General features: G+C 38.8%; 3 protein-coding genes across 5 annotated transcripts in view; 2 read left to right on the forward strand and 1 right to left on the reverse strand.

Annotated features, from left to right (window-relative positions):
- Positions 1–2,047: 2,047 nt before the first annotated feature.
- On the forward strand, positions 2,048–37,949 carry SAMD3 (sterile alpha motif domain containing 3; the record flags this gene model as incomplete). The annotated part of the gene is given in 11 exon segments (XM_082302781.1): positions 2,048–2,126; positions 2,858–3,047; positions 6,901–7,011; positions 15,036–15,221; positions 15,525–15,609; positions 22,605–22,772; positions 34,931–35,131; positions 35,516–35,687; positions 37,339–37,421; positions 37,666–37,918; positions 37,921–37,949. Coding segments are annotated over 11 exon segments (1,557 nt in total).
- A 963-nt stretch (positions 37,950–38,912) lies between these two features.
- On the reverse strand, positions 38,913–114,413 carry L3MBTL3 (L3MBTL histone methyl-lysine binding protein 3). 3 transcript variants are annotated; one of them, XM_082300102.1, is made up of 22 exons: positions 114,323–114,413; positions 105,775–105,886; positions 93,887–93,998; positions 91,555–91,714; positions 90,423–90,561; positions 89,018–89,102; positions 86,767–86,858; positions 84,146–84,250; positions 82,642–82,777; positions 80,338–80,429; positions 79,632–79,783; positions 70,733–70,809; positions 69,275–69,360; positions 66,999–67,109; positions 65,274–65,388; positions 61,997–62,099; positions 54,207–54,353; positions 52,661–52,825; positions 48,635–48,726; positions 44,589–44,752; positions 43,710–43,772; positions 38,913–41,797 (listed from the first exon to the last, which is right to left on the reverse strand). In XM_082300102.1, the coding sequence occupies exons 2-22, from the start codon at positions 105,874–105,876 to the stop codon at positions 41,654–41,656; spliced, it is 2,442 nt and encodes an 813-aa protein (XP_082156228.1). In that variant the 5' UTR covers positions 105,877–105,886; positions 114,323–114,413; the 3' UTR covers positions 38,913–41,653. The 3 variants fall into 3 exon arrangements, with proteins under 3 accessions (XP_082156228.1, XP_082156230.1, XP_082156229.1); XM_082300104.1 differs by lacking the exon at positions 114,323–114,413 and adding an exon at positions 113,609–113,774; XM_082300103.1 differs by lacking the exon at positions 114,323–114,413 and adding an exon at positions 113,104–113,182.
- Positions 114,414–140,801: 26,388 nt separating this feature from the next.
- Positions 140,802–144,179, forward strand: part of TMEM244 (transmembrane protein 244) — a gene marked incomplete at both ends in the record, with an annotated part of 8,431 nt that continues 5,053 nt past the window's right edge. Inside the window, 3 exons of the mRNA XM_082299681.1 lie at positions 140,802–140,834; positions 142,977–143,062; positions 143,608–143,681. Of these exons, the coding sequence (XP_082155807.1) occupies positions 140,802–140,834; positions 142,977–143,062; positions 143,608–143,681 (193 nt within the window). The remainder of the gene's footprint in view (positions 140,835–142,976; positions 143,063–143,607; positions 143,682–144,179) is intronic.

Raw genomic sequence — 144,179 nt, forward strand, 5'->3', positions numbered from 1 at the left:
GTCACTGTTACTGGGTTTTTGTTGTTCTGACTTACAAGACTTGACTGAAGAATATAAATATTCACGGATTTCACCACACTAAACACAGGCAACCCTTTGCTGGATAGTCTTTTGATGCTACTGTAATAAATAGAATCATTAATGAAGACAAATATCAGCATCTGTGCTCAGTTCCTGTTGTCTCCATAATGCTGCTAGAAGACCGGTGTGCTCTTTTTCTGGTTGCTGTATCTATAGCATATGCAAGTAACTGAAATCACTTTTGAGAAGCATTGCAAAGTATTTCTGTTTCATGACCCTTAATGCATATAATCTGATTTTATTAAAAAAGCAGCCTCTCAGTTATCATCACTTCCCTCTATAAAGTGTGCAGCCTGCACTTCCGTGTGCAAGTGGCCATTTTGCTGCAGAATCAGCCACCCAGGGCTAAATGTGCATATTGTTATGCATGGCTAGAGTTTGCTCGACACTTTCTGAAGTGTTGGTATCTGCCTGTCTGCTTTAGAAGAATTGTTTGAGGGTGTTAGTCTTCTTATAGGATGAAGAAGTGACCTTTCCAACATTTTAATGTATCTCTCTCCTTTTACACTACTTGGTTGATAAGGGAAGTATCTTTCTGCTTTGCATCCGGTTTTATCTTTCAAGTTTTTGGGGACTTTTTTCTGCCCTACTCTTTGCAAGGAAGTAAGAAGTGTGACAGAAAGGTGTGATTTTTAATTTACACCAGAGTTCTCAACAAATAATGACTTTTCACACCCTGTTCTTGTTGCTCAGCCTGGGGGAGGAGTTGTATGGCTACTGTTGTCATATCAAATTAAATCCACTCACGTAATTCAGAAAGGCATTCCTCTTAAACTTAACCCTTCTAAGTTGCTGAAGTCGACAGGCATAAGAGTGTAAGCTGAAGTGTGTGTCTTTTGGAGGGTCTCTGCTGTTGAAGGATGAAAATGGAAATGCTTTTATTCAGGGAGTTTTTTTCTTTTTTTTTTTTCCTTTACTTTTGAGCACAGATGCTGATGAGGTTTGTGAGGGTGAATCCTTGTGTTAGCCTGGAGTTTGCTGCAGGCTCAGGGTATGGAAGGAAATGTTCGGCAAATGATGCCAGACACTTGTATACTTCTCTGAAAAACTGACTCAAGTAATGTCATTTTGCTATGGATTGCAAGCATGGTCAAGAAGCTTTTAGGCAGTAGAGCTAAAACACATTAATAAGAATTTCCCCTCAGAGAGAGATTTCCGCTGCTGAGAAGTTTGCAGTGTGGAACAAGCTGTGTCTTTATAAGTAATCTTCCTCTGGGGAGGTCACTGTTGGTTTTGGGATGTCTTGCACCCCTTTGTCATCCAAGTGAGTCCTTCAGGCAGGAGGCACAGGATATGTGCAGGATTCATCCAGACGCAAACATCCCGGCTGCCCCAGGGACTCTGCCTTCCCAGGGTGCCCACTACATCCTCCCAGGTACCACTGGAGCCTGGAGAAAGGAACCAGCAAACAACAGGAGGAGCAGTCTCCTCCCTTTCACCTTTATTGTCCCTAGCTGTTGGTAATTCAGGGTTAAGTATTTGCTGGGTACCTGCCCTTTGAGATGGTGTAGAGAGGGTTAAGGTGCTTGATTGACTATAAGCATGTATGTGACAGACTCTTATCTGATGGCGGGGTGGTTTGTTTTTTTTTTCCTTCTGTAAAATGTCAGCCATTTCCTGATGAGCCTGGTGGTGGTGGTGAATTTCACACCTTTTTTCTTCTCTGTGTGGAAACCTGGGTGTTAATGGTACTGGAGCAGGTCGTGTTTTATAAGGAACGAGGCTGCTTCAGATCAGAGGGAAACCAGGGACGGGAGAGGAGGTGAGGAAAAGGCTCCAAGGAAACTGCCAGTTACAACAGCATTAACTGGATTATTTTGTGCCATTTTTATTCAGAGCATGTAGATATATTATTTGCTAAGTGAATTTTTTTGCTATGAAATGTTGGAGTCCGGCTTAGAGTTCAGCATAAAAATAATACTCTCTTTTCATTTCACAAGGAAATTTAGCATTGCAACAACTGAAGATGGAAAATTGGTCGGTTGAGCAAGTCTGCAACTGGTTGAAACAGAGAAATTTAGGAGAACTAGTTCCTAAGTTCCGTGGTAAGCATTTTTCTTGTTTGGGGGGTGGGGGTGGTGTTTGTTTAGTATTTCTTGCTATGCATTTAATTGGCACTGCCTACCTTGTTTTGGTTTGAGGCATGTGTGTATATGCTAACTTCAGACTTTTATAGAAATTTATTAGGGTGAGAACTGACATAGATCTGACAAATCAACATAAGCGTACAGATTTATTACAAAGTCTCTGAGAAATCCTGGGGGATGAGATTCAGCCTGTGTATAAATAGAGTCACCTCAAATCAGAGCTGGCAGTTTAAAAGTCTTGACAGGGCCTATTTTATGTTGTATAAATCTTTTGAAATAATGCAAATGTAGTGTGTAAATGTTTTATGTGTGAGTATATAAACAGTCTACAGAGGAGTGCACAAGAAACTGTTATGTGAAGAGCCTATTTCTTGTGTACTCTGTTAAAAAGCCTTCATCAGCAAGTAACAGTTTCCCGTGGTTCAAGCAAGGCCTGATTTAAAGCATTAAAATAGTCACCAGCTTGCTTCTGTATGTTTTGGACTTGGCTTTTTGTCAGGGGCAGGTATCTGGCCAGTGATTAGGACTCCTGGCAGTGCTTGGGAAAGGATGGCGACAGCTGATGATGACTGTTAGCAGTAAAAAGCGTCCTTACCTTTGACCTGTCTTCCATCGTCATGTTTTTAGGTGTATAGAATGTAACTATGAAGATATTATACAGTAATTTTTTTACCCCCTTCAATCTGCAGAAGAAGAAGTAAGTGGAGCAGCTCTTCTGGCTCTTAATGATCGTATGGTGCAGCAGCTGGTGAAGAAGATTGGTCACCAGGCAGTGCTGATGGACCTGATTAAAAAATACCAGCAGCAGAAGAGTGGGCTGGAATCCCTTACATACTGTTGTGAAACAGCTTCTCAAAAATTTCCAGAAGTAATCAGTGGGTGAGTTTGTTCATGGCACAGCAAATACCAATCTGGGTATAGTTGTGTTCTTTTCATGGCATTTTTAAAATGGCATTTACTAGCTCCTCAGCTTTTATGAGTATCTGTAACAAATGTGAAATGTAAAATTAGATTATTACCTTGTGGTTTTAAGCAGGGCATCAACATTCCTGAACTACACCATTAATTAATTTAAACCTTTCTTCATATCCAGATCTAGGACGTAGTTTTCATTTGGATGGAGCACTGTCAAACTTTTATTATGGCTAAAAGATTCTCTGGTTACAATATTAAGCTTTTGAAGAACTTGCTTTTAAATTCTTGCAAGTCTTGGGGTAAAATAATGGTTTAGCCACAGATAATACTTATGTCACAGGTGTATTGAAAGTCAGTTTATCAAAGGAAACTCTGGATTTGGTCCAGATGTAAGCATTTAATAATCCCACAGTGGGATTATTGAAATTTATTGTGAAACTAGGTAGATTTTTAGAAAACAGATTCCAGGGAGATTGTCCTAAGTGACTGTGTCCCAGGTCTTGGTTGAGCAGGTTTTTTTTTGTTTTTTTGGGGTTTCTTATAGGTGGGAGAAGGGGGCAGAATTTGTGGGTTTGTGTTTTCGTTGGGGGTATTTGGGTGAGAGGTTTATTGATTCACCCGTCCTTTCCCTCCATTCTGACCTACTTTAAGTCTCGCAGGGTTATTGTTTTCTGAGTGTCTTGGCTGAGGAGAGAAATCCTGACCTCTGAGTGGTCCCTTTTAAACCCAAGAGTCCAGGCCGCAGAGAATGACTTGCCAAGGATGCAAAATACGTTTTTTCAGAGGAAAGGACTCTAGCACTAAGGCTGCATTAGTCACAGTAGGATTAATCCCAGAGGATTAGAACTGCAGAGAATTTGCCTTCATCCAAATGGAGTCCGGGTTGTGCAGTCTTGAGGTGGTCAATAGTGAAAACAAAACCATGATGAACAGTGGTGACTGAGTTATTTCCAAACAACTTACGCTCATGAGCAGAACTAAACTGCTCATGTAGATACATCCTCCTGTCCTTGTGGACGTATGTGCGAAACTCCTTAGGTAAATGCTCCTGCACCTTTGGAGGAAAGGGATTGCAGGAAGAAGACCATGTCACTGCACGTATGATTTATCACAGGCCTGAATTATGCAATCACACAAAGGGCCTGCCTCTTTCATTTATAGGAAACCCCTTCTTTAGGGGTAGAGTAGGTGTCTGCTGTGAGGAAGAATGCTGTGTATAGGTCCTGCACTTCATCCAAAGTGTGGCGGATACACCATAATTTCAGCAGGGTGGTTCAGAAGAAGTTATGTCTTTTTTTTTTAGGGCAGATAGAACGTTGCTTTGGATATTTAGCTTTCACCCTTGGCTTTGTCAGGACTGTTTGGATAGACTCTCAGATGTGATTGTTTCCCATGTGCTTCTCAGCTCTTGCAGGGCAAGCCATGCTCTCCCACAGAGATGCAGTTCCAGTAGCATGAGTGCAACAGCTTTGTTGTGAAGGTTCTGCAGACTCCAAAAAAATTAAATGCTTAAAATATCAAATGTCAGTGAATATAATTTACAATAAAATCTTTCCCTACCTAGTCTCCTTCCTGGAAAATAAGATGCTGGTATCCTTTTATTTACAGGAAAGTTGTGTAAATAAGGTGCTGTTCCTGAAATATTTTATGTGTCATCAAGAATGACAGAATAAAATCCAAGCACGTTTAAGATGCATTCAGACATGTATTTTAGGAGGAGTAAAAAGTCAATATATTCTGTGCAGTTTGGGATATAAAATTATGGAAAAGCACTTATAGTGAAAAGAGTATTTTGTTGCAAAACTAGAAGTTGTATCTTCATATGCAGACAGCTGTGACTCTCTTTTCTTAACACTGCAGTGCTTGTCTAAGTGATGTAGTTCAAAATTATTTTTCTGTTCAGTACATCTTGAACAAAATCCTGTAAGAATAATTTCTTTTGATCTAGTTCATGACTAAAGTATACAAACAAAAGTAAAATTAATCGTTCTGATAGTTTACAATGTATGTGAACTCACATTTCCTCCATTGCTCAGTGATGTTAGGCTGAATTGCAGTGAATAGACTAACCATGCTAAGGTTTGCAGTTAATAGCATCCATATCTGGATGTGTGGTCCCCCTGTAGTGCCAGGAAACAATGGTGAAAACTGAGTTTGCGTGTTCCTAGCCCCTATCATGCAGTGCTTGAGCCCAGGCGAAAACTAACCATCTTTTCTGTTTTGCAGAATTATTTCTCGGTCAGAAAAATAGCTGACCAAGAGCTAGCTCACCCTGCCAGGACCAGTGACAGGGTGGAGAGGGCATTGCTCAGGGCAGGGAAGTAAGCATCATCATCACGGTCTCTTTCTGGGTCAGCTGAAGTCAGTGTGGAGCTTCCAAGACCTCTCAGCAGTATTTCCCTATTGTGTTTCTGACATAAATGATATCCCCAGTGCTTTTTGGTGCGCTCCTGGCTGCCACCTTTTTATCCTGGTGTCCTTAGATTATCCTCTCACTTGTGTGTGAATTGTGCAGAGCTCTGCTTCCCACTAGAAACAGAAACAAAGTCCTTGGTTGGACATAGAATTTAGAGTGTGATAGGTGAATATTTTCTGTGTGGAAGTAATAGATTTGTGAAAGGATGCCAGATGGGGCTTACATCTCCAGCAGTTTGGATTAGGACACAGAAATAGCATCTTTTGTCTGTCCCTGGTTCGGTGGAAGTGTTCTCAGTCGCGCAGTAGAAACTGTGCTTATGTGTGTATGAGGAGCTCACTCAGAGACATTACCAGGTAAATATTAAGATACCTTCCACTTTCATGACCAATTGTTTCTAAGAGTCACACAGAGAACATACTAGGGTTTTTTTTTGTTTTGTTCTTTAACTGCATAGCTGCAAAATAATGATTCATGGGAAGGGAAAACTCTGCCTATAAATTTGGCAAAGTTTAGTGTCACTTCCAAAAGCAACCTTTTGTGTGCTGAGTGAAGCTGAGGGTGGAACAGTTTCTAGAGCATCTTAAGAGTTCAGATGTTCTGAAGAGATGAGGTTTAGGGAGAAAAAAGTGGTTTATGATTGCCACGAATTCTTGGCAGCATAACAGTATCCCCTATCTTAGCTCTGCCTTTCCCCCAGTATGGGGTAATACTGCTGATGTTGGCTTCTACCAACACATCTACCAAAAGAAGTAGTAACAGGAATATGAGGAGGGAGAGAAGTGGACAAAAAGGTTAAGCGGAAAGCAGTGATTTGGACTGGCTCATAGCAAAGTGGCTACCTGGAGTTTTTGTTGCTACTGATGAGCTAGAGTTGGAGCAAATAACCAGGAACAGTGGACTGTATTACCACATGGCATTCAGAGATCTTCTAGAGTGGCTGGAGTAATGCAAAGCTGACTTGAACCTTTTGACTTGACCTTCAGGAAAAAACAACTTTTCAAGGTTCTGTTTATATAGAAACTGTCTTGAAATGCTGTGTAATTAGTTCTTTCAGCCCACCCCTTGCATGTTGTAATGGTTAGTTTTTTCCCAGGGATTTGGAGATACCAGGTTATGAAGGTGGAAGTTACCCTGCAACTCAGAGAAGGCTGATATTCTTGGGGTTTGAAACTGTGTAGTAATTAGAATATCAGCAGGCAATATTATTTACATTTGTCCTTTCACTATGTCAGTTTGGTAATTGAACTGATTGATTAAGAGACATCAGCATCATGTAAAATCATGACTCTTCAATATGTTAGTTTTTCTCCTTTTCTATTTCTGCCACTTGTATTTTAGAACTCTTTTCTATGAGCTGCATGAGACCTGACAGTGAATTTTTTTTCTTTCTTCTTTCAGGGCTACTGACAGACAGATGCTAAATTCTTCTGATCCTGTGGAGCAGAAGAAATATCTGTGTTCAGCTGAAAATGAAAAAGGACTAATTGATCATAGAGTGCTAAAGCAAAAGTGAGTTTATAATATATTCATTAAATATTCCTTACCTTTTGAAAATAACATAAACACTTCTTCTTGCTTCATTTATACTTAACAAAAAGTGATCTTAATTACCAGAGGTCAGGTTCAGGTATATCCAGGTGTATATAGAAAACAACAAGAACAGAAATTTATTAGGATTTGACTGAATGGAATAGCCTGATGATGTTTTTCCGTCCTCAGTCCTTGCTCACTGTTTCATGTTACCTCATGCAGAGGGCAAGATATAGGTTTGTCTTTATTATCTGATTTTTAAAAATCATCTTTTACAGATGTGTTTTCAGCAGGAATCTGGCAAATTAGTCAGTATAGAGTGGAATATGGCTATTCAAAAAATTGTGTGCCTGAGGCATCTTAAATATAGCACTTGGGAGGGTAGGCATGCTGATTCCATTTGCACACTCATTTTCCTTGGTTATCAAAATAAGCCTCCCTAGAGGCAAGACAAAGTGATAGGTTTTTTCTTTTTTTTTTTTTTTTTTTTCTCCTACCCATGATTTTCTTCTTTGAGATGGGCAGTCACTGCTGAAAGAGAGTTCTGTTCCTCTTTCAAAGCAATTATTTTCTTGTTTGCAAAGCTTTGTCTCCTTATCTTTATCCCCCTTTATTTCCACCTGCTACAACTTCTCCTCCTGCCATTCTCCTCTGCAGATATGATTTAATGCTTTTAAAAGTCCTGGTACTTCTATTTCTAAAAGAACAGCCCAAAAAATCCAAAGATCCTGTCAGCAGTTATCAAAGAAACAAATCATGTGAACCCTTGGAATAAACCACTAATATGATCCTGCAAAGTTTAGCCTGTGCTTCTAAAGGATGTTTATTTTTAATTAATGATGACTAATTTGCCTTGTGATGTATAAAAAGTTTTAAATGGGTTGTGTGAATCAGAGTAACCATTACACAATGTACAGTTTAAATTATTGATATTTGGCCAGGATTACACTTATAGCCTCTGTCTCCTCATTCATTTAACCCAAGCTGAAAAAGAAAAAACTTAACATTTGTGGCTTTACTTTTTGGTTTGGTTTTGGTTTTTTCTGTTTGTTTTTGTGCGTGTTTGTTTGTTTTAATTTGTGTGTGCTGTTGGGTTTTTGTGGTTTGTTTTTGGCTTTGGTTTTGTTTTTCCAGAAGATCCATGGAGCTGCAGCTTCAGTAACTGTGTGATTTTGCTGAAGTGAATTAATGGGTGAATTTATGGATTATTAATGCTGGTGAATTGGCTCCAAGTTTCTCTGGGTTTCCTGGGTAGGTAGTCCTAAGAACTGTGTTAAACACACTCTTCTATATTACTAAATAATACCAAAATATCAAAGAAGATTGTTTAAACACAAAAATAAAGAGTAAGTGGATGAAGCAATTGTAGAATTTTTTTTTTCTTGTATTCAAATTGGGCATACATAAAACCAGATGAGGTTTACAGGCTACTCCAATGGAATAATGCTTTGGTAGCAATGGCAGAAGTAAACACAGCCAATCTTTTTGTTAAACTCCCAAGAAGATTAATCTTAAAGCAGTGCCTGTCCGTGAAGACAATAAGATAGCCACAGAGGACAATTCAATAAATACATTTCCCATATTCCTGCTTTTCTGTATTTGAGTACTAGCAGTTTTATGGCTCCTGACAGCCCGGGGTTTATCTTGTTGCTAAGACAGAGGCTTTTATTATTTGTAAATACCTGATACTGCTGTGGAAAACCAACCTTTTATTGGTTGGTTCATATGTTCTGTCTGCCTTTCCTCAACATATTTGCTTAGCAAAATGACGTCCCTAATGTATCCCTTTTCTACTGTTTCCACTATGATGGTCCAGCTGTTTTCCCTCAAGAGTGATGTCCTGGTACATGTTTATTTGTACCTTTTTTTTCTATAAAAACATGTTCTGTAACTCTTGAGGGCTGTGTAACAGATTTACTGTCTGAATGCCTTGGAGTAATTTACTCAGGAGAAAAAATCCTCCAGCCAGCCTCAACAGGTTTGAACTTCCCTATTTGCAATGAGTATGGAAGATGTGGTCAGTGCTCCACTAAACCTGGGCCTCCTGTGTGTTCATATACCAATAAAGCTATTGCCAACATTGACAGAATATTGGCGCTGGTGCCTGCATAAATTTGAGCTGATAGCAAGGACAATGAATTGGGAGATAAACTTTACATGTACAAATATGGCATCTGTCTTCAAGATGCCCATGACAGCCTGCATGGGTCATTCATTTCCTCAGCAGAGGAAATGTCTTTAACTAGGGCAGTCCCACATCTATTTTGGTCAGGGTACAGCAACTGCCCTGACTGCTGGGTAGCTGCATCTGAAGTGTCTTTTAGTTATGATATGTGATTCTGCTAATGATCTTTAGAGAGCTCCTTCCTTTGCTTCCCCTAGTACCTATACATCAGTATTGTTGGTCTGTTTGATGTGTTTTATCAGAAACACACTTATGCTTGTACTTTTAAAAAAAAAAGAAAAAAATTTTAAAGGGAAAAGAGAAGCTAGCCTGAAAAATTGTCACCTAATCAATTACTTCAAATTATTTTGCTCCATTTACACAAGAGAGCAAATATTACTTTTATATACATACATATACACCCAAATGTATCTATAACCCTACAGTGAAAACTCAGCAGGACCGTGCTTTTTAATGTATAGCTTAAGAGTTTCTTTGTTTCTGAGCAAAGACCTTATTCTTGATATCATCAGAATTATTTCTGGTATATGTGATGATTTTCTTTCAGTTAGCTCATAAGGACATGAAAAGCAAACTTAACAAAACCATGTTAAGCCTTTGACAGTGGTCAATAGTAGGAGAGAAGTACTGTCTGTCTATTTTGTTCAGAAGTACAGATGTCAGATGCTTCATTTGATTATACCTTTGGTATAATGTAACAGAAAAATAATTTCATTTTTATGATTTCTGATAATTTCACTTCAGTCGTTATTCCATCTTCAGAAAACCTGTCTTATCTGTGAATTTTGGTTTGGTTTGTTTGGGGCTTTGGGGAGATGCTTTAAATTTAGGTTTTTAATTTATGTGGATGTGAGAATTTCTGCCATTCTTTTGTGTTTTAAGTCAGAATTTCACATCTCTGTCATTGCAACGGGATACTCAAGAATACTAACTTGAAAGTTAAAAGACCTTGAAGACTCATAATAATAGATACTGTCTGTGCTTGTTGCCTCAATGTTTTGGAAGTCAAGACAACTGAACTCATGGGTTTGGAGCACTTCGGGTCACTGGAGCCAAATTTATTGACATGGTGCTGTGAGTCTTCCACAGAAGTTTGCAGGAAAAAATAAATAAATTGCTAGATCTTCTTCCTTCCACACCAGGAATGAGCCAAGTCTTACAAATGACTTGGAGAAGACACTAACTGCATTGCCTTATTAAGGTGTAGCAAAGTCATAACAGAAACACAACAAAAAAATTAAAAAATGCATAAAATTCTTTGGATACAGTGTAACATATCATAGGGATGATATTTGTTTCTTTTAAATGGCCTGATTTACCTGGAAATTTTGTCCCTAAGGAGCATTTTTTCTTCCCCGCTTTGTAACCCACTGCTGCTGGCCTCACATGAGGTGAAAGGGCAAAGCCTTCCCTTATGTGATGCAGCTCCCCAGACTTAAAAAATCTGGACTCCTTCTAGAAGAAGGTTGTGTCTGCATCTCGCAAAATTGTTTGGAAGCAGATTAATTTTGTCTGTAACTTCATGCTCATACTGAATGTGATGTCTTCTACAGAAAGAGTACTACAGGGGAAGCTGAAGTGGGAGCTGCTCTGGGAAATGGGCAGTTTTGGCTCATCTGACACCTCCCACATCCCAGCCTTGCTGAAGTTAACGCTGCTGTGGGTGACTTATTTTTCAGTCTAAAGGATACCTGCCCTTGTGTTTAGTCTTATAAAAAATATAAGACATCATCAAGCATGAGGCAGACTGCAAATCCCAGGCTTTAGTGAATGACTGGGAAACCTTGCATTTGTGCTCAAAAGTTGGAAATGACAATGAAGCACTTAAAGAGAATGGCATGAGGATATTTTAGGCACAGATCTCAGAACTGTGAATAGAAAAATAGAGCCCTGTTATATCTGACAATTGAGAGGGAGAAAAGTTTCATTTGATATTTCATCTTCTGTCATAATTTCTTCCTTTTGATGGAAATAGCCTGTCAGGGTCCCTTCCCCCCTGCCATGTGGTCCTGGGAGAGGGGCGCTGGGGGGGAGGCACAGGGTTTCCCTGCCCCTGGTCAGCCTCATTCCCCATTGGTTGGTTTGTGTTTCCCTGCACGGGCAGAAGGACCCTCAGGTCCGTGATTGAGCAGTTCCTCGGCAGAGCCCCGGCCATGCGGCTGGAGAAATAAACATCTCTCTGAAATATCTGTCAAGAATCGGTCCATATATATATTCTTTCCATGGGCCTCATTGTCTGATACATGTGTTGCAGTATCCCCACCTTAACAACAGCCTTTGCAACCTTAAGTGTTGTCATAAAGTTGAAAGCATATTATACATGTGTTAGGGAAATGGAACATTTTTTTACAGCTGAAGACTTTTCCTTTCTTTCACATCTGCAAGTTCCTTGTTCTCTCCACTGTTTCTTCCTTGGTTTTGTTGACATGGACTTTCTTCCAGACTACAAACCTTCAGACCTGAGTCTCTTGCTGATGTATGATGTAGACATGTGAAAGGTTAGACCTTCATTTGTGAATAATGGGAAACTATTGAGACTTCACCCATGTGCTGAGTTTTATGTGGATATACCAAAAATGGGAACAACCCATTGATGTCAGCAAATTTCCTCTTGACTGCCATGTCCTCTAACTAAATGGGATCTGAGCTGAGAAAAGATATAGCAATGGGTGCCTGACTCATGGACTTCAGCAGACAATAGGGAAAGCTTGTGGCACACAGCCCGTTTATACATGTGCTCAGTTGGCCTTTAAATCACATTTTTCCCTAAACGAACTTAATACATGCAGGCAACAGATCCTTCTTACTAGTATGCTCAAGAAGCTTAAAAATAACAAAGTCTTGTTATGATCTAGTATTTTATCTTGTTTCTAGCTCTCTATGGCACTTTACACAGCTATCTTGATTGAGTTGTCTGTATTGATGCCAAGATTATTTTTATTGACTTTTTACAGCTAATTCAGGTAGCTCTGTGTGTCTGTGTGATGTTGCACAGGACACTGAACTTGGAGAGATGATGCTGTGTTTACTCCCCGCTGTTCTCTCAAGTGTAATCTAAAACTGTCACTGGATGGTCTGGGTGACACTGCGAGTGTGTAACTCTTTGTCTTCTTGACAGTAAAACACAGTATTCTCTGGGATTAGGGATGCCAGGGGTATATGATTCAAGTAGGTGGGTCTTTGGGGGTTCTTTGTGCGGTTTTTTGGTGTTTGGTTTTGTTGGTTGGTTGGTTTGTTGTGGGGTATTTTTCCATCTGAAGGAGACAAATGTCTCCTCCCAAAATGACGCTATTTTATAGCTTCATGTCTCAATAAACATGCTGTGCACAAGACATATATGATTACAACGGAGACAAAGAAGGAAAGGGCTGTGTGAGACCGGACTGTGACTGAGCACATTAAAGTGGCAATCTACAAAAGATGAGTGGTAAAAGCTGTGTGAATAACTGTCTCCTTGCTGAGGAGATGCTTCTTAGGATGCACTTCCGTACTGCAGCTAAGCGTAGAGAGACCAGCTTGCTTCATCTGAATTGGTGCTTGTTTCACCTCATGAGATGCTATTTTGGGGACTTAAACTGTGAGAAAATTAAATGAAAAGAATAATTAAGAATTTTTGTCACTGTAGCTCCTTGTAACTTGCTGCAGAATTAGAGGCTCCCTAGTACTAGTAAGGAAGGGGTGCAAGTAAGTCAGACGTGACAGCAGAGAAAGGAGACTAAAATTTTGCCAGAGCTAGCCATTGGATTAATTTTGCTGTAGAATCAGAAGTCTCAAGAACTGAGAGACAAGAAAAAAAATGTAACTTTGAGACTTTGAGATTTTTTAAAGATTTTTTTTTTTTTTCAGTTTTAAGATTTTGATCTTATTTCTGCCTCAGGTTAGCTGGCAGAGGTATGGCTAGAAACAGGCTACATATGTTTGTACCCGAATCTCAAAACTGTATGTGCACTGGGATTTATGTATAGAGCCAAGACCTCCCTTGATTTTGGAGAACAGCATTACAGCTGAACTGAACTGTTCTTTTAGTTAAACAGGTTTGCATGTGAGCATTTCTGAGGATAAAGTTTATGTGGAGTTGTGTCTCTTTTCAAACAAGCTTGTATTTCATTGTGAAATATGACAGCACATGTTTAACATGACTTCCCAAAAGTGATGAGTCCAGCTAAAGCTAGTAAAATATGTAATCTCATGCACTGTGGAGACCAGAGGAATTTTTGGATCTCATTTGGAGAGCAAGGAATTTTTTTGTGTTACGTAAGGCTGAAGATAAATGAAATTTGGAGTATTTTTGTTGCAGTGGCAGATGTGAAGGGACTGGTGAATGGGAGAGTTGCCACAGTTCCCTGGTTATTAGCCATTCCAACTGCAAGAAATTTTATTTTCTCAGGTGACTGAGTGTAGTCCAGTGTGCCCAATTGGAACCTGCTAAACCTTGCTGCTTTTTGAAACGGCTTTTCAGCTTCACTTGTATTACCAACAAAAGGAATTTCAGTGCTGCTCAGATACAAAGTACTGTGAATTTTAAACTTAAGTCCACTTTTGAGCTAGTTTAAGTGGTAGCTTGTTGAAAACAGTATGCAGTAACTTGCAGCCTGTGTGTTACGTTATTTCCATCGGTAAAGCTGGTGAAAGTACAGGATGCAAACTTAAAGGCTGGGGAGCTGCTCACTGATGCCACATTGAACATCTGCACTTTGTTTGCATAGGAGGGATTTCCAAGTGATTTCAGAATTTAAGATTGGTTTTATTTTCCTATTTGTGTATTAATTTATCACCAAAAATGACATGAATGTGTCTATGTGGATATGTTGCCTTTTCTTGCACAACTTTTCCTTCTTTTGGGGCTGCAGGTACTAAGAAAAGTTCACTGCACTTTGCATCTACTGTTAACTGTCTGTGTCCCATGAAATCTGGTGAGCTTGGAAAGACAGTAGCCCTGACCATTTTGTGCCTGTTTTGCATGGGGAAATGTTAGTGCTGTGAGTACTTCTACTACTGTTAGGAGCAGATGACAGTACCCCAATATTTTTTGCTCAGCACTGCATCGCAATTTGTGGTAGGGCTGGGGTTGGTGCAGTTATATGATGGATGTAGAGGGATTGATAGCCTGCAATCTACATTAAAAGGTGCCAAGGTGGTGTGGCAGCATAACCAGGTCAGAAAGGTTGAGAGTTATAGGCCTACCTACTCAAGAAGATATTGAGACTGTAACTGGCTATTGGGACCTACTTTTCCCTGTGTTCTTTCAGAATTAGGGTTGGGGCAGCCAGCAGTGATAACCTGCCTCAGGCTCACCCCAGCTGGGGTGTGACATCTGTAAACAGTGGTCATGGTGTTCTTGTGAAGAGCTGCTGGGCTGTGTCTGTTTTGTTTCGAGACGTGTGCTGATGATAATTGCCTTCATCCCTTTCTTGCCTTCCCCTGTGGAAGGACAGCCTTAACTAATGTCATGTATAATATTTTATTCAATTAAGCTGTTTTACTGGAGTAGGAAACATATTATAAATGAAGACAGAAAAAGATATTTTGCAACAGTAGCAAGCCCCCAGTGAGTTCTGCTCTGCTTTCTGTCAGAAACCACCTCCTACTGTCTGCTGGTTAAAACATTTCACTTTTGACATCTAGTTTTTAACTATATGTATTGATTGCTGCTTTTGTATGTATTCTTTGTATGCCGAAACAAAGACAGCAGGTCTTGAATTTCTATAGCAATAACTTTCCCTTGTGTTGAGTTTTTCCATGTATTTCTCTTTCCCTCCTGCCTGCATTTCCATAGAAGAAAGATGTGATTGTGACAATATAATCTTCTCTTTTACAGAAAAAATCTGAAATTATTTTTTGCAAGATACAAGACATTGCAGTGGACAAGTTCGTATGCTTTGCCAGACTTCCCTTATGATGTCAAGTGCATATTAGCAGAAAAAAAATGCCCTGATCACAGTATGAGAATAAGGATTATTGAATTTTTACAAGCAGACATGACCAAATACCTAGAAGGATCGTTGTAAGTAAACACCATTAAATTTATTTGGGGGGGTTACCTGTTGTCTGCAGACATAAATTTTCAAATGGATGTAAAGCCATTCTCTTTGATATATTTGCTTAAATAAAAGAGGCTAAGGGACTGAAACCGACTGAAACCAATAGAAAGATTTCATGCAAGCCTTTAAGCTGTGCCCTCTGTTATTTGGAAGGCAATTGATTGCCTGAGAAATAGTCAGTTTAATGTAGATCAGAACAGACTCCAGTGTTTAATACTGTCTAGAAAACCAAATATTTCTTTTACATCTCCATCTTGTTTGCACAGGTATCCGAACAGTCAGCAATATAACATTGTTGTCAATGCTCTGCTCCAGGCATACCCATTCCTTGATGAAGATGGGAATGGCTTTGTAAGTATTGTGGTCTTTTTCCACACAATCAATCACAAGAAAATAATCTTGTTCAGAGGAAATCAATATCAATTTCTTATATGCTGCCTCTATTTGGAGCACACACACGTGGCTGTGTTTGGCAAATCACATTCTTATTTCATTATGTCAATTAAAGATTAACCCAGGTATAGCCATACCTCAAAACTACCATGAGATCATGCAGGCCTGTACATGAAGTCCCTGGCTGCTTGTCAGCTACATTTTCTTTCTGGACTGATTTCTGCCCAGGGATAAAGTTAAATCTGATTTATTTCTGTTTTTAAAAACAAAGAAGCCAGCTCTTTAGAAAATTATATGAGGACTAACATGACTGATGCTCTTGCAATGTATTATGAACATTGGTGTGTTAGATATGAAACTGCAACATGCAATAATAGTAGTGGTTTAAGGAATCTAGGTCTAATTAAAAAAAAAAAAATTTAAAAGAATTTTTTGAGTATCAGTGGGGAGGATAACAGAAGGCAGTGGAAGGAGATGATTTAAATTTGAACCACATTTTTTTCGCTTGTGACCCAGAATATCTGTCTGTGGTCTCAGAGGACAGTGGTCACCTTTTCACTTCACATCATTGCTTTATCACGTGATACTTTTATAGCATCTTGTAAAAGCTTGTGAGCCTCAGTGGGGACTGTTAGCTTTGAACATAAATATATATCTCACATGCCATTACTCTAGAAAGCAAAATAATTTTGGGAATAAAAAAAAAATTGAGTCTTAAGGGCTAACTATTCTAGTTCTCCCCTGAGCCCAGGCATTGTTGAAGGGAAGGGACTACGGAAAACAAACACATCTCAAAGAGAAGAGAGAGAGCAAAAGGACCAGAGAGAAACAGTCTATCCTCATTTTAATCAGGATACCTCTCTGAATACCCCAGTTGTGGTCCTTGGGCATGATCCTGAGTAATGCTATGGCTTCACCTAGCTTCCTTTAGGAGGAGGAGCTGGAATGATATTCAGCTTGGTCCGAAGACAATTTTAAAACCTTTAATTTTTTAAAACTGATTTTAAACAGGGGTTCTTATGGTAGGTTTTCAAAGGGCTTTAGTTGCAGTAGGACCATAGACTGGGTGAAACTATTATAACTCTGTTCTTTGGGAAATGGTCATTATTAGCCAGATGGATGCAGAATTGGTGCTGGCAGAAGTTATGTGATGGGGCAGAGGTTTCAGATTGGTTGTTCGTTATCTTTTGATCTTTCCCTCAGGCGTACTAGAAAGCACATCTGGCAATAACCGCAATAAGTAAGAAAGAAAGCTGGAATTAGCAGTTCCCAGTATTGCTAGTCTAACACTTTCTGAGCCAGCCCCTCTCCATTGCCTGGGTTGAGACAGGAAAAATGGCACTAAAGGTGTATGCCTGCATACTTAAGTTTAGAGGAGGGCATGAGAATGAATTACTATTTTTATTTGCCCTACTGTTAGACATTCTGTTCTTCCTTCATGATCAGAAATGCTATAAATACTTTTTTTTTCTTGATCTGAGACAGTTGTGTGTTACAACAGCTGTAGCTTAAAACAAACCCTACAACATATGCATAGCTACTTATCACAAGACTTGCAGTAAAATTGAATTCATATACAATTAAGAAGCAAACTAACAGCAAAAAAAAAATTGACAACAAGCATTCTTTCTTTTTTTTTCTCAGAAAGGATCTTCAGCAGGTCAAAAAAGCAAAATTTTTGTAGGCTTTCCTTTTTAAACTCTCTTTGACTATCAAGGGACTATAATTTCTGCTTGCTGTTCCTGATAATATTATTAAATGTAAGATGTAAAATATTGATTACTGAGATATTTTGAATACCTTAAAGTTGTTTATCTATAGTAATTAAATAATTGTTGTTATTATTACAGTTTTTTAAATAGTACATTGAAAGTATTCAAGAAATCTACTGTCAGTAAAGTTCAGAGGTAAGCGGGAATGATAGGTAAATGTAGAAAAGGAAAACTAACATGAGAGTAGTATTTTAATCAAAAATGCTAGTTACATTCCTTGTTAAATGGCATTTGTATATAAACTTCTGGGGAGGCAGTTCATATAATGTGGTTTTGGTGTGTACATTGGGAAGAGAGGAATAGCACACTGTAAGTTCTTGTATCTCTGTGGACTCCAGAGAGAGCCTCAGGTGGCCAGCTGTGCACAGATGTCAGTGTCTGATAGAAAGCCACCTCCTTTTCATGTCTTGTAAGGCTGAAGGATGGGACACTCCAAACATGGCAATTCAACTGGGCTGGCCTCTGACAATAATGGTTTCCTCTAGTGGTAGTGTAATAAAGTTATTGGGGTCTTTTTAGAATAACAACAAGCCTGTTTCCAATTTTTGAACTTTTAATTTCTTGTCAAAGTTGCAGGAAAAATAAATTATTGCATGCATTTTATAAACCAAAAGGGCTGAGAAGAGTTTGGAGTACCAAGTTTTGCGTTCCCTCTGGTGCGCTGGAGCTCACTTCTGCCATTGAGTACTTTTCTTTCTGCCATGTAAAATGCTCTATACCACAGTATTGTAAATGACATTCATTTACTGCTCATTATTTATTGCTGTGCTATGTCTCAGTTCCTAGATTCATTTTAACTCTAAAGTTATTCTTAAAAGGAAAGCAGTTTCTTACCCTTTGGGGTGGAAGAGCAGCCACAGCATCTGCTGGGCTCTGCAGAAGGCTGCAGTAGTTCTTAGAGAGATGTCCTGAGAAGGTCTGTTGGTGGTGTGATTTTAACTCACAAGCCTTGCAGTTTAGAGCCCTTCACCAGAAATGGATGTGTGTTGGCTGCTGGAAGGGTGCAGCAGAAACTGTTCTGGGTTCTTCCCTGGCCAGTGCACATGTCTGTGTGGTGTGGCTGGGAAGGGGCAGGCAGCTGGGCTTCCTGGATGAGAAAAGGAAAAACTCCTCCCATGAGAGATTCTGGAATTCCAGAATTAACAGAATTTTCTTCTGGCCAAGCACAGAAAACAAGAATGTAAAGAACCTGATGTTCTTCATCATGGATGGAGAAACTTTGAACTGTAAATGTCAGCACTTCTGTTGCAACATTTTTGCAGAAATGAAATGAACAACTGGAAAAGGGAAAGATCTTCTGGCAAACATAGAGGAACAACAACAAAAACCAAACATAAGAGCACCTAAATTAACACCAGTATTTTCATGACAGGAAAAAAATTACTAGCAAAACTTTCAAATTTTTTGGTTTATTTGTGGGGTTTGTTTCCAAAATACTGGACATTTATTTACTTCTCCAAATTATTTCAAACAAATAATTTAGACAATGTGTGTGTTATGTAGAAAGATAGTCTAGTATTTTCAATCTCATACTCTTGCAATGAGAGGTCATTAAAAGTTTGTGGTTTCAAACAAAATTTGATTTTTGGTAGATTATTCACAATTCTGTTTTGTCGGTTAAAAATTTTCCCATTTAATTTTGCGGTATTGAAAAAAATATGCTTCTGTTCCATCAGCCCTTTTTCAAAGGTTAGCCAATACAACATACTCAGGACAATTATTATGATCCTAAATAAATTCATTTACAATAAAGTCATGAATAAGCCCCTTCATAAATAAGCCACTTATGTACTACAAATTTTAAAAGAATGTTATTTATGAGGTCAGTCTAGAAGCAGGGATTAAGAATTATCTGGAATTACAAATAATAATTTAAAAAATAATTTTCTACAAATAGTAAAACTAATTTAAAAGTCTGTGGAGTACCTGGAATTAAATTAATTCCAAGATTAACTTTTGGTAAGAGTGCTTTAAAGTGACTACCTAAGTAAATTTTCCCCTGGTATTTCCTTCTACTTACAAAACAATGCTATCCTAAACTAACATATGATGTTTAAAAAAATAAAAATATTGATTTAAACATGAAATAGCTTATTAGATTTGTGATGTATATTGTAACCAATACAACATTTTTAAGTTATGGATAAACAGTTTATATAGAAAAAGCCAAGGTCATAGACACAGCAGTCAAAAGCAAATTGGCATGATACTGTTTCTTGACGACTTGCAAGGTATTCTATCTCATTTTACAAGGCTTAAACCCAACAATTTGGAAAGAATCATTTCTCTTATTCCATTTCATTTCACCCAACCTTTTGAAAATCATATGATTTCAAGAAAACATGACATGAGGAAGGAAGAGAGAGGGGTCTCTCATCCATGCCACTTGCCAGTGGGCTTTGCATAAGCAGCTGCCTTGAGCTGGTGGCTGCCAAGCGGTGCTGTGGTGCCTGTGAAACCCAGCATGCCAGTGCTGACATGCTCGATTCATGTAACTGCTGCACACAAGATGATTATTTGCTAGTAAATTACTGCTTTTAATCTGCATGTAATCCTTTCCCTCCTATGTCAGATAGACACAGGCTAATCCTTCTACTCCTTTACCAGGAAGGTAAACCTTCCTGGGATGGTGTTCAGGGGAAGCGGGGAAGGGCAGGGAAATTCACAGAAAATAAAGTTGTTGGTTCAAAAATGGTAACAAAAGCATTCTTTTTAGAGGATGCATTACTCACTAGGGAAACCACATGTGCTTGCAGTCTCATTCTGGAAATAGGTATGTGAGAAGGGACTTGGCTAATTTTATGCCAATCCTATTACAGAAATAGGTTTAGTTAAAATTCTTAATTTATTGGGGGACTGGAAGATGAAACAGCTGATAGTTAGGAACTTTGAGGGATATTTAAAGCCTTGTATAGGTGTCAGCATATTCTTTCATGTGAAAGAATAAGCAAAAATATCTTCTAGCTAAATAAAGATTTTCAAAAGAAGGAAACTGTGTGCAGCTCAACTACAGGGATGCTTAAATTGTCATCTGCTAATATATTCCGGGATGATCATGTTTCAAAATATTATAACATCTGTTAAACACTTCAGAGAAGCATTAAACTAAGGTTTTTGTTTGCTTCTTTCTTAGCAGCCTTAAAATAGCAAGTTAGGCATAAATTTTGCTAGGCATATGAAGATGGGGTATTTGCATCAAAATGTGTAAGGCCAGAACTGTAAATGTACTTTGGGACCTTAATGGTTCAGGTGAACAAGTGGGATTTTCAAGGCATGTAGTCTCTACTTCTGAAAATGGTGCTGAGGTGTAATACTCACATTGAGGCTGTGACTATGTGTTGTGAGAAGACTGGTTGTACTCTATTTTTGTCATTATCTTTAGGTTGGTGATGTGACTTCTGTTCTGGCAGAACCCTAAGCCTGAAGTTTGCATTTTAGAAATGCAGATGGGCTTGTTTTCTTTCCAGTTCTTGGATGTTCAACTGTGACTGGCAGTGAGAGGATGCTTCAGTAAGGGCACAGAGGTGGGTGGCAGGGAGTGTCCCCCTGGGAAGGGCACTCCTGCCCTGGTGGGCCCCAGGGTGCTCAAGAAGAGCTGAAATAGACACCACAGGGATTGTGTTCTCATAGCTCTTCCACTGTAATTTTTTGCCATTAGTAGAGGTCTTGCTTTTAGGATTGAGGGCCTGTAGGTCAGCTAGAACCTGGGGAGGTGGGAACAATAAGCTCAGCAGGAGAAATGCGAGGTCACACTGACTTCACCACCATCTCTTAAGAGATCGCCTCATCTGTATCCTGTGGGTGAGAAAGGTAGGAATGTCAGACTCACTGCAAAGAGAGATACTGTACTACTTAATCTACTTCTACTGAATTCTGGTTTACACCAAAATTAGCCTTTCAAATAATTTGATCTTGACTAAGAAATGACACCATTTTGGTAAGAAATTTAGGGCAATCATTCTGTTTATTTTGTGCTTTAGCATGTCAGTGGGTACAGGCTTGAGTATAGTATTGGCTTCAATTTTGAAAATTAAGTAACAGATATTTGAATCTCTCTTTTCATGTCCTGTCATTTACAGTCACTTTTCTGTTTAATTTTTGTTCCCTCTGACTGTTGAATACCCCTCAATAACTGGAATAAGCAAATGATTTTGAGGAATGACAAAACTACTCAAAACTGTAGGTTGTGCCTCCAGATGTGTTTAACAGCCTTTGCTTAGAAATTGCTTCCCAGGGTGTCAATGGCAAGGCAAGGCTAGCTCCTGCCATGGGACATCCAGCTTTGGGCCACACGTAAATGGCCACTGGTCCTTAAGGATGCATGAGGAAGTTGCTGTCCATACAATTTTCAGAAGTGACTTTTCAATAACTGAATAAAGAAATACACAAGGGTGACAAAAGCAGTGGGACCACGTAAGCTCTGTCTTTGACTGCCAAGGAGTGATGAATGGCTGCATTAAATAGGAACTGCGCAGAAATGCTTTTAAGTTCCACTTTACATACCTTGGGGTGTCTTACAAACGCTAGGACCTATTTAAATGATCCTCTTAGTTCAGCAGTTTTGAGTTCAGTTTAAAAATATACTTGATCCCAGTATAACTGTAGGCTCCCAGCAAAAGGTAGTACCAGGCTGTGTCTTTCCCACTCCTTTCTGTTAAATACAATAATCATACAGCTGTGCAACCAGTCAGATACTGCCAGAGGCAAAGGAAAAATAAGACACTAAACTAAAAAAAACCCAAAAACAAACCACCAAAAAAAATCCCCCAAAACCCCACAGCACAGTTTCTCTGGCATCTGTGAGCTGATCTGCTTCACTATGTAGTTTCACAACTCGATGTCATGAATGGAGCATAAAGCAAGAGCTGAGAAAGGGAAAACACTACAGTTTCTCTGGCAGCCTTGTATAGATCTAACCCTTAGATTCAATTCCTGCTATCCTCATCAAGCCACAGCAGTGCCATTAGCCCAGCCGTTGGTTGCCATAGAGCCATTTACCACAGGTGCTTTTGTTTCCTTCCATCCTGAAGCCACCGGTGGTGCCGCCCTATGAGTCTTTTTCTGCTTAATGGCAAACACTTTTGTAGAGTTAGATAAAACAAAGTGACCTGCTTTAGGATGGGGCAAATTCTTGAAAGATACTTGTAATGACAGCTATTTCCGCCCCCTCCCCCCATGTAGCTGCTGTGGAAACGGGCCCTTAAAGATCGTTTCAAATACGTGCGGAGACCCATTGAAGATGATGAGCAAGTCCTGAGGAACAAATACAAGTTTGGCCACAGGAGAGGACAGACCAGAAAATCTTCGTTTGCTGAAAATAAACTCGATGATGTCCAGGGGCAGGTAGAGGTAAGATTTTTGGTGCTTGACTGAGTTCAGTCTTTCAGCTTCTCTCTTGATTGTAAGGCCATCAGGCAGTAAAGGGGACAACTGATCTCATCCTATTCAAACTCATTTTGTATAGAGCTTGTCATATGGCCAGACCCTTGACTTTTTTTCATTTCTGGAAAACTAGGTATCAACAATAGAGCTAAGCCTGATACTGGATGCCTTGCACGTTTGTTGTCATTTAGAATTTTTGTAAATTGGACAGAAAATACGGTCTGTTTTTTTAAATGCAGTATTTCTATTCTGCTCTTAGTTATATGCCTCCAATTAGAGTGAAAAACAACAGAGGCTTATGTCTACTAGCTGAAGTCTCTGTATAAATAAGAATGCAAAGAGGTATTTGAGCTGGCAACAAATGTCCGTATCCTCCTCTCACCTTGCACTTTGTTATGTAAAATCTGTTTGTGTTGATGTGTGATATACACTGGAATGCTTACAAATCTATGCATACAGTTGCTATGTATTGCTTTAATTGGAGAATTCAGAGAGTTATCACTGTCTAGTAAGTGTCTGAAGCACACTAATTAATTTAGACACTTTCATAAATACACTAAGGTTCCAGCTATGCTCTGCCAGTGGTCCACTGCACTTCGTGCTGCAATTAAAACACGGTAAAATTTAAACAATTGTAAGAATGTGATAAAGAAGATATGGAAGTAGATATTTATCTTTTGTTCGTCCATGTCCATCCTGCTGTTTACCAGGCCCTGTATTTAGGGAAGCAAGAGTGGTTTATTGGATGCATTTCTGCATATATTGCCCTTGTGTTTGAAGGTAGCTGTAGTCTCCTGTACAAAATGCAAATACATGTTTGGTCTGGTTTTTAGAAATTTCAGTAATTTCTGTTTGTTTCCTTTGGGTTAATGTGTTCAGGAATAAACACTTCCCTTCTTTCCTGCTTTAGTTGAAGGGTTTGCAGGATGTGTGAAGTAAGAAACCTGTAGCTTGGGTGCAAAACAATAAACAGTCTTGCACCCAGTAAAGATGGAATTATAGGCTCCTGGTTTTGTGTTCATGTTAAGAGTTAGCCATCCTTTATCTGCTAAAGCTTGGAAAGGACACACGTGGATCTTTTCTGTCTTACGGGCTCGCTGAGAAGGGCTTTGGAGTGATCCTGTAGGAACTGCATGGTAAACTTAATTTATCTGTAGAGAGGGTGTAACCAAACTGTGCTGTGCAGACCAGGAATCACCACTCTCTTTAACTGCTTTGCCCGAGGCTATCACTGGTCACCCTTGTTTGCTTTAGAAATTGAGGAAGAGTGTTACATCTCTTCTGAAGGCCTAGACCTTTTTAGGTCATAAGCAAATTAAGGGTTAAACTTAAAGGAGGTGAGAGGATGCTGAGTATCCCTAAAGAGCTTTTCCTTTCCTTCTCTCATTTTCCCTGTATCCTGAACATATATATATAAAATACAAATATAAATGCAAGAATCAACACTTGTGTGCCCTATTAAGGCTTAAGAATGAGTTCCATAAAACTGAGGGAATCATAACTTCCTTAGTTTTAAATGTGTTTCTACATTGAAAGCAGTGATGTCTGACTCTGAGATCCTAAATTATGTCACTACATATGTGCAAAACTGAGCAAAATGTTTAATATTATTTTTAACAAAAGCAGTGTGGGTTTTTTCATTCTTTTTATTTAGAAACACACATAATGGCACTTTCCTGCCAATCCTTGGCACTAATTGCTCTATGAAAATACAAACTGTTAAACAAAGTGTTTTAGTCTCAAAAAATAAATATTTGATCTAGAAGCCAATACCACAGGGAAACCCAAATGATATTCAAATTACCATTAGCCAGATCCCCTTGTCTTCATCCCTTTTCTAAGACTGGAAGAATGAATCAGCCTTGGGTGAACTAGAAGCCAACACATCAGAATTAATTAAGGTAAAATGGGGGGAAATGAATTCCAGGTTAAGGACACCTTTGGAGAATAGTTAATGAAGGATTCCTAGCCCCTTTGGGCCACCACACTCTGCTTTAGATAGGCAGAGTAGGACATTTAGGGCATTACAGGTCAAAGCTGACTGGCAGAGCTATGCAGATGAGAGAGCACATCTGTTCCCAGCAGATGACCTACTTAGCAGTCACACAGCTGACTTCTATATCGAGCTTTAGTTTCTGAGCAGTCATAAGCTGTAACTCTGTCATGTGTGCTTTATGTCAGTATAGTCTTGAATTGTCAATTGTATGAAACTGATAATAAGATTATTCACTGATAGGAAGTGTCTCACTGTTATACCTGGCATTTATTTTCATACGAAAAGAATAATAAAGTTATTACTACTAATAAAACCCTTAACCAATCTTTTTACTTCTTCATGTGAAAATCCAGCTGCTTAGCAGGACAAGCTTCCTGTGATGTTTTGAGCCAGATGATGTCTGCCCCTTGGTCTGCACAGGACCCATTATCTTCCAAGCAGGCATTCCTCCTTCAAAAGCAGCTCGAGCATACTTGGCCTCCCATGCAGGGCATTGCTTCTAGGTGTAACATCTGTCTTTCTCCTCCAGTTTCTTTAAAACATCTGCTGATGTGTTCCTCTTTGCAGAGCATTATATTCAAACAAGATTGAAGAGTAGCTACTCTTTTTCTAGTGACTAGCATTACGTGAAAGGTCTTGAGCAAGTGAAGGGCAGTAGGATGATGGTAAGTAAGTACATAAACCCATGCTGGAGGTATTTGTCACTAAAGGAGATTTTTATTTAAATGATGCTCCCTACAAATATCCATCAGGTTGCACCACCAGGGAAAGAAGCTTGGACTGTGCCTGACAGACATAAATTTGAGCCTCTGTGTCTGAGGGATATTCAGAATTTTATCAGGAAAGCCTCCATAAACAACAAATTTTATGGCTATGATGTGAGAATCCTCCTCAGTCATTTTCCACAGTCAGGCAAATATGCCAGAGATGCAGTAATCCAGAGGAGAGTGCTTTGTAATGATAACGACCTTCATCTGCTGCAAATGGAAGGTACTTTGTAAGAAAAGCAAGCCAGTTTCCCCTCTGTAGCCAGGATGGGATTACTGCTAAACCAGCCATCCAATGGCTTATTCTGACCAATCTCTTTATTATTTTTTTAGCATCAAAATCCCCTTTCTCTGCCCTAAGGACATGTTTGGTTTATGGTCCTTCAGGCTATGAGAGAAACCACCTCCTACCAGTTGTAATAGGAAGGGCCCTAGACTTGGGGGAGCCAGAAGGAAAAGAAAGAAAGGACCTTCCTGGTCCTTGGCCAAAGGATTGTCAGAAGGCAAAAGGTGATGGAGAGCGAAATAGGGTTAGAGCTGACGACTGGCTTGCATACCTTGAGAGCTTGTGGCTCAAACACTGTCTTAGTCTTCCCAGGGGTAGTGACCGAAGAGCAAATTGTCCCTTTCAGAACTTTAAGCTTGGAAAGCTTGTCAGTCTTGAGCAGTGCTGTTCATAGAATGTGTGACTTCACAATCATTTCAGTTAGCTGAATACAGAAATGAAAAAACCCACAGATATCCTGCATGGCTCCACCTGCCAATTCAGGCATGTGTTTCCCATAGGTCCTGTATCATATTCTGCTACTTCCAGAGGCTTCTGAGATACCCTTATAGCCACTAAATAGCTATATCTATGCAGCTGGATTAAGCTCCTTCCATCCATCCCAGACATTAAGTAAGAAAATATCTCCGCAAAGGGACTACCTAAGGGTATCTTAAGCTACCTGAACTGTAAGGGAATATAATCGGCTAGAAGACTGCTAGTAGTTCTTGATCTTAAATAAAAATGGAAAGAGAGTACAGTCCCTCTCTTAGAGCCTCTTATTTCTTACATCCTGTGACAGCTTGTTTGTGAGGTCATCAGGGTTTCTCTGAAGCTGTCACATAAATAAATTTGGAGTTAGGTGTGAAAATGAAGGATAGGCTCTGACAAGATGTCAACTAAGATAGTGGTAGATGTCTGCAGATAAATGGGAGTATTTGCCACACCCAGCAGAGCTGGGAATAACATAATGAAAACTATTTATAAAGGGGGCACCAGCAGGCCATCTTCTTTCTGTGTCAAGGGGATAGACACAAGAAATGTTTTGATTAGTACTTAGGCTGGGAGAAGAGAAAGAATTCTGCAGAAATTTTAACTCACTAAGTTGGACATCTATTGATATTATTCCTGTATAGGGTAGATAAGCAGGACACTTGAAATTGGTGAATGTGCAAATCCTGTGCCAAGAGGATGAAAAAGCAGAGAAGACCCCTGGCCCAGGAGGAACACCATATATTCTTGCTTCAGTGGTATCATGCAGTACAAGAATGGTGAAATTTACCCTGTTGATTGTATCTGGAAATTGTCTTTCCTGATGAAAGGAGGAATCAGGATTGAGTGAGGTCTACCCCATGAGACAGTCTCTTTTACCTCAGATTAGGTAAATTTGGCAAGTTAGACATACCCTAGGGATATGCCTTTCTTCGAGGTGATAACTAACATCGTGTTTGTCAATGACCTTATGCCACTGCAAGAGTCAGAAACTTGAAACAAGATTTCCAGGAGTCTGGAAAGAATAGGATTTGGAAAGTGATGGCTGGAGAAAAAGGGAGCAATGAGAAAAATAAAGCAACAGTAAGGGAAAAAGAGAACTAAATGTCTGTAAAATTCTCAGAGGACGAACAGCTTGTGCATGAGACGCAGAAATTCTCTTGGCTCAATCTCATGGCACTATTGGCAGGTACAGCGTTAGGTGCGATCTATACTGAGAATGCCATACACAGATGAAACAGGGGTGATAGCACCTTTCCCTCTAAGATTAATGGTCTCCAAATCAAGCGTTGGAATATTTGCACAGCCAGAATGTGAGCATGCATATATAAACGACCATTCAATGGCTGTACTGAGCTGTTGTAATGTGATTTTTCCACTAAAACTTTGATGTGCATGCATCAAACTTTGAGTGTGTAGTGTTGCTTAGTTAATATTTTAAAATGCTTTTAAGTCAAAGCAAAAGCTTTAAACACAGATCTGTGACATACATCTTGCACTTCACCTTCTTATTTATGTCAGCCAGTGTCTTCATTGTTCTGTGAGTGAAATTGTCAAGTACAGGTTGTCCCTTGATAGAGAAAAACAGATTTCTCTCATTTTGCTTATGCAGTTTATGAAATCAGAAAGCAGTTTCTGTGATCAGAAATAGACTGACTTATGTGGCTTTGAAAGTTTTTGGTTACCACTGACATGTAAATCTAGCTCTGAAGTTGCCTGCCTGGTTCAAAAGGGTAATTATGTGTAATTAAAGCAAAGCCTGCTTTAATTAAACATCTCATTGGAGTACAAGTCAGTGTGGATCCTGCTGATAGTTACATGCTCATTTTGCTCGAAAGCAGCCTGTCCATACTGTTTCATCTGTCTGTGTTCAGTATTTGGACTCAAGAGGTGGGGCATGGTTGTGATGCCTTCTCAATCCTCTCCCACCATCCAGGATGAGAAGATGGGCTATGACCAGTGTAAAGGCAGTTTATAGCCTGCCTTTCAGATTCATACTTGTTTCAAATCCAGTGTTTTGGGGGCTTTTTTGAGCAGATCTTCACTTTCTAATTGTCATAGCCTGTTTTGATTACTCCTCCTGATATAAAACGCCCCCATGCTCATTACAGTAAATGTCATTCCAATGAGCCTGATTGTCACCACAGAAAAAAGGGCTGTCCCTTACAATAGTGGTGGTAAAAAGAGTTCTATACACTGTGCCTTTATGATGCTTTGTGTCTGTAGGTGTTCAAAATAGCAAGACCCACTTTTCAGCATTCAAAAATCAAGACAGAAGATTCAGATTATTCTCGCTTAAGTAACTGAAAGCTGTTTCTCACTCTGAAGAAGTTATAAAAGCCAATTAATGGAAAAGATTATTCCAAACATGGGTCCTAACTACTGTCAGGCTTTCTTGTGCAAGTACCTTGAGCACTGATGCTAACTGATGCAGGTAGACTCAACAATCAAGAAGTCTTAGCAGCATCAATGCTCTCAGCAATAACATGACTTGGAATGTGCACTGGCATCTGGCAAGGAAAATTTGAAGTGTGTTTTTTAAAGGAAATATTATTAGCAGCTGCTGGGAGCTGACAAGAGCAATAATAACAAAAGAAAATGGCTGTACCAACACTACTACCCCTCAGCATCCTGGTCCCAATGTATGGTGTAAAAGGAGCTCCCATTCAGTGCTGATGCCACTGAACCTGTCTGCACAGCACTGCTGTTCCAGGAGATGATCCTCCTTACCATCACGTTTTTTACATTGCTTTCCAGCAAGCAGATTAGTCTGCATCCAAAGGAATTGCCTCAAAGAAATATTCCCAGAGCATCCCAGGTGAGGAACCTGGATCACTGGTTGGCAGTGAGCAGACTGACAGCATGCGGTAGTGTCCTCATATCCATCTCTTTAACTCCACTGCTCCTATTCGAATTCCCTCTCTCAGACTGAGGGGCCAGTAGGTCCTATTGGCATTCTTCAAAAAAGAGATCTTGATATTTGTCCTCAGCAACCATTAGGCTGCATTTGCCATTCAGGCATTGGTGCAAACCCATGTAAAGAACAAGAGGTGTCTGTTGTCCACATCAGAGGCGCCTTCATCACCCTGTGATTAGGCAGTCATGTTACGTTGGTGTTGACAATTATGTCCTTTACGATTTATGATGCTGGCTTTCAACCATATAACTGAAATCTTAGACCTTGGAGATCACATCATGCATAAGAGTTGCTCCCTTCCACATGCAAACTGATGTAGCAGTTTCACTGCCTTGGCTGTGGCACCGTTTCATAAAAGTGCCTTGCTAACTGGAGCTTTTTTACAAGAATGTGCTAATACAATCTCGTATCTTGGGAAGAATCAAGATCCATCAAAAGGACATTTAAGAATTGGGCCTTTATTTAGAAATCCATTTCCAATCAAATGACTATCCTCTTGCTTCATGAGGTGGGATGAATTAGGGATTTGGAGTCTAGTAGTTTTATGTTTGCATGTTTTCTTGCTTTAATGCAAGCATCTTAACACAATCTACTTGTATATGGTTCCAAATAGAACCATGAATGTCAGGTGGGGGGTCACAGTCAAAAGGCATCTGGAGCATAGGCAAGGAGCCTCACAACCTGTGTGGCTCCCAGACTTGGTGTCTTCAGTCACAGATACCTGAGATGCCAAGAAGTCAAGAGAGTTTGTAGGCATGGGCACTAAGGGATGGGCTCCCTACTGCTGTCACCCTTTGAGTGTGAATCCAACAGAATGAGCAGGATCCTTGGCAGGACCATCCTTGAGGCTAGGGCTAGGTTACTCTGACAGACAAGTACTGGGAATCTTCTGCTTACCATATTAACTTCCTTTCTGCATCCTTTTGCCTTTTTCTCTGTTCCGCTGCTCTTCTCATGAGTTTGTGACAAAAAGGCAGCTTCTTATCTAAAGACATTGAGATAAATTCTCATTTTTTCCAGAAGGAATTTTTTTTTTAAATTCAAGTTTTTATTGTTTAAAAAGAAAGGAAATCCTTTATGTTATAAACTAAGTCTGTAGGCTGCTAAATAAGAAAAAATTCTGTATACAAAAATAATTAAATATCACCAATTAACATTCTTATTGCTGCAACTGAAATGGATTTTACCGGTGACACATTTGAAAATGTGGCCAGAGGAGTTGGGTGACCTCGAGAAGTAAGGATTCTTCATTTAATGAGGCTATTTTTTTTAGTTCTGTCTGGCATATATACTGCACAGTTAGCTGTGGCTTCTTCAGACATTGAGACAAGAGATCCTGGCTTTGGCCTAGGTAGGATTGCTTTTGAATGGTATTGAAATAACTGAGCTTTAACCTTAAAGTCAAATTTTACTGGAATATTGCCATGCTGTAACTAGCTTTCTTGCTTTGACGGTTGAAGTAGAGAGGATGTAGAGTCCTCCCTAAATAAACATGTGGTAGGCTGATAAACCAGTTCACTAACAGCTTCCAAACTCAAGATTCTTCCTGCAATGTTAAAGTTAACTATAAAATATTTTAAACCACACTTGGAATCATTCTCCCATCAACTGGGTGTCCCACTGAGATAACTTATTTCCCCCTAAAGAAAGCCACCTCTCACCTTTCCCCTTACCTTCAAAACCAACTTGTTCACAAACTAAGAATTTGGAAAGACTATAGATAGTGATTGCTCTAAGCAGGATGAACACCGCAAGAAAACAAATTCTAACACTGACTTCTGCTTGTGTTACTCCCAGGTAACAGATGATTTACACTACAAAGTTTGGCCTTCCATTGCTAATTTTCACCCCTAATAGATAGGTATGACAGCAATTCTTCCTTATACTACTGCTGTACTTCTATTGGTAGCATGCCATTGCCACTGATGAAAATGTCAAATGGTCTCCTTTAGCTAATTAATAATGTCATTAGCTAAAATAGCTCTGAAGGACAGATAGAAAGTCCATCAAATTAAGCAGAGTTTGCTTTGACAAGTGGGATGGAGAGAAGCTGGTGCAAAGGTCACAATTTTTCTGTGGTTACAGCACACTGGGTCAAGTTGTTTTGCTTTCTTGTCTCTGCAAGTAAGACACTGAAGGTTAGAGGCCCTCAGGTAATGAGCCACCATGCTCAGCTGGCTGAAGAAATTCCTGCTTTATGGTCAGGAGGCATGAAAGCAGACCCACAGGAAAAACCAGTGGTGAAAGAGCTGTTTGGAGTCAGAGACTTCAAGCTAGCTCTTGCACAGCATAAAAAACATAGTGTAACTTAAAAAGCCCCAAAAACTGCCCAAGTCTGTGCGTGTGAGAAAGCATGGGCATCTTGAGATTGACAAGTATGGGCCAACCCTTGGTTCTGTGCAGTGGTCACCATGAAGCAAGAGACAGTCTGTCCAATTTACGGCAAGTTAGCAGGTTAAGGAATAGCTGAATACCCAATTGGGAATGTGTGAATAATAAGATGGTATTCACAGTAGTAACCAATATAAATTACATACCAGAAACCATCAAAGGCTGATGCAGGAAGCTTGCAGAGATGACACACCAGTAGCAAAACAAAACTGATACTGTGAGTGATCTGATAGAGACTTACAGAGAATTCTTTTTGTGGTTTCCTGCCTTTTCTGCACTGGTTATAAAGGCTTTCTCACCCAGGTGAGAAGCAAGAAGCCTGATACTGCTAAGGGAGAGGAGTGCTCAAGGTGCACTCCCTAGGTACAGGAGAGCTGGCAGAATATAAAGCCATACCAGAAAAATTAGACAGATTTTGCAAGGATTCTCAGTAGATGAGTTCAGATGATCACATTACTGGGGCCATTCTTCATGGACAGCATCAGGGCATCTGTCTCAGACTGGCATGTCAGTGAAGGGGTTACAGAATAATTCACTAAAATGACCAGTAACACATTTCCAAGATCAAGTATTTGAGCAAAATTTTTGGTCCTGTCCAAGGATAAAGCATGTAATTTTCTAATTGTGATGCACAATTTGTCTCCTGAAACATGATACTGGATATTTGGAGGTAGCTAATTTGACGCCAGTTTCTAGAGTTTCAGGAGAGAGCTAGAGAACATATGGACGAAGAAAGCTTCTGTCTTCACCGGCCCAGTTGGCAATAACTATAATGCAAACCCAAGAGGTTAACACATTAGGAAGGAATCAACAAAGTTCCAGTAAACAGACATAATTCTTCACAAATTCATTAGTTCTTTGAAGTATTTGACAACCCTGAGAACACAGGCAATCCAGCTGATATAGTTTACTTTAAATTCAGAAGAGATTTTAGCACATGCCTTACAAAAGCTCTTAGAGGATGTAATCTGAGGGGATAAACAGGAAGGTCCTTGAATGGATAAGCAGTTAAAAGATAGAACAAACAAGGCTAGGCAGAAATAGTTGGGGTTTACAGTGGAAAAGACTATGAATGCTTAGTTTAAGTAGTTCAGTGTATTTCTAAATGATGTGGGAATAATAGAATAGTTGGCGGATTACATTTTGTGATGCTACCAAGGATACTAAAGACAAAGACTGAGGAATCGGAGAGGGACCCCATGCTAGTGAGCTCCAGGGAAAAAAAACCCAGCAGATAAAGTTCAGTTCTGATAGATGGAAAAAAAGGCACAAGGAGAAAACCCAGTCCTAACATTTACAGTGATGGGCTCTGAGCTTATTAGTACCACTCACAAATGCTATTTTTATACTAGGCCAAAGGATATTTGGCACAATGCTAAGCAGCACTCAAAAAGAAATGTTGATTACACAGAATTATTTAAGAAAGAAACAAAAGGCAATGCATTATTCCACTCTATGCCCATGTGGTGTCCCAATATCTCAACGAGTACTTTAAGTTATACTGCACCTATTTCATAAAGCTACAGTGAAATTAGAAAACATGCAAAGACAGTAACAAGGATAACTGAAAGCATGGACCAGCTTTCATATGTGAAATGATTAAACAGCTTGGGATGGTCTCGGCTGGAAAACAGATGGCTGAGGACAGAATATGACATATCTATAAAACTACAGTGGCAAGGAGATGGTGAAGAGGTTTTGAATCCAGTATGATAATTAGAAGGCAGAGGTAGCAGGAGAAAAATAAATGCATTTCCTCTGACAGCATATAGTTAAACTGCCAAATTTACAGCAGGATTTTGTGGAAGGTATGATTTTATGAGAGTTGGAAAAGTGACTGGGAGAAGTAATTGAAGGAGAAAAAAAATCTACTAAGGGCTATATAAATATAAATACTGAAGGCTATTAAATATAAAGTTTGGGAGTCCACAAACCCCAGTGTAGTGAAGTCTTGACAGAACCCACAGGAAGTAGCACCATCCACTCATCATTTATACTTTTTCCCAGCACCCTTCCCAGGCAGGTAGGGAGGGTATGGCACTGAGTTGTCTGATCCCCCACCTCTGCTCCTGTGCACTGAGGAAGAGGCCAGGAATGCCTACACAAGCTGGTCAGAAACAAACATTATTGTTGTAACACAATGAAGACTAAAATTCTCTCTTAGAGTGCCGACTGTGCTAATACAGAACCCTAGCAAGGGCCAGAGAGTACCTGCAGGGGTCACATTGGGTATCTGTCCTGCATGCAGAGGGATGGAGACAGTTTTTTTTCACTGCGTACCTTGTGCAACCATTCTTGGGATATCACATGCATGGTTTTAAAGAAGGATGTTAATTAAACTGGAAAGTTTAATTGCACATGCAGAGCACCGCAAAGTGGTTTGGGATGTTGTGTGTTTCACAGCTCTGTGTCGGAAATGTTCTGGGGAACATTTTGAAGTGTCTCAATTCCCTCTTGCATTGACCCACAGGTCACCCCTGTGTGTAGCCACAGCTGCATCAGTGACAATACTGACAGGGAAAGCCAGCGGCAACGCAGCCTGAGGATGGTAACTGTACTACCTGTTCATCTCTATGTCCCCTCAGCTTCTTTCAGTGAGCAAATTCACTGCATGCACTGATGGATAAGCTACACAAACTCAGGCTACTCCTATTGGTGTACTGCTTTGGATAGCCATTCCTCCTCTTGGTAATTACTGGCTTTGGAATTACCTCAGGGACAATAATGATAGTTTTGAGGAAGGTTGTTAACTATCCTCAAGTACAAAAATACTTTTTGAAAACTCTAACAGTCAAAATGCTCAAATAATGGTTTTCAGTAAGAGTTTTCTTAGGTCAGCTGGTCTCCTTGGGAGTACAAACTCCAGTAGCATAAATGTGAAAGTTAGTTGTCCTGCTTTTAGGACCTGTATGAGTAAGCGGAAGATACAATTTCTCTTGGTAACACAGAGTTAATACTGCTGAACACTGAGTTTTCTTTAAAACTGACAACTCAGTTCCAATAAACCGCAATGAGACAAACCAGACACAGGAACAGGAATTTCATGAATAGCCTCAAATATGCAATTTGAGCTTGGGGGACTTGGCTTACAGGTATAGTTTTATGTGAAAACAGACCTTAATCTATTAGAATACGAGGGTGAGTTCACAGTGCTGGAATTGAAACCACACTACACTTTCTGCTGAGCTTGACTACACTCAAACCACAGAGGTCACATCAAATGACCCGAGTGAAGAAAGCTAAATAATCAGATAAAAAGGCTGATTTGTTACAATTCTGTCCTTCATTTCTTGATAGAAATCTGCTCATCTTAAAGGCAGTACAATGGATTTACATATTAAGTGGCTTAATCAAGAATATATGAAAACTCAGAGGAACTGGGAAGAAGTGGATAACAGAATGAATGTGACAATAGAAATACGGAGAAAGATGATCAGCGATAAGGCACCTCTAAAAGATATTCTTAGACTATTTCCTTTCTTAAGATGCCCTTATCAGGTAACAGAGCTATTTTTAATAATGACATAGAATTCTGTGTTACAGATGTGATACATCTGTAGGAATGTATTTTAGGGGATATTTCTACTGAAGTATCCATCAGCAATGTTCTCTTTAATCAAACTCATATTTTTGCAGCTAATCCCATTTTGAAAGGTTCACCAGTTCTGTCTTAAAGGTGCCACCCACACCACCAGTGGACTATTTCAAGTATTTTGGTGTTACTTGATGTATTTTTTCCCTGCTTTGAAAAGAAATTAAATCAGCCTCTTGAGTTTATAATCTTATTTAACTGAGCTAGTTTTATCCTGTCTTCAAAGTGCATGCATTGTTTACAGTTTTGGTGTTGAGGTTTGCAATATCAAATATTTGTTTTTCTTTCAGCTTTTTAGGGAGTTCCAGCTTCTCACACACATGGACATTTATAAGAAAACAGTCGAGATTTTGGAGATTTATTCAGAAAACATATTGTCCTTGTATGTGGTGAGGAATAATCCAATTAACATTATGCTGCAAGAAAATCTGAAGCAGCACACAGAGGAAGACGTTCTGAAATGTCAGTACAAATCTCCTATGCTCTGAATATCAGAGTTTTGTTGTAGCTAATTATTCTTACTTATGTAACTAGTTTCAATTGTACTGCAAAAATATTTCAAAAATGTTATAGTTTCTTTGAAAATATATAATGATTGTGAAGCATTGAGAATAAAAGCTACTAAATTAGTGGGAAAATTAAGTCAGTCAAGTATTGAAAGTTCTTTTTTCCACTGAATAAAAGACTGCAGGTTTGATAAAGTAAGTAATTACCTTAAAATAAGTATTGCTAGATGAGCAGAAGTACATATTTCCAGATATATGAGTGCTTCTAAAAATACCCATGTAAAACTAATTTTCTGCTTTAGAAATAGCCCCATTAAAAAAAGACACGATTTCCTTTAGGAAGCAAGCTTCTATGGTTAAAATCTTTATCCCAGTAAAATTAAAGCTGTAGTTCCCACTACCTATTTCAGCCACCTCATCTCTGCAGAGACACACTGCAGGAAAAAGGGCACAAACTGGTACCTCTGGTGAGGTCCATGTACCTCGACGTGTTTGGCTCCCTGGCTGTGGGGGAGCAAACACCTGCTGACACTCAGCTTCTTCCAGTCTGAGAAGTCTGGGGAATGTGGTGCTGCAGGGACAAAACCTACCAACCAAGCAGTCACTCAGAATTGCTGTTCTTCCCCAGCCGACGCTGCCTATGCCCAAGCTTAGCTCTCTGAGAAGTGCTCCTGAGACTCACTCTCTATCAAACAGGCATAATGCCAGGATGTGAGTCCAAGGTCACATGATATGAACACATTTGTGTCCTACAGCAGTTTCACTCCATTTATTGCCAGGTCATCTTTGACAGAAGAAAGCAGTGTAAGTTAAAATACTGGGGGTTTCCTTCACTTAGATTAAAAACACAAGTACTCGTGATAGATTAAAATGCTAAAGGAATAGTCTAATACAGAAAGCCTTTATGGACTTTTATTCATAGCTTTGGCCAAGGAAAACTATGGATATAGTAAGTACCCTTTTCTTATGCAGTGTGTCCACAGAGATTTTCACCTATACCTTAGTAAAGTCCCAAGGCATTTACTTTTCTGTTTTTCTCTCACAAACAACTTGACCTGGCACCTAGATAATAAAAGCATGGCAAGTTAAGTTCAGTGAAGTACGTGACACTAGAAGCCTGACCTGCAAAATAGTTATTATAGTCAGTAACAGCTGAACCAGAGGGATAGCAGGTACAGGTGCCAGGAGGTTCTGCGGCACCAGCTTGTACTGCAGCCTTCAAAGCAGAGTCCTGTGGCAGCACGACTCCCCAGACATCCAGTTTACTGGGGACAGAGGAGTTTGGGGAAGGCCAGTGGGGGCAGGAAGACTACTCAGCTCACAAACTCAAAGCAACCCAAAGGCCAACTTAACCTATTGTGAGGGAAATTGAATCATAATATTGAGTAGCAGAGTTCCATGAATGATTTGGACACTAATGTCCGTTAACAGCCGATGTGCCTAAATATTGACTGTGGTACAAATTACCCTTCAAAGTGGACTGAACAACAGCTCCACTACTGAGCTGTTAAAACTATTACATAGACAGCAATCTGTTTTTCCAGGAGGATACTGCAGTGCCAGAAAGTTTTCATTTGTAATTTAGTAGAAATCCTTGCCTTTGACAGATATGAAAATGACTGCTGCATGTTTACTCCTGCCAGAGGTCTTTGGAGATGATTCCAGTCTGTTTGCTGCAGTGAACGAGGAGGTAGGAGACAGAGCACCAGCAGCCTTGCTCTCTCTTCCTTTTATCACCTGCATAGGCACATCAGCTGGCCTTTTGGTGGCTCAGCTTAGTTCCTGGTAAGAGATGACATATGTCTTTTGAGTAGAAGTACTCACGGAAATACTGCCTAATTTCAAAGCAGTGTTATCAGGCTTACTTAATTCTCTGAGCTGTTCATTGAAGCAATGCTGTGGCATCATTTGAAATACCCTTTTTTGAAATTTAGGTAAAGGCAGTGACACCAGTGTTGGAAGTGAAAAATCCCTTCAACATGAATTCATGCGCGTTTGCCCTGTACGTAGAAAGGGAAGAGTTAGCCCAGCTCGATGACTGCACCATGGCTCTGGCAGCGCTGGTGGCCGCATTTCATGTGTTCAATATCCCATGCCCAAAGAGAATCCACAGGACACTGAACTTCCTGGAGTCCCTGGTCTTTGAGGTGAGGAACCCAGCATCCCTGCCCATCCCAGTAAAGACAGGGCTGGAGGCACCCAAGCATCCAGTATCTGATGGTGCACCCAGCACTCCACTCAGGAGCATTTGATATTTTGTTAAAATAAATCCCTTTGTGCCATTCTTTCTAGTGAAATTGTATGTATATTTAAAAGTTATGTTTAGTAATATCCTTTTTTTTTATTGTACTGGCTACTTAAAAAAAAAATTAAAACTCAAATAGTTTCATTATTTTAAATGTAGATTTTAGAGCAGTCTAGACATAATAAAATTTTCTAGGTTACTTCATGTGCTATGCATTATTTTTCTATATGGAGCATTTGACAAATTCAGATATTTTGACTGAGAATTAAAAAAAAATGTGAATCAATATGAACACTTAGCTTCTTTAGATGGTAATACAGTTAATGTTTTGAAATAGCACAAATTAAACATGTACTTGTTACCATTGCTTCATAATATTAGGATTGCTGAGAGCCTAATATAATAATTTTTGTGGTTTAAAATGGTGGGCCTGTTTTTTAATTTGCAGGATGATGACTTTACATTGTTTTCTTCTTGCATGAAACATTTTGTTTTGTTTGAACATTAATCCTGAATTTAAAAAATAGGGATTCTAAGATGAGCTCTCAAAGTAGCAAGAATGACTTATCTGGGGTGCTGCCATGTGCAGTGGTAACCACAGCTTTGGTGCTGCAGAGAGAACACCTAATTTTCTTTCCAAAATTGGTCCCTGGAACAAATCAGCTTTCTCCATGTGGTGACTCTGTCTGCCCACACAGAGTGGAGGCCCTCTCCTCTCTTCTTCCACAGCCTTCTCTTTACCCGACACTCTCCTCTTAGTTCTTGCATGTCTGAAAATCCCAGGGGACACTGCCTGGCAGTGCACAGCTTTGGACAAGTGCCTGGTGATAGACAGGAACAGCAGCCAGCAGACAAGACCCATTGCATTAATTAGAAATAAAAAATGGCTTTTTATTAAAACACTGCATTCTATTACAGACCAATCTCCCACCAGCTCAAAAAATGTCAGTGTAGGCAAAGCAGCACTTGTGGTCACAATGATTCTTTAAACACTCAAAACACAGTCTGGAAGATCACAGAAACTTTGGTAAAACATGGCTGTGCAAGGGGTGACTCCAAGGCAGTGATTACAGTGGGAGATCCTTCAGGATGAGAGGAGATGGCTGCATTTAATGGCCAAACTCTCTTGCTGTAGGCTTAGGATTTTTCACATAGCTCCCATGGAATGCAGAGTACAACCTTTATCAGTGCAAGGGCTGGGCTACCACCTATACAACACAAAAACCAATGCCAACTGCCATTTCAAAGATTCAGTAGGTCTGATGCATGGTTTTCGTTTCCAAGTGAATTTGTTGGGTAGTTTTGTCTGTAGTTTTTGTAACAGAGCAACACTTAGCTACTTCATCACATGGAATACAAAAGTAAGGATTATGTATGTCCTCCTTATTGTATGTGATAGCTGCATGAATAAAAAATTGGGCTCAAGTGAGGTTTATTCTACATCTTGTAAACAGTATTAATTCAAATCCATTTCTTAAAACACAGTACTTTGTAAGTAGTTGTATATAAAAATTCAGGGAGATGCTAACATCCCCAAGTAATCTCTGTTGAGCTGCAAATCTCTTCGTTGGTTATCACTGCAGGCTACAGACGTGGCACACAGGACAGACACAGAGGGTAAAGGAAAATAAACTGCATGGAAGGAGTGAATGAAAGAAAACAGAAGAATTTGGCATTTTACTGATCTGCATGTGCAACTTCAGCTGCTGCCAGTGACAAAGTCCAGAGCTATAAATGGGATTCTGACTAATGGCAAGGGGAGCCTTGGGAGAAAGTGTTCAGGGAGAGGGCACGCAGCAGTAGCCAAGTTGCTCTTTTGAAACTCCTGGCCCCACTGAGCTACAGTGAGGAATTACTCCACACCACACCCATCAGGAGCAGCTGGGTTCATCTGAGAATCCTGGGCACACAAAAAGGTAACAGAGGCTCCAGTTAAGGTTTTATTTGTATTGTAGTACAATAAGAGTGCAATTTGAATGTACAAATATTGAACAAAATGTAAAAATATTATTTATGCAATGCTATGGAAGGAAATTAACAGAGCAATGCAACTTACTTCATACTGACCCTGTTTCACTTCATATTATGGCAGGCACCAGTCACCTACACGATCTGGAAGGGACACACAGAGTGAAAACTTAAGAACTCCAGCCAAAGAAAAGCCTAGCAAAATCTGTGGGAAGATGTAAAATTCTCCCAGATCTGTGCAACGGAAATGCTCTGTTTGTTCTCAGCTCTACAGCTGAGCAACTGCCCACTGCAGCACTAAACACAGGGCTGCCAAAAAACCTGATCCAGCTCTTCTCTCTCTTGTTGCACAAGTAGCATTCTGGAGCAGTCCTCAGTATACAGGTAGCTAGGCTTTCTTCCATATAAAGTGCATCTGGTTTACATCTTACGTACATATACCAAGTGCAACGACTTTCACTGACAAATCATTACAATAATCCTCCAAGAAGGGAGGTTGCCTCACCTCAGTAACTGCTGGTGATGTCTGCAGCCTGCTAATGACCTAGTGAATTGCATGTATTTTACACGTAGGATGTGCTGGTGCACCACAAGCATTTAAGTATCCTTCTCCTCGTGCTTTGCCTTTCCCCCTATGCCTTATTCATTTACAAATCAGAGTTTTCAGCTAGAAAGTGGTGGGTGAAATAATTCTTCCACCACTGTGAAAGCAAACCTCTGTGGAATATGAAACCAGGGTAGCAGTCCTAGCTTGAGCACAGTTTTTCTCCATTGTTGTGGTAACTAGCCTGAAGACAGGGAAGTGCAGACACGATTGAATGTAGTTTCTTTTCTGCTAATCTCCTTGCCTCAAAATACTCCTATTTTCCTCCATGTTCTGCAGGACTGTAGCAGGCTCCCATGTAAATGGCTGGGACTCTATTGTGCAGCATAAACAAAAAGTCTTCTATGAAGTCAAACTTTATTTTTCAGTTGCAGCCTTCTCTATACTGGTATTTTGATAAAATACATTAAAGATGCTGGTGGCAAAACTCACGTAACATTTCTGTAATCGTGCAAAAGTAAAAACATTCAGTTATCAAGAAAGCATTATTTTCAACCCCAACAAGGTTTGTTTTGTTACAAGCAAACAGACAGTTTTATTATCTGTAAAGTCATATGCTGTAGCATAATGTGTCACATATGTAACATTAAGTGTTTCATTTTTAAACTATGGCACAAATACACATTAGCCATAACAGTCTCATCTGGCTACCTGTAGCCTAATTTTTGGCTGATCAGTTTTTATTTTGATAAAATGAAGTAAAAGCTTCTGAAAAGTAAAATGGGTACATGAAGTACAATTCAAGAATCCTTAGAAAATATTAACGTTCCCTTATATAATACAGCATAAATAATCAATGAAGGTTTTCTTGATGTCCAGAGAGAGTTAGGGATCCTAACCATCCATGGAGAATTAGCGCCATTAGTTTGGTAAATAAGACCAGCTGACTCGGTTGTTCCACAGTACCTTCTCAAAAGCTTGAACACTTCCCAGAAGGATTCAGATGTGTACTGGCTCTAGGAGAATATAAATAGTCCACCAGTGCTGAACTTACATTTCTTCCTTTCTGAGAGTCCTTACTCAATACTTCTAGTGAGTCTTTGTGCTTTGAATAATACATGAGCTCCAGTGGAGAAAGCTGGTTCGTGCACATTTTCCATTATCTTCAAAGTTCATTGTGTGAGTTTTTCTCTGCAGCTTTGAACATCAGAATGGAATTAAAGATTTTTAGGGCTGGTCCCAGCTTAATGCTCATTATTTTGACTATGTCTGATTGGGTCATTAGCAGAAATGCTTCTCCATCAATTTGCTTTAAAAGAAAAACACAAAAAGCTATTAATAGGTCTGACAGTGCAGCAGTATAAACGTTTCAGAAAACATGAAAAGAAAAGTCCCAGCAATTTCAGACAAAGTTAAGGGCTGGCTGAATACAAGCACTTTCAAATGCTTTCAGGAGAGCTTTGATTTCAACCTTTAGACAGATCAGCTAGTCCAAGAGAACAGGACGATCTGCTTGAAAACAAGCTTCTGGCCAATTTTTAGCTAAACAGTTTTTATTTTCATACTGACAATATAAAACCTATTGAAAAGTAAAGTGGGTAAATTAAGTGTAATTCAACTATACTGAAGCACAGCAATGCTGTTAAACATCTTAGCTATTCCTTTTATGCAAGCATCCATAAGGAAAACTTCTGGATTTCACTCCCAGCTACAGAACTGGAATCCCCTTCAGGCCACCACTTTCTACTCACTAAACAGCAAATTGGAATTATTTTGATCCCAGATGAAAACAGGGGCCAGGCTAATAAAACTGCCTTTTTAACACAAACACAACAGAATTTTTCAAAACCTGGAATTTTTTTCTGCCAGCTTTGTAGTGTTGCTATATTACAAAACATTACAAATGAACATTCTCCTGTAAGCAAATCCTTCTCTCAGCAGGAGTGCTAAATCCCAACTCGAAGAGCCCCAGGGTCCTTACTTCCAGGAGCTTCAACGGGGCCAACATTTTCCTGACTTGATCAGCAATATGCTAACTTTTATTTCTAAATTCATTGATGAGACACCCCAAGTGACATAGGGGGCGATCTAGGTTTGAATAGTTAAATGTCCAACATCTGAGCAAGTGCAAAATGCCCAGAGATGCAGCCTTCCAGTCCTTTGATATGCAGCTGTAATAGTCATTACAATCTATAGCACAGCCTGAAAGCTTCTGTTGCAGGAGATTAGCAGGGCCATCTGTATGCATTTTCCCTCAGGAGGTGCCTTCTCAGGTCTAAGTACCACAATTATTCTTCACTTGAAAGGCTGGCTGACTCTGCCCATTCAGGTCGACTGACTGGGATAAGCACCGGAACTATTCACTCTGGCATCTGTGATCAAACTGCCTTCTTGAAACTAAGCATTAACAGGAATAACAAACCGCTGAGCAGAAAAAAAACCAACCTAGTTTATAAAGGCCTAATGTACCTAAAAGCCCTATCCATTCTTAATGACAACTTTGGAACAACAATCTTCTCAGATGACAAATGCATGCCTGGCATGCTCACAAAGTGAGCACATACTCCTTTGAACCTCATCAGAACCTTCAGATCTTCTCACTTCCTGCTCACTCAAATCACCTTCATAAACTGGTTATATGAGGAGGAAGAGCATCAATAGCCAAGTGTGATCAGACAAGACGCAGAGTTTTAAGAGGTGGTTATCTTGAACCACTGTTCTGCTTTATTTTACTTACTAACATCCTACAGAACTAAAATAACATACTTGTTTATAAATTTCATCCAACCAGATCAAGAAAGAACAGTAGTAAATAACGAAGTTGGTAAGTAATTTCAATTGGCAGGAACAAAGTTGTAAAAGCAGCTGGTTGACACTGACTAGTTTTCTCTTTGATTTCTTCCTACTTCATGGCCTGAAAACCAACCTAATCTTCCATACATTTGCAACTGACTTTAAACAATGTGGCATTGAAATAGGTTGCCCAGGAAGGTGGTAGAGTCACCTTTCCTGGAAGTGTTTAAGAGGCATGTGGATCTGGTGCTGGTTGATAAGGTTTTGGGGCTACGGGGATAGTGCTGGTTTGGAGGGTTAGACCTAATATCTTAAAGATCTCTTCCAACTCTGACGATTCTATGATTCCATACACTTCATCCTACTAATTTATATGTATTTCTACCAAGCTGTTTTGTCTCTGTCTTTTTGAAGTAAAATTCACCCACCTCATCTTTAAACACCTTGCCATGTTCTTCACATCCTGGTAAACTTCGTATAAATTCAGAGACCTGCCACCAAAGTATACAACAAAAGATTTAGTAAGACTTAGGTTTTCTCAAAATAGTCTTTAAGGTTGACATTCATTAAAGTCTTTTAGCTATTGCTTTTACAGTCTCGTATTAGGTGTTCTACCTTCTTCTCTAAGTGTATGGAGTCATGCTTCTTTTTTTCTCTGATTAAATGAGATCTCAGTGCCTCAGGTGCAGAGAATAGTCACAGGTACTTGTGAAAGTAAAGCAATGACAAGACTTTGTCAGTCCAAGCATTGTCACATACCTGAATGGAGACAGGGCTCTAATCTTAAAATCAGGTGTTATGGCCTGACCATATCCACAGCGTTCCTCTCTGCACTCTCCAAAGCAGTGTGCCACATCCGAACTATGCACCAGGAAGAGCTTCTTGGTTCATGCAGACCCCTACACCATTCCTCCAGAACGTTTGTGTGAGGATTAGATGTTGGGAGTGGAGACCATGGGCGCCTGATATGCTGGGCTGTACATTAAACACTACTCTTACACTTAGCATACCCTTACACCAGTGAGTATGTTTTTATATATATATATATATATATATACATATGTGTATGTATATATATATATATATACATATATATGCATATTTATCTCTATCAATACATGTATGCGTTAATATTTCTGCTTCTGGGGCTGCATGGCAGCAGAATGGGCATTTTGGGGATCAGTTACATTAGGTCTGGCTGAGTCTAATCCTCTGAGTACTCATGTATTAATCAATGGGGATAGTCTAAAGCTCTGAATCAACTTTCAAGGAGTGGTAGTAAGACAGAAGATAAAGAGGGAACCTACCTCATCTGTACTCCACTTAGAAACTTTACTGGCTGGGATCCCAGCTACACTTGGAAGGAGCTTGCTCTGCTGTTCCCAGCGCAAGGGTAGGCCAGGGATTTGCAGCTTGGAAGACACGATAACTGGTTGAGAGAGAAGTCTCTGCGTGTTGGGTTCTTCAACATCTTCAGCAACAGGAAGCAAGAAACAAGAATTAAATCCCTCTGTCAGTGATGAGATCAGTCACAATAAAAGCACATTCATTTCTATTCCTACATATGGACCTCCCTACACAAGCTGTACAGTTTTGCTTACACCAGAATTAGAGTGCCATGAGTGTTCTTCCACTGGTATGACTATCATTATATTGGCTCTCTATAAATACAACTGCTCTTACATGGAAGAAGTCTCTTCCAACACAACACAATTCGATGCCATCGGAGCTGTTAGCATAACACACTATAGGTCAAACAATTTTAAATATTTTGGTACAATAAATCACACACACGTTTAATAGTTGTACAGCAACACCAGAATTAACTTAATTTTGGAGTCGAGCTGTTAGAAAATCGAAAGCAGCACTGCACTGCTACAAAATTCCAAGTGAATCAGTTATACAGTTCCAGCCCACACAACATTTATGGCTCATCCACAACAAAGTGTTTTTCAGTTCTTCTGAGGAAAAAACGCCAATGTCTGCAAATTCTCTGCTTCCACTTTAACTGAATGTTTTGTTTGGAAAATAACACTAAACTCCTCCGTGCTGCTTTTTATCACACTCATCCATAACAGAAGGAATGATCTCCCATCGCACTGCCCCCAAAGGTAATGTACTGGTGGGAGGGTGTCTTCAGCCACATGCTGCCGTTTTCTGGAGAAAAGCAGCAGTTGCAGACACATGCAGCAGGAAAGAGTGAAGAGTTGCGCCTTGAATGATGTTGAACTGCATATGACATCCCTGTTCATTTACATCCATTAGAAGTGCAAAAGCACATGCCTGCTATATGAACTCAGGCCAGAGTGCTTCCCAGTTGCCAACTAAAATTGTGGAAAACCTCTGAAATTCACTTCTGAAGGACCTGCCAACAAAGCATGCTCTTAATGCCTAATATTCCTTAATAACATGGTTCCTGCAGTTACAAATCCATATGCTGTTTTTGTTTGGACTGCTCATTTCTGTTGCAGTTCCATTCTACTTCCATTTTTGAGAAGCTGCTACTAACCACAAGTTCTCCCAATCCTTACTGTTATAGTTTTCACATATTTATGCCCAACAACTAGAGCACAAATTCCCATTATAGATTTTTGCCAGCACAGTGGGGCTGGTCTATAATATGCCTATCGTAGGATGTTATTACATTTGCTTGTGTTGTTCTGCTCCTCTAGCCTAATTTTTTGTTACTTTCAAGATTTATCCTCATTTCATATTAATGCCTATTATTCAGAAGTTGACTCTTAAGCCATTTAGTCAGCACTGTCAGCCCACTCATTATTTTTTTTAAAATAGACTCGTTAATGTTTTACTACCATTATACTCTCAGTCTTCGAAGAGAGTTCCCTAAATATTTGTTTACACTTCAGTGTTGTTTTACAAATGCTCCTTAGAGCCTCTAATACTAATAAAAATCTCAGTGAGAAAGGAATGTGTCTTGTCAGGCAGCAACTGTGCTGAATGTAAAGCATATTTTACTGAACAGTATCTTTCTAATTGTTCCCTTGAATCCCCTCCCCATTCTCATCCTCTGATCTTTTCCTCCTAGAAAAGGTCTCTCAAGAGTTGAAAATATAAGTATTCAGCTATTTTTTTCCTTTCATCCACAAAACATGCAATATAGTAACACTGCCACATAAATAGCTGACTATAATACTGTGTGAAGAAAATACTGCACAAATCACACTCTGTATTTGCATGTTTAAACATATGTACACACAACAGCACATAGGTACAGGCATAGTGAGCAGCATTCTCAGTCTATATAGTATCTGCCTCACAGGTAAGACAAAGAGCACACAAATGGAGCATGGAAAGCGCCAATTTACCCAACTAGATGGAGAAAATTAAAAACAAAAGTCCCTAGCCCTGTGGCAGACATAATTAGAACATCATCAAAAGGAAACTTAGGTTTAGTGTGGGTAACCTTGTACCAGAAAGTCCAGAACACACCAGTTTGGCTACAATCTATGTCTCTAATACCAGACAGTTAAAAGTTTTCCCTACCCTCATTCTCTGGGATATTTCTCACTCTGCAAGCCCTGCTTCCCATAGAGGGGGAATCTGTCTTTCTGGGCCAGACAAAATATGAGATATATTCCAATTTTGCCAGCTCCACAAGACAGCAGTCAGATGCACAAAGTTCACACTTCTAAAACTAACCCGTGTTCTCTGCTGACATTTTGCTTCAGCATCAGCCCACCTGCCTTTACATTCTTCTTCATACTTTATGCTACTTTGTTATCCTTCTCTATGATAGTTCATTTCTATCTTCTTAGCAAGTTACCACAGAACAAAATATAAACTTACTCTTCAAAGAAGCCAAATGGCAAATACTTTCCAGTATTAATGAGAGACCATTAACACTGCTCACTCCCTCCTGCATGGTTCTAGCTCTTAGCATGTTAAAAACCATTTTTAAGCACAAGATTTATGTCCACAAGAAAGTTCATATGAAGGGGCTGTGATTTCAGCGGAGCTCTTTAGCTCCAAATAATCTTTCTCCAAAGAGAGAGAAGATAGCAGTACACATTTTATAAAGTTATCAGTAGAGAACTGCCCAAGTGAGTATTGCAAGAGCAGGCTGAAGAACAACAAGGTAAGTGACATGCCAAAAAAACAGGGCAACAAGCACAGTTACCAACAGACACAATTCACAAATTTGCAATTATTTTATCTTGAGATTTCCATGACTCTGATAGCAAGAACTTAATGATCCATTTTTGTCTTACAGCCTAAATGTGCCATCCTACTCAAACACATAATAACGCAACATTACGTGTATAACAAGGACAACTTTTCTAGATGATAATGTAAGAAAATGTTCTGTTTTCCTAAATCTGGCTATGCAAGAACCTCGTAAGCAGAGCTTGTTGGTGAAACTTTATCCAAACAGTCAATTCCGTCAAACTCAAAATGCTTCACAAAATCAGGCCAGTTTTCTTAGAATTAAAAAGTAAGACATGTAGATCTTAAAGAAACATAGTTACTCAAGTCCTACGAAGTTTGATTAAAGCCTTAAAAACTGCTGATGCACAAAAAATTGCCAAAGAAAATAATCAAAAAATACAAAGAACTAAGATTAGGAAATTAAGACACTTAACTTGCATTGACCTTCGTGTCAGCTGCACTGAAACAATGCACTGAGTCAGAGTCATAACAATCCTGACATACTAAGTTTCACACATGTAAAATAATTATCAAATATAAGACTGCTTTGTTCTGGATTTGTGCTGTATTCTTTCTAAACAATGAGGATAAAAATTAATAATGAACAGTTGCTTGAATCTGTCCAACTGGATCTGTGACAGCCAAGAGTTTTGATACAGCAGTACATACACAGAATCACTGAACAGAAGAAAACTCCATGCTGGAAGAAACCTCTGGAGACCATATAAGAACTTCCCAGTCTCGCCAATGAAGAGCCACAGTCTGGCCATCACCCTCAACAAGACTGAGGCTGGGTTAAGTAAGTCACCTTAATTTTGCATCATGTCTATAATGTGTAAATGCTTTAACTTTCAAAACACTTTCGAGGCAATAAGCAAATGTTATACCTTTACCACTTGGATTGGTTTAATGACCTATTTTTAAAAGTCAGTGGAAAAACATCATTAAAATGAGATTTTTTATATCACTATTCATTTTGCACTCATGTTTACAACTGTGATAAAGTTCTTGGCAAAGCCTCTGATCATTACAAGATAAAGAAACAGTGCTGTCAAGAAATTTTTGGACACAAACAGTGAATGTGGAAAACAAGTTGTAATTCAGTTTAATGAGAAATTCAAGGGACATCACATTTCTTCACCTCTGCAGATTTCAATTTGAAACAAATGAAGTACTGCCAATTTACCTTTAATTTCATTTGAAATGAGCGGTTTATTTTCTGTCTCCTCATCTTCACACTCTTTGTTCTTTATGGTGTCCTTTGTTTGTAGTACTCCACTGAGGAAAATAAGATGTTCAATTTTTATTAATACATCATAAAAATCACTATGCATGATGACATCTCTTGCTAGCAATGCTATTAATACACCAGGATTCCCACACAAAGGATGTCGTATCATTATAAAATAAAGAAACAAAGAGGATCACTTTTCTGACTTACAGAATGGCATGATTACTGACATGAATTTTGCAAAGAAGGCTCAGGAACAGTGTAAACCAAGATTATGTAAACCATACCAGCACACTTGACTTCATAACTGAAACTGAAAACTATGCAAATGAAGGCAGTGGATGTGTCCACAGCAGAAGATGAGAAGAGTGAAACCCACATCTATAGCTGCCTGTCCTACAAAGCCTTACTGGTTATGCATGCCATTTTCAGGAACTGTCTGAAATAACACCTACTCCTTTTTCTCTGCCCAACATTCATCTCTACCTGACATCAATTCATTGTCAGTACAGTTCCTGACACCCAGCTGTTAATGCAGCTGTTAATGATCCCATCGAAAATATCTGTATTCTTTTGTATCTGCTTTTGCATTACTTCTGATCCAGCTGCTCCCTTAGCTTTGCTGGCCCAAACATTTGCAAAGAGGGAATGTCTTCCCCCTATTGAGAAAAACTGGGCAAGAGATGTGGAAATAAGAGAATTTCTTATTCTCATATTAAGAGAATTTCTTAATAAGTGAATTTCTTATTATCTTATAAAGGTGGGGGTAAGTGGGGGTGTGCACATTTCCATCTTAAAGTGAGCCCCTGGGAAGTTCCTTTTCAAACTCTGCCTTCAGAAGGAATTTCCAGCCTGGTTTCTTACAGGTGTGAAGTGATATGAATTTGCTGACATTATGTGTCTACTTACTCCTGCTTTTAAGAATTTCAGAACACTTTGGCCAATTCTTACTAAACCATCACAGATACAGAGCACTCAGAGATGCCAAGTATATAATGAGCATATTCCAAAAATATGCAGCAGACAGAATGATTCTTAGAGTCAAGACTACAAGAAATCCCCAGGAGAGTCAACAAGAACCCCTTAACAAATGTCACAATCACAGATAAAAAGCCAATCTACACCTAACACCTTGTTACACACCAAGATTAGCTAACCCTCAGAAGACAAATCCGCAGAAGAAACAGGTCTGTTTAATTCCACTGCTTACATTTATACTAACAAATAACGTTTATATATTATATACAAGAAAACATCCGTGACTATATCAAGTAGGAGCTTGATTTAAGATTCAAGTTCACTGACTTCAACAGAAATATAATTATCACACTACTAATGGTGCAAAATGAACAAAGCAGATCAGAAAATCCAGCCTTTTTAGTATGACAGGACACAAATAATAATGGTATGACAAGCAATACCAGTGGAATGTGTACAGCAGGCACTTCATGTGCCACAAAGGACTTTCTTCCTTAGAAAGATTTATTTACTTAAAACTTATTTTCCCAACTCCACAAACACAGAAAATTTCTAAAGTAACATGCTACAAACTAGTGCAATTAATTCCAAAGGCAAAGGGAATGACAGCTGTAATTCAACATAAGGGGGAGAGATCACCAAAACCTGTGAGGAAACAAGTACCTCCCTATTTTCTTGACGGCAATTTTCATAGAAATATACCTCCAGAAATTTTACCTCATTAGTTAAATATGACAGTATCACAAATTGAAGGTTTTGGGGAAGATGCTGGAAGACAAACTGAATTTTCTTTTAAGAGCTAGTATCATTTGATTCCCAAGCCTGAGTGTTCACCTTCCTTCACTGTAGAGATTTCCAGAGTGGAATCCTTATTACAGTGAAGTTCTTCTGCTATTCTGAAGATACTTTCAAATTAAAATTGAATATGCTATAGGCATGTAATTTTTATCACGACTTTTAATTTCAGGAACATTCCAGAGGGACACACTGCACTATTTATGTACATAATTATATTTTTGCAAACCAAAATTTTCTAGTATAATTGTTTGATGCATAAAGAGCCTAAAAAAAAAAAGGAGTAAGTGGAACTAGAGATTAGCTGAGTACCACTTAGATTTAACACAACAAAGTAAAACTCATGTTTGGGTTCATTTGTGGATGGTTCCTCAATGAAGGACTTCTGTGAAACAAAAGATTACCTTTGAATATGAAGGTATACACAATTGAACTGAAGTCAAACATAATTAAATCCATGCTGTGAGCTCAGCAACTAAAGAGCACACAAGTGTGTGTATCTATGTCTTCAATTATGCATGTGTACTTTGAATACACATCTAAAAAGATCCACTGAGTATTGCAATAACTAGATGCTCAATATTTTATAACCACAGCAGTTCATATATACCGAATGTTATTTTTCATGCCTTTTTCAAAGGAAGATTATTCAACTGAAAGTCCTCTATGACTTTGCTGGATACATAACAAATGAGGAAAGCTAGACAATAAAATGCAGACAGTCATCAGTGGATTCAAATAGTTGAAACACAAACTGCAGAGTCTCTGGGTTGTTCAAAATTGGAACAAGACTTATTCTCTTAATGAAAATGACTCAACACAGGGAACAGATAGCACATGTATTGGTTAGCTTAAGTCTTCTAAAGGTAAGATCCTCTAAAAAAGATAAAAGACAAAAAATTTTTTCTTCAATTAATCTTAACAGGTAGTCTGTAAAGCCAAAGTATATTTCTAAAAAAAATGTGAATTTACTGTAAGTATGGTTAAAATGATGAATTACAACTATTTTTTAACACAGGTTATTTCAAAATTACACTTGAAGCCATCTTTTTTTATTTGCTGTTTAAATTCACTAGAGTATGACTAGTGAATGCTGTTTATTATTAGTAGGGAAATTATATCAACACTGCTTGATGCTCTTACCAAATCTTTTCCAAAATAACTTGAACAATATAACCTGATTGAAATAACATGAAAGAATAATTTAAAAAAAAAACCCTAAAAAATGCAAAAAGTTACAAACGAAGTTTTATTTTTTATTTAATGTAGGTTTTTGCAATAAAGGAAATAACTAATAATAGTTAAACAGCCTAGTGGAAAAAGGAAGAAAACTAATAAAACACTGCCACATCTAGTTAACCCAATTTGAAAGAAAGTTTAAAAAAAAAAACAAACTTGCAGCATTTTCAGAGGATTTGATTCACAGAATATCCTAAGTTGGAAGGGACCCACAAGTATTATCCAAGTCCAATTCTTAACAAAAACAGTTGCATTTCAATCATCAGCTTTACTGTGGGATATTTATCATGTAGTACCAACTCTCCAGTCTCTGTCTCTCAAGCCACTATTATTGCTAACACAGTTCATGTATTATGAACACAAAACAACATAGCTCATGTAAATATGTAACAAACACTTCTTAGTCCAGGGTGTCATCTATTTCTGTTTGAAAATAGTCAATAAAATAATGTAGCAATACTGTAATTAATTAAAAATTTAGGGAATCCTATTGCCTCACATATCCCCATGAAAACACTGAATTGTGTACTTTAGCTCCAAAGATAGTTTCCAGACTTGCACTGGAGAATAATATTTATGGTATAAAAAGCTATCTCATGTCATTTTCTGTCAAAAATGCATGCCAGATGCTGAAAGTTATGGAATTACTTTCAATTTTTCCACATCTATACATATTTGTATATATACAATAACATATTTGTACACAAACCCAGGAAGAAGTATCTCAGTTTCCAGTAATTGATCTGTATTGTATTTTTCCTCTACTCTGACATGTGTTTCTTATTCCTCATATACCTTGTGATACTCCCTTCCCCTCTATTTCTAAGATAAAGAGATCTGAAGAGCTTCCATCTCTTTCCCCACTGCTTCTAATAACTCCACAGACAAACCACTGGGCTGCATTGCCTGGTAAGTTGCATTTTAAACTGACTCCAACCAACCAGTACTTTGAAAGGAACTGAGAGTTACCCAAGTGCCTTCTTTTCTTTCACATTGCATAACAGGGGCTTCTTGCAAGGAGATTTACTTTCTGCATCTTCCAGCCTGGTGGTTTCTGGTACAGTTTTCCCAGATGGTCGATTGTGAGGTGAAGATTTCATACCTACGTGACCAGGGCTGGGGCATTTTCTGTCACTGTTTAAAACAAATTAACAAAATGTTTAAAAGTGGAAGCTAAGCCGTTGTTTAATTTATCTTCTCTATGCACAAAAAGTCAACTGAAGACATCCAAGGTGGTTTTTTTTGCTTAAGAAATACAGAGAAGTTTTTTGCTTGGCACTAACAAGATTGTACACCTGGGATTTTCAGAAATCAAAATAAAGAACTCTTTCTCCATTCAATCAATGGTAAAATGATTAGGCAATTCAACAGGAAGACAATTTGTCTAACAATATTTTTGATAATAAGCTATCCACTTCAAATATTTGTGACATAAGAACACTTTGAGGTATTATTTTCCTCATATCCTTTCTATCCCATGATATGTCACTGTGCAGCCTTTAAAATGTTGTATGCAGCCTCTTAATTGGGACAATGTAAAAAGTAGCACTTGACACAGTCCCTGCAACTGAGGACATTGCTCAAAATGTTACTGGATTCACTGTAACGGTACGCGGGCTACCTGCCAGCGAGCAATTAAGTCACTTCAGATTTCTAAAACCTTAAATTTATAAGAACAATCAAATCAGGCAGAACTCTTTGACAGCAGAATACCTGGGGTTTTAAAGCATGAAGCTGAAACTGTCTCTGAGAAGGCAATTTAAAATACCATCTATTGAAAATATGTGGTCATTACAGCAAGAACTGGAAATCTTCACTACAAACATTCACATTTCACATTTACATTAATGTAGCCTTGAAAAGAATGGAAAGCCTCTCTTCTTTTCCTGTCCTTCTTAAATTCTCTATTTTTCCCTATAGCCCAAAATAAACACAGGAATCAGTATCCACAATTTCTGAGATAAAACAATAATCTGCAATAATCATCTTGGTATTGCACTCCTTTGTTTTTTCCCAGTGCTCCTGCTTAAAAGCTTCAGCTACAGACTTCAGCATTATTCTTGCAAAACTCAGTCCCAGTAACTTGATTCCCCACTCCCACTGTAATGACAGAATAGTGGCTGTTCTTCAAAGAGCAACATTAATTTACAGTCACATCGAGAAGGCTACTACAGCAAACAAAAGAAACACAGAGACATAATTTTCTAAAGTGAAACCAACTGGTCAACATTCAATTTTAAATTCCAATTAACCACTTAGTCGTCTAGATAGTTACACTGAAGATGAAACTGAACTCTTGTTAAACCACAGACAGTCTCAGTATCAGTCTTTGACAGCTCTGTGACCTTTTAGATAAGCACTGAAAAAACCATTTTTCTTCCCTGTAAATGAAAATGTAGATAACTAGGCAGGCCTTTCTGAAACCATTCAGTCATTGCACAATTATAAATTGCATTGCAGAACACAGAAATCAAGTACTGCTGTTAGTCACAGACATCGCTTCAATAATAATTACTTGATTACAGGAGAGGTGGATCTTTCACTTGTTTCCACTTTTCTGTTTCTGGAGATAGGACTGGCTGCAGGCATCTCCCCACTCAACCGGTCAGGTAAGAGGCTTTCTTTGTTCAAGTTCATCTCTGAATATGGGCAGCTGAGTGCACTAGAAGTTAAAGAAGAAAAATGACTCCTTATTCTCAGGCACTTTAATGATTTAACTTTTTTCAAACAAAATGACATTGGAGTTTCCTAGAAGTAGATGACATAACTTAATATAAAGAAGATAAAAAAAAAATGCAGTAAGTAGTCATACTTTAAAATGTTAATAAATCCATCGATTAAAAAATTCAACTTCACATTTCCTTTTGACAACAACTTGTGTAACACAAATTTTATTAATTTGTACTACAACATTCATTGAGGAAAATTGCTTGATGAATGCTTAGCCTGCTCTCTCATAATTTTAATGGTACTTATACAACACAGGATGCCTTTGACTATATCCACATCTCTCCAAATAAATTCATATTACAATGGCTATTTATTTATGAGAAGGAGGATGTTTCTATTACAAAATGTCTACACAGAAGCTGCATTTCAAGGGTACAACATGAGGAATGGTGCACATCCCCTTACTGCAGTGAGTGCCCCATCTTTGCAAATGCTATTTTGTGATATTCCATTAAGAGACTGTGATATTTTGACAGTCTTTCTTAACATTCAATACTCTCTGTTTCCATGTGCTCCTGGCTAGGGAAAGAATTTGACACTGAGCATTGATACAACTTGTAACTATTACTCTAACAAACCTGAAAGTTGCACCACTCAAAGTCAAAAAACCTGTGTTTGCACAAGAAGAGGGAAACACAGCAATACAAACCAAAACACATGGGGCCAAACTAGGATATTTTCTTCAGAAGATTGCTCTGCAGTGTGCAACTGATTAGTCAGCCAGACTGCATACTCAACACATCAATGATAATATCCTAAACTCTGAATTGTGTGTATATATGTCACAACATATATGAATAGCATCACACTCAAGTTTTCAAAACTCTGTGTAAGATACAGGAGAGACTGTACTAAATATGATGCTCTATTTGTGGCTCATGAGCTATGACACTAACTATATTCTGAAATTATGCTTTCCAATTCACTTGTATTTTTACAAGGACTTCTATAATGTTAAAAGGTAAAAAACCCATATTCTGCAATTTTGCTCATTTTCTTTTCAATAATACAACTACCTATCTTGCCATAAATCAGTGCAATGTTTTATTTGTTTCACTGATCGTTACATGCATGATTTCCAAAGAGAACTGTCTAATATAAACAAGTCTACCTTGACAGCCATACACCCTGCCACTTCCAAATTACAAAAATAAATAGAAAAACAACAGCTTTCACTATCATTTTCTTTCTACAAAGCACAGCACTAAAAAAGAAAAAAGGCCTTTTATTCAAAATATGCTGTACACTCTCCTTTTCCTTTACTATGGAAAAGGTAAAGCTCTGGGTTCAGAATGAGTATGTAACAGCTCCTATAATGGGGCTGGACAAATATTGGTAATCCAATTTTGATGTCGCCAATATAAACAAAAAGTTAGTGGAAATTTACATTTCTCTCAGCACTTGCATACAGGAGAAAATTCCTTAAGGCCAAGTCAGTCAGCCCTTGCTGGGGTTATCAAGACAGATCAACAGCATGTCTGATTTCTGCAGTTGGCTCATTTGAAAACAAGACAGTATCGACTTTTTTTTTAAATTATTACTCTTGTTATTTTTAAATCCTTGAGTAGCTATGCTGAACTTGAATTATGGAGGGAAAAAAATATAATAGTTTCTGCTTTTCTAAGCAAGATGAGATCCCTGTTTAAGGCTACTCCAAGCAGATGTTGCTCCATAACAGTCTCTACAGGGCTTTAAAGGGACATGTAGCCCTATCCCCAGGTGATCCAATGAAGCACAGAACAATCATCTTTGCCTTCTTCTGGGGAACTTTTTGTTTACACATCCAAATGAGATAGAGTCCAGCCACCCATTTGGCTATAAAACACTACACTTGAAGTATGGTATGCTTTTGTTAATGAAATTTTTTAGAGACATGGAACAAAATATACAAATAAAAATTAACTTGGAGTATTCACCTTTTATTTCTACTTTCTCTTAAGCAAAATAGGGCATTTTGGTTTAAACCTATTTGTATATGTCTACTTATATTTATTGTCAAGCTAGTGGGTTTTTGTATCTTAGGACTAGCCCCTGCAAGATGTCTTCTGCTGCTGCATCTACCACAGTGATGTATTTTTTCTCTTTCAAACAAAATACACGATCAAAGATACAGGCTCCTGTTCAGAAAAAGGTTTTAAGGCACCAATGCTAGTGTGATTTAAGTTCTTGCTGTGACAAACACATACCATTATGATGAAATACAGTTATCAGAAATTCATGAATATATTGATTAATCTCAGTTCTGCCATTGCTACAGGGCAAAGCATGCAATTTTCTTTTGGCTTCCTAGGCTCACAGGAGTGTTTTGAGCAATGTTTCTGAGCAGTTAAAGGGCTGTCACAAGGAAACACCGAACACTGCCACTGTGATATTTAACTTCAGTTGTGTATTATTAAGCAAGACTTGCATCACAATGAAATCTGACAATATGATTGTCAGACTCCAGCAGGCTTTCCACTTACACACATCACTAATAGGTTTTAAATTTAAAAAAAAAACCCAAACCAAAACAAAAAACCCCAAGAAAAAGCCTCAAAATTCAGTCTTTTATTATAACTTGCCTGCTCATACAGCACCTTTTAGTATCTTCTGGAAAAACTGAAGCTGAATGACTCTTTCAGTCAACAATAGTTATAATATTAATGATGCTTTGTAACACTAGATTCAGATGACTTTTTGTCTGTAATTAATAACTCAAGTTGCTGGATCATTTTTTAAAAACTCCTTGATAGCCCTTTGATGTTACTGTTACTTGAGGCAACAAAAAAGAACCCTCGTGGTTTCCACTGTTAGCTTTGTTACAACAAAACACAGCATGAACGAACATGTGTATGGCTTTAGATCAATCAGTAAACCCTCCTGAAACTCAATGCCTCCAGCCTTCAGTTCAGTTTAACTTGTCTACTATAAAGAATGAACAAAATTAATCTTGTTATTCCTACATAATAGAAGTATTTGATTTATATAGGACTGTAAGTTTTTAACACAACTCATCTCAAGGACTCAGAAGTCTTGGTGCTTAGGTTATTTAATATTAAATAAGGATTTTTAACTCTTCTGTCACCTTAAACCTGGATTTCTGCTCCAGCTTACAGTTTGCTTTAGCACATCGTTTTGAAAACAGCAGAAGAAGCTAGTTTCCAAAATGATCAGATGTCCTTGGCGGGGGCAGGGGGGTACCAAGGTCTGCCAGAGGCTCAGGAAGAATGGCAGGAGGCAAACGCAGCAGCAGGTACTCAATGCAAAACCTCTGCTATTCATGTGACAGGGCTTTACACCCCCCAGCACTGCTCCACAGCTTTGAAACCAGTCCAACATGAAGATCTCAATTATCATCAGAGCTGCCTCAGTAAACAAACATTCACATTAATAGCACCTGACACACACACATCCCCACACAGGAGAGTAATCAGCTATCTCTAAATGTTGAAGGATCAGCACAGCACAACAATTAGCTGTCTGCAGGGCACTACTGAAATGGCAGCAGACTGGCTGGCAATAAGTGTGTGCATAACACAGTTTTCTGAGGAAAGGAAGCCACTGTTTCCAGAGTCCTGCATATGCTGAGTAAAAACTGGGCATTAAAATAAGTTTCTGTTTTTATTGAATCATGAAAGATGAATACAGAAAAAGGCAATGCACCATTCTGATCACAGGCCTGTAATTTTCAAGTCAACAGGGGTTTTACATAACCAGCCCTTTCCAGAACAGTCTGACGGAACAGAAGTGTTGAGTAGCATATCACACCTGTGTTTATTTGCAATTGCTCTTCTATCACACTCAAGATCTGTCTCTAGATGCAGTAACATACATATCTCTTTTCTATAAAGTTCAAGGGTAGGAAGATAAAACTGGGTTGCTGATAGTTTGGCATGGACCTTAGTCTTCTCCACACATTTGAAGATGCTCCTATCTTGTAGCAGTATGGAAATTTTCTGAAGCACAGAGTCCAGATGGAATACTCTCAGCTACACCTAGTATCAGAAGGGAACATAGGCCAGAATTCTCTCTTAAACTGAAGAAGGTTAAGGCAGCACTCTGTTCGGTCTAAGAACCTGCATATGAAGTACTTTTAAATATAGATTATTAGTCTTTATGACCACTTGGAATATTTTGCAAACCTGTATCAAGCCACAGACAGGTCTCCTGGTTTAGCTATACTGCTTGGAAATGTTACCAACCCCAGCTCCTCAGTGCCTTTCAGGTGCAAGTTATTGCCAAGCACCGTCAAGGGATGAGGTTATATGAGAGCTCCAGAAAAATTCACCTGGACTAATGAGTGGATTAGACTATCTAGAGTAGCCTATGTCCAGATGACCACATCAGCTGGTGATATATGATTAGCAAGAAACCTTTAGACAGCATCTGAGGGATGTGTTCTTTTTTTCTGATGGATTTTGTTAAGTGATCTCTTTACTTCAGACTTTATGAAACCATTTTTAACTAGTCTCAAAACAAACAGTACAGCTGTACTCTTTCACAATTACACATGTTTATCATCAAAGCATTCGTTTTTTAGGGGAAAGCTGCTTCAGGAGTCTAAACCTGAATCAAGAGTACTTTAGAATGGATTTGACCAGTGCCAATGACTTTACATAAAAGATAAATAAAACTTGAGACTGGCATCAAACCAGCTGACAGTTACTTCAGCAGACACTGAACAAACAGATGTGACCTCCTGCTGAGTTGAGGTTTCCATGTTTATACAACATGTCCTGTCTTACAACACAGCCTCTACCACAGTACTTCAGTTCACTTCAACTTACACATAACACACGTGGAGTTTGAAGTTTCTGGCAAAAATCTTTACTCATGAAGAGTTGACTCAAAACTCTAATGAACTACTTACAACTGACCTCTTCGGGTTCCTGCTTGAACCTGAGAGTTATGGCATGCATTAAACATCAGGGTATACAATTCACAATCATAAATATGCAGGTGATCTGCATAATGCTAACAATCTGTACATCAGGCTGTTTCAACTGTGCAGCACATAACCCTGGATCAGCTGTTGATAGATACCAAGTCCTTATTAACATGAGCTTCTCCAAAAAGTAAATGCTTTAGCCCTCCTATATAATTAATCACCGAGGCTTTCATCTGATTCCTAAGGAACAAGCTCTCAAAATTACTTCAGAACTACTTAGCATTTTAAATTATCATCCTTTCTGCACACAGGCATTTATGCTTTGCACCTCATCACAAAAGAAAAGATAAGCATGGTTAAATACATTTCAAGGTTGCCAAGATAAAAGAGCCATGGGAATGCTACCTGATTTGAAAATGATACAAATTTCAAAATCTCTTCATAAATTCAGGAAAAAAGTGGTGGTATGACATTAGAATTTTTGTGGTGACCTGGACCCTCAAATTTGTAGGCTCCAGATGAGTAACAAATCTCATTATTTGCCTCAGAAATTCTGAAGAACAAAACTAGAATATCAGCAAAGAGGGCAAACCAATAGCTAGTGAATAAGATACTTACTGGTAAAATAAATTTTCTATGAAACGGCAAATATCTGTCTTATGATCAACGAAATTTCTTTGCTTATATTTTTATACCCTAGAACTATCAGTTAATGTGCAAATAATAGGATTGCCAAGACTACAGTAAAAATAAAGCACAATGAAATGCCGTGAGTTTGTTTCTTTTCTTAATATTCAGGATGAGTAAGTATAGCAACCTTTAAATAGCACGGCAAATGTAGCTATAAAAGCAAAGGCTACACAAAGTAAATAGACATATAGCTCTTACTCATCCTTTCCATCTAAAACATTAGAACTTTTATTGCCAATGTTTATTTAGAGAGATCATAAACAAAAAGCTTTTCAGACAAATTTACTTTCTTTTTTTTTCTTATTTTAAGTTTCAACTTTGGGCAGAAACCCATGGTATGTTCACCTGATTCTAAGTAATTGAGATAGCACTTGGTAAGGAATTGGAATTTACTGCCTTCCAGATTAGATGCAATAATAAATTATTCAAGACTCAAATCTACTAGAATAAGAAATAAAATGGGTTTCAGATAAGCAGTCAGGAAGCTTTTTAGGCAAATCCGGTTTAGTTCACATTTGCAGTGGATTAAGACCATGAATGCAGAAGGTTACGATACGGTAATAGATGGTAACCTCTTAAGGACTGACTTGACTGTTTAAGGAGTTATCCTGCTTGTTGAGTGCAATAAAGGGAAAGTAGAAAAAGGAAGAGAAAAAAACTGGGAGAAAAAAACCCAAAGAAAAATAACACAGACAGAAAAAGACAACAGGAATAGGGTGAGAATAATCTGAAAGACAGTGGTGTGGCATACTGTGTCATGACAACTCCACCACAATTCTTACTGCAACAAGTTGTGTCACTGGAGCCAGACTAGTTACATCCCTTCCTGGGGACAAAGCCTGTCCTACCATGAGCTCCTTCTGCTCCTAACAGTACAAACACAATGCTTCTGCTGCAGATAGGGAAGAATTTGCAGCAGAAGATGCCTTTTGCACATCAAAATGTAGCAATACAGTGAGTATTGCTAGCCAGGTATCTTTGTTAGGGACTAGCCAGGACCTCAACACATGGTGATACATCATCAAAACCTTGTAGCATAATTTGAGTCAACAGGACACAATTCTCTCATCAAAAACATGAAAAGATTGCAGAGCTCACTCTTGGATCAAGGCAGTTTAAAAAGGTAATTTAAAAAATGTATAGGTAAATAACCAAAGAGCCATCCTCTAACCATATGAGAGAGCAGGAAGAACAAAGTGACATGACATTTGACAATTTTATCACTTCATAATGGAAAAATGGCAACTTCTGGAAGCTCCAATTTGCAAAAAGGTAACAGGATGCTATTCATGATGCTTAGTTCTCAGCTTAGCATACTATATTACTTGTATATCCCTTACTGAAACAGTCTGGATTCACCTCACACTCTAAATACTTTTAAAATAATAAGATTTCAACTTGGGAAATGTTTTCCATGTCCCCTCCATTCCAATCTACCATGCTAATATCAACTACTGTCTAGGATGAGATGTACATATTTCTGAATTATACCTCAGAAGGTGTTCAACAAAGCACCTTTAGAAACACTAAATAGAAGCAGCAAGCTGTCATTCGAGAATACGTCAATCGGAATTTCCTTTCTAGTATTGTTCCAAACCAACAAGCAAGTCCTTACCCCTACCAGCCAAGCAGAAAAAAAAAATCCAAGGCATAATAAAATCATATTTCAAAAGGTTCAAAAGTTATTACTTTACACATATCTGTCTGTAATATTTTGCAGTCTGGACAGCCGAGGAATCCTCATAGGAACAAAATAGAGAGTAACTGAATCTACCAATTGTGACAAAAAGTAATGCACGACAAATCTTATCTCAGTACACCCTGGTGAAATGAAGTTACAGATTGCTAATGTTTATTTCAGCATGCTCACCATGGCAACTGAAATAATTGCATATTTAGGTTTACAGGATTTCCTATTTTTTTCCAGCTTGATCTGTTTTCTTATGAACAACAATTTAAAAAAACCATCTGCACTCATCCCTCAATTGAAAGAAAAAAATCAGTTTCACAGAACATACCTGTGATGGCCAATATGTCTTGCCCTTTTGATGTGTCCAACTCCCTTACATCCTGCTGTGGGACACCCTCCATGCTCTAAAGCTTCCACCAATTCCAAGGGACCTGCATGCCAGGTGAAATTACAAATGAGATTTTAAAAAATGATCTAATATTTAAAAGCTGTATAAATATGCACAAATACCTGTGCATTGTAGCAAGCATGAAGAAATAAGTAAACAGAAGTACTTTAATCATGCATTCTGCAAAAGCATAATGGAGATTTAAACAACCTAATCCACTGGAGAAATAATTTTATTCCGTGTGAGTAAATCTCTACAACAGAACTACATCTATATAAAGAACACAAATCTTGGAGCAGCTGCATGACACCAAATTTCTCTTCTACTATCTACATTTAGCTGGAACCTGGTTGTTTTGCAAGAGCACAGAAAAAGCAAGTTACCCTATCCCTGTTCCTGAAGACAGGGATGTGTTTGTAATGCATACTGTCCTTACACATTTTTTAGCTGAAGTTTTCCAGTAAACAAGATGTGAAAAGGAAGACTGAAAATACTACTAAAAAACACAAGCCATCAGGAGATTTTTGACATTTTCACTTCACTGAATTTATGTGTCTATCTGATTTTCATCAACCTGTAACAATGATGCCTGCAGGATTGAAGGATGTATGCCAAAAGGCGCTTTGAGGCCCAAGCAAACAATGCACAGCTTCATAGGAAGTGAGACACAGCTGTGCTCCAGTACATGACACTGGGAACGCCTGCTGCACCTCTGCAGGCGTGCACTGTCCCCCTCTAGTTCTTCTTGAAAAGTACATGAACTTGCACCTCCTCCTACAGATAACAATACAGATATTAAAAGGCCTATTTAAATAGATTTTTCTAGATGAAAGACAGATTCTTGCTCGCAGATGGATAATGGAAGACAGAGAATTATTATGTATAATTAAAGCAGTCCAAAAGCTTTTCTTACCAAATATTCCAGCTATGAAAATGTTACAACACTATGACTACACCGAAGTCCAAAGACTTCTATAGCCTTTAAAGACTGTAACTGGTGAGAGAACAGGGAATTTCACCTTTTCTACCTTTATGCAGAATTCATACTTAAAATGTAGCAAGTAAGTGGACTCAGAGGAAGAGTGACGTGAATAGGGATGTTTCTGTAAAAGGAAGTCCTGCTTCACTGATGTTCTGATATTGAAAAAAAACCTCCCTATAAATGTTCTCTCCTCACTTAAAAAATTCAAACTCTTTAAAAATGTAATTTAAAAGAGCTACAACTGGTTGTCCATGTTTAAGTGAGAAGCTGCTGTTTGCATCACTGTGAAACAATATAAAAATCAACACCAATACTTGGCTCTCAATTCCCTAACTGCTATCATAAAGGTCATAATTCATCATGATGAATTCACTACATCTGAAAAGACTATGAATACATGAATACTAGACTATAGACTAATATTACTAACATTGCACAGCATTCACACAAACTTTCCTAATGTGAAAGGCAGAGATCTGGACCTCATCATTGAAAATCCTATTATATTGACTGAAGCAGAAACTGTCTTGCAAAATATTTTCTTCCCTCCTCATGAAACCCTTTCAGAAGTCTGGCAATGCTTTTTAACTTACTTGGAAACAATATTAACATTTTTATAATATTCCATATGGTAATAAAAGTTATATTGTCGGAATAATCTTTTTACTCAGCAATCATTCTATTTTATAAGCATTTGTGTAGGTTATTGCCTTTTCCTGCTTAATGAATGGTCAACTTCCTCTCCTGTCATATTGTCCGTCTTAATTTTCATAGCTTAACAGAAAGTTACTTCTAAGAGTCACATCCTAAAAGGGATGAACAGTGCCTCCTAAGCCACCATCTAGAGCAGATGATATGTTATACATGATGGGCATCTGTACCTTGTTTCTTTTAATGTCTCCAAAACACGAATTTACCTATTAATACTCACACCTAGGCTAAGATTTTTTTATTTTTATATCAATCTTAACATAATAAAAATGTTGCAACCTTATTCAGCTCTTTTGCCATATGATACAATTTTTATTTATGTGGCCACAGACTACTTTTCCCCCTGGGCTGCTCATTCAGCACACAGGACGGCACATCTCAGATTAAGAAGCAGATATGCAGCATCCTGTCTTCTCCTTGTTATTCACTTTGTGCTTTGGCACTTATGGCACTCTATTCAGACTCTGAAGGCAGAATGATTAACTTCCTAACAGGCAGTCATCACTGTACTGCTGGAGTGCTCAGAAAACTAATGAATATACTCTGATCACAGCCTGGATAGGAATCATTTCTTCTTGTCATTTAGAGACATTGAATTGAGGCACCATGATTTTCAGGTAACATATTCACACTGTGTGTGATTTATCCCAGTTATTGTACACTTAATTTTTTTCTGAGTACTTGGCATTGCTCAGCATTTCTTATTTTCCAAGCACAGTTCTTTCTGACCTTATTACAGCTGTGAATACTCAGCACTTGAGCAAACCATACCTCAGAGTCACTATATAAACCAATCTCAGAGAAGAGCACTCACTTAAAAACTCATCTCTTCAGAGTTTGGCTGAAGTGATTCCACTGTCATTATCTAGAAACACGGTGGCCTAGGCAGGGATATATTTACCAAAAAGTCTCTTCTCCCTGCAATCTTCAGTCTCATTTGTCATATACCTCCCACTTCAATAAGTACAACAAAATCCCCGGACAGGGCAAGCTGGTAAATCCAGTGTTATTATTGGTACCATGCTTCTGTTAGATTTATTTTCAAAGTGGGCACCATTAATCCCTCTTTGCTCAGCTGAAGAAAAAAAGAAAGTTAGTTGTTTTTGAGGATTTGCCACAGCAATTGAAAGCAGCATCTTCTCAGTACACTCTGGACTCCTTTAAGCCAAAAAGCATAGTAACCATCAAGAGAGATGTGAACAAAGGATCTTAAGAACGATACCCTACCCCTTCTGAGTGCCACAGCAGTTTCAGCACTGGCTTTGAGAAGACCAGGATTTTACACAACAGGTCTTTAACATTACAACTGGTTTTGGCTGTGTTTCTTGTATTTCCATTGCAGTAAGGGTAAATAGAGCTATCTACTAAAAAGTGATTAATTACTGACTATTGATTTTGCACTAAATGTCACATTTGCAATTATACCCTAGTGGCTTCTCTTCTTCGAATGGCACTGGCAGGGAAAAAGATAGCACAGCACACACGCCTTTTATCGTCATTACATTACAATGTGGTTTCTCTTACTAAGTGGGGGCTGAAGAGGGTGTCCAGTTTTTGTACACCAGCCTGCAGGATGGATATCAGGGCTGTCTACATCAGTCCAATAATCATAAATACTATCCCAGCCATCAAAATGAACCTAAAATACAAAAGGGAGAATAGTACATTTTAGATCAGGAAAATTCTCCATAGAATCAATTTACCTGAGTAATCTCTAGAAATGACATGTCCATTAGAGAAGTCACCTTCAGAGAACTACTTAAGTTACATGGAAAATACATGTATATTACATTCTGGACCCAGGCATACTCTCACTAAAGTAAACAACCATATGTCACATAGTTGTTTACTGTGTTATCAGGGTCAAATCCCAGGAATAACGCAGTTCTCACATTAGTTCTCACACTAATACTTAAGTACGAATTTCTGCTTTTTCATCTCTCAAAAAACCACACAAAAATCCAAATGTTTTTTAATCTCCTGTTTGAACTGGATTTAAGAACAGCAGAGCAGTAAGCAAGGACTAAAAGAATGTAATTTATCGGTAAAAAACAAACAACCCCTCCATCATACAAGCAACAATTTTACTAAAATCAGACTATACAGGATAAAGAGTAAATGAAGCATGTGACTTCCCAGGAAAGCACCAGTATGGGTTATGCACATGGTTTTTTTCCACACAAAAGCTAAATATCTTCAAATCTTGCATGACCTCTGTAGCAGTAAATTCCTCAGATCTCTCACGCGCACGTGTGTGGATGCACGTACACACAGAGACACAAACAGAGCTCTTTCAACATATGCTACAGGGTCAAATTACTGCCCTAGAAGTTACAAATCTTGTCATTTAATAAATTAGACTGGAGAGTGAGTATTTTCTTGATTTTGGGATGGGGTTTTTTTGTTTCCTTTTTTTTTTTTTTTATTTTGCATGTCCAACTTAAGGTAGAAAATACGTAGGTGTGAAGATATTAGTTCTGATGACTCTCTACCAGCAGTTAATTCAGATGATTCAAAATGAAATGTCAACTGCATCTCCTACCTGAAATAACAAGTATGCCTGGTAAAAAATCTCTACAAACTGCAAACACATACATCCTTTGTTTCTAACTGGATATCTAGTATATGTTAGTCCTTCCAACAGTTAAGGGCTCCAGAGTGGAAAACTGGCTTTGTACAATAAAAGAAAATTAATTCAAATACACAACTTCTGCAAAATACATAAAAAATACATTAACTTAGCTTAATCCAATCTAAAGCCCAACAGAAACTTCAGAATTGCAGAAATCACTGACAAAGGACAAGAGATCAGGGCTATTTCTTTGATATCTCACATATATCTGTCTCTTCCCTTGGAAACTTCTAGAGACAGATTCAATTAACCTAGACCAAATATTTCATGGTCCCTAATACAAATATCAAAGCAGCCCTTTGATACTTGACATTAAATAATCACATTTCTTGATAGAATAGACAATTGTCTCCTATCAGCTATTCCCAAAGCAATTTTCCAATATATTCATCTCTGCTCTCCAACTACTCACCTCAGCACAAGTAACTGGGAGGAAAATAATACAACCCATTCTGAAGGAATTATGCATATATCAATTAGTGAACAGCAAGAGCAAAATCTTAGCAGGACAGAGCAATGCCACTCATTTCTTCCCATGGTTAATTTTACAACTACAGGATTTCAGCTTTACAAAGTCCTCATCATTTACTTAAGCATGATAATATAGAGAAACTTACTTTTATTCTATAGTCATCAGTATCTACAATGGTTGCTACTCTGATAAACACTGGATTTCTCTTGTCAACCACTTCAAGTTTCATGTTTTTCTGAAAGCCATGAGAAGGTTTCTAGAAAAGAAGAATACTGTGTGAAACAGAAGAAAACCTTGAAATCTCATGCAGTTGTAAAATATATATAATCCATCAAAAATTTTCTGCCTTTATTTTTTCAAATCTGCCCTCCCTCTACTAGAAATTCAAGTATAAAGATGTAATGCAAACCAGTCTTATCAATCTAGCGAAACAAAGTAACTACTTTGAGAGTCCAGGTTCTCCTGGAGTGGACTGGATTCAAGCCATGCAAGGATGTAAATGGGTATCTTTGTTTGAATCAGTTTTTTTCCTAAATTCTCTAGAAAAGTTTTCCTAGAGATTTTGGCCAACAGTTTCAACTCAGTATTTAATAGAGCATTACATACCAGTTCCCTGAAATGTCCATGAAATTGTCTACAGGAAACATATTTGTGCTTTCTGGTATGTATTTTTGTTTCATAAATCAAACTCTTTTTCAGTCTCCTACTGAAAACATAACTAATCCACAGCAGAACAGTAACAAACAGGACCAAATGCCTGGGTTTTTAATACTATTTTTACAAAAATGGTGTCTTTGGTAGGAGTATTGGATTTTGTGTTTTGTCATCTGCAGTTATGAAAACTAAAGCAAAATTATTTCCATTTTAAAGGAACATATTCACAAGACAAATTATGGGTTTTATTCTAATTTTTTAGGAAAATAATGTATCAGTCCCTCTAGGACTTCCCAGAGTATTGGTGTTTTTTCTTCAGCTGCAGCTTAAGAACTCGGTTTTCTCCCATAATACAACATCAAACACTGTTACTGTCTCAGATATAACCAAATACCTTCCTAATCCTTGCTCAGGGTATTCATGCTGAGAATGTAAGATTGAGAAACATTATTAAACTAGACACACCTTGGGGTGATAGACTGCAGGTCATTAATAAACTCCGGTAATCTACTGACCTCAGGAACTGCTATAAACACCACATTTTGGCTTTTGTTAATCCAGCTCTTAGCAAAGTGTTATTGAGAATTAGTGTCCCTAATATGAAAAGCTGAGGCAAACATGCTTCAGTGTGCTGTGAGACAAAGGCTGGGAGCTATGATGCTGGCTCCCAACAGCAATACAAGATGATTAGAGGGGATGGAACACCTCTCCTAGGTTAAAGGGATGGAACACCTCTCCTATGAGGAAAGCCTGAGGCAACTGGGCTTTTTCAGTCTGAAAAAGAGATGCCTTAGGAGTGACCTAATTGCAGCCTACCAGTACCTGAAGGGAGACTAAAAGAAAGATGGAGAGGGGCCTTTTTACAAGGGCATGTAGTGACAGGATAAGGGGAAATTGTTTCAAACTAAAAGAGAGTAGGTTTAGATTAGATATCAGAAAATAGTATTTTACTGTGAAGATGATGGGACACTTGAACAGGTTGCCTGGAACTGTGGATGTCCAATCCCTTGAAGTGCTCAAGGCCAGGCTGGATGGAGCTCTGAGCAACCTGGTCTAGTGAAAGGTGTCCCTGCCCATGGCAGGGGGATTGGAACTAGATGGTCTTTAAGTTCCCTTCCAGCTCAAGCCATTGTGTAATTCCTTTCTGCATTAGTGACCATCACTGAAATCTTAAGAGCTCAAAAAGATGGATCACTGAAAGAAACTAGCAAGTACAAAGATAAAAGACACAGACACCCACAGACACCATAGTTAAGCTGGGGAGATGCTTGTGGATGCTGCCCACATGCCCTAGTTGCAAGCTTGCAGAAAAAAAGTCTGCTGAAGGGTGTTGAAAAAAAGCTCTTGCCCGAGGCAATGGACTAGATGGACAAGCAGACTAACCTCTTACAAACATTTTTACACTGTATCTATTGCACGATATAAAATGTACAGAAATACAAATCTTCAAAATATGTTATCATTACTCAGTAGCTATCTCATTATTTGTAATAAGTAGGCAGTAATTTTCCATAGCAAATTACACTCATTAGTAATATATTTGTAGCATTTAATCCCATTTATAATAATTAAAATAATACATTAATTGTTATTTATAATAATCTGATTTCTAACAGTGAACTGCAACTTACATAAAAATAAACCACCTATTATGCAACTAATTAACTGGATACTTGGAAACATAGGAACACCATATATGTATTCTCTTCTTAAACTAATTAATCACATGAATTTAAAAGCGTGAAAAACATTTAAGCATTTTCTCACCACTTTAAAAGCCCTTGCAGGTGCAGGTAATGAACTGGTTTCTTCCAAATACTTATCCCAAGAAAAATGCTTAGCGTGTGGATAATCTGACACAGAAGAAATACGAGCAAAATGAAACACAACAATGCAAAAAAATTAGGTTAACATTTAATTTACATAGTGCCTAGCACTTTTATAATACTGTTTTGATTTACTCTTTGGCCTTACAAAATAATTACAAGAAAGGCTCTTCTAAATTGTCTCTGATAAATTCACCATACAGGTTAAAAGAGCCAACAATCCTCTCATACACTCTACTGAGTAGCTATTGTACACAATTGCTTTGGGTATGAGAATATTCTGTGATTCCCTCTGCAATAATGTAGACTGGAAGAATCTGTCCACTTAACTGAGGAAATTAAATCAAGTAACCAACAGTCATTCACTGGTAAACAATCTGATCAGTGATAGCTTTGTACCACAGTGAGCACACCTGACTACTTGTTACTCTTTTAGTGAGCAATTTTTAACTAAATTTCTAGCAAAATACCCTGGACATTTATGAATAATCTACAGACATCATCAAAGAAGATGCTGCCTTTCTCAGAAAATGTCATGTTTATAAACACTCTAGGGAAGAAACACAAAGACAGCTTGGCTCTTAAAGAAAAGGCAGCGCCGGTCCTTCATCTTTACTCTGCACCAGAAGTCTAACTTGAACTTTAAACATTATTATTCATGAGCTAGAACAGAATTTGTTTTACAAGGGATTCACTGAATAACAGGCTGCAATTAACCTCCTGACAGACAGACTGCTTATGACTTTTCAAGATTTCTGGCTATTAGAATTGCTGTTGAAGTTGGTTTTAACCAATTAAAACTTTCCATGTTCTCAGACCACAGATGTCAGTTTCTGCAACAGGGCATTTAGGTCATCCAGCCATACACAACAGTCCTGAAAAACACTAATGAATATGCTTCCTTTCTCCTGTATCATCTTCCTCACAGTGTTTTCCTTCATTTCAAAGACCCCTTGCAAGTTTGATTCCTTGATCAATAAGGCAATTTTCTCATGAATCCATTACCTGGCACACTCAGTTCACATGAAGATGTTTTTCTAATGCAATGATCTCATGCACCTGTAATTTGCTTTATCAGCATTTTCAGAATGTGACTCTTACAGGACTTGTCAGCCATTCAGACAAAAATACAAACTTGTTCAGATTTCAAGGGATATTTTTTGTGAGTAAATGTCTCTTTACTAAACCAGTATATATTTGCATACTTAACACCTAACACCTATTATACTTCTATTTTTAATACAGTAAGTCCTGCAAAAAAAAATTACAACTCTGCAAATATTAATTCCTAATTACAGAAAAAATTCAGGAGAGGTAACAGAAAGATTATTGTAAATTCTAATGATGCTAGCTGACTGTAGTCACCTTAAATCTTTCAGACATGTAACAAGATACAAACCTGGTGGAGTGATGAGAGTTCTTTTATGTTCTTTACACCATCCAACAGGATGAATATGTGGGCTAGCTGCCTCACACCTGGAGGAAGGGGAGGAAAAAAAGGGCCTGAAAATGCAGTTCTTCAGACATCCTACTATGCTTACAAACCAAGACCTACAAGAAAGACTTAAATTCCAAACAACCCACAACACCTTCAACTTACACTTACACTGCAAACATAACCTGAAGATATGAACACATCTAACACAGACTTGTCACCACCTATACAAGCATAAGGCTTTATTTACAATTTTGCTGGAAGATCAAAAAAATCAAGTCCTTTAAATTAGTGGTAGATCTCCTTTGAGAAGCTATAATGCTGGATCTGAAAAATTCACAAGCAGAGACTCTTGGTAGAATCATGTTGGCTAGTTGCAAGAACACCAAAATCCCATCAAAGACAGATGGAGTCTTACAATGCCAAGACCAAAATTTGAAACCAAAAGCTTAAAGATCTTGATTAATGATCCAGGTTGCACCTGGAGGCAGGGGAGAAAATCATGTATAACTACAATGCACTGCCAATAGCAAGCAAAAACTCAAAACTGGATTCTGAGTGGCTTAAATGGTGCTATAAACATGTTAGTGTAGCCCAGAAGCATATAAGCAAAGTAAATCTGAGAAAAATTCTAAAAAAAAAAAAAAACCCAAACCAAAAACCAAAAACCCGAAACAAAACAAAAAATACCCGAAAACCAACAAAACATGCATTTTAGGCCCAAAACTACATTAAAGAATTAGTGATCCAAGACTGCAAACTGCCCTAAAAAAAACTGATCAAACTCTCTTACTCAAAGGGTTAACAACTTCCCATATTTTCTGCCAAGTGCATCCTAGTTTGCACTACTGCTGTTGCCTGTGGCATGCCACAAGAGCTGCAGAAGATGAACAGAGGCAGGGTGAGCTACACTTGACACGTGCTGGCATCTGTCTGAAGCAGTGAGATCACTCTCACTGTGCTCACTGGGTCAGTTACATTGTGCACAGAATAAAGCAGCAGTGGGTGCTGGCTTTCAAGTCCTCTTAAAAAACAAACAAAAGAGACACACACTGCAAAGAAAACTGATGTAAAAGCAGACAAGAGAAAACCTGTTTAAGCCTCCTGTAATATTAAATTACTATATATAGAACTATATATATCCTTACTACATATTATGATATTATTTCATAATGTAACACATTTTGCACAATAAAACACACAGGGTATATAATATATAATGTATATACCATAATTACTGAATTGTATTAATACACAATATTATTAATAAAGGCAAAAAGTAAGAATGATCTACAGGAAAAGTAAAATGCTATCAGGCTCTGCTGTGAAACGTGCACCATCCCTACGTCTGTGTCGATATTTACTGATGGTTTTTCAGCTGGCCAAACAATTGACAGTGCTTTTTTAATGAAGTAAAATACACTGTATTTATGTAGCCAGGATGACTAAGAAACATGCTGCTGACACAAAAGGCCAGCATCACTCTGCATGGCCCTGCACTACACTGTGCAAACACACTGTTTGCCTCTATTTAGCTGAAAACTCATATATTATAACCATGTAATAACCATGTAATACAGTAAGGGCCTCGCTTCTCTTAGTACCCTGCCGCACCTAATTTCTTCTTTAGTTAGATAAACTCAGTATTACAGTGCACTACCTCCCTCCTCCACTATTTCCTATCCCTAAATGTTTCAGTAGCTGACATTAAGTATTTCCAGCTATTGTGTGTGTCCACCCCCCCCCCCCCCCCGCCTTCTGAAGAATCCCGCCAGCATTTCCATCTCTCCAGCGGCCATGAGCTCAGCGTCCCACTCACTCCAAGGACCCAGTGAGGCCAACAAAATGAAGCCTGAGTAAATTGAAGTAGCTAAGGCCTTCATTCCCAGTTCCCCAGGGAGAGATAAAGAAACCTTAAGCAGCCAAGCAGTCATCTAGATTGAAACCCCATGTCTCCCTCCTGTGTTTTCCAAACACCTCTCAAATACTTAATGAGAAAAGAAGACAAGCAGAGAGTAACCATGCATGAAGGCACACACTTCATACAATAATCACTGAGCAACATGCCACTCGTGATTCCGTTTGTATCTAATCTCTCTCTGAAGTCAATGTCTCCATCATTAGGCTGGAGAATAACATTCTCTCCACTTTCCCTCAACCCAAGCTACTAATGCAAATTACCCGAACAGTGTCGAGCTGCTCTCTCTGAGTGCCATAATATGATCATTATCAGTATCTACCCAGAAAGTATTACCATGCTGGAACTTCAAATTAATTAAGTTGCCTTAATTAGCAATACTAATTTATATACTTCTAAAAGATCACATGCTGATAATGTGCAATATCTAATTGGGTGCAATGAACCGTGCATGACAGAAGAAGAAACTAAAGGTAAATTATGCAGGCACTCTATAGTCTTAAGATTCAAAGGTCTGCAGATGTGGAACACAAACATACTTTAAGGATTGCAAAAGGAAACACAGCACAGAAAAGATTGTAGACTGGACACTGGGCTACACCACATTGCAGTTTTGAACCTCCACTGCATAAAAGAAAAATGAAGGAGCACAGCATATTTGAAATACATGGAATAACATTATCTCAATTTTTTTTTTTTTTTAAATCTGGAAAGTATTTTACATGATGTCTAAAACTCAGTAGGGATATACTCCAACAACAGAAATGCAGGCTGGGTGTCTCATAACATCATTTCACAACAACCACTGCTCTAGCCTTCTACATAAACAGAGTGAAGCACTAGTGATGAAAAATACTGGCCAACATAATACAATTATCTTGTGGCTATATATATGAAACAGTTTTGCTAGTATTTCTTTGTAATGATGCCAATCAGGTAATTCCCAGCAGATAAAACCTACCTTAGATAGACTCTGTAGTGGCTCTGACAATAGCCAAGGATTTAACTCAGCCCAAGAATGCCAGCCTTTTGTTCTTCTACAATATATAAAGCTATACTGTATGTATTTAGTATGTATAGTATCGCACCAGGTACTCTCTAAATTGTTGAAGTTGCCATTAATAAAAGGAAGCAAAGGAAGAGAAAGACCTTTTGTGATAATTTAGCACTGTTAAAACTCAGCACCTGACTCCTAGAAATGTTTTGCCCCAAAAAAAAAAGAAAAAAAAGGTGAGTCCTTCATGCTTCCTCTGGCCTCTTTTTTTCTCTTTACAGTAACTGTGAAGAGAAGCTAACAAGTAACAAGCACGTGGGGCAGCACGCCTCTCTTCAATCCCTCTCATGCTGGGAGTTTTATATGGATAAGGTTCTTTTCTGCACCGAAAAGAAATATCCTCTTACTTCCTAAAATGTTTTGAAGTAAAGTCCACAAATTATTTTCAAAAGTCTCCTGAGTTAATTTGGGAACAAGACCCATGCTCAAGTCACTGTGGTATTATCAGTATTATAATTAAGATAATCACGAGGACAAACCTTCTAAATGCATTTGGTTTGGTTTGCTTTTTCAAGCATAGTCTGAACACAATTTTAATAAAATTCTGAAAAGTGAATGCCACTGCACACACTTCCTGCCTTGAAGATTCAAGAAGAAGCAAATGACCAAGGAATGTCAGAATGAAAGATGCATTCCTGGAAGATGCTCTGACATTTCAGTGAGCATGGAACACAAAGCAACATGTGATTCAACAGCATTGCAAAATAGCACCATGAAATATCTACAAACTTTGATTTGCTTTAAAATAAAAACCCATTCATTACAGATAAGCCTGTAAGAAGACTCTGCAACCACAGTGGACTCAGGAAAAAGAAAGATCCCTGTTACAGCAAAACCAGATCATACAGTTCATCTTCACCTACTGATTTTACACAGCCTTTTAGCTTCTAATGGTTCATTTAACAACAGAAATTAGAGATCAGTAAAAGTCACACACAATTTAAAGTAAAACTATTATGCTTTAATGTGTGTTATTTAATGGACATTCATCTAGTTTGGAAGAACAACAATAGTCTATCAGACTAAGCCCAAGAGTTGTCAGCTGCAATGCTAAAGCCTAGCTGACCTTTCACAATCAATTTGCCACATCCCACAGCTTTTTATCTCCTTTGTTCCAAACCAGAAGGCAGATCACCCAGCTCACATGCTTCATAAAACACAATGCTCCATGAATTGTGAGGATGCTTGCTAGGCCAAAAAAGGTTACCAACACTAGCAGGAGCTGGAAGATTTTGCACCTCCAAACCTACCTACCCCTAGACCAAAGCAGAGCACCACCACCACCTTCTGCCAGGCAGTAGAGAAGTGACAAATGCACGCTCAAGTAATAAAACAAGATTACAATGTCCACACAATTCATGTCACTTGTGAACCATTCTTTCTGTTGTGTGAGAACATGCAGACAGAAAAAGAAATCTAATATCCATACTGGAAACTGAAGCTAATCCAGGAAGCTGAAGTGGAGCCAAAAGCAGCAGAGTGCACCAGCTGAACCTATAAGAGAGCCATGCAGTGGGACAGAACAAGTGACAGCTTGCTGAGTTATGGACATCTTAACTACAGAAAAAACATCAAAGCAGGGAAGAGCTACATGATGTAAATGGCCAGGAAATAGTTCTGCAATAAGGAAAACCGAGGGCAGCTGACAACACGATCCCCTGGTGCTTGCACCACTTTGCATGAAAGGAACACATGTAAAGTTCAACAGTCCTTAACTCACGGCAGGAGAGCACATCCCAATGGGAGATGCACACGTGGAAGAAGACTTAATATTCTTCTATTGATCACTTTCACCTGTCCTGTTAATTTTTCCCAAAAATCTGTTTCACATATACAGCTCATCATAACTAGATCAAGAGAGATGGATGATAATAAATGATGAAAAAAATGCTTGCTGTTGAAAAAGTTAATACTCAATTATTTCCAAAAAATATTTTTCAAAATAGGTCTCCACATGAAGCTCTGGACAGATTTTTTTATTAAATAGTCAGCATTGTCTTTACAGTAAGTTGCATGTGTTATAATCATTTTCTGTTTTGAACTGGTTTCTGATTTTCCCTTTTGGGAAACAAATCTTTTGATAGTTTGATTTTCACTTTAATAAGTATAGATACAGTCTATAATGAAAATGTTATCTATCAAAAACCACTCATACACACATGCCCAATACACACAAATAATAATATGTCCTCAAAAATGCTACTTATACAAGTTCTTGATTTTGACATGTCAGTCATCCAACAGTGCATAAAAAAAGAAAGAAAAACATAAAAACCATCCTGCAGCCCCATCTAGTGCGTAATTGAGAATACTTCATCACTGACAAGTATAAAGCTGGTATAATTTTAGGTCAGGACTTCTCAAAATGTAATCCAGGAGACATGCAGGAGGTTATGGCATGCATCCAGAGGTGGTACAGCAACATCATCTATTTTCTATTTAAAGTCTGATAAGAAAGCAGCATGGTGATTCACATGAAATTTTAGAGCTTTAGGGTCAGATAATGGTTCATTATCAATTTAAACACTTAAAAGCATGCACTGTGACTCATGGTTCTTCAAGATTGTTTTATCTTCTTTTTGACATAATATAACCCCTTCTAAAAGACTGTTCCTTTCAAAAAGAAAGTGGAGCAAAGTTAATTATCTCAAAAATGAAACAAGCAGAGTGCAACTTTTAAGGACTTGGCTGCTAAGAAAGTAGTAAATACTGATGGAGAACAAGGCTGGCCTCTTACTTAGTCTCACACCAAAATCCAGTCTGTTCCAAAAGTCATACAGATCAGAAAATGATTCCAAAAACCAAAAGCTATTTTATTTTCACAGAAGGATTCAGAAATTATTTTTCTATGCAAGACAGACAGGAACAGAGCAGTGAGCGATGCACGGGCCATTGTATTTTAACACACTCCTGGTAAGCTGATCCCAAAAGCTGCTTGTACAACCTTCTTGGCAGGGGAAGTTCAGACCCAGCCGAGGATGAGTGAAGGCACCCAGAGCCCTCTGACAGAGCAAGTCTGGGATGCAGTACGTCCAGCACAGCCATTGCTCCACTTCTCCTGTGCGTAAACAGCAACAAGCTGGCACAGCTTCACCTCTTTCATGAACTCTGGCTGTGTTTCCATTTGGTCACAAAAAAATTAGGGAGCTAAGGTGACATCGATCTGTGTGCAAGCAAAACTGATGTAAGAGAATGGAGGAATGTAAGACGGATCTGTAGTTAACTCACAGTTCTGACATACCCAAAGATTCCCAATGCTATTTCCAGGTTCAGACAACGGTAAGAAAATTCAGGAGTTCCACTGAACCAGAATGCCTTCGGCTTTCAAAGTATTATGTTTCATCAAAAGAGATGGAACAGATGGAAAGGGCCTGAAGGCTTATGTTGTATAGGACAAAATTCTCCTTCATTAAGTAAAGTCTTGAATTTGACAATTTTGTTCACTTTTCTTCCATCTAAAAGCCAGTATCAAAGGAAAATTTAATAGGATTTATAATACACTGAAAGTATCATGACCATGCATTAAAGAGCTGCTGTAATGACTAATTCTAGCCAGGGTACTTACTCTCAACCAAAAACATATTTCCTAATACTCAGAAAGGAAGGAAGGAAGAGTATCTTCAGGCTGAAAGCCTGAAGCCTAAAAAACCTTAGGTGATGGTAACGGATTTCTGTTGCCTGAAGTCAGTAAAATCAGTCAACTCTCTTTTAGGTATCCAAAAATAGGAAAGGTTTTTTAACCTCAGTGAGAAAGTTCAGTCTACTCCAAATAAAACACAAAAGGTATACAGAGGTATAAGGTAAAAAGAGGTACTTGTTTGAAAATAACCAACATACACAAAGTAAGTAATTTCACCTTCATTATAATTCTGACATTGAAGCCTACATGCAGGCACAGGGTAACTGTGAGGCTCGGTTCTGGGTAATCTCAAAAAACCTTTTTGTTTTTAGTCACAGACAGCAGTTGGTAGACATGAAATTTATGCACCTAAGATATTTTAAGGCCCCTACAAACCTAATATCTAAAATTAAAAATGTAAGTGGGATGCATTCAGGTTGCATTTTCAGACTCTTTTTTGGTCGGACATTCAATTGCTATTTTCATTTGCTGCTCTTTTCTCCCATTTTCTTTCCTTCTTTCTCTATTCACTTTTCTCAATGCAATGCTGAGATGTAGGCCACACTACTCAAAATTTAATTTCCATGCACAGTACTTCCAGAAGCATCTTCTTGCTGCTTCCAGAACAGTATTTCACAATTTCACCAAAAGAACAAAACTTAAGCTTGACTTCAGTATAAACACAGCTCCAATGATTTATCAAAATCTATAGGAAAACCTAAAAAACTTTCCACTTCAAATTTGCATCATCCTTTATGCGGGTTTTATGCCATGTATTCTACCTCCAAAATTCAGAAAACCCACTTCAGGATACTATATCTATAACTAACACCATAAATGTAAAGCTTGGTTATATACTTAAAAACTGCTTCTCCCTCCTCTGAAAAGATTGGTGGCCAAAGTTCCTGTTGACATTGGCATATTAACAAGTCTGAAATTCAGTATACATCTGCTATATATAGTGCAGTATTTTAGAAAGATACCTATGCTACGTCTGAACAAACTACAGGTTATATTGCACTGTGTTTATCCTAAAAGCTTTTTCTAACTGCCATTTTAATTATTAGTTAATGTCATAGCTGTTATTACTGAATATTCAAATATTAAGAAATTTAGAGTTAAGTTTTCCCAGTCCCCACTTCCCTGCTGCTTTGTAGAGAAAATGTATGGTTTGTGTTACTTCTTCATGGAAATAATTGCTAATCTTTCTGGTCTTTGACTAGTATGGTCTATTACCTTGATATTCAGTTCTTGACTTCACTTAACTGACTGTTCACTACTGCTTCAGTAAGTCAGTTCTACTTCAGTTTATTTGTCATGTTGGCCACAAATTTATTATTTCAAGAGATGGACTTGCAAAGTTTTGAAGTTACTTTAATAGTTTTGTGGCATTCTCATTGACATAATGCCTAAGTAGTCATCAAATACAGATGAAAAAAAGTTTCTTCATTTATATTTATAGGCTCAGCTATACAATTAAGTTGCCACTGCTGAACCCCAGACATAAAGGGGATACATACAATACTCTGTTCTGCAGTAACCTACTCTCCAAAGACTGTAAGATAAACTACCTTGCTCCAAATCTGTCAGCTGAAGATCCAAGTATAAATACAAACTTGCACTGTGACAGCCTAAACCTCCTTCATTGTCTTTATGCACCTAGTACGTTCTGCTCCATCCACTGACTTTCCTATATAGATACACACAACCCCTCCACCATACAACATGCAGAAACGTCATCTCTAACACGGGTCAGGATAGCAGGCTCCCAATTTTCACTGGACTGGAGAACACAGAGGACTAAAACCAGGTTTTGCCACTATCCTGTTGCCTTATAGAAGATGACTACAGTTCTGTTACAACAGAAGTGGATCAAGAACCTTACGAATACATGCAGCCTTTTCTTCAATTCACAACTATAAGTAAAACTAATTCCAAGTACACTTAGTCTCATTATCATGGTGCATATTCTCCACTGAAGATACCAGCCTCAGAGATAATATGTAACTGAAATCAATCCACAACTCCAGATACAGCAGCACACACAAACACTCATTTAGCACAATCTCAGCATTTTTTACATGCAGCTTGACATGGGAAACTTAATTCCTCCAGTTTGCCACTAAGATGTACTTTGGTGGCCACACTTAGAAATCTAGCAAAAGTGGTACGGTATCTGTATCGCCAGTCTGGAAAGCATCACAGAAAACAGCACTTAGAGCTAACACATTTCTGATACATCTCACTAGGATACAAAACAAAAACATCATACCAGTAGTCATAACTCTCATCCCAGTTGTCAAAATGAACCAGAAAACGATTGTCCACCATGTCTGTTACCGTGGCAACACAAATGAAAGTCGGGTTCTTCTTGTCTACAGCTTCCAGCTTCATCCCCACTCGAAATCCCGACGGGATCACTGTCTACATAGAGAAAGACATTTAACTGAAGATAAATACTATAAACCCAGAAATCTCCCCAGCGTACACAATCAATATATTCATGTCATTTCCAAGTTTCCCAATTAGTTGTCCCATCAGAGTGGCAGCAGCCTAATTAGCTGACATGAGAGATGTTCAAACACAGGGACTTGTGATTTATGAAAAAAAAGAAGTCCTAAACATGCTGCTAAAATTAAATGTGTTCGTTTTAGCTCTGTCTTAGATACTCTCTCTGAAAGAGCATTCTTGTTCCCCAACATTATGGTGCAAGACACAGTACTAATAACAAATCTTTAATTTAAGATACTGTTTCTGAATGCACTGGAATTTTAAACAGATCAGTAGAAAAGTAATGAATTGGAACTGCAGCAGTTAGCTGCAGTGGAGAATGTTATTGAATTGTAAAGCAATTGTTGTAAAGATTCTAGTCTTAAATTTCAGGTCTCAAGTCTGTCATCACTGAAATGTGCTATGAGTCTCTACCACACACATGAGCATGCTCACAACTACCCCATGAGTAACAAGTGAGTACTTACTGCATTCTGGTTTTCAAACAGTGATTTAGGAGCAGCTTGAGCCTTGCATGCCTTCAAGTAGGAGGGCCAGCTGAATTCTTCTTCCTTATATCCTAAATGAGGGTTGTAAAAGAAGGGCAAGAAAGGGCACGTATGAGACACAAGGTGCATGTATCAGTGAGAGATCAACTTTATACTATGATCTTCTTCCCTTTGAACAAACATCTCCAAACAGCACAGGCTACAAACCACCTCTTTGTCTCTCCCCATGAAAACCTCACCTTACCACCTCCCTGCCTCACAGTGGTACTAACTTACTTCCCTTTGTTGGTCTCACTGACACAAACACACAACCAACAAGTGTTCTCCACCTACTTTTCAGTCTGTTGCTTCTACTTCAGAATCAGAAAAAGACCTACAGATCCCACAACTCTTCCCACTATGCCAGCCAGTCCAAGAAAAAAAAGTCCCCCCTCCTCCAGACTTCACTGTATTACATCATCAGGCTAACACTAATACATCATCGCTACCAGCTTTAAAACAAACCCCCTAGGTTATATCAAACCAGCTGCTTACACAATCAATGCCCCAGGACCCCTTCCACATTGACAGTGTAAACTGTCCCCTGCATGGACTTTATACATTTTTTATTCTGTGTATATAACACTTGGAAAGAAATCTGTATTTCTGTTAATGTTTTGCTTCTTAGGGGGAAAAAGCACAAATAATTTATAACATGTTGAACTGCATAAAATAATCTACAATAAACCATTTGTAGTTCTAATCTACAAAACAATGCTAGGAGTTGGAAGCAAATAGATTTTCTCCTTCATTTTTCTGTTGAGTAATAGTTATAGAAACATCTCCTTTAGTCAATATGTTACAACCCAGTAAAGCAAGACCAAAACCACAAGAAATTTCAGTGAGTGATTGCCTCTACTGAAATGTGTCACCCCTTAACTACTTGAAGTATTACTCAAATATGCCAGAGACAACTGCTTTGCTTAACCTGAGATTCTCATATTATCCCAGGAAACGCAAGTTTAAAACCCTTCACCTTCTCTGCACAGGGCTTTCTCACTTTTTATTTCAAATAGTAGTTGACATAAATTAACCTACAAGTCCAAACAAAAATACATTTCTTATACTCCAGTTGTCTCTTGTCTTGATACACTACAGCTGTAGACCATTTGAAACCATTTTTAAAGCAATACAGTATTGAGATTTCTCATTTTCCCTTTGTAACTCTAGAGAGTATTCAAACCTAAGCCCAAACTCACAGTAGACAATAAAAACCTCCCACCTACTGTATGTGTGATGGGATCAGGTACTGGGACTAGGACAAAGTCCATGGAAAAAAACCTGGTTTTAGTAGACTGTGAAACAGTTTCTGGGCAGCGTGGGTCTTCCTGTCACCAACTGAGAAAGGGAGATCTTAAGCTCCTAATTTAACTCTCAAAAGATGACCAAAGGTCAGTTTGATTTATTCACTGCAGATATAGAACAGTCAATGCAATTTTGACATGCATATGTACCCAGGTATATCTCTTGCTGTAGAATTTGCCTGTGTGAGATAAAAAAAGTGGCCTCCTCTACACAAAATGAATAGTGTCCTGAAACACTATCTTTTCTAATTTCTGTGAAACCCAGTTCGATTTTGCCGCTTCACTCCCCTACGCCCACTGGAAGCCCAGCAGCAGCTACCCATTGCCTCTGCTGCTGTGGGGATGGGAGACATCCCACCACAAGGCCTATTCTGCCCAGCAGCACTAGGAGTTACCCACCCTTTCCATTTTAACTAACAAGACTAGAAATGCATTTCAGAAAACATCTAGAATAATATTCTTCCCTTTTCATGTCCCTCAATTCCCCTCCTCCCCCCCCCACACGTCAGACCACCGGGTTCCAAATTTCTTAGGTTTATATTATGAAGGTCAAAAATTTGCATTTTAGCTGAAAAATGAAAGGCTACTAATGCAAACCTTTGAGTTCTTCTCTGAGGTGCTATTTTATATACATACTGTCTTGCAATAAGCATTGATTTGGGGTCTAAGTTTGCTGCTCAGTTTTTTTTCCTAATGCCTTATGATGACTCTTATGGTCCATTTTGTTTTCTTGGTTTCTCTGGATTTCCACTGAATAAAAGTGGAAAAAATGCTTTCAAACTTGAAATTTTACACAAGACTTAGTGTTTAATTTGCCATTTTCAAATACTCTTGACTAAATTAACTAAAACATTTCTGCCAAAAAAAAATATTACAGCATTACACAGGTAGTCTCAATCTCAGAACCATGTAAGACACACAGATTTAAACTTAACAATACCTTTAGGGGGATGAAGCTTGTGACCTGTTTTTTCACACCATCCAACAGGATGAATGTCTGAAGAATCAGCATTCACCCAGAAATCATAACAATCTGGGTATCCATCAAAATGGAGTCGTATTCTGTACCCACAAACCTAAAAGCAAGAATCGACAACGTACAACACTATGTTTTAAGATCTTTGCCCAACACATAACCACTTCCATTCAATATCATATGTAATAACTGTATGTTTTCAGTCAGCTTTTTACTTCTGCTCAATCCAACATTGGATGAACAAATTCATTTGATAAAATGAATTAAAAGGCAAAGCTATTTGGAGAGAATTAAAAGGCAAAGCTATTCTCAGTCTGAGTGCCTCCTCTTCTGGTCAAAAGAATTTAACTAAAAGCTGGCTATTGCCAGTAGTGCTCAAAAACTTGAAAATAGTTCAACCCAGCATCAGAGTAAAATATAAGCCCTACAGAAGAGCATGAATACATCTGATACAACCGAGGACAAAGTGCAGATAATGAGGTTCTCAAGCTATCCTGATTAACTGATATACAAGGGAGCACTGAACAATAAGTATGTTCAAAAGGCTCTCCATAGAGATACTGAAAACTGTTCAAGTAAAGATGAGAAGTCAGTGGAGGTATTCCCCAGAACTTCATTATTCCACGAAGTAATAAGTCAGCCACTGAGAGAAAAAAACAGGACACAATACTCTCTCTGTACGGAAGTTCTCCACATCTCCCTGAGTGCCAAATGCCAAAAATTTACTGCAGTCATCAGTGAAAATCTCAACAACAACCCTATTCTATATTTAATTTGTATTCTGACATAACTTCCAGTTTCCTCATTTTAATTCACAAATGAAATCCAAAAATCCACTAAAACTACGCAAAACTTAAAGTAAGGTACGTTTAAAAAAATATACAAAATATACCTGAGAAGCAGGTTCTCTATTGAAAGCAAAGAAGCTGTTTGTCAGAAAAACTATTTCATGAACCACAGCAAAAGGAAAACTGAGCTTATATTTTATGTTAACTTGCACAGGTTGCCAATACAGGCAATTTCTGCGGCCATCAGTCTGAAAAAGTTGTAGCACAACAGCAACACAAGAAACTTTTAGGTATTTGTATCAGTGCATGGAGCAACTGCAAATACTATCAAACTTCTATAAAACTGCTATGTATCAGTTGTCATACTTACATTTCTTTTCTATTTATTTTTTCTTTAAAAACTACAGGATTACAGATAAACACGTCATCCAACTAGTCTAATACTGTTTTCTCTAGCTATGTATGTTAAATATATGCAAATAGTCACTGCTGCATTGACACTGGATATATTTTTCACGTCTATCAGGCAGAAATAATATAGCATTATTAATTTAAAAACCATCTTCCTACATACAGTTTCTGTTTGCCTGTTAGATAAGAGTGAGGGTTTTCAGCTGCTGCTGTTTCATTTCAGCCTCTGCTACAACCCCACACCATGGCTGCTTGCAGCCTCTACTTACCTCAGCCACTGTGAGAACACAGTAGATTGACTGGTGCTCAGGATCCACACCCTCCAGCTTCATCCCTACCTTGAATCCATTCTTGTTGTATGGGAAAGACTGATACTGCAAGGGAAAGCAACAGTTTCAATACTTCTGAAAGTATAGCGGAGAAACACCCAATATCTTTGTAAGGAATAGAAGAATGATTAGTTATTATTCACGCTTCTGAAAGAACTAATAAATCACTTCAAATTAAGTCTCGTTTTCAAAAACGTAGAGAGGAAAAGAGAAATTGGTGATTGTTTGAAAAACACATTGATACTAGAATGACTTAAACTTTGAGAGTATGCAAGAAAATTAGGAAGAATTAGCAAGACAGTCAAGGGAAAGAAGATGACATGATTTGTCCTCCACTTTTTTCACTAACTGTGAATAAAACATCTTAGCAATTTAATTATTTATTTTTTCAGCCTGTACAGTGACACTGACACCTTCCTGGTAGATGTCATTCCCTATAATAATCACAACAATGACTCTCTATTTTGCCTTCCACATCTCAGGCCATGAAAGATGAACTGAAAGGCAGAAATACTGAACACTGTATATTGATATGGCCTACTTGCTGTCCTTCACATGCTGAGTCCAGATTATGTCTTCCAGGAGAATCTCTGCATCACAGGAACATGACCTATCCTTACATCACATTACAGTGAATCCAGAAGAACATCTTTCAAAAAACAGGGAGTGAAAAAGAGGCTAAGCAGGATGGGTATTTTCAACCAGAAGGCATCAGCATCCCTCTGTTAAAGAGGAAGGAAGGTAGCAGATATTAAGGTTAAATTGGAAGGAATATCAGAAAAATACGTGACCAAAACTGAAGACAGTTTTCCACAGGTTAGAAAATTCACAGTTTTTATGTCCCAAATGGTTACAGAAAAATACACAGGAAAAGCATCTTAAATGTTCCCTTTTCCTTCCGTTTCTGTCTAAAAGCTACACATGCTCCCGAATCAACTGCAGTACCTCTGCAGCCAATGGGAAGAGAAGGGTACCAAGGGAGCTACTCAGAAAGGTACCACCTACTTGGAAGGAAGCAAAACCTTGTGAGACACAGTTTAGAAATTATTCTAAGATCAGGAGGTGGCAAGGACTCTCCATCATCCTGACCATTCCTAACTATGGGTACAAAACAACACAGTGAAAAGTATTGCTTCTGAGCTGGTAAAAAAAAAAAAAAAAAAAGAGTAATACTCAAAATGCAAACAGAAATCAAGGATTCATAATTGGTGATGTTTGATTTGGGATTTTTTTTAACCTACCTGTTTATGTGGCTTGATTCCTCATCTGTAAAATGGAGAAATATTACCTGGCCAATTCTGAGTGTTATTAAGAATTGTCTTTCTGCTACAGGTTTTAAATACTGCACACTAAATAAAGCATTACCCAGAGGCTAAAGACTTTGATAGAAAATACTAAATTAAGATGCACTGGATGAGAAAGGTACAATGGAAAGAAGGGAAAGGAAGAAACATGGAGTAACTCCAGACTTCATCACCATGTGCAGCACCCTGCAAAAGCCTGTGTGCTGCTATAGCATTTCATGGACCTACAGACAGGCAGAGCAATGCTTTGTAAATCTACCTTCTCACTAAGACATTCCTTATCCATATTGTTTTCTTGCTAATTTTTGAACCAGTATATAGCACTGGGGGATACAACTAAAGGTAGACAGAGAACAGTTGTTCTTGCACAAATCTATGGAATCTGCACACCTCAGTCCTAGTTCTTCACTTTTCTAACTCAACAGCATCTAAAAGCATCAATTAAAGGTCAGCATCACATGCGTATATGTAAGCTGAAAAGCTAATTCCTGCACAGAAGACTTAATAGCTGAAGTATGAAACATACAGAAAGAAATTGATGCAAGAAACAGACTACAAGTAAGAACAGAATTATCAAAAAAAAAGCAACACATAGCAGGAGTACAGCAGCTGAGACATGTTCACATGTTTCACCAGGTTTTGCAAGAGAAGACAATACCACAGAAACCTTATGGATTAGCTCTCTTCCAAGCAAGGGAAGTGGCACTAATGAAAGCACTGAAATGACAATGACTACCATAGCAGGCAAAGGACAAGCAGGACATGATGATGTGACATCCAATCAGATGACGGGCAAAAGGAGAACAAGACAAATTAGTATCTGATATAGTAACAAAATATAATGACAGCAGAAGCTGAAGAAAAGACAGGTAATATAATCAAAGCAACAAGACAAAAGATGACCTTTGTACCACCTTTCTAAACATATTTAAAGAAAATGATATGGCATGAAAAAGTGTGGCTACGTATAACATTTTCAGCTTCAGAGATTAGAAGGAATGGCTAGAACGGCAGATTTTGGAAAAGCATCTGCTTTCTGCAGTCTGATTTGACAGCATTCATCAACAACAACAGAATTCTCTGAAAAAACAGAGAAAGATAATTGCTTTCATAATTGCTGATGGACACAGCATTATTTTCATCATGCAGGTTTTCCCCCGGAAAAGTGTAAAATCTTCAAACTATTTTTGTGTATTGATTTCCCAGGAATTTAATGATCTTAGGTGGTTGACTGACTTAAATTTCAGAAGGTCATACCTCTTTAAAAAGCTTAGTAGGTACTGCAATGGCCCTTTCTTCCTCCAGATAGGATGCCCAACACCATGCTTGCCTTCCTTTAGAGGGTACAGCTATGAAGAAGCATAAAACAGTGAAATAATTCTGTAACTGTTAACGTCTCAAGAAAAAAAACCCCATAACGTTTTGAAGTTTATAATATCCTTAAATTTACATTTTATGAAATGCACTTATGGTGTTGCTCAGAACTTATTTCAGAAAAAGGAGAAGCCCTGTAGGCTCAAATGCATCAGGAACATGAAGGTTCCTGGTTTGTCCAGAAACATTTACAGCAGTTCAAACCTGGATTAGTAACAAGATAAAGCTCCTTCAGAAGCTTACAAGAACAACTTACAAAGTCTTGTTCCAACCCATTTTTCCTTACTGCTCCTAAGAAGCATTAAGATATACAATTTGCAGATGTATAAAAAGATGAGTTCAAATCACAAAATAGCTCAGTATTTTAAGGGGTTTCTTCTTCCCCCATGTAGTTTTAGTGGAAAGCATTTTCAACTGGATACCACTCATAATAGGTTTTTTTAATCACAGTTGAAACACCCTATTCTTTAACAGTACTCAGAATGTTTCTCACCTACTCTATCACTTTGTAGTTTGATGGTTTGGGGTAGAAAGGCAGTGATTTAACAGTATTTTCTCCAAGCCAGCAGAACTGTCACCAGTGCTTTTTTTTCCTCATGATGTCATTAGCATATGACAGAAACCTCCAGTTTCAGGTTTGTTCATGCAGTATGAATACTTGCATAGTAATTGCAATGTTGCTTACAGTCCATCTTAATACTGGCTACAGTCACACAGTTTTTAGGCCTTGAAAATAAGGCACTACCTGCACTAGCAATAGCCAGGAACTTCAAGAACAGATGGTCTGTGAGGCTGGCCCTGTATGTTCCTACTTTCATACACCTCTACTCTGCTCTACTGATCTCCACCTAAAATGCCTCCTCTGCACAAGCAGCTTAGCATTTCAGATCATAAGCTCCCACGGTCAGAAGGATTCATCACAGTCCACACTATGATTCTGGCTTGATCCAGACTGTGGGCTACTCACAGGAAAAATAAATCCCTTAAGTAACAGTCTGGCTTAGCATTTTTATGATTAAAATATGAACCATAACAATAGTGATGCCAAACTCTCCTGAAAAAAGATGATAATGTAACCAAAAGATAATAAATTTCAGAGTCATAGTGATTGCTCAACACTATTAGACCACATTCATTTTATTTGGGACTTACCCAGTTTTTATCTATTCCATTAAAGAAATTAATTGTGCTTGGTTCTGAATACAAATACCAGTTTATTCTTTTATACTGATGTTTTCCCAAATAAAATAAAAAAACCCAACAGAAGAAGTGTGTATGATCATTCTGTCAGTGGGCAGCAGTGATTTTCACAGAGCATCAACTTTGTTCTTGTGTCTCACAAGCTTCTTATCTCTTCAGCCTTAGAAGCAGCTGTAGAAACATATCAGGAGTGATTCTGTCCTGGGAGGGGCATCTTTCATAAATTTTATTGCTCATCTTCAACCAGTAGTTCATCTGCCTAGTGTACATCAAAGCTAATTGGAGTTCTGTGTTGATTAGTGGCCTGGCAACCTCTGCTAATGTCTCCCCATCTAGCGTAAGAAGCACTCTGGAGGGCAAGATGTAGGTCTGTGGTTGGTGTACCACTGAGGTATAATAGCAGCTGATTCTCCAAACCTACCTAAAATTATCTATCATACAAATAGCTTGAAAGGACAGCACTCACTTAAAATATGTTTTATTATGTTGCTTGATGCAGTATATCTCCCTTTGGATTGATTATAACAATTATTCCTAAACAGTTCCATAAATGTGTCTATTTCTAGCACATAATGAAGAGGCAAAATTGATCCCCAAGGAAACAAAAGTAAACTTCCACTGCTGCTTGATACATGTCTTTCAACATCTGGGAACTCAATGGAGCTGATTCCCTCTAATACTGGCACTATTTAGAGGGATGAAAAGAAAAAAACCCTAAAACATAAATTAGTTGCATTTACACTCACTATATCCTCCCCTATGCTGCCTTAAAATTTAATTGCTATAAATGACGCTGGCACTGTTTTTTTACAGTACTGAAAAAAATTCAATAGGGAACACAAAGTCTGTGAAACAATGCTGGCAATTCACAATAAGATATGGATATTACCTAAAGAATTGATGGTTGAGATTTTTATTTCATAATCTAACTTACTTTGTTTCAAAACTGTTATCTCCCCTTTTCTTTTTCTCCTGGCTCTCTGTGAGACTCTCAAGATCCTTCCTTCAGGTTTGTCCTCCTAAATTAGAAAGAGAAAACAAACAAACAAAAAAAAAAGACTACAGTAACCTCACTAGCTTAGAAGTCTAGTATGATAAAACCTGAGATACTGTAGTTTAAACTCCATTTAAATGGCTATTGACCCAGCTCTCTCCTACCTCAAACAAATGCACAGATGTCTAACAGAAGCAAAGTGAGCCATCAGTGACAAAGCACAGCAAACACAGTGAAAATGACAGGCAGAAGGACTCTCACCACTTGGCACTCAGCCAGCCAGCCTTGCCTGACCGAGGGACAGATCATGAAGCCTTCAGCAGACCTCACTGAGACACTGATCAATAACAGTACCTTTGGCATGTTCACGCTTCCAAAATAATTTAAAAGAAAACCTCTCACAGCTTTAGTCTGGTTTTTTTCAAAGGTACTATTGCTTTATTAAATATAAAATGGCACTGATCCTTAAAATTTTTTTTACTGTTTTTGTATTAACAGTCTTGTGAGCACCTGAACAGATGAGCAGAGAAAGTACTCATCTGGGAAGGCAGATGCATGGAGACAAAGAAGGTACCCCCAGACTTTTGCCTAAGATATTGCTATACAGACAGCTGCAAACTCCCCCCTGACAACTCAAGTGTCTTCAGCCTTTTGACAATTCAGTGGCTGCAGAACTCTACCCTTCTCCCTGAAAACTGTGCTACCCCCAGTAGTGTCACAGCTATTGGGAAGAAAACAAATATTATAGGAAAACAAACATTATAGGAAGGTACTATGGTAAGCTTTTTCTAAAATGAAGAAAAAATCAATAAATCCAAAAGGAAAAAAACCCAAAAGATGCCCCAAAGCAAATTACACTGCAACACAAGAGCAAACCAAATTTTTGGTTATGTTTTTCAAAGGCAAATTACACTAAGGAAATCCAAAGTATTCTCTTTTTAACTGTAGTGGAGCTTTCTTTGTAAATAAATTATTGGTCTATAGTTATTTATTCATATGCAGAATGACAAAGTAACAGGTGTTGGGAAATATGTACTCCTGTTTTTCTATGCCTACGACTTGTCAAGTCTAGATTAGCATCATTTTTTCTTTAAGTTCTTTTTATTCCGGTCTTAAAAAAGCAGGGAAGAGTGATAAAAACCAGGTTTTATCAGTTCATTGTCAATAATATTACAATTTACTGCTGAGGCATAATTAACTGGCAAACAAACCAAGTACTTATTGTGGCTCTGACAGAGTGATGAAGTCTCTTCTCTTTGTGGACTGATGGAGCTACTGACATTGCAACACAAGGCAAAACTCCCACCCAAATACTTGCAGGAATGGGTTTATGATGCATACTAACAATTTCATCGGGATTCTCCTTCTTCTCCCCATTATCCCGGGACTCTTCTTTGAGAGGTAATTTTGCTTTTCTTTTCCGAATGCCTTTAGAATCATCTTCTCCATTGCATTCCGTGCTGGGATTCTCCTCCTTTGGTTCTCTATCACAAGAGCAACACAATGACACAAAGCCAGTATTATTTCACTTCTCATATTAATAAAGCAAGTTAAAAAAGCAATGTGTGGGTCCCATAATATTATACCAAACATATTCTTATAAATACTACTGAAAATTAAGTCAGTGAAAAGAATTAATCTGAGAGACACACAATAGCAACTGTAAAAGGAAAACTGTCAGCTTATGCTGAACAAGTTCTACATGTTTTAAACAGTGCATCTTTTTCCATGTACCATCAAGTCTCCTGGAGAAGCAAACTGTGAAATGTTTGGGACTGCAGGGCAGTTTAGAGTGAGGAAGGCAAAGGTAATTGTTAAGTTTGACAAATCCAACTGGAGAAAGCTGGTATGTGACTGTATAAAATGCTAAACAAGAAATCAGAACAGAAAACTGTTGAAGCAATTATCTAAAAATGAAAGAAAATGTACGAAGTCATAAATGTTAAAAACTGCCATATCTAGCGATATACAATACAGAATGGACACACTAACAGAAACATACTTTTATGATGAGATGAAATGCACTAGCTGAAAAAAAAAGAACTGAGAAACTGCAGTATGCTCATGTTTTCACTCACTGTCATCCATAAAACAGCTCTTGCACTTAATTATAATTAACTTACCACCCCAACCATCTCATTACTGATTATCTTAATTCTAATGACTATGAAACAGGGTGGGAGTCTGACACTGATTCATGCATCCCATAGACTGTTTTACTGCTTGCTTCTGACAGCAGAACACAGCACACTCTGAGTAAAAAAGACTGCCTTCAATGTCAGTGTTAGACAAAACCAAATGTTGTTAAGGCATTTACACAAAAAACAGTGAAAGAAAATTATAAACCAATGGTGACACCGCACCTTGTCTGTTTAATACCCCCCTCTGCCCCACCATAAACATTTTATCCCACCACTTCTCTCTTGTGCTGCATTTATGCCAAATTCTTTGTTTCTATGCTTTATTATAGCACCTACTTGTTTTTTACTTGCTGGGCACATTTCTGGCTGCAAAATTTCCCTTCAGGAACAAATTCTTCTATGGTACCATAGCGGTAACAGTTTTCACAGAAAACAAGTCCATCCACTTTTGGAGCTTCCTTCAACCTTGTGGGGATCCCTGTCTTTTCTGAAAAGGCTGCACAACGACAAAAGTTAACTTCACTTAAGTAGAGGAGATACATTCCCAACCATCCTCAGCAGGCCTTGCCAAGCAAACAGAAAAACATAAGCCACACCACTCTTGTCAGAACAAGAACTAGGAGTTAGTGTTTGCATGAAGTCCAGATTGCTGACAAACAAACTGGGTTTTCAAATTGCAACAGGAGAGAGGAGCCCACCGATTCTATGATTCTGTCACTGCTTGACGTGGCTACTCGTGGAAGGACTGAATTTTGCGACAGGCACCACACTGACCACCCACAGAGTTATCACTGCTCAGAATCCATGACCTCATCTCCTGCTGATATGCCTGTATCTAAATTTGGGAGAAAAGGGTTGGGGGCAGTTATCTTTCATTAGGTGAAACTACTTCTGGAAGCAAATCGCTGACTACAGTCTGCAGTCTCCAGCAGCAGTTGCTCAACCAGCCTGAGGTCCACCAAAAGTGAAAAATCACTAAACTTGTAACAAAGCAATCTTTAAATACTAAGTTACTCACTGACCCTAAGCTGCAATTTCCCCACAACAGGCATATAGCCCAGGAGAGGCTATATCCAGGAGAGAATGCAGTTTTTTTCCCTCACAAGCAAGTATGAAGCACTGTCAAGTACTCCAGCCTCTAGAGCAGGTTGTTGTCTTAGTACCTCCCCAAAAGGCAAATTTCAAGTCACAAACTATTTATGTTGCTTAGGCACTGTACTGTCTTTGAAAGCAAAGTCAAATGAACTCATAGCATGCAGGCTATCTCCCCTAAAAGAATATATAATGTATGTTATATTTACACACCAGCATCATAAGTGGTTCAAAACAACTATTTCTTCTCACAACGGACAATTTTAGCAGTGTTTTTACTTTTGGAGAGCACTAAATTAATCAAGGACAGTGTAAGGTAGCAGCAGAATTCCTACTTGATATGTTTATATGTCCATAAATCAAGTTTAATATAGGAGAATCACAATTTTTTTGTTTAGGTTTGCCAGACTGTAGGGGATGCAGTTTCATGCTTTACTGTCAGTAACTGTGATCTCTAAGTCTAAGCAGAGAATCTGTTCTGCTACTACAGTATCACAATTTCGCTACTCTCATCACAGATTTGAAACTTGAATTAACTATCACTGCCTTGCTACAGAACACATTAACTGTGGTCTGAAGCTTCATACCTCAGGGGGAGCCCAAACCACTTTCCCACCAGTGTTAATGCTCCACATGACAATTATGATCTAATAGCAAGGGAGCAGCAAAGGAAAGCTCTCATTGCCTTCACTTCTTGTACTTATAGGGATGATTATGGAACAAAAATTGTGAAGTCTGCTTTTTTAAAGGACTTACAGAATGCATATTTTAAAAGAAAGTTGATAAAATGTAATACCAACAAGGAAAAAAACTAGGAAGTTGTAAATACTTGCAAAACCAGTTGTGATATTCTCTTCCACGCTACTCCATCATTACTGGAGTCAGTGTAAAAAGATCGCAGTAATTTATGACCACATAAACCAACTTTTCTTGAATAAAACAGGTGTTTCTTACTTCAGTATTTTAAATCCAGGAAACACCTTATCTGGTAGGTAGATACTGCAACTCTTAGAATTTTACCATTCCAGATAAACACTAACTGTTACTACACACAGATTTTAATGCTGCAAAAAAGCATAGTTGGCAGGAGCAAGGCATCTGTGTGGGTACACACTACACAGCTAACACTGACATTGGTGGTGGCTGCTGAGCTGACCATATGAAGGCAATTTGCAGTGCACAGTTTGTAAAGTCTGTGGGCAGTCTGGAGAACCAGCTCAACAAAAATGACCTCTACTCTAAAAAAGTCCCAATAATTTAAAGAGTTTTACTATTTTGCAAATTAAATAGAGGAAATATACCAATTCTAAATTTAGAGAAGATTACTCTAAGGAAAAAATTGTGGCTGTAATTGAACTTCAGCTGTTTAACAGTGGAATTATTTCCTTTTAACTTGAAATGAATTTATTTTCATACTGATTTACATCCCAAGAAACGGGTTACTTCATCAGAGATACTCTGTCCATTAAAGCAATAAGTTGTTTTTTTTTTATTTTGGAGGGAAGCTTTAAGGAAAGCTGGTACATTAAAGAAACTACAGTCTACCACAGAAAATGTTTACTGCTTCTTAACTGACCTTCTTGAGCAGTTGGAACCATCCAGGTTGTGGTAGCAGTGGCCTTTTTAACACTTTCCATCTCAGTTTCATCTGTAATTACTTCCAGGGCCCCAAATTCATTGACTCTAAACTGTAAGACAAAACAAATGGAATAGAGCATAGTAAAAATTTACTAGAAGTCTCTTGAAGTATCTTCTACTCAATATAGTTTTTACATGGTGTCCTTGCCACATTGCCTATTTTCTATGTGTTTCTGCTTATCCCCATGGGATTCAAACCAAGCCTTTCTTGTTTCTATCAAGCCAAATGCAAATTCATTTTGATATCTATAAATATTAATTTGCAACAGACACTGATACAGATGCCTCCACATACAGATCAATATCTAACTTACACACATAAAAAAAAATCAGTAACAGAAATTAATGGGAACATCACTTAACCAGATGTTTTTCATTGCCAGCAAAATAACACACTCCAGACACTGACTATTCTTTCTGAGGACAAGGGAGCTGAATGAACATCACATACCAAATGCTTCAGAGTACAGAAATTTCAGCATCCTCTGCAAACACAGTACTTCTCCACTAAAAAGTGCACATAAACAAATATCTCAAGGCAGTTTATGAGGTGTTTAATTACACGCTGAATGTGATATTACTGTCAGCCAGACACAAGGCTCAACAATGCCCCACATGCTGTGCTTACAATGGAGCACCACGAGTTACAGGCATCCTGCTGCCAGAAGAAAAGTTTCTTCACAATGCTGTAGTGATTACAGCACTGCCACATGAAAATAGCTTCTGCTTCCCAGTCACTACGTGGTTTGCAGGCCCAGCTGGTTACAAGGGTTTAGCTCAAGGCAGGGTTTTGTCCCTGATCATCTGCTCCGAACAGGGAAGGGGTGTCTTTGCCACAAAGAACAGGTCGTTATCAGTGTGATGCTCTCACCAACAGCTTTCAACAGGGAAAATTATGCCTGAGAGGGTACTTCAGAACTCCCCAGCATCCACCAGAGAGGATATTCCTTCAAGGCCATAGCATGAAGCCTATTTCTGTTTCTCTGGTCAGGCAACTTTACATTGGGAAAATGGGAAAGGGAATAATTGCCTGGCCCTACACTGACCCTCTCTGTGCCTCCAGAGGCTGATGAACACATCATTCCCCCTTCACTTTGGACCCTGCCATGGTACAGTACTGAAAATAAGCCATTCCGGCTGCAGGCAAAGGTGACCCCCATATACACATACCACAGCAGTGTGCTTTCACTAATACAGTCCTTCCAGCCTTAACATTTGCAAAGAGCCAACAAGTCCTAAGGAATGTGAACAGATAAGAAATAATAAGCTGAGGGGAAGGAAAGGAAGAAGAGGCCCTCACACAATCATATGACATCTGGAGCTAAGATTTTTACTTGTGATCAGCTGTGCTCACAACAGATATGAAAGCATGGACAAACTGCTGATAAATCCATCTGGACTGAAATACCATGAGTTCAACTTTGAAGGGCAACCAAATGCAGTAAACACCACGTGCTGATACTTCAGTTTGTGGAGAGACAGTCATGCTGTTCCACCCAAAGAAAAGCAGTAGAGTTACTATTCAGAATTCTTTTTCAGCTGACTTATGCACTCAGTCTTGTTCCTATTTTGGTTAAGCCCATTTTTGCTCTTGGTGCTTTGCTGCCTCTGCAACAGGTAGATGCTAGAGAGAAAACCCTCCCTGCTTTCAAGAGCTCCAACATTTCAAGAGCTGTCTCACAGCAGGCAAGCTGTGAACATGGGCCAAGACATCTGCAGGTTGCAGCAGCCTACCAGCCAACAGGGCCCAGGGAGGTTACTGACCATCTCTTGGAAACACTCTCCCACACCTTCATACTGTATCAGCAGGAAATCCATGCACCAAAGGTATTTCTGAACAGATACCTAAATACTTGGGATATTTCCGCATGATTCGATCAATGTCCAGCCCTGACACCAGAAACGTGTTCCTCCTCCACTGGGGCCTCCTGTGGAATGCAAGGACATCACCCCAGGTAATGCAGTAACCTGCCAGCCCTTCTGGCTCCAGGGGGCTGACTGATAGGCACCAAACAATGGAAGACAGATGACTGTAGGGAAGGCTGCTCACAGCTACTCTTTCCCTGGAGGCTGTTAACAGCAGCAAGAGCTGAACCCTTATGGAAAAGCTCTTCAACAGTCAGGCCAACCACGCCAAGACAACTTGCCACTGCCTTATCAGGCACAACAGTCCGACTGGGCACAGCCTCACTGACTGGTGTAACTTCACTTTTCACCTGCAGCCTTGCCTTTACCACTCTCAGAGGCTTCCAGCCGCTGTTCTGATGCAAACTTGAATTCATGTCTGCTCTCTCTCCCTATTTCCCCAGCGACACCATCAGCACTAACGTATATGCCGAGCTCTTCATGGCTAACCAGAACAACGCCTCACACCTGGGGAGTCATACTCTGGTTTTAGCTGCGGAGAAAAAGACATGAACAGCTTGTGACAAAGGTTAACTGCTTGAAAACAGGATGAATAGATGTACAAAGCAGCATGTTGCACAAAGTCATCACAGAATAAAAGTTGCCAGAGCAACATGCCAACTAGTGTTTACTGTTGGAAGAATGACAAAAAAGGATCTCAATTAATGGTGGTTTATGTGCCTATGAAAAAATTCAACACATTTGTAAGTCTCTTCTACTTAGAGAGTAGGCAACAGAAAACCTGAAAGTAAAAGTTTCATCATAATATTTCCTCCAAACCAAAATACAGTAAGAGCAGTCCTCCCAGACACTTCCCTAGGTGTCTTGACACTTTGGAATTTCACAGTTGATATAGAGGGAAAGAAACAGTGCCTTTGAGCTAACTTCTGAGGATGGATCCATAGCTTTCTGATAATAAAAATTTGTTTTCAAGTCACAAAACTCCCTAAATAAATACAGAAATTTGCATTGGATGAAGGGATTTCCCTTCAATCTGCCTTCATTGCATCAAACAGTAAAAATCCCCTTGACAGAAACAAAGTCAGGCCATTACCAAGTATTTTACAAATAAACTCTCAAAAAAAGACTGATTTTTGTCACTTCAGTGTTTTAAAGAGAATAAATGATAAGGCTCATTGGGTACAAATTTAATCCACTTGACTTTTGTCAAATGCCCGTTGTCAAAATTTAAGTAACCTCTTAAGATAATTCTGTCCCACACTATAGAACCATTGGTCTTAAAAGACAGCAACAAAGAAGAGAAAGAAACCTCAACAGCTTTCCTGAGAAAATTCACAGCAAGATAAACAGGAATAAATATAACATCTGGATAGAAAATTTAGCTTCCAAAGTTTCATGTAAAGGCAAGCAATGAGGGCAAAAATACACATGTTCTATTAACTGCAATTCTTTTAATGCAAATATATTGTAACTGAGTCGGCAGGATGAGTCCAGCTGCCAGCAGGTAAGTATACAACAAAGAACTTATTCAGCTGCCTTGTCTGCAGTTTCCACAAGGATCAAGGACCGTAGCTTCCTTTTAAACATCATTAGAGATTCCTTCCACTCAGAGCTGAGATACATTTTCATGTTCTTGGGAAATGATGCCCTGATATACTAAAACTTCAGCTTGTATGACTGTTAATTTTATCCCCAGGAACATTTTAATATTCATTCAACAGATAATGAACATAGTGAGGGAAGCCAAGGCTTAAATAAATAATAATCAAACATTATCAATACTTTCTGAACCATTTCTGTCTGTCCACATGCTAAAAATTATTCTCAATAAACATTTTCAAAAAAATTAAAATTGTATGAAAATTTACACAGGACTGGAACAAGTATCATAAGCCACTGATATGAAGCCTTTGTCTATTGCAAGCAATAGTATCACACAAAGTATTTCATAAACGTTTCAGAAGCAGCCAGATATTCTGTTACCAGTGTCTCTAGTGAAAGTCCCTTCCTGAATTTCTTTCTTGGAAAACCTCTTTTTATGTTTTAATTTCCATGTACTCATAGTCAGTTTGTACCCATTTTTTCTTAAGCCACACTGCCATATGTAGTACCCTAACATTTACTCTCTTAGCATATGATAAAGCAAGCAATTATGTACCTCCTCAAACTTGATTTTATTGCACTAAGCACAAGGTTCTTCTGTTCTTACGAAAACCTTCTCCATCTTCCCGTTCAGCCTGTCATTCTTTGCCCACCATGTGCTGTGCTGAACCACAGAAGTCCCAGGGAGCATGACAAAGCATAATACTGAAAGTGGACTGCTGCTGTCTCTCCTCCAGTGGGTTTAGAGCATTTCCATTTCTAATGGAAGTTCTTTGCCTTATCCTGCTGGCTGGAAGATGCTGTAGTTTTATGTAGGGGTAACTGAATGTTAAAAGGGCTTCCGGTTCTCTTTTCCACATTTCATAAAATTACTCTTGAGCATTTGTCTCTATGCATGATGAAAAAATTGCAAACGATGCAAAATGTCTATCATATTGTAGATTAATTCTTATAAAATCAAACCTGTTGGGAACAAACATATAAAACCTAGTTTCAAATTAAGTCCCCACTTTTCATGCGTCCAAGTCAGAGCAACACAGACCAGACTATCAAGGTTTGCTGTTACTTGTGCCTTCTTAATAATGTAGAAGATCTCATCAGTTCCTACAGATATCAGATCAGAATAAAAGTTGCTATCATTTTATATATGGTATAATTATTATTTGGGAGAACTGACAAATAAAAACAAAGAAAAAGGAAGAACAACTGAAGCAAAGGAAAAACAAAAAAGACCAAAACCCCCACATATGTTAATGCACAGCTTTAAAATAAATTAGAAAAATCAGCCAACACTACCATCTACTGGGCAAGATAAGGACAAAGAGTTCTTTGCAATAAAGACAATTGTTGCTGCATTCTGACAGTAACTTCAGCAACAAAACATATCTTGACACCACAGCTGTGATTGTGGACACAGAAGAAACCTGCAAAATTTTTATTATCCAAAACAGAAGTAAATTGAGTAAATGTCCAATGCTCTTTATGCCTATGAAGCAGCTAAGTTTAAAGCAGCAGAATTCAACAGCAGTTTGTCAAGAAGACAGACACCTGCGACTTCAGTGATAGAAGCCAAAGAACTACACTCTGATCTCTGGCTAGCAAAAAGTTATCATTACTCTTGATGTTAATCACCATTTAGTCACAGTGGTTTCAGTGGGACTGCTCAGATAAATCAGAGCTTTTCTGGCATTTTACAGCTCCTCATCTTTTTAAAGTGAAGGAATTATCTGTCACCACTGAATTGTCCAACCACATCCTGCTACACACCAAACTATTTTTTTACATATTACTTAAGTTAAATAAGTTATTAAACACCTGACATTGTCCATTCAACCAGACCCCTCTTCCCTGTGTGTGTGATACACTCTTTACATGCACATATTATTTTTTTCCACAGAACCCCTGCCCCAGGCAAGGGCTGGATAGCATTCAGAAAAATGAGGCAGCTGTTGGTATTTTTATGTTCTTTCTTCAAGCAGTAAAGCCAGTCTTATTTACTCTACATGGTTTGAAAGCAGAATGACTGTTTATTTTCTTTTTTAAAAAACCCCAATGTACAACAAAGAACATGTATCTAAAAAAGCTTTAGGCACTCTAGCAATTTCTGTTACAATGCAGTGCAAAGTAACTCCTAAAACAAAATCTCTGTTCTCAGCCACTTAGAAAAGAAAAAAAACCTCTCTTGGTAGCTCTTCATCCTTCTGAGTACTCTCCTCCCAGCTTATTTTAAAGCAGTCAGTAAGCATGTGACCCCTTACACTTGCCTCATCATTTTGATTCTTTCAGGGATAGAGGATGTTGGGGAAATGTGTTCCTCCCCCGGACAATTCTGCTTCTTCAGTGATGAGAAAGGATCCTGCCTGCACACTGCTACTCTGCAAGTATGGCAAAAGACAAACTTAAGTAGGATCACAGGGTATCTAGAGCTCCCTAAACCATAATCAGCAGAGATTAAATTCCTCACCACGACCAACAGGCAAGGCCAGACCCACTCTCATTGAAATGATCCTGTCAAGCAAGAAAGTAGTCAAGCATTCCACCAATCTTGGATTGATTTTAAGATACTTCAATAACACTGCAATAGGCTAATCCTGAAGTAAAAAAAGCAGAGAGAACAATTTGCATCTAAAAGGAAAGGGTTTTTTTCCAATCTGGGCAGGCACAAGCAGGAAAGAATTGCTATCAAATTATATCCTTCCAAAAATAAAAATAATAGGAGCATTCTCTCATCATTGCTGAACAGAAAGCTTAGGTACCATAGGAACCCAGAGTGCCATCAGAAAACATATACCTTTAGCAAGAGAGACTGACATTTCCCCATACCAATACCTCAGTCTTGTCTGCAGTAATGTTTATCTACTTTATTCTTAGACACTCCTCAGGCTCTTCCAACCCCCCCCCATTCCACTTCAAGTGCTCAAGAATTATCTTAGTATCAGAGGGCTTCCCACTGATTTCTCTACACTGCAAACTCAGTCTACCTTATTATCTCCACTTGAGTACAAAATTGCAGCTAAACAGACTTTCTTAAGGTGACACATAAATCAGCAATAGAGCCAGAAGTCAAGGCCTGCCAAGATGATGCTTATTGATCCAGAAGTTGACTTACAAGGCAACCCTAGCTGTGAAATATTTTGGCCAGAATATTTCTAAATACAAAACACTAATATCTCATGGGAAGCCCAAGCTAGCAACAAATAAAAAATGGCTACCTGCCAAAAATTTGGTTCCAGTGAGTTGCTCAGCGCTGTGCAGGAAGGCTGTGGTAGGAACAAGTGAGGTGCTGAGCATTCCTCTGTGGGATTTACCTGTAATAATCACAAAACTATTCCTTTTCCTTCCTGAAACCCTCTGCCTAGTTGTTCAGAAGTTTAACAGCATCTACAGCTAATGGCCCAGAGATTTTGTGGTAGAATACCACGTGATCACTTAAGGGAAGACTACTATGACTATACATGATGAAACCCAAATAAAGATCCAAACGCAAACCTAAACTCAGCATTTCTTGTCTTTGCAGTTTTAACAATTTTAATAGTGAAACTTCCTTTTCTGGTCTTCTTTTTTCTTACATAAGGTTGACTCATTTTATGACACTGCAAAGTTTTAACCAGAAATCTATAGCAATGAAGCATAGCAAGAGCTAATTAATTACCTTACATTGCAACAGAATAAAGTTAATTTCATATGGAAAGGACCAGGCCACTACACAGATCTGCTGGCGCTCACACATGGTCAGAGGAAAGTGCCTGTCTACCTTGCTGTCTGCTCCCTATGCTACTCCTCACCACATTCTCTGAATGGAATCCATCTTCTCTTTGGAGCAGCACCTTCCCAGCGCCGGCAGTGATTTAACCAGCTTCCAGAAGTTGATGTTTCCCAAAGACACCATTCTCACGGACTCTCCCTGCCTCTCCAGATTCAAAGTACAGCACATGCTGCCATGAGAGAACAGAAACAGCTTTGCACTGAAAAAGCACTACATTAAATTATTGTCTGAGACACTACCGATGTTTCTATAACAATGTGAGGAAAGAAGTTGTTCTTAAATCATGCATTATCACAGGCAAGCTTGAATGTAATTTCAGAACAGGCAGGTGGAAGGATGTACTTTACTGCCTCGTGTTGCTGCACCCCTGCATCCAGAAGCACAGCAATCCAAATCACTGTTATACTCTTTATAGCACTGCTGGAAATACCAAACACCATTGGCCATTACTCCACCATTCAGTTCCACTACTCTAGTTGGCTTCCTACAATATTTGCTGCCCAACTTTATTTACAGGTAAATTTCTTCATCATCAAATTTTAATTCTTTTCCTTTATGTTCAAACACATTTTGCAAGCTGGAAATAACGACCAAAATTCTGTCCACGCAGTATATAACTGCTCACTTTCCAAACACAGCACTAGAAAATGCATTAAGAAGTACTTCATAAACTTCTGTCACTGCAGTAGGAAGTGACTGTAAATTATTACAGCTTTTCCAATTTAATGAGTATATTTAAATCTTGAAGCCATGGTGTTACTGTGTGCACTCAGCATAGAGAGTTAAAAAAAAAAGGAGAAAAAAGAGAAGCATTTCACATTTACATTCACACCATGCAGAGTAACTGGTAAGCACTGATGTTTTTCAGATGAGCATACATTACTTTGCCTGCCACATGAAGGCATTCTGTAATTTGTAAAGTATTTTAAATTCTACTGGAATTCAAGTTTTCTGTTTTATTTAAACATCTTGAAAGAACTAATATACAATGCTAAAATTTTTGTTCACAGTCTTCAGTGCATCATACTGTACAATTTTTAATTCTCCCTATTCCCTGTGTAATTTGAAATTCCAGCATTTTCCACAACTACTCACTACTTATCTGTCACACAGCATGCTCAAAGCAGCATTCAAGGAGTGTTAACTATTTTTGCTGAAGATTTTTAACAAAATCTGTATAGAATGTATTTCCACAGACTTCTTGAACTACAAGTGACAAAACCCTAACAATTAACAGTGCCCAAAATCATAGGAAAAGAACATTCTCAGCATGTTACTGGTATAGAAACAGATACAGGAATAAGACACTGTGGCATGGCTGAGCTTGGTATCTGATTTGGCTCCCTCGTTTTGGTTAGACTGGGAAATGAGTGCTCCCTGGTGCAGCCCATCTCACTGAAGTCTGGTAGGCATGAAACTGCCTACAGGACTTCCTAACAAAAAGAAATAATCTAAATATCTATTCCTGGTTTAGATGTTCTTCTGTATCATAAGAAAAATGTTCAAGAAACATTTTGCTCCACTTACAATAGTGTTTTACCAACTTTTAGTCATTCAGGAACTCATACTCACAAAAATGAAGTGGTTCTAAAAAGAATGGCTGCTCATATATATTTGCCTGGTAATCCCAGGCCAGATATTAATACAGCACATCAGAAAAGACATTTCTTAAAACATGCATATGTTAAAATAGGCATGAAACTTCATTATGCAAGTAGTAAAGACAAGCAAATGGTAGATGCTTTATAAGACTAAAAATAAGGACTTCAAGTAGGTAACTCTCTAAAATGTCTGTATTTAAAAGCAGTATTTCAACATTTTGGCATAGGTTTAGCTTAATGTTAATATGCTCACACAACACAGTTTACCAAATCTGACTGTTCAAAGACAACTTCCCCTAACATTTTGGGAAAAGACTTAATGTGAAAATTTAAGCAATACATTGTCAACAATGGATATTTAAACTACTGCTTATTATTTGTTCTAAAATGCCTCAGACACTCTAATCTATTACCAAGCTGTAAAAATAGAATATTTATATTTGAGTATCTTGCTATTACAGTGTTTTACCAGATTTTTCAAGTGCATTTCAATGCAAATACACAACAATAGTTTGATACTTTTAGTGGAACAAGTCTATTACAATTTTTGAAAGACACATGCAAACTTACAATAAGTAACTGCTATGTAAGGTCATTTTCTTTAGGTTCAGGACACAATAGTAAAGTACTCTGTGATCAGGAGAGTTCAAGTAAATAATCTTAATTAACTCTATTCTGAGAATTCCACAAAGAGCATAACATATCTTCCATGATCACATTTACAGTTTCAAGTGATTAGTCACCTTTTTAACCATCAGTACTTAGAAGCAGTCCTGAAATATGAGTTGTTACAATTATCATAAAAGCTTAAAATCGTTACAATTATCATAAAAGCTTAAATGTCCTTACTATTTTAACAGCTCAAGTTGTTTAGGTATCAGTGAAAACACCTAGTTTCTCACTGAATCTTGATGTTCCTGGCACAGTCACCTCCTCAGGCTAATTTTGCATTGTTAGAAAATATTCTTCCTTCAGTCAGTCTTAAAATGCCTCCATTTCGATTTCATCCTTTCAACTCCTTGCTTTTGTATTAAAAAAATGCAAATTTTGTATTTAAAAAACAAGCAAACAGCCCCCCCCCCTCCCCCCCTCCAAATAATAACCCAGAAAGGAGCTGCCTGGACAATATTCTGTATCTTTCACCATTCTGGGTAGACTACTATGGCACCTCTGAATGCACCTTCCCTAACTCTTGGACCAAAGAAAGAATCTCTGTCCAAAAATCAAATTTCTGTTTGTTTCCAAATTAAAGAAATAAATAAACTAACTAAAAGATAAGCTTTAAAATGAAGCTCATGCTTTCCTGAAAAGGACATAGTTAAGAATCTTCTTACAAGATTTCTTGAAGCGACCCTGAGCTACTTCCCAGGTCCTTTTCCTCACTTTACATGGAAACTTTCCCATTCTTCTACTACTTAGTGACTCAAACTTTACTTCAGTTTTGTTTGACCTAGGGTAATCACAACTGAAAAAAGCAGAAACCAGTGATTTATATGAGATTATGATATTTTCCTGCACTGTTCCCTTTTGTATTGCTCAAACATTTCAATACTATGGTTCCCTTTAACACAGTGTTGTGTATTAAAATAGAAAGAAATTGTAAAAGCCTGGACTTAAAAATACAGAAAATACTGGTACAGATATCAGGGATGTGGAAGCTCATCATAGCCTTGGCTATCATCATCACCATGAGATGATGAAGTCTGGAAGCCTGAAAGAAGCCAGTGAAACAAACAGTGACTGGACTTCAGAAGAGGTGCCTGTTGGCTTGTTCAGAAATCTGCTTGGCAGGATCATACAGGAGACTCTTCTAAGAGGTAAATAGGCCCAGGAAATCTGTCTCTCTCTCCAGGGCCTTCAAACCAGGAGAATGAGGCATGTCAATGTGCAAGGAGTTAAGCAAATGTGGATGAAGGCCAACATGAATGAACTAGGAACTCCTGACTTAGTTCAAAAAGGAAAAGGAGGCAAGCAGAATGAGGAACAGAAACTTTACAGACAAGGTATATAGTGATACTGCTGTAGTGTACAGTGATGGAAATTTATTGTACTGTTCTGCAATTAAAAAAAAAAAAAAATCAAACAAAGCCAAAAAACAAACAAACAACTTAAACACCAACAGCAAAACACATTCACAACATGTACCCTGAATTTCAAACATTTTTTGACTCTTTACTTCAATAACAGAAATCCTATCAAGCACCAAAAGATAAAAAAGTTGTTTTAAATGCCACACTTTCTTGTGAGATTCCTTTCAAGAAACAAACTATGAGCAAACCACATTACTTTGAATGATATGAAAGTATTGCCTTTAATCAACAGGAAATAGGTACAAGACAGTCTCTAATAACAAAACTGCAAGCACAGCAAAAGACACCTTCTTACAATACAGTAAAAAACATGAGATAAATAAAAAGAAACTGAAAACAAAATAGAACAGTTACAATTTACTTCAGGAAGCTCAACTAGTGTGAAAAATGTAAGCAAAATTACTACTCCAATATAATTCAAACTTGTAAACCGTACCAAGCTCAGAAGCACTCACTTTATTCATCTTTCTAGGCACCCACATGACAAAGGCACAGCAAAAATAAACTATTTTTAGAAATAAAAAGAACTAAGAACGTAAGACTGTGAGAGCCAATGACAGTATGAAAATTCTTAGTAATACAGTAATATAATGCTCTAAGTGGACAGAATTTTCACACTTTTGAGATTTCTTTGGGATTTTGTGCATTTGATTAATTCTGTCTGTATAGTGAGGCAGTGCTAATTTATGCCTTCCTACGGGGATGATGGCTGTCTGTGCCAGTACCACAAACTGAATCAAGAAACTCCAGAGCTTAAACCTAACAGGCTACAGTCTCTTAACTCAGAACTGCAGATTCATGTTTTATTCATAAAGCAGATACCTACACACCAGCTTTTCAAATGCATTCTTTTGTCATTTAACATTTTTACTTCACTTACTGGAAAAATTACTTATCTTACCTTTAGGTCACTTCCTGGCAAAGTACCTATGCCATCCTTCCAGTCCATTGCACTAAATACATCAAACTCCTGACCATTTCCACTAGAGGCAGATTCATTCATGATGCATGTACTAAAAAAAAAAAAAAAAAAAAAAAAAAAAAAGTTATCTGAAAATTCCATAAGTGGTTTAATGCTTATATCACCAGATATTTCTTCTAATGCATTTCACAGATTCGTATCAAATGCTTCCCTCTGCACACTGGCAACATGGACAACTGATGACAAGGGTGATAATACACATGATGTAACAAAAGTAAGAGGAAATCTTTCTAAAGCTTTGAAAAAAATACCTGTTTCACACACTAGGAGGCAATGAGGTTGTACTAGAGAGAAAAGAAAAATTTCAAACTGCAAATAAATTGACATGAGGAAAACATTTCAAGTACACTTAAAAACATCTGTTCTGGGAAAGGCAAGACATGAGTGCATGCCCATAATAAATACATTAAGCACTGATTAACAGAACTGCACTTCCTTAATACTGGATATCATGCTGATATGAATGCTTTACCCAAGTTCAAATTAAAATTTCAAAATTAATTTGAATCTGTCAGTTTCCTGGTCTGACTCAGGACACTTGAATATTCTTTATCTGTTTTGAATTGCATTTATTAAAACTTATTTCCATGTAGAGAAACACATATACAGCAGAGAAACCTACTGCTTTGCAAGACTTGACTTTACTGGATGCCTCTGTTTCAGAACAGTGACTGGAGAGAAGATACTATTTATCTCCAGAAACAGTGCATCTGGACATCCCCTTCTGTGGTAAAAAATTTGCACAAGCAACAGAAGTACACTGCACTTGCCTCTGACCCCGGCTTCAGCTCACCACTTGTCACTGGAACAAGCACACCTTCAGTTGCACTGAACTGCAAGTGTTTCTAGCAGACAGTTGTGAGCTCCACCATCTTCCTTCCCACTTCTCACAAACCCAGCAATCTTTAAATCTGTGGCCTGGCGCCTAATTTACTATTTGTTCAATGTGGAATCTGACTTACTTTATTTCTGAAGAACTTTTGCACTATGCCAAGTAGCTGAAATAATTTGTGGCAAAATTAGCTGTCATTGTTTGTGAACTATTAGCAAAATCTCACCACTTTTGAAATTTGTACTTTCCGAACTTTTTGAAATGTAAACTTTCTGAACTTTCAAACAAAACACTTTCCAAGCCTCACACCCCATCTGGAGACTGCAAACTTTTGCTGCAAGTATCAGTATTTGAAATTCAAATAGATAGAGAGCTTCCTCAGAGTCTAACCTTGTTTTCTAAAATGTAATTTCTAACTTAAGTCCCACTCTAAATCCGCAAATACTCTCTGGAAATCTTGACTTTTCACAAAAAAAACCCAAAACAAAACAAAAGGTGCTATTTGTTCACTCTGATAACAGAAAAAGACGCAAACCAAGCAGAAGTAAACTCGGGTCAACTAGAAGCTTTTTATTGAAACTTCAAGGAGAAAAATGCTTAGTTAACTTTGTTGCATGAAAACAATCAAATTTACATTGTATTCATCGGAAAAACAGTATCAATCAGTATAACATCACCACTACAGACAGATACTAGTTTGGTTTGGGGTACGTAATGTGAACTCCCTTGCACTTCTCCTTGGTTTCCTCTTCTTTTCTAGCAGAAATCTTTAAAATCCTGAGCAACACCTTACTCCATGAGTACTTTCATTACACTACAGCAACTACACAGTATCGACAAGATAACAGGAGCTGGACCTCAGTCAGTTTCCACTGCTAAGAATGAAAGCTTCTGTATTCCCCTTCATTTCATATGGCAGGCAGGGTTCACAGAAAGCTCTTTGAGAAAACTTTACGTTTTTCACATGACAAGTTTGAAGTAAGAAGAACCACATGATTCAGTGCGTCTTCCCCACCTGTAGGTAATTCTCCGTGAGAAAGTATTGGAAAGCATAACAACAATGTACAAAAATTAATTTTAAAAAACGGCAATAAATCTAAACAAATTCAGTGCAAACTGAGAAATTCCCCAAAGCCATAGACCTCATCTTTTAAAATCACTCCCAGGCAAAATCCACCACCCTACCTCAGGGGAAGCTCCTGCAATACATCTTGGGATCTCTGCTTGATCTGAGTACCAAGTACCACTGCAAAACAATTCAAGCAGGCTTGACCAAACTGAACTGCAGCACAGTGGCAGCGGCACAGACCTTCCCTCAAGAACACAAGACCCAAGCTGCTAAGGAGTAGCTGAAAAATTGGATCTCTCAAGATACCCATGAAGTTTTAAGGACATGAAACATGCTGGTTCAAGCACATTGGTGGAACAAGCTCCCCAAGATTAGCCTGGCTGAGCAAGCACAAAGCTGTGTTCTGCATTAACTGAAGTCTCTAAGTAACCTTAAATTATCATCCTATTTGGAGGACACTTCACTCAACCCTCCTGTGGTTTATTATAGAAAACATACTCCAATGATTTCTGCAGAAGGTATGACAGAAGTTGGGAAAAGACTTGGAAGGCTGTGGAAAAATGCTTCCTCTCAGCAGGCACTGTACCACAGAGCAAGGAGCATCGGACAGGACAGCTGCTCTATCAGATGCTGTCATCTCCCATAGTGCCACTCTCATTATAGACACGAAAATTACATGGGGGCTGGGAAACTGAAAGAGTCTAGCCTACCTAGGCAGGGAGTAAACCATGAAGTGTAATTAAAAATTGGTTACAGAAATGTTCAGGGCATACTTGCCTCAAGAAAACATACAAATTCTGATTTAAATGTACCCAAGAAACTTTCCTCAGGTAACAAACAGCAATAATGATACATTCTAAAGATGTCTAAACACATTTGTTATTGTTTTCCTTTTGAAATTAACTCGAAGTCAAAGGCACAATCTTTTTACATTTCACATTCTGCAGCCTTCAGAAGTGTTCTTGGTGGGGATGAAAAGGTCACAGGGCAATGCAGATAAAAATTAATTTACAAAAAGGAATTACTTTTAACAAAATACCTGTTTCCAGCTTTGCTAAGTTTGAACAGACAAAAGATAGGCCTTATCCCTCTACTAATGACAGTAAGAAAGGAGATACAGACCAGTAAAATTGTTACAGCAATGAGGTACTAAAAAAGGATGAAATCACTGCAATATTTACAACTAAATCTCAGAACAAAGAAAGCTAAAGAACATCTTCCCCACTCATTTTATTTTTTGTTTTTAAAGCTCTGATGTAATTCTTTGAACTAGTATAACACTTTCTGTAATGATTTCATCTGCTATCATTTCTGCTGCTGCACTGCCAGAAAAGTAGTAAAAATACTAGATGAATAAGGGGCAATGCCTGTCAGTGAATGCCATCTGATGTGAAGGAAAGGACTTAATAGTAAGAACCTGGAGCAGTCATCTTCCAAACATATCTCCAAAATCTGCCTTCAGGGATGTAACTTTCTCAGTCTTCACAGCCATAAGAGAAGTGTGCTGCACATTAATATTTCAACATTAACTTTGTTTCAGACATACATAATAAAGTCATTATAATAAACAGATAAGATTAAGACACATCCCTTAGAAAAACCTTCGTTTTTACCAACTGGTTCAACAACAAATGAGTACCTCCCAGAGAGGATACTGAGAATAACAGCACTAAAAATTAGTTTCATTTGTGAGAGACTGTCTAAAGATATAGCAGGACAGAATATGACAATTAGACTTACAAGTAGCTTTTGAAGTAATTATAGGGTTACGTATTGAATACATCACAAAGTAGTAATAGGACTCTTTCTTCCAGTCAGTGCTTTAAAAAGACTAACTGACCCCTACCCAAATTTTTAAAATCTAAGATGCTAACTGTGAAATGCCTGTATGATTTCTAACCACTGGGGTCAACTCAATACTGATCACTGGGCAGCAAAGAGAGATTTCGGCAGTAAAGCCACCAGACATCACTGCCAGACTAGCATAACATGTCTGCAGTAATTTTTCTTTTCTTCTTATACATCCTTGTGTATTTTTATTTTTACTTTTGAGGATTTCTGTGATGACAAGACAGCCTAGCAGATTTGTCCCATACTGATCCTCTCCCCAGCTGACAGCTCCTATGAGGAGAAGCAAAACTGGGAACACACGCGCCAGGGGAGGTCACAGCGACTGACACCAAGAGTGAGTTCCAAGGGAAAAAGATCCCAAGAGAGACACTATCCTTTTGGAGCCAAGCCATGGCCCCTCTTCCCCACCGGACTGGGTGACATCAGCACTGATGGATGTTCAGAAACAAAAGCAACAGGTGAGGGGTTTTGTCCCAATATTGCATGCATTTATTTTGGACATGTCCAAGGCTGCCTGGCGTAGCACCCATGAGCTAAAAGGACACATTTTCCCTAATCCAGTAAATCAGGAAAACAGTATGGATCTGAAGGGAACAACTCAGTGTACCAAAGCTGCAAATACACCAACTTCTAGACACCAGGGATAAGTGGATATTCAGCTTAGTTTTATTTAACATGTAAGAATGTGAATACTACCAGCACTTACTTGCTACACTCCCAAAGCCACATAAGGTGGAATTACCCCTCGCAGTGTAAGCCCCCTATATCTGACAACAGTAGTAAGTTTGACCTTCATGACAGCAAAAGCAAAGCCAATTGACTATGAGCCCACTGGGGTGAGCCCTGCTTCTCTCTTCACAGTCCTCTCCTGGAGTTGTGCACACCCTACACTTGCCTCTTTCTCAACCCTCTTATTTTTGCACCAGACTCTTCACTTAAAGAAAAACAACCACAACAGGAACAGTACAGGAAATGGTAAAATTCTTTGATGCTACCACCACATTTTAATATGTGTTTTTTTCTTGTACCTGTTTAAGAGTTTAATTATTTTAATATTTCATTAAAAGAAGTTTTTTCAGATACATATTTTCCTCAAAAATCTCATTCTTCATTGTTTAGAAACTACTTTACTAGTTCCGCCATGTTTCTATTCTCTGTGCTGAAAAGTTATTTGGGTAAATTTCACTATTTTACCTGTTGCTCAAGAAGTTTATTACAAGTGCGGTATTTTAAAAATGAGATATATAACTTTTATATGTATTCACAAAGGGATATAGCTTAAAATTCTTAGCCACTCAATGTTTGTAACAGCAGAAGGACCAAAGTTCCTATTGATGATGTCCCCTTAGCATTACTTACTCTTAGTTTATCTGTTGCTACTCTTCTGACTACTAGATTCCACAGGGTACTGTGTATGTTTGCTCCTGCTTCCCAATACTTTGGCTTTAAACTTTTTTCCCTCACAAGAAGAATCTGGCCACAGATGCACTACAAAATACTGTGAAGCCTGGGTCTGGACCAGTGCTTAAAGGAGTTCATGCTGTCCTCATCCAAGCCTGGTCTCCGTCAGCAAAGTAACACAGTTATTGCTGTACCATTGCTAGAGACTGGGTAACAATTACACACAGCCTTCATCTACTGCTTCGTTTTCAAATATCCACAAGAAACTGTAACAACACAAGTTACCCAATACCAGAGCTATTCTGTCATCTAATGAAACTTACCACTGACAGCCTTTCCTTGTTTATAAACAGTCTGTACCTCACACCAGAAAAGTATTTCCTCTGCAAAACTTTTATGACTCCTTTGTTTCTGTTATTGTCTGTGCAGGCCTTAGTGGAGCTTTAACCTACTCAGAAAGTAAGAGCTGCATGCAACAACTTCGAAATCCTATGTCTTAAATTCTCTTAATTGCTTGAACTAGGCACAGAAAGTTTATTTGTACCTCCTTCCTTCCCCTATGCAGACACTGCCTGCACCGAATCTTCACACCTCCTATCACCTGACCTGTTTCAAATTGTTATTTCCTACCAGAAGTTAATTCAATATACATCTGAGCATCCCATTTGTCTGACTCATGCCCTCTTCTTCCTCATCTGCCAGTTATTACCAGCTTCCATAAACTCTGCTGTTCATAAACAATTAGCTCACCTTTTCTAGTTCCTAAATACACTCAGCAGGTTAGTGCATTTATAGCCTTTCCCTTCTCCCCCATTCATAAGGAGCTACTGGCATCTCCCATTGTGATAAGCGGTCCTACTACTGGAGCACTAACAGGCTATGACTATACACATGCTATCACTTTCTTCAGTATGCCTCATGCCAGCTCATCACTGATTCCTCATACCCACCACTCACAATCCACCATCCTCCTTACCAGTAGTATTAAAAAACAGACGAGAGTAAATTGAACAGCCCACAAAACCTCAACCACCTCTCTACACAGAACAGGTGATTCCAAATAAAACTCAACAAGTCAGAGGAAAAGGAGTCATCACAAGTTATTGAAACTTTTAAAGTAATACTCTAAAAAAACTCAGTAAATTGAAGGTGAAATATACACCACAAAAGCAAACTAAACCAGAGTTTATTACAATTGCCCAACTGACAACAAACACCAACCAAGACGATTGCTTCAGCCACCTTCAATAAATAGAGCACCAGTTCATGAGACCAACTGGACCACAACCGATGCTGCTGAAGTCTCACTGAGAAAAAACTCCTACCCGGCACCACCCGGATTAAAGTGGAAAGCTCTGCTGCCTTCAGCCACTACTTTCAGGGAGTTTCTCTTACAGATGTTCATCGTATAGACTTGTAGGAACATGGTGACTTTCTTGGTAAAAAGCATCGGTTTCTGAACAGCTTTAAAATTTGCGCTAAGAAAATTGTGTTACAATACTGAGCACAGATTATTTCCTAAAATGATATAGACTGAACTTTTTATATTACATGAGCTTTATTTATGCTCACCACCTAATTTTTAGCACTGAGCATCCATTCATGAGTAGAAACAGCAGAAGTGATCGGTCCAGTGCCACTCAACTATACGGAGGAAATTAAGAAAATAGAACAAAACTAAGAATGTTAACTCCTGATGCCTTTCCCTGTAAAGCTTTCACACCAAGCTAAGCACAGGTAATTAAAAGACAGGAAAGAGGCCGTGACCCTCACGCCCCGGGGGAGGCTGCCGCATCTCCAGGGGCCTCCTACCCATGCAGCGCTCCTCAAACCTAAAAACCCCGGGGGCTCGAGCTGCGCTCTCGAGCGGGACAAGTGACACGGCCGCAGGGCGCGCCCCCCGCCGCTGCCGCGCAGGCCGTGCCTCCCCGGCGGGGCGCGCCGGCCCCGGCAGCGCCCGCCCGGAGCCGCCCGGGCCGCTCCCCGCCCGCTGCCCCTGCGCCCGGCGCGGCGGAGCACAGCGGCGGCCGGAACGCTGCGGCGAGGCCCGGCGGGCGCGGCCGCCGCTCCCCGGCGCCGGCAGCCCGCGGCCTACCAGCAGAGGTCCCTCCTTGGCCAGTTTTGCGGCGTGTTTTTGCTGCACTTGAAACTTTCTGGAGAAAACCCGGGCTCAGGTCCGCGTCTTCCCCAGGCTCGGGCAGAACCACCGAGACAAAAGCGCCCGCCCGGCTCCTCGGGAGCAGCGCTCGGGGAAAGCGGTTCTCGAGTCTCTCCGTTTCCCTCCCGAATTTGCCTTTTTTTCCTTCGCCCCCGCCCCGGGCAATTAAACAGAGCGGGGGAAGAGTGCCCCCCTGCCCCGGCGAGGGGGCGGCGGTGGGGGCGAGCGCAGTGCGGGCGGGGGTGGGAGAGGAACTGGGTGTTAAGTGTTCCTGAGGAAGTTGCACAACGAGAGAGGGACTCTGCTTGTTTACTGGGTCCCTCGCTTTTTTATTTTTCTTCCCACCCCGCCCCCCCCCCCTTCGCCTCACCCCCCCGGGACCGGGATCCGGGAAAAGAAGATTGCCTCCGAGTGGAAAGGAAAAAAATTTTAAAAATTTTACCTTCGCCTCCCTCCTCCCCTCCCCCAGCGCGGAGGAGAAGGAGGAGGAGGAGGGGGGCGAGCTCCCTTTTTTTCTAGGGGGCTGCGGGGGCTCGCTCCTCGGCCGCTCGCAGCCGATCTCCGGGCATCCCTCGGCGGAGAAGTCACCCCTTCCCGCGGGAGGGGCCGGCACACGCCGCCTCCCCGGAGGGCTCGCCCCCGCCCGGCCCCGCAGCCGCCAGCGCCCGGCCCCGCGCTGCAACTTTTTCTCTCACGCTCTCTCGTGCGCTCGCTCCGACGGGGAGGGGGGAAAACCATGGGGGTGGGGAGCGGGCGCCGCTGCGGCCCCGACGCGGCGCCCCCCACCCCGGGCGCTGCAGCCCCGGCAGCCTCTCCCAAGCCCCGGCCGGGGGCGGGCGGCCGCTCCGCGGGAGCGCCTTCCCGTCGGCCGCCGCTCCCTCCCCCCCCCGAAAAAAAAAAAATCGCTTTCCGCCCCCCCCACCGAAAAAAACACCGCCCCACACGCGCTAGCGAGAACAAGTGTGCCTATATCCTGTTGTTATATGCACCGGCTGCGGAGACGGGTAGGGAGAGACGGGCGTGTGCGCGGGGAGCCGCTCCCCCACCCCGGCCGCACTTCAGGCGAGAGCGCGCAACTTAACAGAAAAGCCGCGTCCTATTCCCTGCCCCTGCCTCCCCCCCGCTCCCTGCCCCCGTCGGCACAATACGCACTCACGTGTATGTGCGCTCACACACACCGCCGGCACCCCGGGGCCAGCCCCCGGCAGCCCCCCGAGGCCGGCCCGCGGAGCCGGCGGCGGTGACAGGCGCCGGCCCCCGCCGCCGCACGCAGCCCGAAGCGGGCAGGGGCCGTTCCCCCGCCGCCTCACATGTCTGCCGCAGCGAGCGCGGCGCACGCACCGCACAGAGGCAGGAACTGAGCACTCGAGCAAAAGACTTTTTTTTTTCGTCTCTTTAAAAAAAAAAAAAATTGCTACAAGCTTGCCTTTTTTTTTTTTTTTGTATGTGTATGTGTGTGCAAACTTTCCCCAAAATGGCGGAAATTGGGAGATGATTATATTTTAAATATCTCTCTCACACAATCACACAAAGTGCAGGAGCGACGGAAAATAAAAACTCTCCGCTGCGCGCTGGTAGAGGCCTTCGCACACGGCGACCCACGGCACATTCAACCGGTATATCCCGGCAGCCGCCACCTCTCGCCGCTTCCGACCAAAAAACCCGGGGCTTTTTCGCACCCCTCTCCGCTGCGCATTGCCCCCTCGCAGCCCGCACTTCTCCCCGTCCTTCAGCCTGTGCGAACAAAGAGCCGGGGCTGCGGAGGGGGGGCTCGGGTGGCAGCAAGCCCCCTCCCTCCGCTCCGCTCCCTCCCCGCCCGGCGCTCACACGCACACCCGTGCCCCCCCACCTTCCCCCCCCGCCGCCCGGCCGCGGCACCCGCATCACATTGTTCCCAACAGCGCGGCGGTGCCCCGTAAGTGTCATTAAATGGAGCCAACTGACAAGCTCATTGGTGGGGCAAGTCTGCAAAATGTCTCTCCCCTTCCCTTCCCCCTCCCTTCGGAACCCACTACCCCCCCCAAAAAAAGGGCCCCCCCAAACACATTTCCACAGCTCCCTCCCCCGTGTATATATATATGTACATACACATACGTGCGTGCTTGCCTGTGTATGTATATAAATATACAGCGCATATATATATACATGTACTCCCTTCATGTGTTTGGGAAGAGAAAAAGAAATACCAGGCACCTCTCTCTTTCTTTTGTTCCTCTTTCACACTCGTACACTTATGATTTAGTGGGATCCCCGGTGCCCCGGCCGCTCCCCAGCCACTTGCGAGTCACTTGCCCACTTTCCCCGGCATTAACTTCCATCCTTTCTGCTCGAGGTGGTCGGGGAGAAGCCCCCCTCCCCTTCCCCAGATACGTTTCGTAAGGGAGGGAGAGGAGGTGCGTCTCTCCCTTTATCTCTCGCGCTCTCTCTAACTTTCATCCTCACCTAGGGGGAAAATTAAAACCCGTCACCAGCCTTTGCCATCGCGGCTCCCTAAACGGCTTGCGGATCAGATCGGAACCCGCCGCTCCTTACCCCCCCAAATTCTCTCTTTCTCCGTCTCTCGAGTAGTCCTGACAAATATGGTCCAGGGCTGCGGGCACAGTGAGCATGCGCCCGCGGAGCCAGGGCTGGGGAAAGGGGAAACTGCCGCCGCCGCCGCCGCCGCCGCGGCTCCTCTTCCTCCCTCGCCTGCGCTGCCGCTGCGCCCCGGCCGCCCGCAGCCGGCACCCGGCAGCCGGCACCGGCGGCGGGCATCGCCCTCGCCAAAAACGCGGCCGCCGACAAGGGCTCTGGCGGAGGTGCATCCTCCCCCTGATTTACTGCCGACGCTGGAGGAATAATAAGGAGACTTGTGCAGCAGCCGCGCGCTATTTTGGGCGCTTTCAAAAATAACGCCTTGCACTTTTCGGGGAGGGGGAGGTCCGGTCCTCGGGGGTCCCGCCAGGTGCTGCTGAGGTTGGATGGTGGGCGCCGAGGGACCGGGGAGAGCCTGTCTGCGGGTCTTGGCCCCATCCTCTGCGCAGAACAGACCTGGGGCAGAGGCAGGACAGCTGGGCACCAGTAAGGAAAGTGCGGGTCCTGCGGGAGAGAGGCTGCTCTCCGCCGCGGCCGGCCAGGGGATCCCGGAGGAGATGGTCTGAAGCCGGACAATGCGGAGCCAGGCTCTTCCTGCGCTCCCGAAATACGGGGTGCGTTCAGTATGGACACGTTCCTTGTGATGGGCCTCCTCTCGTTCACAACCTCGCCAGCTTACAAAATAAAACTAGTCTCAGATATGCCACCTGCTTGAATACATCGGTGCGCTGTATTCCTAAAGACAAATGTCACCTTCATTTATTTTCTGTCCCTGGTTCAGAAAACAGTGAAAACTGAAGGCCCCTGTTATTTCAGGGGATTGCCCAGGGTGGACTTCACCTGCAAGGAGGTCTGTTAGCAAAAGAACCTTACACAACATAGACCTGTATGAGGCCTAAGTGTACTGGGAAAGAGGAAGGATGGAGGATGATCAGATGTAAATATGATACTTTAAAAACTGTATATACATATATATATATATATGTAGTTTGAGGCAAAGTATAAAACACCGTCGAACACAATCTTAATTATACTAATCCTAAATATTTTTTTTAGACCAGACAGCATCTCCCTGAAATCATTCTGTCCTAAAGGCAAAAATGGGCAAAATAAATTTTGAATTTTTGATAGTTTGCCATATTATTATATATCTCTTAAAATAACTCTAAAATCTCAATGCATCTTTTGTTAATCCCAGTAACGATCAATGACCAAACTTTGTCTTGCTTTTATATATGCTCCCTTCTACAATTACAATTCCAACGTCGGCCCAAATTACTAGAATATAAATAATAATAAATACTAATAGGCAGCCAGTAATAAGTATCAGGTGAATCTCAATAGAAATAAATTCAAATGACAAGACTAAGTACAACATTTTTGGTATTATGGATACATACTGTATTACCCTATGAGCCCCATGATGGGGATGGCATTGCACTGGACATGGGATAGAGATGGTCCATCTCTGACAGGACTTCCTAGCCTCAGCTTCTGTTCTGTAGAGTATTTACTTCAGAATGCGTGTTAAAATATTTAACAACCAAGCTTGATAACTCTGCTCCCTTAAACTATGCCCATCTTCAAACAGTTCAGACAATCAGGCTTTTACCATGCTATCTTGACAGTTGCTATTTAATTTTTTCCACAGCAATAAAATGGGGTTCATGATTAAGTATTTGCAGGATTGGTGCCTAAGCAGAATATGTTATAGTTGCTTTATGATGAGCAATGATGAGACTTCTCACACCCCTCCAGCTCAAATGGCATTGCATATAGGCTGCAGTTTTCATCAATAAACATATGTTCATTAGAAACTAATTACAGAAAACACTATTAACCTAATTGTAATAATTAGTGATAACATACATTTTAACTCTTCTAAAACACAGATGCAAAAAATAGTGAAGAATGAGAAAATTCCTACTTTCCATCAGTGAACTCTTAGTTGAGGAAATGTATGTGTTAGAAACAAAGAATAAACTGTAACTGAAGTCATTCAATGCTTTTTTGAAAATTATTTCCCAATGTTCCCAATGTTCAATGTTGTTGAAATGTTTTAAATCAGACAGTTGCCAAATAACTAGATTATTCTATTGTAGCATTAAATTAGCTGGGCTCTGCAGAAGATACTTAAAGAATGGTACAATTTGGTGATATTTCAAACTCTTTAGGATGTTTGACCTGTACTGGTTATTCTCCAGATGATATTGACATTTTGGGGGAGGGTGTAACATACCCCATTAAGAAAATACATTTCTAAGAGTACAACTGGACTAGCTATCTGCCATTATTTTATTTATGCTTGAAAGACATTGTCCCTTTTCTCTGAAAATCTTAAAGGGAAACATAGTCATGTGTGATGATGATATAAGAGTGTAGCACCTTACAGAAAATGATGACACAGGTGGAAAAGCTCCTTGAAGGATGTATATTGCAAGGAGTAACTGAAACCAAGGATTTGAAACAGCTGCTTTATTGGATCAAACAGATAACTCTTTGATTAAAATAAAAGGACCTATGAAATTAATAAAGGTACCTTCTGTTCTCCGTTTCTTCTTCAGAACGGTGTGTCAGCTCACAATGTATAATAAACCCATTATTTTGTCAATAAAAATTTATTCAGTAAAAATAGATTAAACATTATTCACATATGCTCTTGAAACATTAGTTCTGTTGCCATTTTATTTAATACTAGTATTCCATCTGTATTCCAAAGGCAGAGAATTTCAAACACTTGTTTTCTATATGTAAGTATGGCATTTAATGTGATTTTGGCAGTATGTTTAATGACAGACTTTGGAGTAGCTAAATTTGGTCTCTCTCTGAGTATTCTTGTAACTCGTTGAATAGGTGTTTGTGCTGTAGCCAAATACTGATTATTTTTCTAAGAGCATGTGCATGAACATCCATATACATGGCTTCCAAAATCCAAATCTTGAGTACCATTTAAGGGGGTGAGAGCAAAGAAATGTACATTATCCATTCAGTTTGCATATTGGTTTGCGTGATCTAATGGCTCCTCAGCAAGTATCTACATAAACTGAGAAAAAGAGAATCAGTATTTACATTTTCCCAGATTATTTGACATTTCTGGGGTCTTGATTTCTACAATACAGATGAACATGCTTTAAAGATGGCCTTGTTAATCAAAAAAAGCCTGCATGGGACTTTTTCTCATGCTTATAGTAATCTGTGCAGCCATTCTGTGACCTTTCTCACCAGTGACAGCCATCAGTCTGCCATGCGATTCTTCCCCAACGTGGAGGACTGGAAAGAGGGCTTGAGGGCAATCACTGGGGAAAAAAATATTGTATATGCTATGTAAAGATCTAAGCCAGGAAAAATTGAAGTGTGAAAGCTTTAAGAAGTTGGGAATGAAAAGAGAACATGTATGTGCTCATCTACCAATTAAGGCAAGCAAATTGCAGCCCATGGTGATTCCAGTTCCTCTCAATAGTGTTGTCTCCCTGTCCAGAGAATTTGATGTCCACACTGATGCTAAGAAGTAATGGCTAACTTATTATCAATAGAGTCAACTGGTTTTGCCACTAATCCTGGAATAATTATCAAAGTTGATTCAAATGTCACCCTAAACTGGAGAACCAGTAATACTTCCTAGATTTCAAACCTGTGTGCCTGCCTGGCTGCATCCCAACTCCCTACCAGAGCGAGACTCGGGTAGGCAACAGTCTTTTTTTTCCTGGGAAGGAAGCTTGAGCATGAATACTTGAAAGAAACTGCAGTGTCTTCCAGAGAGGTTTCAGCCCAACATGCCCTGGATGCTCTGTAAGTGCAGCCTTGGAAAGCTTGTTTCTGGAGACACTGATGAAGCCTTTGAAAATTCCTGCTTTTACAAAGTTGCAAGACTACAGAGCTTTCCGGAGTTGGTCTTCATCCTAAAGAAATTCAAAGGCAGATAGGGAAGTTAAGGGATTGTCAGTTCAGGAGTGAGTCTAGAGCAATATTGCATATAAAGAGTTTGGGGAGCATTGGACCAGAATAATGAGTTGTAAGAACAGAAAAAGTAATTAATAAGAGTGATTCAAATGCAAATTAGCAATACTGATGAGGACTCTTGAACCAGGAAAAGGCTGAAGTTAGAAGCTTAGACATGTTGGTTCGATATTAGAGAAGGGCTTGGAGCACTGGCGGATCTTAAATCAGTTGAAGGAAACAGGAGATGGCTCCCGAGACAAGAGGTATGAAGGTACAGCAGAGATTGTGCGGTCTGGAATGGATGATAGGCCAAAAGAAATGTGTAAGAATAAAGGTCCTCAGGGAGAGGAAAGGAGGGGGTAGTAGGAAAAGAGAGACACCAAAGAAGAGGACAACTGGTATGGAAAAGGGCAAACAGAGTAAGTGGGTCAAGAAGGGAAAGGGGGAAGAAGGGAGGGAATCTGTGCCAGGCAAATCTGGAAGTAACAGGAGATTTGCATTCTTTAGAAATGGAGTTTCCTAGGTGTAGTTTTAAGGGATAATAAGGAGCAATATCTTGGTTATGAGTGGGTAAGAAGGTAACCACCACACGGCTCTTTTTGGCACAGAAATGTATTCATGCATGCTCTTTCCTAAGGTATGTGGCCACACTCTGCATACAAGGGCCATTATAATTTCCCATAGCAAAAGGCTGTGACTCCAACTGTGCATAAGATTATAACAGCCTTGCAGCAGAGCATTATATTGGACAGTCTGTTCGGGCTGTATTCTCCAGACCTGTCATCCAAAAGCTAGTAGTCACTCTGAGAGCTGAGGCTGTATTTTTAATATGCACAAAGAAGGCAAGTTGATGAGGCAGCACAGAACAAACATCACTCTCGGGAACAGAAGCTGAATGAGAAAGGGTTGCAGTCTTCACTTCTCAGGTGGAAAACAATTCTGTTGAAATAGGCAACAAAAGCAGGGGTTATTTTAATAATTGTTTGTAGAAATTTTAGATCTATAACTGCTGCTGAAAAATATCTGGAAGTGAATAAATATCTCATCCTGTGGGTCTGCTTGGACGGCAAAGCCTGACAGCATGGAGAAAAGAGGAGGAAGTCCCATCTGAGGTCCTTAAAACACAATGGCAGGGTGAGAACTTGCTCTAACTTGCTCTCCCTGGAGAGCAATAGAACAGTTTTCAGAGCAACATGTGTCAGACTTAGTGACTCACAGCCACATGTGGACATTCCTAGTAAAATATAAATTGGTCCAGCAGTAGATGAAGAGGAAAGAATCCCAAATATTGCTTGTATTAGACGTAAGAGCAAATGACTCAAAGTGTGCATGCAGATTCTTCTTTCTTCATTTAAAAATCTTTTTACCTATTAGTGTGTTCAAACAAGTAAATAACACCTTTTTTTTTTTTTTTTTTTCTGTACTGATGGTGTCAGATTGCATATACCAGGCAATACATGCTTGCTGTATGTGGGATAATGCAGAGGTTTGCTCTGAGCAAAGAGATCTCTCCTTGTAGAGGCTAATGCAAAAACCTGATGCCAACAGTTAAAGGCGGTAGAAGGAAACCAGAAATGCAGCAAATGCTGAACAAAGTGTTTTTGGACATTGCTAAGAGGTTTTCCTTACCTGAGAATTCAGAATTAGGATTGCAGCAGAACAGGTATCCACTAGGCCTGCCAAATGTGACTGCAATTAAAGCAACAGACAAAGCATCTCCTGTTTGCTGTTAGGTCCAACAACCCATGTAGAACAAGAAGAAGTGAGTCCTTTTTAACATTTTTCCAGTGATGTTGTGTCATGTGGACACAGCAATAGCATTCCCCTCTTTGACAAGCAACAGAGAATATTAATGGGGCCTGTTTCTGAGACTGACAACGAATGGATTATTCAGAATCTGAGAAATTTATATTCCGTTGCCGATAATCCTGAGTCATCAGGCTTTGTGGAGTCAACTCATACATTTCCTGTGCTGGCATAGTGGGCATTGTGCTCTCGTTGATCTATATATGTGAGTATGTAAATATAAATAGTAGATCAGTCAGTAAAAGGGAGTTTTTGTTCTGGACTTTAAGCTATGTGCTAACCCCTCATGCTAGGAAATCAATCTGCCAAAATCTCATTTATTATCTAGAAAATAATGACAAGTGTGAACTAATATTCTTAGTAAAGTAATTACACACAATAGTAAGAGGTGGGAGTACCTGTTTGCTGTAGAATTCAAGGTTCGACAAACACATTTCAATGGAGAACTCTGTCTCCTGGCTACCACAACAAAGCAGGCAGGATATTCTTTTTGCTTTGAACACAGAACTGTATATGTTAGTAGTCTGTGCAGGCTAATGCCTATTTGTGGAAGAATCAACTCATGTTGGTTTACATTTGCAGTTTCCCACAACATGATTTGATTTCAATATCCACTGATAACAGAACTGATGCATGCTCTTAAGTGTTCAAGAAGAACTGAACTTCAGAAAAATACTTTTGCTGAAAATAGTTCATTTTCACATGTTCCAAGATAAGCTTCACATGACACTTTACATCAACCCCTCCCAACTTCTTACCCCCTGGGGAATTCTTTGCAAATCAAAATCCTCTGTGCCTTAAATTTTAGAAAGAAAATGATGCAGCATGGGAACACTGACTGTAAAATCATTAATATCATTATAGTACTGTATTGGGAAGCAAATCTACCCTTCTTTACATAACCTCCAAATATTTAAACTGGAAAAAATAAGTTAAAACTGAAGGACTTTTAGATTTGCAGTGCAAAAATACTGCATTTGGGGATGTTGATGAGTTCTCAGGGAACATTTAAAAATTGTAAGCATCCGAGGAAACATGGAAGGACTTTAAGATCATTGGCTAAAAACGGATCACAGACTTTTGTGGCTCCAAAGAGAAAGTTTTTTCCCCTCTCAGCACTCATCCAGGGAGGCATGGATGTACATAGCAGTTTCATAAATATATTTGTTCATCCTGAAAGCATCATGCATATTCGTCACCTTACAGAAATAATTACAGTGATGGTGATGTGTAAGTGTACTGCTAGTGCACAAACCTCACCTGGGGCTGTTATCAGCGGCTAACTTATGGCTTCTCTCGTACGTGTTGAGTTTGGAGCTAAGGCTTTATAGAAAGTCAGTGGAGTGAAGAATGTCCTTTAGAGTGGGACTCAAACATGTACATGAAAAGTTTATTGCTTTTGTTAAATGTACAGTGAATTCAGATATGCACCTTACATTACAGGCGATATGAATATCTGAATTGCAATTCTCCGTTCAGAAATTTGTGTCAAAAACTGTCTCCTACATGATGATGATATCTTTCCATTCATAATATTTCTGACTTCATCTGTTTTGGATGAGATAGTTCTGAGCATCAATCCAATGACAAGGAGATATTACCTAAATATGTCTTAGTGAGCAAGAGTAGTATATACTATTTATTTATTTATTTATTTATTTACATTAAACTGCTGAATCTTTTGGTAAGTAACAGGGTTGTTCTTCTCTATGGAATGTAAGCCAAGTTTCAGCTGGGAACAAATAATTGAGTTATATAAGCTCACATAAAAATAGAATGACCCACATCTATAACAACAGGATCATATTATAAAAAATTGCTATTTCTTGTATAATATCCTGAATGCAGAAATCACCTATATAAATGGACTTGTGTAAGGGAAGCCATATATTTGGCCTATATATTGGTGTACATGCATGTAAGCCAAAACATGAACAGCTTCCCTTTTGGTAAAGTTCTGCTCTGTAGAGAAGATGGGTATCCAGGCCTGAGTATCACGGTTTGTGTTGGTATCAGAAGATTGATATAAGATGACATTGTCTGAGAAGAAGAAGAGGCTGCATGCAAAAAATACTATGGAAAACTAAAATTTTTTTATTTCTGGAATAGGCCACAGTTCTGTACAGTTTTGTTTAGGTTACTACAACCCATCAGAATAAGGCTCTACTGAGCACAGTTCTGCACACATCAGGGAATCAGCAGCTGCAGATTTAAATAGGATAAGAAACATTATATAAACTTACTGCACATGCTGCTTCTGCTGTTGTAGTAGCTAGTATGTCAAGACATGCTTATAGAAACATGCATATGTGCACGGCAGACAAGGTAGGTGCTCGGCTGGAATTCAAACCCATGTGCATTTACAACTGCTGTTTCCACCCCTCTCTTGCACAGCTTGCAAATTCACAAACTGACACGGTATATTCCAAATATTTTAAGTTGCAGTTCTCTTCAAAGTTAAAGGATGGAAGTATAACATGCTAGTTTTGAATATTTAATACTTTACAATTCTCACAGACTAGTTTTATCAAGCAATATCTGTTCCTAAACCAAAAGACTGTGCACAACAAGAACACCTTTCTTTAACTATAACTGGCGTTACTGGTGCTCAAAGCCAATGTATGAATCCTTAATGCTTAGTTACCTCAGAATTAGTTTTCTTCACAGTAAGAGCATGGTGTACTCCAAAGTAATGAATATTTCCATGCCAATTCCTATTTTAAATTCTTAATTTTATTGTCTACAGCATTTATTTATTAATGTCACAAGAATTCTATTTTAACAGAGAAATTTTCCTCACTATTCTTTCATAACTGCTGCCTAATATTCTAGTAGGCGAAAAATAAATGTTGGTAGAACATAAGCATGGAAAATTCCAGCCTAAAATACTTCTTTAGGTAATGAGTACCTGAAAACAGGGAATTAGAATTAAAACCATTTCTAACCTTGTTGCATTTGCCTCCTTGTAGCTCTAATATAGAGTTCACATTATGAAAGGTGTGTGTATATGTTTCTGCAGCCTAGACCTGGTTGCTTAACCAATGACACATAAATCTAACCAATCAAGTACAGCATAGAAAGAGCAAAAATTGGGGATTTTTTTTTACACTGGTTAGCTTCTCTGCATTAACATAAATGTAAAAGTAGCCACTTGAGGCAAACTTAGGTTCCAGTTGCTCCCTGAGCTTAGCTGAGAGAGTTTCATTTCAGCATGCATCGACTCAAACTTATTTCAGCTGGCTGTTAATAAGAGCCAAACCCAAGCATTCTCCATGATATAGAATTCAGTTCTCTTAAAACTAATCAAGACCACAAGGTAATCTTGCTCTGGTTATTGAAGAACCATCCAAACAATTTTTTTCTTGCTTCTTTTCCCAAGCAGGTTAAATTATAAAAGAATTCTACATCAGAAATTTGCAGTAGTTCAAGATCAGTAAGATATGTAGTAGATCAATTCTGCATAATAACTGGTGATTAGGCTAGCTATGATCAGATAGACTGGGAAATCATGCCAATATTTCAGGTGCTTAGCAGGTTAGATAACAATGCTGATGGTTGAAAATAAGTGCAGCACTACAGTCAGTAGGGCACTGATTCCTCAAACAATGTGACTGCCTTATTCTCTATGTATCTGTGTGAGATTGCAACAGTGTGGTCATTAGATATGTTTTGACAATTAAAATAAAATTCAGAAGATAAAATGCACTTCTAAATCCACTCAGTGACTGGTCAGTCAAAAACCCACAGAGATCAATAGGACAGTAATTTTCAATGGGAACTGGGCTCAAAAACCTTTATACCATTTTGAAAATTTTGCCCAAGTCTAAAAACAATCAATAATTTCTGGAGCCAAAATGTCATGTGCTTAGTGATGAAACTTCAGGATGTGAAAATATCTCTGACATTGTAAACGTTAAGAAAAATAAAAGTCATTTTGTTTTACATATGCTCGGCATCAGGAAAGACTGATCCCTGAGACCAAATATAAGCTATGTGAATTGAAGCAATTAAACAAAGTCACAGTAGTGTTTATACAAAACTGTTGAGTGTAGCCCTCTCCCCAGACTGCAGTGAGCAATAAAGATTCATCTGATCTTACATAGATCTTTCCTATTAGACTCAATAGCTTTGTGAAACCTTAACTAACAACTTCCTAAAAGGAAACATTTGAAAAACTGACCTGTAAGCAAAGTAAGAATTCTGTTGACAGATTCACCTTACCAGGGCATACCATTCACTGCACTGATTTAAAATTTACCTACAATTAATCCCATACCTGGCAACTGGAAAACACAGGAAATCTAGTTTAAAACATAGTTTTCAAATTGCAGAGGAGAAGAAATCAATTGGTCAAATCTGAATCAAAGTCTCAATAGGTGTTCACTTTTTTTTTTTGGTGGAAGGATGGCCATTTAATATCAGGGGTATTAAGTTGCAGATCACATAACAAAAGTTTAATTTCCTTGGCTATATCTGTAGTCAACTTCCAAATGTTCTGGGTCTCCATGTCAGCTCAAATGTTCCTTTGTTGGTCATCCCTCAAAGCTCACCCAGTGTCATGCAGCATAATATCAGCCCAGGCAACTTGCGGAGACTGCACAACTGTGAAGTGTGTGAGAGAGCAGCTGAATTTCACCCAGGTCTGGAATGCACAGCTGGGAGATTTTCCCAGCTCCAGTAATGCTCCCATCCCCACTCATCCACCCCAGTCACTCCAATCACACATAACTGAAGAGATCCTGTAGACCCACAGCAAATTTAAAATTTGTCAGCCATGTATAAAAGCCTCTATGGGCCACAAGTAGCTCATTGGGCATGGGTAAATAAATAGTTTGTTCTAAGATTTCCCTTTTTTACTTCTGAGCCCAGCTTTTGCCTGCAGTTCGTCTGCTAAGTAATTATTCCCAGCAAGCAGCATCACAAAGAAGAAAGTTCTTGATAAACTAGTTGGCAGGAATCACTGCTTCCAGACAAAACCAAACATCTCCCATGCCCCTCTGGCAGTCCAAACACATGCTGCCTTCACTGTGAGGATATGATATGAATCACCTGGTCTTTTACAAGCAAGAAAAAAGAGTGAAGTCTAAATACCCAAAATCCAATGCAGGAACTATTGGTGCTCTTGGACTTGGCAGAGTCTGAGTGGTGAGCTCTTCCAGCCAGCTCTTCACTGCTGCCATAGGAAAATACATCAAAGGAGCTACACAGGACATTTTGTGGTAACTGGATGGCAAGTCATTAGATTCTTTGAAAATTTGGATTATATCATTCAGATATCTTGAGGCAAAAAATAAAAGTCATACTGAGTCTTGTCAAGTAGTTTAAAAACCAGCAGTTCCGATTTTCAAGGTAAGAAAACTTTTTGCTTTTTCAATATGATAATTGTTCATTCCTATGAATAGAAGCTGAGTGAAAAAAAAGTCCACTTTTACCTGTCTGAAATAGATACTAAGAAACCTGGATCCAGGGGAGTGAGGAGCAGGCTAAATTAGAACAGATAGGAGTATGACCTTATCATTTTTATGCATATAAATATTACATATATCAGAATATGTAACAGTTTTCTTATATAGCATAAACACTAATTTTTGCAAACTGCTGGAAAGGTGGGCCTTAGATTTGAGTAATTCTGTGAAGATGGTAAAAAGTATTTGGAAGGCGTTTTTTATGCATACATTTTTGTTTTAATATTATTCATCTTTTTAAACACAAAACCTTGAAGTTGCTTTGAGGTTTGGCACCTTGGAAGTTATTCCACTGGAGAAAATTATTACACTGTGCTTATAACTGTATATAGTGTTACTGGATCAGATAGCACAGTCTGTAGTGAAGATGTCCCAACATTTTTCACTTCAAAACAGCTCTTAGAGTTACTTTGTCAAATGAGTTTTGGACTGAAAAATTTCTTACCAGGTGCTTTTCCTTAGCTTTATTATTTTCTTTTTTGTTTCTCAATTTGCAGATAAAATAATGTAAGACTTTATGAGGACAAAACATGTGTTATGTTGCCTATGTTGAAAATGTTGTGGGTTTTTACATTAAAAGTTTTACTCCATCCAGTTATTGAGGTAAAAATATTAAATCTGACAGGAATAGAGGGCTTTATGCTAGAGAATTATTCATGCTACTCCTCTTAAAATCTACTCACATTTTAAAAATTTCTTTATGCAAGTGTTCAGAAAATACTAGCTAGGTATTTAGCTGAAAATTCTGATAAGTCTGTCTGCCATGGACCTACTCAAGGCTGCAGGGACTTAATTCTTCCTGTGATTACAGCCAAGTGCCACAAAAATGTGTGCCTCTCAGGGACCTTTCTGTTGACAGGGTACAGCAGAGAAAACAAATTAATTTGAATGCAGTGTAGACAAAAGGGAAATTTAGGAGTTAGTGATTACATACATGGAGAAAGAAATGGAAGGAGTATTGTGAGCAAGAGGGTGGGACAATGAATTGCCAAGTGTATATGCAGGAGACTGGGACTGTGAACTTGTGTGGAAGATGAGGTTTAGAGGATGGCAGACAACTGTGGTGCACAAAGGAGGAGAAATGAGGTTACCTGGACAAAGGGCCAGGACAAATATGTGAAGAGAATTAGATGAAGATTTCAAGGGAAGGGGTCAAAAATTAACACCAGTTCTACCAGGGATTAAATAGGGCAAGAGGTCTAACTTGTGGTTTGGAAGTTGGTCAGTGGTTAAACTGAACTAATTGGGTAGGTAAGAAGACAGAATGGTAAAAGGCATAAAGAATAAGATTCAAACAAAACATTAAACCAACATTTTAAAGCTGCAATGCAAGGCTAAATGTAAACTTTTAACGCATAGGAAATGTGGGCATTGACACTGCTTTTGAAACTTTAATTTGAACCCTTGGGCACAGGCATAATGATACACTATTATGGCATGATGATAGACTATTTCTCCTACAGAAACCCAGCCTTACTCAGGGAACCCCATTATAGGAAATCTCCTCTGGGTTTCCACAGGGTTATATATTGAAGGTTACAAAGCTCCTGCTTCATTGACTCTGGCAGTCAGAAGGTGTGAAATGCATTAAGCAGTGGATTGCTAGAAGGAAAGCCACCTGCATGGAGATGCTGAAAATTAGGTTCTTTCTTTGCCTCTGACAGTCCTCATCTAATACTAAACAAGCAATTTCCAGACAGTCACTAATTTCTCATTTTCAGAGAGCCACCCAAAGATCTGAGATCTAGTTGGAAATAGTGTTGGCCAGTCTCAGTTGAATTCTGCTGGAATAATGGTTCAGACACAGTGGATTGAGAAGTTGGGTCCTTGACACTCTGGGCATTGAATATTACGGAATAGTTTTGACTTTAAATTTTGGCTTTCCCATTCTATGGCAGTTAATGCTTCTCACCTCAAACTGTTCTTCAGATCCTGATAATCCTCCAAATAGAGAAACATAACTTAATTTGTGTATTCCAAGATATTTCAAGTTGAATATTTCAATAAACAACTCTCTTATTTATGCAAAACTACATGGATTTGTTTGCTTCAACTTGAACATTTAGTTCAGTCCTACAGGGCTTTTGGCACTTTTTTGATTAGCTTGTGATTCATCTCATGCAAAGGGTCAACTGTGCCCTTGAATTAAATACATAAGGAGAAAAAAGAAACAGTTTTGGAACGAGAAAGTCACTGTAGCTTGGATTTACTGAATAAAAACCTATGTGGTTAATCTCTGTAAGTAAAATAGAACCTCCACTTTTGGACAGAAAAAGTACAGTTTGGAGTTACAGTAGAATATCATGTAGACAAATTAATTTCAATGGAACAATAGTTGGAAGCATTGTATTCCTTTTATTTTCAAACTCAGGAATCACAGACTGTGATTCTTTCATACCGAAGTGCTCCTTAAATGACAGCTAATGTAGGAAGATACAGAGCCAAAAACGTGGGTTAGAAGAGGAATATTTTTTGTAGTAGCATGGGAGGATGAAACTCAGAAGAGCCTTTTATATCTTTTAGTGACTCAGGTATTACACATCCAGATGAGTGCCTAACAGCACAACAGTTTGCAGTGAAAATTCTCAGGCTAGAGGACTGAAGGCAAAGGGTTACATGAGTGAAATCATAAGTGTGCCTGGTTCAGCTGAAATCAAACTCAGGGCACCCCTAATCCTGGAGTTATGTTTTCAGCTCATGATGCTGCAATTAGAAAACAAACAAACAAAAAAAACCCAAACAAACCCAAACAAAAACACACAAAAAAACCCCCAAAACAAAAACAAAAAACCAAAAAGAAATTCACTAACTGTATCAGAACTGCAGATAGCAGAGAAGAATTTAAATTTAATGCTCACTCAGAGTATTAAATGGTGGAAACTTAAGCTAGAACCTGTCATTTGCTAAGCCTATCTAATTTTTTTCCCTTTTTTTTTTCCCCATTGTGAACATATGTACCATGTAGCACCTTGCATTAACAGGTCTCATATCACCTTCCCCTGACCCAAACATCCAAAGAACTTTATATGACAGGAAATATTATTCTCCCACATAACTGTAGACTGATGGCAGATGCAGAGGAAAGCAAAGGCCTCCTAAATTCCACAGAGAAAGTTTAAGTGAGAAATAAGAAAACTCCTGAGACCCTGCTCAGTTTTTTAATACAACTGTTAGCATAACAGATACAATTCATTCCCTTCTAAAAAGGTCACTCAAAAATAAAGAATTTTTTTAAAATTATAAACTTGTATGAGGATGTATGCTTACAATCTCAAAAAAAAAATTCCTTTTTCATCGGAAAAGTTAACAATCTGTTACAGAAAAATGACTTCAGCCTTCTAGGATGTGAGAATGCCACTGCATTTGGATTACAGATCTAAAACATTGCAGTTTTCTCTAAGCAATTTTCCTTTGAGCAAGACAGTATCTGGTATTGGAAACAAGTTCATGAAATTAAAAAAAATCTGAGGCACTAAATAGATTTTTAAACATTCATTTAGTCTTATTTAAAATAGCTCCTTCAAACCATAAGAAAGATGATTTAATATAAGAACTGGATTCCCTTACCTTCTACGTGAAACAAAAGCCTATAAAGGGGCTAAATTTTCAAGAGTAGTTCATTTGCAAGGGAAAAATTCATTACTGTATATTCAGGTCAATGGTCTGGCATTTTGGCTAAAAAATTTGAAAACATTATTTTTGGCATTGCAATAAGGTGACACTGCAAGTTGCAGCAGGTATGATCTTTTGTTTTCACAGCCTACAGCCAGAAGGAGCCATTAGACCCTGTAGTTTTACCTCCTGTAGGATACAGTTAGGTTTAAACCAGACCTGTTACTGCATTATGTTCAAATTTAAACTATTAAGTTAGATGAATAAGGTTTCAGTGCCCAAAAGAATAAGAGATTTGTTAGCCACAGTCAGAAACAGGACGTGGAAGGTAACACTTGTGCCCAAGGCTGCTGCAAGATCTGACAGCCCAATAGGTGATGCAATCTCAGAAGATGAACCACACTCTATGCAAGAGAGAAAGAAACAGTCCTTTGCAGCACTTGGCAAATTTAGTGTGGTGGTTATTTGTTTCCACCTCCACGTCTGGTAAAATCTGCGCATATAAGGAGGACACATTAAGCAGGACAAGAAAAGTAGAGATCCCCCACACAGCCTTAAAGCATGAATTTGTTCTTCCAGACATCCTATGTCCAGGTGTGGTTGATCTCTGGTACTTCAGAGGACTATCAAGAAGCTTGGGATAACTTGCTTACACGTTGCTAATTTTTCATGAGGTAGAAAAATGCTGTGCTGATTCTTTCTGGTGAATAACTAATGGCCCTATGCATGAGATCCCATTGCAATGATTGCTTTACTGCACAGTTGAAATTTAACAGGCATGCTTAGGGTGATGCCTACAATATCCCTGAGGCCTGTGGAGGGTGGCAATAAACATCACTTCACTGGACACAGATTTAGGAAAACCAGGGGGAACTGCACACCTATTCAGTCAGCCCAGTGGACCTACTACACTTTTTCTCAGGAACCGGATTAAAGCAAATCTTTTTAGAATTAATCTTGCTTGAGGTTCTGACGTGTCCTAAACTCTCTGCACATTTTTTAAAACTGTCAATTTGCCACACCAATAGAAATTAAATCAGAACCCAAATTTTATTTTTGATATCATAGGACCAGTAAGCTAAACTACTGTTTAAAAAAAGTCCCAAGTCAGAATTGCCAGGCTATTTCCATAAGAAAACGACAGTACCACTGCTGGTCCTTTGTCCTTAAGAACTGTTAAATCTCAAACAAGCTAATCCACAAAAAAAACATGTATGAAAACTCAGTTTTCAAATAAAAACTTATCAAGGAACGATACCAACATCAGTTAATGGCACTGCAAGAACATAACATTTAGATATACATTTATTTATATACATCTGAAATGTAGGAAAGTAAAATAAGCAAGCAATTTTTGTCTAACTCCTGCTTTTAAAAGGGATCTCTGTCTCTGACAGTTGGTGTCAGAGCAATGAACAATAGAGAAGTATACTAACAGACACAAGGCCTATGCCAATTGTTTCTAACATAAGATCACTAAATATTTCCTTGCATTATGATAGCAACACTGAAGTGTCACTGGTGTGAAATGGATAAAAACAAGATCTTGAGTATGTTAATGTGTTAATGAGTTTTTATAAGTGACCACAAATAGCACTTGTGTATGGAAATGTGCAGCAGCTGCTTAGAAAAGCCATCCACTATTGCAAAATTATGAGGGAAAAGGAAAGGATAACATCATAAGAGGTCTTGCCCCTAGCTGAGGCTCTGTGTGAACTGATGGATGCAAAACTCTCCAAATCAGAGATTTGTGGCACATGAAGGATTGGGCACTGTAAAATGTGAGCTTTCACAGGGGTCCTGTATAACTGGGCACACAAGAAAAGGGATTTAGATTTTCAAGTCTCTTTTGTCTCTGTTGGCATGTACCACTCACTATCTCTTGACTCCCATGGAACATACCTGGTACCTAAAACTGAATGATGGGCCTGAACTCTGGCATTTTCCCTGTGTGATGTGAAGTTAAAAGGCTTAGTACAACAGACTTGATTTAAACAAGCAAACAGAAACAAATATGATATTTACTTACTGTAGGCGCTTTCAGTACCTAAGGTTAAAGAGTCATCTGTTTCTCTGGTGTAATTCCACTGGTTTCAACGGAATCAGGGCAGGATATATTTGATGCAATACGTTCACCTGGTCACCTAGCACACAGCAGAGACGTTCCCTTTGTGTGGAAGGCTGCACACAATCAGTTTGCCATCTAGTGGCAACTATTTTGAACACAGACTGCAATTTAAACCAGTATGTGATTTTTTGAATAGCGGGAAGTGTTAAATCAACTGAGGTGGATGAAAACACACATTGTCAGGTAAAAACTATTTTGAAGCCTCAAAGGGTAGCTGCATGTGTACCCAGCATTGTACATTCAGACAGGAAAAATGTCCTGACTCAGCTGTCTAATGAAAACATTTTCAATTGTGTTAATACTTCCTGCACGGCATGACTGGATATAGATCACCTGTAGCATTTTACATAAAAGAAGATGGAACAACATACTGATGATTAGACACCTTCTAATTCACCCATCTGCTGCTCCTGTCAGTCTCTCTCTGGGATTAAAAGAAATGCTGTTACTGAAAATATTCACATAGTCAAACTGGCCCTACCTGAGTCGTCCCAGTGACTGGAACAGCAGCTGCTTATGTGGGAAAAGCAATGACATGGCCAAGTCAGATTGTTTGTATTAAGGTTATGAGTTACTAATAGAAAGACTAGTCACAGCTAGAGATCAAATGCCATAGCTCCGAACCCAAAGCAGCTACCAGAGTCTGCTCAGGAAATGCAAAAAAGATGTACTTTTTGGTGGTGGGTGGCCTGGTAGTACTTATGCATTTATGAGAGTGGGTTTATTTTCCCTACTTTTAATGTGAATTCAGTTGTTCTTAAAAGTGACTGGACATTTATCTGCTTGTAGTACCTAAATGGTCTTTGTTACTATACTATTCCTTGACTATAAATACCATATGTATTGTGACACAGGAAATGTACCTGACATAGAAAAATGCTCTTATCCTTTTATAATTACTTCAAGCTCAAAGTGGCAAAGACTTCCACCCTTCCTTCTGCACAAAGATTTCCATAAATTTAATAAGAAACTTTAAAAAAACGTTCAAACCAGCATCAGAATACAATGTTCCTAGACCTGAGTTCAAGATAGTAAAAAGATATGAGTCCTGCATGTCTAATGTCTACTGAGAGCCAATTCCATAATGATGGAGATTAAATACTTAAGAACTAACTCATGTCAGCCAGTCTAGAAGACATGCCAATAGCTAGCAGCACCTAGCCTTAGTGAGTGACAGGAACCAAAGAGTGACAAAAGGTCAGCTGTGAACACAGGTCCTCCAGTTTTAGAGTATCCTGAATTGGCAGGGGAATCTCCCGAGCGCTAGAAACTTGAGCAATGTGAAGTGAAAATTTTGATTTAGGGAAGATTTTAGGCTGCTGAAATTCATATTAGGATGTCATTAGCTATTATCACGCAGAAAACCATTTAATAATGAATTCTATTAAACTGGAGTTGTACTAAAGAGCTGTTGACATGCATTTTGGAGATGTCATAAATGCAGTTTTGTTTGTTTGTTTTCTAAAAAATATCAGCTGGATTTAATGTCAGAGAAGCACTAAAATTGAGTAAAAATTCTTTAGATGACAACATTTATCATGTTTCAGAGCTTAATAATATGTCTGCTTACACTGTAGTAGTCAAAAATATAAATGTACATGGATGTTTCATTGAGTTACTGAATGCATCTGTACTCAATCTCCTCTTCAGTGATCACAGACAAATGCTCAATTCATTGAATATATATTTTAGCCCCATTTACCAGCCTAGCTGTGATAAAGTGACTTGCATTCTGTTCTGGGCCATGAATCCTGGTCACAAGAGTTAATTAAAGTTCTAATGGCAGGGTCAACAAGGTCAAGTGAATGAGTTTGTCTATATGTAATTAGGGCAGAACAGAAGATAATGAAGTTCAACAGGTGTAACTGAGAGCGGAAGCTGTCTGTTGTATTTTCAGCGCTTGACCTGAAGATTCAAAATTGCTTTTGGAGTAAAAGGTTGGGAAAAGTATCTTTTTACTTGTAAATGGAAGAAATTTCTCTCTAGAATGAGACAATGCCCCAGCAACCTCTTTACTCTCATTTTCAAACCTCCTGAACTCAAGCGTGTGAGTAACGCAACTGTTTCAAGAGCACATGTTTTTATTTTCTGGGCAAATGCAGTGTAAATATGACTGCAGAAAAATCAAGATAAATGAGAAAATTCTGCAGATGGAAATTCACCCTGGATGTGGTTTATTCCACATCAGATCAGTTTTAGAATTCCCTTATTTTCTCATATTAGAAGGATGAGTTCGAACTAAAGATGGCAAATAACAAAAATCATGAATTTGTGGCACTTTTCAATCTAATAAGAAAATACATCATTTATCCTGACTCCTCTATACAGACATCTCTTGCTCACAAACTTGCTCGTTCTAAAACAACCACTTTCCCCAGATACAGATAAACAGAAAAAGCATTCTCCATGAGCGGGACAAAATACATGCAGAATAATTTACTGCATAATCCTAAGAACCCAGTGCAAAAGCACTGAGGCAGGTTTATTTAAACTCCATCTTCAGAGAGCAAAGGGAAATGTGTGAACATGGAAGTGTCCCAATAGTCCTTCCCTAGCAATCCCCCAGCTGTATATTAACAGGTTTATGACAGCTATTGGCAGAGCAAATTTCTTTCTGTTACCTTGCCCATGCTGGAATCAGCTCTTCAATCAGAAGGTACACTTCTGCAAATGAAAAAGGAGTTCAGTTTCCACACTCAATCAATCCCAGTATCTCTCCTAAGAGCACCAAGAAGAGATCATTAATTAGTGCCACATATTGCTGTGCTGGTGACACCTTCCTACAATGAACAAAAATGTGACAGGTCATCTTGTCGAGGCTCTACAGTTACATCTGCCCCAGTAAATTAAAACAGTGACTGGGAACATTCCTGGGCATAGAAATGGGATGGCACATTGAATTAAATGGTAACAGGAAAGGCTCTTGTCCGTGCTGGCTAGCACAGCCAGGGTGGATGGCACAGGCCTTGGTCATGCTTCCCCTATGGCTTGTGGGCAGCCAGCCTGTCCAATGGAGTAAGGGCACACCACTCATGCCATGCCTCTTGGCCCAGGAGCATCCACAGCACTTGTGTGTTACCAATGTACACATAGTGGGTGGCTACTTGCTAAGATTTAATGTAATATATACAATTCATAGTTGAATCAATTATACAACAGATAATCCCATTAACTGCTCAACCATTCCAAAATCACCTGTAATATCCTGTCAGATAGATTTCAGCTTTTTTAAATGGTGGAAGACCAGGTTTGGCAGCTGTTAGATGATTTGGTAACAGCCTGTCTGCACACCCCTGAGGGAGGGCAGTGAGAGACAATGTCAGAGGGGGAGCTCAAACAGTACCGTGGTGGGCTAATCCCAGGCCCATCAAGGAGAACCACTGATACATTTCTGCAAGCCCAGGGAGCTCTGACATACAATGGCAGGCAGGAACACAAGTTACTGCCTGTGAGGAGCAAACATGTTCCTACAGTTATGTCAGGAGAGCCTCAGCCCCTTTGCTCAGGTGTGAAACCCAAGATGAGTCACTTGGAGCTTTCCTCTGAATCACCTTTCAGGCTAAAGGGGTAGGACACTCTATGGGATGCAGGGGAAGAGTGTATTTGGGTTTGCCCAGTACTTGTACTGAGATGTTTAGGGGTGGAACCAAAGGCTGGGAAAGGAGGGATTTAGGTGACTGGTGAAGGAACAAGTGTGGAAAAGTGTGTTTAAATGTGAGAGTCTGGGCCAGAAACTGGCTGCAGCCACAGGGGTTTATATGTCCTGGTCTGCAACTGGACAAACTGGGATCCAGACACTAACTGCTGGGCAGACTGTGTGCTGATCCAGCTCCTGGAGCTGGGTTACAGCTACCTTTCTGTTTGTATAAGTGTATCTTCTCACTAATGGGCCTCCAACCTATTCAGACAATGACGGGAGCAGAATGAGACCACTGGTGTTGTCTGTGTGCCCACCTGTGAGCTATGTGGTATCCATATATACATGCACATATATGCATGTGTGATGTGTATGCACATATATGTATGCTATGTGTGTGTGGTTACACACAGCCTGGCTATTCTTTGGTGTTGGGAGCATGGAGGTGCAGCAGCCTTTCCTATGTCCAAGTGTTTGATCCCATGTGATGTATTTTCCTCTAACCATAGCCACAATCTTACAGCTCCTCAGTTTTTGTGGGCCTAGTCCTAAAGGGATTTTCAGTGCTTCACTGTACTTACCAAAAATTCCCACTAACACTAGTGGAAATGCCAGAATATCTTCAAATTGTAGGCTCGTCAGCACATTTAGCTTCTCAGCAGAAAGGCCAAATATTGATTTTTTTTCTTTTTTTCTAAATACAGACAATTAAACTTTCTTCTTAGACATACAGTGGGGCCAGAGAGGAAAGTTTACACTGCTGCAATTGTGTTATAGCTTCTCTCTGGATAAACAGAAGACTTCATTTTCAGTCCTATCAATCCCACACTATTCACAAACAATAAAATTAATTTCTAGTTTGAATAAATAAAGCCTACTAAATTGGTTTCTTTGCCAATACTTTCAAGCTTTATATTGAACTTGTTCACAAAGTCAACAGTGTCAGTTAACAAAACAAAAGATGTTGTTTACTGTTTTTGCTATTAAGCCAACTCCTTAGATACAAGTAGCTCATTGGGGTTAATTATTTCTAAAAAGAATCCAATTCATCTGCAGTTTGCTAATCAGAAAGAACTTTACCAGTTTTTGTGTTGAATTCTTTTCATCCTATGAACATTTTAGAATTTGTAAGCTTTAACACAGAAATTCAAGGAGACAACTTTTCAGAAGCTGGAAGTTCCTAACCTTCACTTCTTATTTAATCAATTATATTGAAAGTTCTTTTACATAATATTATCAGGAATAGGGGCATTGTTAAAAGCAATTCAACAAAATTTACAACAAGTAGTAGACTGATACATTCAAAGAACATTCCTGCTTCCACCTAATTCTCAGATTTCTCACCCCTTAAAATGTATCCATCTGCAACAGAGGTTAAAGAAGGAAAGAATCTAATTGCTTTAATTCTCATGGTGGTAGAGTTTAGACATCACACGATTCTGTCTCCTCCCATATGGGAGTTAAGCTGTCATACTGAGGCTGTACAATGCATATGTGACCAATGCCAAATTGTAGGGGCTGTCCTTCATAGGACACAATTAAGCTACAGTCATGACACGTTCCAAGTCAAGAAATGTTAGTTCCCTTCCCTGCATTGACAGATTCTGCCAGTCACTTCCAGCCACAAGAACAGTGGCCACCATTTATTTTTCCAAGCTCTTCTATCCTCACACACAATGTAAGTTCTTCCCTATCAGCAGATGGAGACAGAGTACACATGTTTTGATGTCATCATCCAGTAAACTAAGAATTTCTCACTACACAATCCAGTCAGCATCCATTTGGTTGAGCTCTGTGTGTTTTTAAAGATTTCAAGATAATAAATCTAAACTAAACTAATCTAAAACTCAGCTTTTGGTAATTTCTCTGATTTAAAACTTTTTTCAGGTTTTGGAATTACCTAAGGAGTGTGATTCGTCATCTAGCTCTACTTTTTAAGGCACAGAGCTGTAGTGCAAACAATCAGCTTAACAGCAACACAAATTACCTATTCTTTTCCATGAGCCGTTCCTGTAATATGGCTGTATGATACAGTTCTTAAAATTGTTGTTAATTATTTTTGCAATGCTACTTGACAGCATCACAAATTGTGGGTGTAAATGGTAACATTCTAAAAAAAGCCAAAACCCAGAAAAACAAACCCTAAATAATAAGCTTCGGCGGCAAACTTAGCTGTAAGGTTTATAAAGTTTTCCTCACATTTCACTATTACATTTGACTTTTTGTTCTGCCACAGGTAACAGACAGGAACTAGGTACTGCATTGCTACTATTAGGTGCCATTATCATATTCTTAAAAATAATTACTGCCCTATAGAAGTATCCTTAATTTTACTTTCAAAAGGTGTTCTCCATTCTGCAATTTTCTGCTGTTATGGTTCTTTGAATGTCTCTTAGATATTGTCCATTACATATCACTACAAAGAAGGTGTGTGTGTACAGCCAAATGTCAATTAACAGTTTTTATTAACTATTGTCAAGCATGTGAGGATCAGGTACTGATATCCTGTCTAAGTAACTGTTTTCCATGTGCTTCCATAAAGCAAACTAGAACAAACTCCACGGGTTCAAAAGCAATGGAGCATTATTTTTCCTCACAGTCCTAAGAAAATTCTGAAGTGTAATGATTTAAAGAAAAAGAAAGTGTATATTAAAAGGTAGGGCTTGTTGAAACCAGAGTAGATAATTTATTTTAACTTCTATTAAAACTTGTCTTTTGTCTCTCTCTGCTGAATAGGAGTTGTCATTTTTCCTACAACTGATCCAGTAAATTTTAAGAAAATAAAAAAGACAAAAAGTCATTATTCCATTATCTTCACATGTAGCTAACAGCAACATCTTTATAGTTAACATTCACTACTGATTAATTTGGTCAGTAGTTTGGGTGACACACACTTTCTGCCACTTCCACGTTTGATTTGCTCCTGCTCACTGGGTTACCAAAATTCAGATGTTTACAATTTTAAAGCAAGGGTGCGACAGCAATATTATCTGTTCTCTCAGGGTATTTAAAGTTTTCAACTGTGCAATAGGAATGGGAAGAACCTCTTAGTATCCCCAACAAATCCATGCCTACAGCTTCCATTACATTTCAGTCAAACTTGTTGACCTTGTTTTGGTCATCAGTCTTTGGTTAAATCGACCCTTTGTGAAGAAGTCAGTGAATGTAAACACTTGTTATGTTTAATAGTTATCTTAGATGAATGCAATCCACTACTTTTTCAATTATCTTGCTAGTTATATCTACTGAAAAAGTTTCTGCAGATGAATTTTAGGTCATGGCTGTTTTCATCTGATTCTTTGGGGTAGATAGTGTGCTCTTTAAATGAATCCTTTTGCTCCTTTTCAAATATTTTTTTAATTATTAAAGTAAATATTTCTTCATTTATTTGCTACTTGTGACTATTGCAACTGTTTAAGCAATGTAGTTTGGGGGGATTTTATTTTGTTTTAGTATATTCCTTTGTCATCCCTTCAGCTCTCAAAATAGGACTTTACTGATGTACAGATTTTCATGCTAGTATTTTTGCACAGGAAGGAATTTCACACAATACTACCAGTAATTTCCCTGACAGTATTCACAATCTGGAGCTATCAAATCTATGAGTGAAAGCTCTTGTATGCCGAGTGCAGACTGCATTTTAGACTGGATAACATTCATTTAGTATGACTAAAAAAGCATAAAAAACCCTAATGAAATTTGCACATATTATGTTAGTGTCAGCAGAAAAAAAAAAAGTTCATTCTTGGTTCAGTTTCAGAAGCATCTTCTTTTTCCAAATAACACAGCAGACTGAATCATAATGTGCCTGTAAAAAGTCAAAATGGAATCCATTAAGGAATTGCTCAGTAGAAGTTGGATGTGCTCTAAAAACCACTAAATTTCATTCTACTGAAGGAACAAAATAGAGTTCAGGAAAAGAAGAGTCATAACATAAATCTGGAATTTCTTAACTGAATTATACCTAATTTAATGTGATTTATACTTAATGTAATAAAGTGATAGTCAGAAGAAAAATGTTAGCAAAAAACATTATGAAGAATGTACCACTCCACATCTATAGTCAATAGAATTAATGCTAGAAAATGTGAAAGACAATTAAAAGTACGAAGTAACAATAACCCAAAGGAACTGTGATCACATGAATGCTGAAAAAAAGTAATTGAAAGGTAGAAAAGAATAATAGTGTTATGTCTAAGTAGCCAGGTTATAGTATAGATGTGTTTCAGCTGACTGTAGCTACAAAAGTACGAACATTGCATGAGCAAGCAGGATTTTCTCTTTGCTCTTCAGCGGCTTACATTTAGCTCACAGATGTCTTCTGTCTCAAGTCAGTTTAATCCAATCAACTCACCTCACCCTGTCCTATACTTACCCATAAGAATGTTTTTTGGGGTGAAAACCAGCTGCTTCTTCCTGCTAATGTTGGCATACGAATATAGCAACAGCACTTTCTTTCACTCGTCATGTATCCATGGCTCTCAAGGTCAAAACTGCTGAAACCAAGGTAAAAGGAATTGAGTTTATTTAGTGTTGTATTTGTCACCAGATAGTATTAGAGAATTAGACAACTGTTGTAGGGCTGAAATGAGCTGTTGCTTTCATTCTTACAGACTGTTCTTTAATGTTCTCTTCCTAAAAAAACCCAAATTAAAAGGATATTTTATCCTATAGTGTTGGTAGCAAGTACTGCAAAGTACATCTTATAAAAAGGATATCAAAATATGTGATGTTGTTCCATTATGAGATATAATTCTTGGAAGTGTCTAATAAAATTTTTCATTTGATGTCACCAGTGATTTCCTAAGATTTTTCCTTTAAGTTGTTTTGACATATAATGAATAATCCTGTAGCTTTTAACTTGTGGGGTTTTTCGCTTTGAAATACCAGAAGATCTAGAAAGGGAAAAATAGATTGAAAATAAAAAATATTCTCAGATTAAAAAGATGTATGTTTAAATTTCTGTGGCAAGGTCAAATAAAAAAAAAACGGGGTAGAATGTGATACAACTGGAAACTTTTCAGTGTTTTTATTTTCATGTAGCATGACTATCCTTCGGCTACTCAAGTGAGTAAAGCATACTATACCTAATACCTCACTACATCCCTAAGACAGGGGCTAAGAATATTCTGGGTACAAAGAGAAAAATACTGTGCCTTTGATGCCAGTGAAAGTTTGTCACTGACTTCAAGGCGAGGAATTTGCCTACTGTAATTACAGGTCAATAGGTCATCATCTCAGAGCCATCCTTCAGCTCTGTGATTTTCCCTTCAGTCCTGGCTCACCACTTTTATTACTGTACCAATCTCCATCTAGGGCAGATAAGGCTTCACAGAGACAGTTGCAAGAGGAGGGGCAATGGATAAAGGAGGAATTACAGGAAAAGTGCAACTGCTCAGAGCAATGAAACGAGAAAGATTCAAACCAAAAATGTGCCAAACATTAAACTTCCAATGCTTGAAGTTATGTTCAGGGGAGTAAGAGGTAGCATGGCTGCCAAACTTACACATGACGTTGCAGTTAATTACCATTACCACAGTGATTGTGCACACTGTGGAAAGGAAGGGATCAAATGGGTTATTTGGGCAATTTTCATTTTGAATAAGAATACAGACAGTACGAAGCAGCTGTATTTAGCCCACAAACCAGTGTGGCTGAAGAGATTAATAGTTCTCAGGTTTTGCTTGGCTTTGTTTTGATGTAAGGGAAAAAGAAAAGAGTAAGACTGTCCTAGACTTTTTCTTGTTGAAAAATACCCGTTTTGTACAGGCATTATGAGTTTTTCTCCTGTAGCATTAGAGCTCTTTAAAGCTCTTTACTCTCTTTTCTTGTGGGAGATAGATGCACTATTCAATATTTATCACTTTACAACATTTAGCAATATAAAAATAAGTGGTTTGCTAAATTTGCAGTGTTTCCACTTCTGTCAATGTTGGATGCTTCTGCAAGTACATTACCTACCACACAACCACTAAAAGAACTAAGGCCAGAAGTGAATGTTAGAGTTGAGGTTTCATCCTTAGAGGCACCTGCTTAGTAGGATCTCTTATTTCCAAAGGGAGTTTGTTCTATTGGGTTTACCTTTACAGTTCAAGATGTCCTTCCTGCAGCTTTCGAATTTGTCTAGCTAGAACTTGTAGCTGTTTACTTCTTGAGTCTTTTCTGATAGATTAAAGAGCCCTTAAGTACCTGGTATTTTCTTCCTGTGAAGGTACTTATCTATCATAATCAAATCATCCCTTGGAGCTAAACAGATTGACCTCTTTAGGGCTGTAGTCCTATTGAAGAAAAACCCCAAACATTTCTAGCTATCAGCTCCCTTTTGAGTTTTTTTGCACCTTCTTAATTTCTTAATAACTATCAAGAAATGTCCTTCGCATTTTAGGAGCACTTGTAAATTATATATATGGTAGGCATACAATAATATATGATAAAAACAAAGGCATATATGGTAGCCACACATTAGGAGCTGAAATGTACCAGAGAGCTTTTAGCACATTTATGTAATCAGCAACAGCAAAAATTCTGCCTAAATATTTTATTTTACAAACTTTTTTCACATTATGATTGATAGAAATCTAGAATTGTTTTCTGACAATGCCTGATGTTGACATGGCTTTAGGTTTTACTGTCTTATGCCCTTTTTCAGGTTGTTCTGGTGAACCTGTTGATATGCATAGTAGTTTTCTACACTGTATACTATGTGGTCCTATCTGTGTGCTTTGCAGTATTCAGGTAAGATTTCCCTGTCTTTAGTCTAATATGCTGGCATACTGCAACTGGATATCACGGGTAGAGATATACTTGTTTAAAGGAAGCATCCAGACTGAAGACATCCTGGCCCAGTTATTCTGTGAATATATCTTTGAAATTCAGTTAAATTGTTGTACCTGAACTGTCTTTCAAATGCACGAATTGGCAAATGGAGGCTCAAAACTAATATAAAACGTTGGTTCTAATATTCTTTCTTGCGGTTGCATAATGTAAATTAATGAACGTAAGAGAAAAGATGGCATGGAAAAAAAGGAAAATAAAGATTTTATATACGATGAAAAAGACAAATTATGTCCCCTTAGGAAGGTATTGATTAGCATGCACAGCACCAAACAAATAAAAGTGAGCAAGAGCAAAAGTGCAACTCAGAATGGGACTTAGAGAGCTTGCAAAAACCCAGAGTATTCAATTTGAAATCCTATTCAAAAGCACCCGTAATATGACAAATAATCACTAAGACATCACTAAAATTTTCTGGTTAAATTTATTCTTTTTTTTTTCCACAGGATTAAAATGTTGGATGGTTTGGCACCTTTTGATTTTAAGACAAATCCTTCATGGATTAATCCATATTATTTAGGTAACTGAAGTTTGTTTCTCTTTTTTTCCCCTCAGTCAATAAAATATATTGTATGTGGATGTAAACTTGTCTTCCAATGGAAAGTATTTTAAAGCTGTTTTCATAATACCAATGATTTCTGTATTTTAACTACACTGCAATTAAATGTTTATGCATCTTGCCAGCACTTCTCATTTCTGTATTGCTACTTAATATTCAAGTGATTTTTAGGCTTTTTGTTGAGTTCTTCTTCTGATCTTGCATCATCAGAAGAAAATGTTCTGCTTTGCCAGGATGTTTCATTTTCATTGCAGAACAATTACCTATTCTACATCAAGTTCCTCCACAAAGTTGTTTAATTTAATTTTCATACTGCAGCAAATTTCTTATGAATCACGGGATCCAGATCTGAGAAACAGGTCACATTCAACTAATGGCAATTTTGCTTTGGTAATGCTTGAATACAGTGGGCATTAAAATATCAAGATTTGATTGTAGCTCAATCCCTAAATGTATCTT

Source organism: Coloeus monedula (assembly GCF_965178545.1).
Source record: "Coloeus monedula genome assembly, chromosome: 2".
NCBI lineage: Eukaryota > Metazoa > Chordata > Aves > Passeriformes > Corvidae > Coloeus > Coloeus monedula.

Bases quoted from the DNA above. Each gene is read 5' to 3' on its own strand.
- L3MBTL3 (XM_082300102.1), bottom strand. From the start codon at position 105,876: ATGAATGAATCTGCCTCTAGTGGAAATGGTCAGGAGTTTGATGTATTT. The intron at 54,354-61,996 runs GTATGTTCTGTG...TTTAACTTCTAG, and splicing joins AGACATATTGGCCATCACAG to TGCACTCAGCTGCCCATATT. The intron at 52,826-54,206 runs GTAATTATTATT...TGTTTTAAACAG, and splicing joins TCCACCTCTCCTGTAATCAA to TGACAGAAAATGCCCCAGCC.